The 116,812-nt window shown below is 52.0% G+C and overlaps 3 protein-coding genes and 1 long non-coding RNA gene across 6 annotated transcripts; 1 reads left to right on the forward strand and 3 right to left on the reverse strand.

The window, feature by feature from the left end:
• Positions 1-2,324: 2,324 nt before the first annotated feature.
• On the reverse strand, positions 2,325-3,075 carry LOC309444164. The gene is made up of 2 exons (XR_014184960.1): positions 2,844-3,075; positions 2,325-2,729 (listed from the first exon to the last, which is right to left on the reverse strand). It is a non-coding gene; the product is annotated as an uncharacterized lncRNA (long non-coding RNA).
• Positions 3,076-36,174: 33,099 nt separating this feature from the next.
• On the forward strand, positions 36,175-64,876 carry LOC309444441 (uncharacterized protein). 2 transcript variants are annotated; one of them, XM_082062251.1, is made up of 15 exons: positions 36,175-36,279; positions 49,015-49,097; positions 51,468-51,638; positions 52,226-52,375; positions 53,288-53,329; positions 54,063-54,147; positions 54,994-55,071; positions 55,185-55,251; positions 56,474-56,662; positions 57,080-57,255; positions 57,700-57,861; positions 58,929-59,038; positions 59,897-60,086; positions 60,702-60,819; positions 61,369-64,876. In XM_082062251.1, exons 2-15 carry the CDS (start codon positions 49,018-49,020, stop codon positions 63,075-63,077), a joined length of 3,327 nt encoding a protein of 1,108 aa, XP_081918377.1. In that variant the 5' UTR covers positions 36,175-36,279; positions 49,015-49,017; the 3' UTR covers positions 63,078-64,876. The 2 variants fall into 2 exon arrangements, with proteins under 2 accessions (XP_081918377.1, XP_081918378.1); XM_082062252.1 differs by lacking the exon at positions 36,175-36,279 and having other exon boundaries at positions 46,318-49,097.
• A 771-nt stretch (positions 64,877-65,647) lies between these two features.
• LOC309444315 (adrenodoxin-like) lies at positions 65,648-70,429 on the reverse strand. Of its 2 annotated transcripts, XM_082062026.1 has the most exons (6): positions 69,718-70,429; positions 69,238-69,451; positions 66,943-67,067; positions 66,611-66,740; positions 66,197-66,356; positions 65,648-66,044 (listed from the first exon to the last, which is right to left on the reverse strand). In XM_082062026.1, exons 2-5 carry the CDS (start codon positions 69,414-69,416, stop codon positions 66,236-66,238), a joined length of 555 nt encoding a protein of 184 aa, XP_081918152.1. In that variant the 5' UTR covers positions 69,417-69,451; positions 69,718-70,429; the 3' UTR covers positions 65,648-66,044; positions 66,197-66,235. The 2 variants fall into 2 exon arrangements, with proteins under 2 accessions (XP_081918152.1, XP_081918151.1); XM_082062025.1 differs by having other exon boundaries at positions 65,648-66,356.
• A 4,725-nt stretch (positions 70,430-75,154) lies between these two features.
• Positions 75,155-116,581, reverse strand: MSN (moesin). Its single transcript, XM_082062118.1, has 13 exons — positions 116,446-116,581; positions 93,451-93,534; positions 85,850-85,945; positions 85,037-85,311; positions 84,488-84,571; positions 84,047-84,193; positions 83,483-83,579; positions 82,449-82,612; positions 81,864-81,994; positions 81,366-81,526; positions 80,706-80,798; positions 80,065-80,298; positions 75,155-79,041 (listed from the first exon to the last, which is right to left on the reverse strand). The coding sequence occupies exons 1-13, from the start codon at positions 116,455-116,457 to the stop codon at positions 78,877-78,879; spliced, it is 1,743 nt and encodes a 580-aa protein (XP_081918244.1). The 5' UTR covers positions 116,458-116,581; the 3' UTR covers positions 75,155-78,876.
• Positions 116,582-116,812: the final 231 nt, after the last annotated feature.

Raw genomic sequence — 116,812 nt, forward strand, 5'->3', positions numbered from 1 at the left:
GAGTTCTCCGTTCACAGCTGCTGAGTAAGAATCACACCCTTACCCAGAGGTTTTGTCTCAAAATAAGCTCATATTGCAGCCATCTGTCTCCTTAACTCCAGCACATCACTGAAAAACAAAGCCATATTTTCCCGTATTTATTCCCTCAAAGGCATATCTTTTCTCTTGCAATAATCTTGTTATGTGCCCAGGCAAGGAGTAAAGTCCTGCTCTGGGTGTGAAAGATGGATGAGCTTTATCTCTTAAAGAAATCAGTAGCTATGGATCTGCACTTCGTTCACTGCAGATGCTAATACAGTTACTCCAAAGACACTATCCCTGAGGAACAGAATCCAGCCCCGGAACACTGGAAAGAGCCCTGGACTCAGTCTGCTGGGTTTGTTTGGGTTTGGAGTGGGGGTTGTTTTCGCTGGTTTTCTTTGTGTTTGCTTTGGTTTTTGTTTTTAACAATAATATTATTTTAACCAGTATTTAAGTTGTCAAACATAGGATTATGCTGATTCTTTTTCACAGACAATGAAAGCAGAAAGCGACTCTGCTTCTGGTGCTAATCATTGTCTTTTACTGACCATGCTAAATTACTTTTCTCTGTGTATTACGTTCAGAAACCAGGTATTAGACAAGTTTCTCTGCTGCCAGTCTCTGCAGATGTTATCGAAGGGATGCCCGGGGTACAGAGCGCTGCTGGTGGTGCCAGGGCAGAGCCAGCAGAGGCCGCGCGGCACAGGAGCGCGCAGGACCCGCGCTCGGCAGCGGGCGGAGGTGCAGGGTCTCATCCCGCTCCCTCGCTGACGCGGCCATTGCTGGCAAAAGCAGTTGGCAAAGCCAGGGAAGAAAAACACATCAGGCCTCAAAGTTCAGAGATACTGCTGCTGAAATGCTCCCGAGTCACAGATAACTGGAAGCGGGACTGCACCACAGAGATACCAGCTGCCCCGTCCTTCCATTCTTCCCTTGGCATCTGCTGCTGCGCACCCCAGGCGATAGGATGCGGGTTGGCCGGGCCCTTGTCTGACCCTGGGCAGATGTTCTGCTCTTCGGTTAAGCCTCAGAAACAACTGCAGAAACAACATGGGACCAACAGTACTGGGAATACCTACGATACCAAAATGGTGTGGTTATCAGCCCTGCAGCCACCACGGCATTGCCAAGGCACTCGCACTTGCCCTTCTCAGACCCTCGGCTTTGGGCTTCCGGGAGGAGGCAGATGTGCAGCTTATCACCCCCCCTTTTACGCACAGAGGTCATTTCAACACTGCTGCCTCTGCTTGCAGAGTCACTGTCGTAGGGAAGCGTGTGACCACCAGGATCCAGCTCGCATGCTGTGTTGCTCAACAGTGACAGTTGGGTTTACATCAGCCACCAGCCTCTGTGGCAATGAAGTGCTTCCCCAAGCCCAGAGCTGCTCTTCAGCTGCAGAAACCCTTGTAACAGAACAGAAGGGGGTTTTGCTGTGCGACATACACCTGTCTCAGTGCAGGATGTACCACGCTGCTGGGGCTCCCCGTAACCATTGCATCAAATCTCTCCCATTTGGACACAGAAGATCTTTGTAACTCTTGTCCCCAAAAAACACCTCTTACAGGAGGATGACCTGCTTCATCAGACCCCTTCACAGGGGCACAAGAACAGCTCAAAATTGCGAGGGCTGGTACAGTTGCCAACAAGCTCTTTAAAAGCAGAAGGCCTGTGTTTCATAAGCATTGCCCTGACTGCCTGCACTGATCCTTACCCTCCCCCAAAGAAAAACTCAACTTTGAAAGAGGATCACAGTCCTTATAACCTGGGCAGCCCTTTCTCTTCTTCTGAGGCTCTTCAGAGAATATTCACTAAATCATATACCTCCCCGCTAGAGCTGAGCTGGACGGACCCACCAAACAGACCACAGTATCTCCAACACAATGTATGTGTTTCCAGTCACATCTTTCCTCTTGCGATGGAGCTTTTGAGACACTCCAGAGCATTTTCCACTTCAGTGCAGTTCCAACAGCACACATCTTCCACTGCCCGGCTCCAGGTGACACTGCCCGAGCAGCGAGGCAGCTGAAACGCCAGCATGTGCTAACTGGGGATTTCTCCCCCTTTGCCAGAGCAGCTGAGTTGTTTGACATTCTTTACTCAGTCAGGTGTGAATTAGGGACTCCTCCAGGCAAGAGCGTGGAAAAATATAAAGAGAAGAAGTTCTGTTGAACTTGACAGCTTAATCTTATCCCAGAACGTGAACGCCGATGAGCTTTGAAAGCCCTCAGTCTCAGGAATTCAAATATATAAACCAATGTCTACTTTCAAAGCAGCTTATGGAACATTACACAAATCCAACAGAGCACGGTAAAAAGTGTATTTTAATCAGCCCCACAGCCTTATCCAGACAGTGAACTTACAATTGGCACCCAGAGAGACGAGACAGCACCCATCAGAGCACGCTGCCCAAGGAAGGCTCAGCGTCAGCGCACCGCTCGCCCTGCTGAGCGGGTTCCAACGCCTGCAGGGACCGCGCACGGCTCTGCAGGCTGCACGCAGGGCAGATCGACGGGCTCGATAGGGTCGGGGCTGCTCTCGCGGCTTCCTGTCAAAGGCTGAGTAAATATCAACGCTGAATCGTAAAACTGTAGCGGGCAGGGTAACTTCTTCATGAGGCAGAGTCACTTTTCCAAGCAGGTAAGCTTCTAAGCCGATGGGTAAGCTTTGCACACATGGTGTTCCCAAGCCAGGACGAGGCCACTCTAGCCCTGTTTCAGAGGAGAAACCTCAGTGTAGAATTCAGCAGGGCCCAGAGATGGGCATGAATATTTTTAAAACTGTTCTGCTGTGCCTCGGTTTTCTGTGTTACATTAAGGTTTTACCTGGGGATTTGCAACTTCTTAGTAGACATGAAGCCAAATGTAAGGTGATGGATGCAAGAAAGGGGAGAGAAACAAGGCAGGGAACATGCCTTGCACCTGAAGTCACTGCTCAGTGCTCACATTCCCCGTTGCTCCAGCCTGGTCGCCTCTAGGACGGTGTTGGCGCCCGCACACCCGAACCACCCGCTCACCGCACAGCCCGATACGCGGCTCCCGGCACCGCCCGCCCGGAGCGGCGCTCGCTGCCCGCCCGGCGGAACGGGGCCCAGCCCGGCTCCGTCCTCCCCCCGCGGCCACCAGGGGGCGGCCCCGGCCCTACCGAGCGCAGCCGCCGCCGCCGGGGCCGGGCAGCCGGGCTCTGGGCTCCGGGCTCCGCTCCGGCCGCTCCCCGGTGGCCCGGCCGCTGGCAGAGCCCCCGTTTCCATGACGGGTGGTGCTGTGGAAGCTGCATGGGAACATTCTTCACAATCCTGGGCTCACAGGCTCTCCAGGGAAAGAGCTGCTGGTCACAAAAATACAAGGAGGACTTTTCACTCTGGGGGCTGGATTTTATTTTTAAAGTCCGTGTAAAAATAATGCAAATAAAGAGTTGTGCCTGCTTGCGGGCCCAGAAGACGGAGTGCTGGAGCAGTAGCAGGGACATTTTCCCAGGCAGCTTTGAGCAGCCCTGCCAAATAACAACAACTGAAGTAAGAGCAGCACTAGTGAATTCTTTGCCCTGGGAATTGCCTTCCTACCGGCTAAAATGCGACCTTCGGTATCATTATGCCAGCTACAGATTCTGCTAGAACCCCATTAAGAAAATTAAACAAAGAACTGTTTGCTGGTTACAGTAATCTCAAGGAACCTGATTCTTGTCAACTTCCAAACCGAGCAGTGATCAGACCCAGCGCAGCCGCTGCTGACCCCTCTTCGCCCCAGCGCTGCTCCCCAAAGCACTGCCCCCCTTTGCCCCAGCGCTGCTCCCCAAAGCACTGCCCCCCTTCGCCCCAGCGCTGCTCCCCAAAGCACTGCCCCCCCCCCAGCGCTGCTCCCCAAAGCACTGCCCCCCCACCCCAGCGCTGCTCCCCAAAGCACTGCCCCCCCCACCCCAGCGCTGCTCCCCAAAGCACTGCCCCCCCTCACCCCAGCGCTGCTCCCCAAAGCACTGCCCCCCCACCCCAGCGCTGCTCCCCAAAGCACTGCCCCCCCTCACCCCAGCGCTGCTCCCCAAAGCACTGCCCCCCCTCACCCCAGCGCTGCTCCCCAAAGCACTGCCCCCCCCACCTCAGCGCTGCTCCCCAAAGCACTGCCCCCCCCACCCCAGCGCTGTTCCCCAAAGGACTGCCCCCCCCACCCCAGCGCTGCTCCCCAAAGCACTGCCCCCCCCACCCCAGCGCTGCTCCCCAGAGCACTGCCCCCCTTTGCCCCAGCGCTGCTCCCCAAAGCACTGCCCCCCCCACCCCAGCGCTGCTCCCCAAAGCACTGCCCCCCCACCCCAGCGCTGCTCCCCAAAGCACTGCCCCCCCCACCCCAGCGCTGCTCCCCAGAGCACTGCCCCCCTTTGCCCCAGCGCTGCTCCCCAAAGCACTGCCCCCCCCACCCCAGCGCTGCTCCCCAAAGCACTGCCCCCCCCACCCCAGCGCTGCTCCCCAAAGCACTGCCCCCCCCACCCCAGCGCTGCTCCCCAAAGCACTGCCCCCCCTCACCCCAGCGCTGCTCCCCAAAGCACTGCCCCCCCCACCCCAGCGCTGCTCCCCAAAGCACTGCCCCCCCCACCCCAGCGCTGCTCCCCAAAGCACTGCCCCCCCACCCCAGCGCTGCTCCCCAAAGCACTGCCCCCCCCACCCCAGCGCTGCTCCCCAAAGCACTGCCCCCCCTCACCCCAGCGCTGCTCCCCAAAGCACTGCCCCCCCCACCCCAGCGCTGCTCCCCAAAGCACTGCCCCCCCCACCCCAGCGCTGCTCCCCAAAGGACTGCCCCCCCCACCCCAGCGCTGTTCCCCAAAGGACTGCCGCCCCTCACCCCAGCGCTGCTCCCAGAGCCCCGTGTCCTCCAGTGTCCCTTACAGCATGAGGCCAGCGGGAGACCCTGAGCAGAACCACAGCACCCCCTCCTGCACATCCCTCCTCAAACTCCATCTGCTATGATCCCCAGTTGGAGTCAGGCAGTTTCAATTGAGTTTAATACTATCACTGGACAGGCACACGTTCTGGATTCATTATCAAATTAGACTTTATCCCTTGAAAGCAATGCCTTCCCCTTGGTTTTAGCAATTAATTAACCTTGTGCTTCAAATTCTTCAAGGCAGGGGTAGTATTTATCACAACCATTCTGCTGAACTGTAATGCAATACCATCGTATTTTTATATGTATTTGTATGAGAGGTCAGGTCCTGACCCCGGCAGGGCTCACAGACAGGCGGAGGAGCCTCTGCCCCAGAGGACCGGCTCTGCTGCGGCGCGGAGCTGGGAACAGAGGGTTAACGTGACTCAGGCACTGGGTGCAGGATCACACGAGTGATCCCTGAGTTCAACCCTGAGCTGTGCACGACAGCCCCAGGCCTGGGGCATCATTTAAGTGCATCTTAAATATAGTGATGATTTTAAATTGCTTGGCTCCTAATTGACACACCTAAAACTTATTACCCCTGCTGTTACCACAGTCTGATGCCAGGCACCCAGTTCAGCTTGCCAAGCTAAGAGCCTAGCTGCCTCACTAGGCACATCATTGATGCAGAAATGCAGATCCCGTTTTACCTAGAGGTGTCTCCAGAAGATCACCATAGCTACTACCCATCCTGAGCTGGCCTCTGGGAAGACCTTCCCTCCCTCATGGGCCACAGAGAGAATCAAAGCTTCCCACCTTGGCTCCACCAGAGACAGCTGCATTACATGCTATAACTGTTCTCCTGCTGGTTCCTCTTTAAAATATTTCAAACTGCCTGTATCATACTCGAATGGCTCCTTGTTGTCCCCCTTTGGGAACACATGCAAAACATCTCTAGAATTGTACTTTGTGTGACATCCCAAGGTGGTCTGTGCTCCCCGTCAGGTGCAGGAATCCCCATATGATTTTTGCACCCCAAACCCGGGAGATGCACGCTCTGCTTTCCCAGCTGACATCGCAGCTCAGAAGTGGGTGACAACAAACAAAAGCCTTCACAAGGATGGCCTGGGATCCACTCTGCAGCAGCAAAGCGCCTCCAGCACCCAGAGGCAGGGCAGCCCTGGTGCCAAGACACAGAGACCAGCTCTGCCCTCCTCCCCCCGCCACAGTGTCACAGCCTTCAGCCTGACCCTCACTAAAGTCCTTCTCACTGCCTGGCAGCTGCAGTCCCACAGGTTTTACAGGCGTTTCCAGTTGGGATGAGCACTGGAACAAGTTTCATGCTACTAATGCCTTGAGACAGGGCAAACTTGAGGCACAAAAGGGACAGGTGAGCAAAAGACCAAGCCCTGGGTGTGCGGCTGCAGTGTCAGCGCGGTGACAGCGAGTACTCACCGCTGGAACGTCCCGCGGGAAAGGGGCCGGTGCCACAGCTGAGCGGGTGTGAAACAAGGTGAGGAACCGAGCTGACCCTTGCAAGGGAACAACTGCACACACTGCTGGATCCTGGGAGAGCATGGCCAGCGCTTGGCTCTATAAATAAGTGCGAACAGGTGAGGTTGGCTGGGCTGTGAGAGTGAGGGCAGCTGCAAATCGCAGTGCTGATGATACTCTGCAAGGACACCTGAGCTGAATGATCAAGAGTATCTGCACTTCACATGCGACCAGAGCTCCCGTGAGCAGGTGGGGTGGGGAGCACAGGGCAGGGCGGGTGAGCAGCGTTGCCCGTTCTGCAGCCGCGCGGCCCCGACGCGCCTCGCGCTGCCGCAGCTCCGAGCTCCCCGCAGCCCTTCCTGGGGTCCCAAACCCTCCTGTTCACAGCTCCCCAGGGGTCACCCATCCCCTTTGAGCAGCTCCCGAATCGCACTGTCACTGGTGCGATTTGTTAGTGAAAATGTGGTTTGCAATGTCATTTTCCCAGGGACTGAAACATTTTGTTTCTCTGTTCAGAGCCACATTTTTTCACTTCAGTCAATCTTTTGGAAATCAGTGGAAATATATGCATGCTGAGTGTAGCATGGTCCTCCTCAAATTTTGTTTTCATTCATTTTATAAAGTGAAAGGCTTCTCCAGTTTCTTTCCATATCCAACATTTTTCACTTGCGAAAACATGAGAAGAATAAAATAAATGCATATTTCAGACACTTTTTTCTTTCAGCTATTGATTCTTAGCTTTTTGCATCATGCTCCCATGAGAAAAATACATTTCTTACTTCACGTGGCCTGAAAGTTTGAGGTTGTTTGTCTTTCAAAGCTTTTCCCACTTTATGCAGACACACACCGCCACACACAGTGTGACCGTAGCTTGAAAGCGAGTTTATCTTCCCGTTTTTTTAGTTCACACAGAAAAGATCGGAAGCATTTCACTGGTGACAAAATCCTGGCTTCAGCGTCTCCCTTGAGCTTGCCAGATGCCGCAGACCTCTGAGGGGCTGGATGGAGCCACACGGGGCTCCGGGCGGGACGCGGCTCTTCCGTCCCACCACGGACCCGGGCTCTGTGCGGAGCACCCGGCTCTGCCGGCAGCACCAAACACAGCAGCGCTGCGCCTGGGCTCAGACAGCCCGGATTTGGCTGTGTCCACATCACAAAGCTCCCAGTCCTTGGTCTCTAGCATGTGGAGGCCTTGTGCTCCTGAAGCACAAGCCTTCATTTTTCATGCCTTGTTTTTTTCAGTTCAAAGCAGATGAAGGAGCACACATCCTGTGCTGCAGTCCATCAGAGCATGGAAGTGTATGCTGCCCATGCTGCCTCCTGGCAATGGTTCCTGGTGTATGATATTATCCAAACAGCGTTCAGGCATCGTTTTGGAGAGTTCTATCAGCAAAGGCTGGTATTTAAGGAGGACAGACAGTCGCTGGCGCAGCGCTCGAGCGCTCGGTGGAGCCGAGGTTTGCGCAGCAGCGCCGCAGAGCGCGGGGCCGGCTGGCGCGGGCGGGACGCGGCCAGGGACACGCGCTGCGCTGCTCTGCCAGCCCGGCGCGCCGGGAGCCTCGGCCCTTCTGCGCTGCTCTTCGTTTCTTCTCCAGTGACCATCAGCTGCTGTATCATGACTCAAGCATTGTCATATTTATGTACTTGTCTAAATCATAAAAAATCAGTTCTGTTATGAAGGTAGATTCGATATAAAAGAGCAAGAACGTGAGCGATGAAGGATTGTTCACTGTGTGAGGGGTTTGGGCAGGAGCGGGATGTGGTGGACATGCCAGATCTGTGCCACGAGCAGGTCATTGTCACCCGGAGAGCGGGAGGAGGCTCTTCTCCGAGGACAGGGACAGCGCTCGAGCGTCACGGGCGCCGTCGGCGGTGCCGTGCTCAGGAGTTCTGCGTACCCAGGCAACTGGGACCAGGGCTTCATGAAATGATGAAATGGTTTTGAAGGGCTGCCCTGGTTGTTCTTCTCCAATTGCCCAGTGAGCTACTTTGCTCCTGCTCTTAGCAGGGAAGAGAAATATCATGGGAGCAGCATTGGGATTGGGGAGGAATCATTGCTGAGTATTCCTGAAGTGCAGGGTGGTCCACACATGGTGGAAGAGTAGTTAAAAACACATCGGGTCATTCAGCTAGAATAAAAAACATTTCAGAACAAAGACTTTTCATGTGTTTTGAAGGACATTAGAATATTTTAAACAGCTCATTTTCTCCTCTTTGAGAGCAGCAGGAATTACTCATAGTAATGCATTCAATACAGTTCACCCTCTGCAAGTTTTCTGCTCCAACACCCCCCTTTATTTTCTCTGTTTGACTCACTATTTAAAACTCTTCGCTGGTGCCAGTCCGTGAGTGCATCCTCATGTGCAGTTCCCCGCAGCACATTCCCAAACTGCTTACCAGGCCCAGATTAACATGATTTAAGGGCTTCCGTCCCCTCACCTTTGGAAATGCTGCCAAGGTTTTATAGATCTTGCTGCTAGGACATTTTTCTAACCAGCTTTCAATTTTAAATGTCCTTTTGCACAGTTTCACCCCATTGGTTTCAGATACAGGCTAAAATTAAAAAGAACTAGATGAAATAAAGCCAAGGGAAATGCATTAAGTCATGTTTGCAGAGCACATTGAGAGAACAGGACAAAATGTCCTTGGGAGGACAAAGAAATTGATCATTAATTGTATATCTCATGGTGCAGACACCAAAGCACTTTTACAGCCGCTGTGAAGTCAGAGTGATACCTGTACAGGGCAGAGCTGCAAAGGGAGCGCGGGGCCGAGGCCGCTCGGGGCCGGGGCTGCGGGGTGCCCGTCGGGGTCTGTGAAGCCCCGAGCGGCCCTGGGTCCTGCCCTGGCCCCCAGCAGCTCCGCTCCAGCGCTGGGCACCCGCGCCAGCGTCTCCTGCAGCGCCGGCTCGCTGGGTGCACACAGCAGGGGTTGACTCAGGGGAGCAGAGCTCAAACTCAAGGAAGGTGCTTTAATCTGACTCTAAGTGTCTGGCAAACCTTGTTCAATTGCATGAGAGTTAAACAGTATAGAGGGAGCCGCAGTGGTCCCTTCATTGAAAGTGGATCGCTCTCCTAAACCCTGGGTAGAAGATCTGACTCTAGAAACCTCTGACAGCAGCTGTGATTGTCCCACACACATTTGGCAAACAAAAAAGAGTTATAAACTGATTTAATCTTTCCTTCCTTTTGTAATAAAGTTCAGCTGAGAGTTGTGCTGCAGATGGAAGGAACAGTCCGGGTCAGCAGACCCCAGTACCCATCAGGAGAGAGAAGTAAGGAGGTGGATAAAGAGGAGACATTTGACCAGGGGGATGAAGATGACAAAAAAGTGAATGCCAAAACTCAGCGAAGACAAATTAAACCAAGCGGACATTTCCCAGCGAGTGGAGTGGCCGCTGGGAGGTTGGACCGGTCCCGAACCCCGGTGCCACTGGTTTTCCCTCGACAGCTTGAGGGAAGAACCGGGCAGCAGAGGCAGGTGAGCAGACCCAGACCCCACAGCAGGTACAGCACAGACGAGCTCAGTGTCTTCTAGGTAACGCACTGGAGTCCTAATGGCAGCAACATGTTTAACAAATGAGATCACCAAAGCTAATATTATTACAACAAATTCCACGGGAATTAATCATGTTTGAGCCATAACGATAACAAAGTGTTGGTTAGCGAATTATCTGTCAAGCCTCCCATCCCTCTGGCACTCACTCGTAGGCCACTTTGGGATGGGGCACGGACTGTTTTCTTTTAAAAGAAAGCCAGGTTCCCTTGCATGAGAAGCAGATGCATTTAGTCTGACTGCAGTTTATTCACAGGTAGGTCAGGTTTTTGTAGCGTAAGCCGTTCCAAAACTGCAGTATGATATCTATTTTTATAAGGTTTTGTGTTGGGTTTTTTCCTCCTTTCTATGCACAATACTGTGAGGACCCTGGGAAAGTTCCCCCACCAGCCTTCTGGCTTTGAGATAAATGTAATCTCTCTATAAAAACACACACTCACAGCTTACATCAGCCTGCTGCTGGATGTAGTGTTCACCATAAATCACACTACTTCACTGCCATACCAAGTCCAAAACACAATGAAAGAAACGTCTTGGTGAATGTCTATCTTAATTTTTGTTCTTCAATAGCAGGAAGCTTAAGCAAAAGGTTTTTATTAATCCTTGCACCAAAAAACCCCCATGTTTGTGAGATCTCCAGATAAAGGTTTTACTGGATTAATAGACCACATAGAACAACCTATATCAATAGACAGAAACTCTCATGACCACGAGAGGGAAAACCAGCCCAGCGGAGCAGCTTGTGTGCCGGTGACGGCGGCTCCCGCGGCCCGTCCCTGGCAGCCAATGGGCTTTGCCAAAGGAAGGACAGAAATGAAAAGAGGGAGACTGAGAACCTCGACCAAACTCCTGGAAACCAGCGCGGTTCTTGGGTGAATTGTCCGTCACAGCAGCAGCTGAAGTCGGGCTCGTGGCAGTGGGTTGTCCATGGGCTCTTTTCCTCAGCCTGGCCATCCCAGAATAGCTGCTGTGCTGCAGTTGCCAATACAAAAGCTGTCTCTGTTGCTCACATGTAGTAAGCAGGAAACCAGCAGGAAAGAGTGAAGATTCCACAAAAATTCCGCCTTTTCCTGTATTTCTGGCTGTGCTGATGCTGTCTCTGCTCAGCTCTTGTTTGACTCCTGGGCACCCGTCCAGGTTCACCCTCTGGTAGGACACAAAAAGTGCCGTTCATAGACTGAAAACTGCAGCTTCGGTCTGAGAGACCATTTGGCCGACAGATGTTTCTTCTCGTCTGTCTCCGTAATTTTTTTCTCCTGTTAATTTCTGTCCTAGGAGGTGCACGGCGCTGGTGCAAGAACAGGAGCGGGAGAGCCGCAAAAATGAAAACATTTCGGGAGCCTTGGGATATGAGTTCTTAACCCACCCCTGCAGGCGGCTCTGCCCGGAGGGGCGCGTCTGTACCTCTGGGTCCGGGTGGGAGGCTGCCTGCGATCAGTATTCCATGCAAATCAAAGGGCAGATGTTACACAACGCCCTCAGCTCCACCCACAGCGCAGGAGCATCGGCAGCCAGCGGTTCACGAATACGGCAACTTACAAAACTGGCAAAGCTGCTCCCCAGTCCTGCAGGGACACATCCGTCTGCACAGCACTTGTCACTGGCGCTGAGGCCTTTGGCTTAAGACCAGCAGTCTTAATGAGGGATGTTTTAGAGCAGGAGGTCAGTAAAATATTGGGTAAAGCTCAGGAGGAATTCAGCTTTCTCAATTCCTTGAGAGGACCAGATCAGATCTCATGTTATTCCTGTCCCCTTTGGGGAGTCCCCGATGGATTGAACTAGCCCATAAAAAGGGAGCACAAAGCTCAAGACATTTTGCCTTCTGAAAGCACCTTCACACACACCCTCCCAAAGCCACCTTACACCCTGGCAGCTCCTCGGCCGCTTTTCTGCACCAGTGATGGAGCTCAGCGCCCGCCCTCACGCTGGCTGCGTCCCCGTCCCCCGCCGCTCCCCTCCTCCCGCCTCCCGCCCGCACCCCCTCCTGCAGGAAACGGCGCCCGCAGCGCCGCCGCGACACGGGGAGCGCCCGCAGCGCCGCCGTGACGCGGGGAGCGGCCGCAGCGCTGCCGTGACACCGGGAGCGCCCGCAGCGCCGCCGTGACACGGGGAGCGCCCGCAGCGCCGCCGCGACACGGGGAGCGCCCGCAGCGCCGCCGTGACGCGGGGAGCGGCCGCAGCGCTGCCGTGACACCGGGAGCGCCCGCAGCGCCGCTGTGACGCGGGGAGCGCCCGCAGCGCTGCCGTGACACCGGGAGCGCCCGCAGCGCCGCTGTGACACCGGGAGCGCCCGCAGCGCTGCCGTGACACGAGGAGCCGCTCGCCAGGGATGTGAAATAACTACTGAAGCTGTGCCTATCAAGAATCTCCTCAGTGAATCCCTTGCCGTCCTGTGCTGGGATACTTCACTGTCCCTGGCAGAGCGACGTCTGCAGCTACCGCTCTCACACAGCCCGTCACCGCGCGAGTCAAGCAAAAGTCAGCACCGTCAGCCCATATCTGCTCAGCTGATTATATGAAATAGATGAGAGTTTTCAGGTCCTCTGCTGCACAGGTATAGCCATGTACCTACACTGCAGCTGAGCAGAAGCCATCGCCTGCCACGGTTTGTGGAGACCCTTTTTACCAGCGCTAAATACATGCGCTGGAGCCAGGCTGGGACTTGTTCAGTATTCCCCATCAACATGAAATAATAACTTCAGGATGCAGCCTTACAAAACCTGCTGCTACCATTTACTGGGGTGGGTGGCAAAGCAAGAGAGAGTGGCTTAGGTCGCAGAGTCACCTTCGTCAGGGATACTAAAAGCTTGGAAGATCAGTGCGTCCTCTGAGCCCTGATATTGAGTAAATTCAGGAGTTGGTTGGGTAAGTGCAGTTGCTCATCACAGCAAACAGGGGAAAACTATTTCATTGTTTAGAATACAAGATAATTCTGGAAGAGTTGTATTAGAGCTCTACCTTCTGTGCAAGATGTCCTGGTTTACTTTATTGTGTACAACTGGCCTCTGCACATGAGCCGGGTGGCTGGAGCCTGGACCAGGGCACCACAGGGTGCCAGGTGTGTTTGGATGGAGCAGGACACCAAAGGAAAGGGCTGTAGTTTGCCAAGCAGTGTTTCCAGGCCCTGAGGACGTCCCCCAGACCTGTGAACCTCCCGTAGCTCTGACACACGCCAAGGCCCCCAGCTCTGCAGGGGGCACTGGGGCACGCAGGGCTTCCCAAGGGAAAGTAAGCACTTCAAGCCGTTGTTTTTCCTCTCGCCCCCTCAAACAGCCAGTGGCACAGGATGGGGTCCTCCAGCTTCTGCAAGAATCAAGAGAATTCTGAAAGGCATTCCAAAGCAGTGCCTTTTAAGGAGAAGAAACCCATGCCAGCAAGTGGTGTACATGCATCAGGCACCCAGGAGCCGGGAATGGCTTTCACTGCGCAGATCTACGCTGTGCGGAGCTGTCACAGCAGGTAATGCACCGAGCCTGCTGCAGTGAGGACCGAAACCCAGCAGAGCTCACCGACCCCAGGTCTTCCCTTAACGCTGTACAAATCTACATCCCTGGATGTGTGAGTGGTGCCACCACCGAGCTCCGTGCAATGCGCCCACTGCAAAACCAGAGAGGTGAGCGGGGCCCCGCGGTGCTGCTGGCTCCGGGCAGGACGCAGAGCGGGAGGAAGAGCAGTGGAAACGGGAGAAATTCAAAGCGGTGCATCTCCCCGCTCTGGGACAAGGAAATTACCCTATTTAGGACTTGCCATTTATTTTTAACATGGGCTCTTGGACTGACGGGTTGTTGTTACCGATCTTACAAAAGCAGCGGGGGGGTTTCCTCGCAGCAAACGTCTGTGTCGCACTGGGCACAGGATGGGCTTGGGAGGCTCCTGATTCCAGGAATGTGACTTTTTGTAGATCCTGGTTCAGGAAATCAAACGCCGTGGCTGGCGCCGGCAGTGAGACACACACCGCGCGGCCCCGGCGCTCGAGGCGCAGCGCAGCCCCGCGCAGCCCCGCAGACACGGGCTGGCCACGAGCTGCGCCTTTTGCCTGGAGGTCTGCGGCTGAGAGGAGTGTGAAACTATCAAAGGGGACACTGTGCTCACTGGTAATCTGACCAGTAAAACATCCTTATGGTGAGATATGAGCTCCCAAGAGAAACAGCAAAAGCCTCTGTATTTTAGCTGTGCGATTTTTAAAACATTGCAACCCCTAATCAATTTAAAATCCATCTCTCCGGCCTTTCAACACTATACTAGATAAATAATTGGCGCGTATTCTTAGAGGATACTGTACTTGTACTGAGACGGATTAAAACACTGACAGAGGCAAAAGGCTGAAGATACAAGTGTAATGTACAGGTTTTTTCAGGATTGGAAACAGCGGCCTGAGATGAGTGCGATGTGCTTGTGCTTATACACACATGCCCAGCATGAAAGGAACACACATGAAAATATCAAAATAGCACAAAATACCTCAGATGGTCTGGGATGGCCACAGGGTTCACTGCACCGTCTCTTGAGCTTATAAGCAAATAGTTGAAGCAGCGTATCAACTTTAATATGCTCAGACAAAATCAGACTGCTTCAGTCACCCCTCTTTCAGGCACCCTTAGTGATGAGCCAGCTGCCCACCATGAGGCTTTGATTTGCTTGGAATGCCTTAGCCCTGTGTAATTTTCTGGTTCTGGCTTATTCACAGGTATTTTCAGGGATAACCGCAGTCCTTCTTGAGTAACAAAGGAAGACAGTCCCACAGGGGAAACTGAGCTGCTTATTTTCTATATGTGCATGAGGTACCTGCCGATGTTCTTTTTTCAGCCTCTAACCAGGTTTCATCTGCCCCATGGAAGTGAATCCAACAAGGCCAACACCCATTTTGTCTCCAAACTGTACCTCTGTATGGGATCTTTAACTCAAGCACTCATACAGCTGAGTGGAAAATAATGGTGGAGCCAACAGCTTCCAGCGCTGAGCAAACCCCGTGCTGCTGGGATCCGAACCGCACCGCCCGAGGCTCTGGGGCTTTGCAGCAGGGGCTCTTTGAATTAGGAAGTGTAAAGCTTTCCTGTGATTTATCATGTGGGAGGCCTTCCATAAATGCACCACAGAAATTAAATGTAGAAAAAAACTGCTGATAGGTCTAATCCATTTTGCTTGGATAGCACAGAATTGGTTCCTGTGGGACAATTTGGATTGTTTGCTCGAGCAAAGTTCAACATTTCCTAGGTGATGAAGCTTCCACCAATTCTTTTCAGGAAACAATTAACAGCCTAACGCTTCTCAGTGGCGCAACGTTTTTCTGAGACTCTTCTACTTTAGACAACCAACCAACCAACCAACCAACCACACAGCTCCTGGAGCTGTCCCGCTGAGCTGCTCTCAGTCACTCCCTCTCCGCCTGAGTCTGGCACCTTCCAGCTGTTGCGGTGTGCTGCGCGCACCAGGCACAGGACAGGGTTACACGCGTTGTGATCTCCCGGATCAGTCCTTTGTTATTCCTTCACATAAGCTTTTCCCTGAAAATCCCCAATTGGCACATTTTTCTTTTCCGGATCCGCCCCGCTCAGCCTGCTGCTCTTCTAGCAGAATGGGGACCAGCACCGGGCACAGCACCCACGACTCAGCCTTCTGCCTTCCTTAGAATGAGGTGATTTTTCATGGGCTGTAATACCCTCTGTGTTCCTGACCTATCAATCATTTTGGCATTTGTTTTGTCTTTGACCACAAGTACGGCTTTTAGTATTGGAAAGTACACCAAGGCTGCAGCAGAGTACAAGCTCCTCTTCAGTACTTGTTTTGTCCAAGTTCAATGCATAATGTTGGTCTCATCTCGGCGTTTGTGGAAAGTTTACTCACAGCATTCAGCCACTCTTTGGTCTGGCACAGTGCACCAGGCGAGCGCCGTGGCTCTGGAACAGCAGCACTGGCAGAGGCGCTGGGTCTGCATCTAAATGGAGCCGCCGAGTGCTGCAGCTGAAGAGCCGGGAGCGGAGATGACACGTCCAGCAGGAGCAGGGGCACCAGAGGGGCTCCCGGCCGGGACACCTGGCACTGCAGGACGCGCCGCGAGCCCGCGGCACCGCGGGCAGGGTGGGACGGAGTCGAGACCCGGCCGGTGGAGGGAGAGCGCTTGGGCACTTCTGCCTTTCAGGGGAAGACCTTGTGAGACCTCAAAGACACTCACATTCCTCTTTCTTCTCAAGACAGGGAGCTCGTCCAGCTCCTCACTTGTACGATGCAAACTGAGATGTGCTCTGCTCTTTGTTAAGTGGATCTGCGGACTCGGCGCTGAGCTCCGGGCTCTGCCATCCCCTCCCACCAGCCCCGGAGCCGAGCTCTGCTCGCCAGGGCGCCCAGCAGCTCCGGCCAGAGCCCAAAGGCCAAATGGAAGCCAAAGTCCTTGGAGATTATTTCCTTTTCTCCTCCGTTTTTCTCCGTTATCAGCAAACGGCGGTTTGCCAGTGAAGACAGGCAGAGGGGATCAGCAATCCTGAGCAAACCAGGAACACTTGTTCAGACCAAATGCCCCAGTAGTTCCAGCAACCACAGCCACAAAACCTGAAAAACTGTGAGAAGTCAGAAGATGGTCATTTTTCATTTTTTAATACTTTTATTTCAATCTAAGGTTAATTTGGCGGGGGGGGGGGCGGGGAGGAGGAAAGTTGTTTGTTTGGTTTTAACTGCAAACAAACCAGAGGAAAAAGAAGTTTTGTTTGTTTTCATTTAGTTTCATTTCTAAAACAATCCGGACTTGCTGCAAAAAAGAAAGAAAACAGAAACAAATATGTTATTGTTTTTGTAAACTTGTCATGGGAGCTACAAAAATCCAGAACCGAGATTGTTTTATTCCTAATGAATGTCTATTAACTCCCCAGTGTCCCACAATGGTCCCATAAAATCCTTGGGAGCATGGACAGCAGAGGAGCTGTTCATTCTCTCCAGACGTCGATGTGATGAGGGAGGGTGTCAACACGACCATCTTGCCACAAACTTGGTTACATCGCCCACTAGCCCCGATGTTCTTACCTGTCTGATCAACACACTCTGTGCCCCACGGTGCCCCGAGACCTGCACAGTGACGGACTTCTCTTTCCCAATAGCACAACGGACCTCGCTGCCGAGGCGGGGTGACAGCAATCTTTTATAGGTGGTCACCAAACCGGAGCATCCTTGCACCAGTCTGCAGGGGCATCTGCCTTCCTGCAGGGCTCTCAAAGCTGCTCCAGAGATTAAAATCTTGGAACTGCTCCGTGCTCTGTCAGAGTGAGGGAGGACACAGGCAAATTCGCAGGTTGTTGCAAGGACATCAGGACTGTTTCTAAGCACCTATCATTTTCCTACGAGGGGTTTTTACCACCCCAATAAAGGCCTGTCCAAGGCACAAGCTGGTTTAGGGAAACACTTTGATGACACTTTGGCCAATGCAATCCCCGGTGATGCTTCTGAGGGTTAGACAGCTTTGCACAACTCCTCCGCCCATTCAAAGCGCCATGAGTAACTCCTGTGTACAGCCCGTTTCCTCAAACAGCAATGGCGGGCTGCGGAAAACCTCCCAGCGGAGACAGGTCGTGCCCGAGCAATGTCCCAGCACAGCCCGCTCAGCCCAGCGAGACTGGTCGTGTCCCAGCGATGTCCCAGCACAGCCCGCTCAGCCCAGCGAGACTGGTCGTGTCCCAGCAATGTCCCAGCACAGCCCGCTCAGCACAGCGAGACTGGTCGTGTCCCAGTGACATCCCCAGCACAGCCCGCTCAGCACAGCGAGACTGGTCGTGTCCCAGCGATGTCCCAGCACAGCCCGCTCAGCACAGCGAGACAGGTCGTGTCCCAGCAATGTCCCAGCACAGCCCGCTCAGCACAGCGAGACTGGTCGTGTCCCAGCGATGTCCCAGCACAGCCCGCTCAGCACAGCGAGACTGGTCGTGTCCCAGTGACATCCCCAGCACAGCCCGCTCAGCACAGCGAGACTGGTCGTGTCCCAGCGATGTCCCAGCACAGCCCGCTCAGCACAGCGAGACAGGTCGTGTCCCAGCAATGTCCCAGCACAGCCCGCTCAGCACAGCGAGACTGGTCGTGTCCCAGTGACATCCCCAGCACAGCCCGCTCAGCACAGCGAGACTGGTCGTGTCCCAGCGATGTCCCAGCACAGCCCGCTCAGCACAGCGAGACTGGTCGTGTCCCAGCAATGTCCCAGCACAGCCCGCTCAGCCCAGCACAGCAGAAGGAGCGTTGACATGGGTGTGATACCGTGCGAGGAATTCCAGTGTCACTAAGTAATCATTTGTAATAACTCGGAGTAACAATTTCCATATGTAGGACCCAAAAACAAGAACTACAAGTTGGGAGATGCCTTCTCTAGCTTGTTAGTCACAGCAGCATTTCCATCTCTGAAGTAACATCTCTTTCCTGTTCTAGTCTCCATCACCCCACCAAAAAACAAATAAAACTCAGCTGAAGACAGCCAGGTCCGTGAGCAGAGCTGGAACCGCTGGCAGGTTTGAGTGGGGAAGGGCTGGCATGGACCGGACCCTCAGCACCAGGGTAATATTTTACTGATGGAGGAGCTGGTACAGATGCACCTTTCACTTCCAGCTTAGATGGAAACCTCGGGTGTCTCCTCCGAGACGGGAGTTTCGCTCGGTGAGGCTGGGAAGCTCCTCAGACGAGCGTCCCGTGTGGTGTTCGGGCTTTCTCAGGGCTGTCCAGACTGCGGAAATCCAGAAACAGGCTGGAACTGGGGGTGGGCACCGACGGAGAAACGGGACTGAGGGCTCGCTGAGAACCTCCATCCCAAGAGGTCTGCGGGATTTTCCCTTTCCCGTCCCTCAGAGCGCTCTGTTGTCCAGCTGGGCAGCCAAGGGCAGGAGGGTGAGAGTTAATGCCAACCAGGCTATTTAGCTGAATGGCTCTTTTTTTGTCTCCTCCACCTCCCATTCCCCACACACCCCCCTCCTAAAGCAAGAGGAAAGGAATTCCCTGTGCCGCCGTGACACCAGCAGTGTCCTTCTGCTGCCGCGCCCCGCGCCAGCACCACCTCAGCCCTCCCCAGCCGCACCGGGAGCCACTGGGACCAGCGACACGGCCAATGGCTCCCGGTCCCGGTCCTGCAGCGCCACCCGGCCGCTCAGCGCCCTGGCTGCCGGCCTGGCCGCGCGGGTTTTGTCCCCATCTCTCTGCCAAAGCAAACTGGCTTCTGACACCTTCCTGTATGTTTTCATCCTTTAAAGGGCGGAAAGCTGAAAGCCTGGCTTTGCTGCATTGCCCTCCCTGTGCTGTCCCGCATGGTGTCACCGAGCTCTTTCGGGGCGGACGGGGCACCGGGTCCCGTGCAGCTGCTGGCAGGGCGCGTGCGGCGTGCACGGGGAGCGGGCTGAGCCAGCGGGGCCCTCGCCTGCGTGTTTCACAGTGCCCAAGCTGACACACAGCAGTCTTTTTGTAGCTTCTTAGCATTTATTCCTGCAAGAATCCAGCACCGTCACTCCTGTAGAAAAACAGATCTTGGAAAGCCATTCTAGGAGAATCTACTGATCATATTGAACCGGCACAGAACCAAAATATTTTCCCTCTCTGCCTTTAAACCTTCCTGATGCTTTTTTCATGTTGCTTGCTTGTCATCCCCAAAAAAATGGAAATTTTTGGAAATGCAAATCTATCTCAAGACTCAAACTGTTCAAAAGTGCACAGTGCGGGAGTGCTGAGGCCTCCCGATTTGATGCTGGCAAGTCCTGGCAGTGTAAATTCAGTGATTCTTCCAGCAGCTGGGGAAATAAATAAACCACACAAAACCAAAACAACCTGTTCGGGGTCCCTTTGACCCACCAGTAGAAGGTGTTGGGCCAGGAGGAACCAGTGAACCGTGCGGTGGCTGCACAGCCAGCTCATCTCCCGGGAAAGAAGAGCCGTGCTGCGCCGGCTGAATTCCCAGGCAGGGACTGTGGGACCAGCGTCTGTCCCAGCGTCTGTCCCAACGTCTGTCCCAACGTCTGTCCCAACGAGCTGTCACCACAGGCACTGCTGTTGCTGCCCTGGGAGTTGTAAAGGTGTCGTGCGATCGGGATGAGCCAAAGGCCTCGTTCAAATGGTTGACTCCATTCTGACTTGCTGTGCTTATGGTTTTTGCTTCAACCGTGCTGTTTTCCACTAGAATATTGTCATGTTCCAGCCATTTGGCATACCCATAAAAACATTGGTTTAGCTTTCTCAACTCATTAACCCTCTCGAACATCAGCTGGCTGAATGTGCAGAACTAAGAGATCCAAAGGGTGCTTTTTATCCCAGCCACCACTTACCTCTCTCCTGGAAGAGAGTGCTGGACAGCTGTGAAATCACTTTTTCTTGGGCCACCATGCCAGCAGGTTTCCAGCTGGAATCAATGAGAAAGCTTGGAAATAAATTGCTGACTGCTTAAAGCAAGAGGATCAGGAAACCCAGCCCTGTTCTGAGCTAGAAAACCAGCAGAAACAACCACCGGCAGCCAGGCCGCCGCGTCCCCCCACGTCTGCGCCGCGCCCGCCGCCCCCCTGCCCGTGCAGAGCAGCAGCCGTGCGCCGCGGCGCCGCTGCAGAAAGCACCCGGAGGAGCACGGGGTCCTGGGCTGCTGAGCAGAGAATGACCGGGGATTTCAGCACGTGGGAGGCCCGGGGGGCACAGGACGTCCTTGCCATAGGGAGGAAGGTGACAAGTCTGCGTATGTCAGCTTTCCAGCTGGGTTTGAGTGGTTTCCAGTTCTTGCATCTGGGCTCTCTGCGCATCCCAGCCGTGACGGGCACGGATACTGACCCACTGACTCGAGCAGCAACTGTGGAACCAACTGCACTCGCAAAGATGCCCCGGCTCCACGCTGCCAGCGGAGTCTGGAGCGCAGCCTGCGCCATGGCCACTCCTGGAGCACTTGGCAGTGAACATCAGGCTTCTCATGGAAATTAAATGCTCTGAAATTGTAGTACATCATAAAACATGGCCAAAAACCATAAATGGAATATTCTCTCTCCATGGGTCTTACTCCCAGGGAAACTTCAATAAGACTGAGATGAAAGAACCCAGCAGGGAGCTATTTCGTGCAGAGACACCTAACAGACACCCCACAGAGTCTGTCAGTTTGAGTGGCAAAGCGGGTCTAGTCCATTGTTCCTTAGAAACCTCAAATGTTTATTTACTATAAACCCAAATATGTTAATCTTTTCTTAAGCTCTGGAAAAGTTTCAGTCAGACTTTTCTGGAGTTTTGTCATTTTAAGGTAATGAAGTTTCTACAGGTTTTAAAAACATGAGGACCTGGGTTGAACAGGGACATATTAATACTGGTTTTATTTCTGAAAAGGGTATAGTCTAGTTCATACCTTATTTGGTATAATAGATAGCATAGCAGACTGTGACCGAAAGAGAAATAAGAATTCTCTTGCCTTGTGGATCACAAATCTTATTGCTCTCTTAAAACAAAACCAAAACACGAACAAACCAACAAAACCCAATACTGTACAATCTCAGACAGGACCTCGTGCTGACAATTGGTACCTTCTCCTACTTCCTTCACATTAGCAGGAACCTAATCCGCTTAATACACTCCAGCCAAACTCACGTTCTTGATCATACACAGTTTGCAGCAATTTTTCCACAAAGACGAAGAATAGAAAAGGATGGTCCATGAACTGAATGAACTTTGCCGCTTCTACTCCTCTTCTTTGTCTTGCATGAGGTTAAGAGGGACCATCTCTTCATCTGTGCTTATGCAAAATTTAACACTGTGGTATTATGAACTGATAAATAAACTGATCAATAAAAAATAAAGGTGATGGCAAAACCAGATGGGATCACCTGGTGATTTGTTTAGCTAACAAGGGTGCAAAGGACCAAGTCCAGTGCCCTTTGGAAGGCAGCTGTGAACAGATGTGCAGCCCATGAACTTGACCTTAACCAAAGAACCCGTGAGCTGTGCCACAGCTGCAACCAAGATGCGTATCGTCAGATCTAAGGCAGCCGCCCGGGGAAGGATTCTGTCGCAGACCCAGGCAGGGGAAGGGCCTTGCCAGAGTCTGTTTTTGTTTCTGGCGCAATTTGTTCTATTACCAAAGCAGCAATTTACAAGACATTCCTTAGCTGCACAGTTACATGGTGAGGACATCTCACTCCAGTTTGTAACAAGTTCAGGGCCTAGAGGTAAAAGTGCCACAAAACATCATAATATGCTGTCTGGCCTTGGAAACTGGGAAACAAAGAGCTTATAAATATGCAGGGACCTCCATGTGTTCCTGGGACCACATAGCAAGAAGATAGAGAAGCTCAAACATGTATGGAGAGGAATCTCCCCCCTCCTCCCCCTGCATGTGCTGCAGTCGGGATGTTTGTGCAAGAAGAAAGCCAGTTGAACAATAAAACCCACATGTCAGATGTTGAAGGGAAGTCTGGAGCTGAACACACCACAAGAAAAGACTGAGACCAGCTCATCCTTGTGATAAGATCACCCCCTCAAATAGGCACGTCACAACATCCCTGTCAGGGACCACACTAACAACAGCAGCACTGGTACTCTGAACTTCTCACCTAAGAACTGCAATGTACTTTACAATAAAGCCTAAATATATCTTTATGTGAGATGAGAGGGGCTGTAGAGAGATAGCTCTGCGTATTTTGAGCATGAAAAACACACAATTCTATTACAACACAAAACAGAAAGCTCTAATTGACTGGGAAATTGTGCTTTTAATTAATTTTAATGAATTGTAATTGAATTATACCCAGTCAGGCTCCAAGGCCAGTGAACTTGCATGTCTTCACACTTAAAAAGAGAGTTCCTGTGACCTTTTAGAGCTACATTTGTAATACTAAAGGTGATATTAAAGAATGAACGCGAGTCCTCACTTTAACAAGAACTTCATTATTCATTCCAAGTGGAATATCTCTGAGCAAAGCTGAGAGATCTCCTGGACAAGGGACAACCCAATATCCCCATGGAGGGCTTTTGAAGACTGAGCTGAGTCTAGAGTGAGAGGGAGCTTAACCTGAAGATGGAGCTACGCCACGGCCAGCTCCAGACCTTCGCAAAGACATGAGCGTACAGAGCTGGACGAGACAGCTCATGAGAGCCAAAAGCTCAGCCACGGGTTCTTAAAGGTTTCCTGCTGTTCCTATGGCCAGAAATGCTGCAAGCACCATTTTTCTTAACACTTTCTTTGTCCAGAGCTATATTTATTCACCCTTCAAATAAAGGAGCAGGAAGGAAAGTGTTGTGGGCCAAGTCTGGCAAATCATGAGTTGAAAGGAGGTCTGGGCACTGGGAGGTTTTACATCTGAGTACTTCAACATTTTCAACAAATTTTCATCAGATTCATTAGTCTTGGCCTCTCATCTATCTGTGTGGGAAAAGTACTTGCTAACAGGGTTTCTTTTAACATGTAACCCAAAAGTAATTAAGTTCCTAATTAATTAAGCTTTGAATGAAGTTCTGGAAAAGACAGTCAGGACTGGGGTTGTCGGGCACTTCCAGAAAACAGCATGGAGCATCTCTCACAGTTCACGGTCACTCGCCTGCTCCTCCTGCCCTCCCACCGCCCACCAGCCCCTTTTCATCCTTCATTGCTGTGAGCAGCTCAAAGAGATGTTAATGGCCCAGAAGTGATCCTGACGCCAAACTTCTCTATTGAAACCATCTCCAGGCAGCAATCGGGTTTGCCACGCGCCTGCTGTCCTCGTCACCCGCAGTAGTCGCAGCGCACCACGCGCCGGCTGTCCTCGTCACCCGCAGCAGTCGCAGCGCACCACGCGCCTGCTGTCCTCGTCACCCGCAGCAGTCGCAGCGCACCACGCGCCTGCTGTCCTCGTCACCCGCAGCAGTCGCAGCGCACCACGCGCCTGCTGTCCTCGTCACCCGCAGCAGTCGCAGCGCACCACGCGCCGGGGCCGGTTCGGCTCCCGCTGCCGCTGCCCCGGCTCAGCAGGGCTGTAAGCAATGGGGGGCGCATGCTTCCTTATCTCACCTGGCAGTTCAGACCTTGCCAAATGTATCAAGCCACGTGAGGAGAGGAAGAGGCTGGTAAGACAGACCTGGTGGCTTCAGATTCTGCAGCTTCTCTGCTGCATCTATTTGTTTTTGTCCTGTATTTCTACAGCAAGTGTGGGGGGTGACGGTGGCCCCGGATGAGGGGTCCGCAGCAAGGGCCGTCACACCCCCAGCCTTGGCATGGAGCTCCCAGTGGGGGATCTCATCCCAACTCAACCTAACCCAGCAAAAAAAGTGTATGTATTTTTAAAAAGCATATCTATTTTAAAAACATATCTATTTTACCCTGAGATCAGGCCCATTATTGGCTGTGTAAGCCAGCTCACAGCAACTGTGCTACCAGGGCATCTCTTGGCCTTACCACGCCAGAGCCTGAATTCTTTGGGATAAGGACTATGTTCCACTGTGTATATAGCCCCAAACATGATGAAGCATCGGTTTCAGTGGGTCCTTGCACCCTGTACAGCATCACCAACCCTTTAGTGCCAAGGTGCACCTTGCTAATAAAATATATCAACACTAAAGGTAAAGCAAGGACCACCAGGTCTGAAGTGCTTTGTAACACATTCGCTGGGGCTCTGTATGGAGGTGGTAACGCTGGGGCCACTGGGTGAGGAGGAGCAAGAGAAAACGCGGATCTGCCGTGGGAGGGCTGAGGAGCTCTGTTATCAGCAGCCGTCCCAGCTTGTGTCGGGCTGCTCAGGGGTGGAGAGCCAAAGCGTTCGCAGGTGCTGGCTGGCACAGGAGCTCTGCATGGGGCGGTTCTGCGGGAAAGAGCTCAGAGGCACTGCTGGAAATCTCTTCTAGTCCAGGGGGGTCCTGCAGGCTGCACCTTATCACAATATAGAAATGCTCTGTGCCTCCAAATTTGCTTTTCTAGGGAGGAGGCTGTTTATAGGGACAGTGTCCTGCATGTGATCTTATTTCTGCTTGGTTTTTGGTTTTTTGTTTGGTTGGGTTTGGTTTTGTTTGTTGGCTTGTTCATTTGTTTTGTCACCTGCCCCCCTTAAGATTTGCTCTTTGGGGTCAGTTCCTTGGCTTGCACAGGCTGGTGTTGCACCTCTGGTCGCACTGAAGCTGTTCCAGCTGTGACCTCTGTAATATAAGCTGGTGGTCTCAGGTGGTCTCCCTCACCAATGCTCCTCTCCAGCCCTTTTGCCATCACGCTCAACATGAAGATCAAGTGCCTTGCCACCCATGAAGACACTCCCAGGTTGTCCTGTTCCCTTCCACGCCCATCAGTTTTTGCAGACAAGGTGGATGTCACAGGCAAGTGTGTGCTGGAAAACTCACTGTTGACTCTGCCTGTGCCAGGTTTGTCCTGCAAAGAAGAGAGAGGCTTTGTGAACATTTTGACAGTCCTTGAGCAGCAAAGGACATCCCACCGTGTCATCCCCCAGCCTGAGCGCGCTCTCCCCTGGGCACACAGGCAGGCAGCAGCAGTCTACAAGTGGGCATGATCTGGGGTGCAGGCTCGGCTCTCCTGCCTCGTCTGTGTGGCTGCTCTCAGCAGGACAACTTCCACTCCAAACGCTACCGCAGTGAAGAAACGGGGACGGGTGGCTCTGCAGGGGCTGCGCGGACAATAAAAGGAAGTATCTCTGCTCTGCATATGGAGAGGGAGCGCAGAGAGGATGCCGTGTGAGACAGTGCAGAGGGCAGGCGTCTGCAGGAAGAGCAGAGAAGGAGGCGCTGAGAGCGCGGGGGGCGGGGGGCAGGAGCGGGGCGGGGAAGGGGCTGCGGGGCCGCGCAGACGGAGCCGCTGGGAGGGGCTCGGGGCAGCGGGCGGCAAAGCGGAGCCGAGGGGCAGCGCGTCTGCGGGGGGCCAAACAGGACACCCCAGCCCAGGTGTGCCGGCCCCCCTGCGCAATTCCACGGGCCGCACCATTATTTTACCTCGTTAATGCTCTGTGGCCAGCATCCTTTTCCAAAGCAGAAGAATTGTGGCAGTACAGCCTGGGGAGGGTGCCAAGGTTCTGCAAGAGCTGTCCATCCCTTCAAACAAACAATCACTGCATCTTTTCAAAGCTCCCTTGAGTGCACAGAGAGACTTTGCAGTCAGCGCGGTGCTGGTGGTTTGAGGATCGTTATGGAACAGTCTCTCCAGAAATGCTTCCCCTGACGTTGAGTCAATGAGCCATCTTCTCCTTAACAACGGTATTCACGTGGGTCAGTGTTACCACAGGGAAAACAAAAGCTTCCTCCTTATTTGTGGTAGCCTTCCAACCACACTGCTTCACGTGACTTTGACACTTTGCTGTTAAACACTTTGTTTCTTCTGGTTTAAAAAGACAAGGAAAAAAAACCCCAAAAGTTTGGTTTGGAGATCGCCCCGGCCCGTCGAGGACCAGGATGCCGCTGACCCCCAGCAGCCCGAGTGCCAGCGTCTGAGGTGCGAGATTGGACCCCTCTCCAAGACAGGTTCCTGAACAGCGGTTGGCATGTGCCAAGTAGATTGATAAATTAAAACCAAAATAGAGGAAAAAAAATCAAGCTTGTTCATAAATATTCCGCAGAGTGAAAACATAGAAGGAGGCTGTACTCAAAATTCCAGAGGATCATGGTAATCTGATATTGGCGCTGACTTCACAAGGCTGGAGTCCTGCAGACTCACACCCGCGCAGCGCGCATCCTGCCGAGCCCGCGCGCGGCGCCGCGCCGGGCAGTCACAGCCCGGGCTTGCTAAGCTGTTTGTTCCCTCAGTGGACTCTAACTGCCCTGGATCTGATTCAAATAGGAGGGAAAATGTTAAAAAAACAGAAAGAGAGTTTTCAAAGGTCCTGAACATTGTGCCCGGGTGGTGATCTCATGGCAGCAATGACCTCAGAGGTGTGTTCGGCTTGGTTCAAATTCACAGAACCGCCGCTTGCCAAATTTTACGTGGGCCAAAAAGATCCATGACCCTGCCGTCCCAGGACGTGTGCTGCGCGGTCACCGCGCTCGTGTGTCCCGTCAGCTCGCACAAGCTGCTCCGGAACCGCGGGGCGTGCAGCCAGAGCCCAGCTGTCACTGCGCTTGTCACACAGCCCAGGCGTCCCCACGCAGCTCCCAAGCAACGAGACCTGCGACCTGGGCTGTCACCTGGGTGCTCGTGGTCCTGCGTCCCCGCTGGGGCACCGTGCCCAGCTTGTATTTCTTATATTTCAGGTTAAAATCAGTTCTGGATAAGCCACCTGAACTTCTTCGCGTTCCTCACAAGGAATCCACTTCCCACAAGAAAGAAGGTGTTCTGGAGGCCCCGTTTTCCAGGCTGACCGTAGATTCTGAGGTCCACAGGCTTTGCCCAGCTTATCTGCTCCCACCTGTCCTCAGACAGTGCAGGGAAGACAAACACACGCTGAAAGCTACATCTGTACTTACAAGTGACTTCTCTTAGTTGAGCAGAAGACAAACCAAACTTGAAATTAAAATCCTGGTCGTCTTCAAACAAAAGTCTCTGATCAGACTTCCATGTTTGGCAGCTCAGATCTGTTGCCTGTCATCCTTCCACTCTGCATCTCTGAGAACAGCCTGTCTCCTCCACACCCTCCTTAGACACCGGGACAGCGAGGCGGTTCTGCCCTACAGGTGACAAAACACGGACCTGAAACTGCAGCCAGGCAGAAACAGCAAGGAAAGGAGCTGGAGGGAAGGTAATCAGAGCCTTAGGAGTATCTGATCCTAGAAGCTGATAGAGAGTAGAAGGAAAAGAATGGAAATGCTATTATTTTTCTGAACATTTTGCTCCTCACAGCCACGAATATTTGGTGGTGGCTGCTCAGAACTGCTCCCAGCAGCGGCTGCAGGGGAAGCGCAGGGTGATCCCACAGGGAGCCCGCCGTGCTGTGCCTGCCTGGCGTCCTGGTGCTCAGCACGCGCGGTGGATCACTTGAACATCCTGCTGTGTCTGCCTGGCGCCCTGGTGCTCAGCACGTGCGGTGGATCACTTGAACATCCTGCTGTGTCTGCCTGGCGTCCTGGTGCTCAGCGCGTGCGGTGGATCACTTGAACATCCTGCTGTGTCTGCCTGGCGCCCTGGTGCTCAGCACGTGCGGTGGATCACTTGAACATCCTGCTGTGTCTGCCTGGCGTCCTGGTGCTCAGCACGCGCGGTGGATCACTTGAACATCCTGCTGTGTCTGCCTGGCGCCCTGGTGCTCAGCACGTGCGGTGGATCACTTGAACATCCTGCTGTGTCTGCCTGGCGTCCTGGTGCTCAGCGCGTGCGGTGGATCACTTGAACATCCTGCTGTGTCTGCCTGGCGCCCTGGTGCTCAGCGCGTGCGGTGGATCACTTGAACATCCTGCTGTGCCTGCCTGGCGTCCTGGTGCTCAGCACGTGCGGTGGATCACTTGAACATCCTGCTGTGTCTGCCTGGCGTCCTGGTGCTCAGCGCGTGCGGTGGATCACTTCCACATCCTGCTGTGCCTGCCTGGCGCCCTGGTGCTCAGCACGTGCGGTGGATCACTTCCACATCCTGCTGTGCCTGCCTGGTGCCCTGGTGCTCAGCGCGTGCGGTGGATCACTTCCACATCCTGCAGTGGATCACTTGAACATCCTGCTGTGTCTGCCTGGCGCCCTGGTGCTCAGCACGTGCGGTGGATCACTTGAACATCCTGCTGTGCCTGCCTGGCGTCCTGGTGCTCAGCACGTGCGGTGGATCACTTGAACATCCTGCTGTGTCTGCCTGGAGCCCTGGTGCTCAGCACGTGCGGTGGATCACTTGAACATCCTGCTGTGCCTGCCTGGCGTCCTGGTGCTCAGCACGTGCGGTGGATCACTTGAACATCCTGCTGTGCCTGCCTGGCGCCCTGGTGCTCAGCGCGTGCGGTGGATCACTTCCACATCCTGCTGTGCGCTCCTTTCCAAACACGCACAGGACGCACGCGTCACCTCTTCCAAAGGCTGAGGCAGATAGGCAGGGCCGAGGCTGGAAGCTGGCAACAACAGCCCTGTCTGCGTGGGCAGAGTGACCGTGGCAAAAGCTCTTACTCTCAAAAACACATATTTTCCCATAAATGGTCAGTCACTGGGAACCAGTCACCACAAACTGATACGGGCATAGGGAGGAGCTCTAATGTCCATTAGTGATGAGGGAGCAGCTCTGTGACATGTTTGGACCTCAGGATACAATTGTAGGTGGCTTCACAGCCACTGAAACACACAGGCAGTGCTGGGGCTCCAGCAGCACCTGGAGCTGCCACCGGCCCCCGTCCCTCCACGACACGGAGCAACCAGAGAGCAGTCACCGCTGCCGCCGGCGCCGCAGGGCCGGCTGGTTTCCAAAACTCTGGTGCACGGCGTGTCGAAAGGCTCCCTTAGCCTGCTAGCATTCATCATATTTTTCTCTCAAAGTGATGTATTTCAGTGTATTGTTATGGCAGATACCAGCCACCATCAAGGTAAGATTGCACAACAGCATCCACTGTCACCATGAGTTTGCTTCCACTGAGTGTGTGTCCCCTCATTTCCCATGCTTGGTCTCTCTTAAGAGACATTGTTTTCTTTTGAAACTGGGATCAAAATCCCAGTAGGCATTTTCAAGTTCAAGGAGAGTGAAAAGAAACAAACTGGAAGCCCCAGAGTGCACTCTTCTCCCCTGTGAAAACACCGAGGCTGTACTTTCAATGGGTCTCCGGCAAGGCGAGATGAAGGGCAGCGCTCAGGACCAGAGCTGGAAACAGGACTTAATCCAAGGCCACTAAACCTCTGGCTGCAGTATACGTTACATTACACTGAGGCATGCGGAGGGTGGAACCTGAAGTGAAATTATTGCCAGCTTGCAAACTCCCCCTGAGTGTGCTTTGGGCATCTGTTGGGGGTTTCTAATGGGCCTTAACAAAGCTGACCTTCCCCAGGCCCGTGGGCTGAGGCACCGCTGCCCCAAGGTTCCTGCTGGGATGGTTCGCATGAGGAAAACTTCAACATCAGCCTCAAAAGCAGAATCCTGTCCTTTGTTCAGGAACCAAAGCCACAGGTCTCCCAGCACCCAGGGAACTCCTGCGTTTCAGCTGCGCCCAACAAGTGTGCGAAGAGGTGCTGGAGACACGTTCCCTGCAGCTGGGAATCAAGCCCTCACGTTTCATCTTTTATTCTACCTGAGATTAAGCAGTCACAGTGTCAACAGACATATTGCTGCCCTTTCAAACCGGCTTTGTGCCAAGCTGTTCTCAGACAGGCAGTGACCAGAGCAGGCATGGGAAGAGAGCCTTCCTCCCGCCGCCACTATCAGAGATCTAAACTATTGATACGAAAGAGAAGCAAAACAAAACCTAATTAATCACATTGCTTAAAATGATGATCCAAATCTCACCAGTTTACTCATGTGATTAACGTTTTGTTAAAACAGAGGAACAGGAACAACCAATGAGTTATCTCACTGATTTCAGTGGGGTGTGGATTTCTGCATGGGTATTTCCAGCCGCTCTAACCACACTGGAACTGGCCAGGCTCGTGTGCATAGAAAAGCAGAAAATGAGATTCCAAAAGCAACAATACCTTGTCCAAATAGCACAAGCAAGGTGTTTTCTAATCCAGTTTGCTTGATTAACAGCATGGCAAGACACACTGCATGTTTATATTGCAAACAGGGGCACAACTGTAAGTTACAGGTGGTTGTAAAAGATCTTTACACTGTCTGACTGCATTCGGGGTAGGCCTGCGGCACCTGTGGGAGAACATTACATACATTGTAGACACATTTTTCTCCTGACCTAGCAGCAAAACTATATGACACCCCACTCTAATGAACAGCAGCCAAGCAGTGAAGGAACCTGCTGCTCCTTGGGCTGAGCACCTTTCCCGAAGCAGGAGTCAGTCCGGAGAGGTGCGGCTGCCCGGCGGGGTGGGAACGGGCAGGGGGGCCTGCGTGGGAAACGCACACCTGAGGGGGGCTGAGGGCACCGGGCAAGAACGGCTGCTGTACAACGGACCTTTCGCCCTGAGGAAGGAAAGAAAAAGGAGGATCTGCCATTTGGAACCATGTTCCTTTTAGTAGCCTTCATGCTTTTCAAACATGCCAAATCGTTGTACAGACATCCTTACAGTATGTTCAGCCCTGAATGAAGCTCCAGCAGACAAAGGAAGCCGGCAAACAGGATGCCAGCGAGCCCTGCTAAAGGAAACACGATGGGAATCGGGCAGAGGGGCACACAACGCCTATAGGATGCATTATTTCTATAGCAGGGGCCAGCTCAACCTTTGGCTTGAGAACAAAATCCAGCCTCAGCAACCACGTAAAGTGACATTGTGTAGGGAGGATGTGATGGGATAACCTTCACATATCAGAGGTTATTATTAAAATTCACAGCTCAGGAACGCAGACTTCTGTACAGATCTGATCCATGCCGCGGTAACCCCATTTCCTGCTCTCAGCCTATGACTTACTGCTTGAAGGGCAGGAGAGCGTCCCGGGTTTCAGCTCACTGACAGCGCAGTGCTAGACATGGAAAAGTCTCTTAGCTGATCCCTGCATTGGTTCAGCAAACATCTAACCAGCACCGCTGGACACCGGTGCGTTGCAGACGCCGGCAGCGCTGCCAGCGGCACGGCAGACCTGAGCCACGGGCCCTTCCTGCCGCGCTGCCCGCGGGAAGCAAACCCGGGAGCACCGTGAACTTCTTTGTTGATCCTGTGTGTTGACAGAGTCTTTCAGATACTTGATTTGCATTATCAAATAACAACTCCAAGCAATTAAAACAATATTCCTATCTGTTGAGAAAGGTGCTGTTGTTGAGCACTCGCCTGTCTCTGCGTGAGTCACCCATGTCAGAGGGCTCAGCACTGCTGCTCGTGCTGTTTGCAGCCGTGTCGCACAAACAGGGGAAGTATTTCAGTCTCTTTCCTGCCTGCACAGGACGGTACGGATGGGACTACCCGGTGGTTTTTAAACAAATCCATAACCAGCAAAGGCAAAAACTGCACTGGAGTGGGGTCCGTTGGCTGAGTGGGCTGTGGAAGTGGGTCTGTCTGAGATGACTCCCATGTGATAATGTGTAGTTTGCACTTTTCCAAAGCACAATGATTTGGAGTAACAGTTGTAATGGAATTTATCTTGAATGCCCTTTTGAAAACAAATTCCCAACTGTTTGGGGTTTATTTCTGGGAGGGTGTTGGGTTCTTTTTCTTAAGGGCTCTTTAGAAACTTACTCTAAAGGCTCCAGTTGGAACAAGTTGGTTTCGATCTGTTTGCACACGGTTTTCCCGGCACTGACATCCAGCTCTCCTTCGAAAGGCACTGGGGACCTGAAGACCATTGATGCTGACAGATTTCCAAGACTGAATTCCTCCCTACAATATCCAGGCTTGCAGCCAATTTGGCTGCCTTGGAGCAGTTGTATCTTTAAAAATTGCTTGATGTGTATTCACATTTCAAAAAGGGAAAAAAACCCCACCACTACAGCCTGATTCAGAAAGACAGGCAGCTGATTGAGGGGAGCAGCAAAGCCACGAGCAAAGACGACCCGAGCAGAGATGACCTTCCTGAAGTCCATACCACTGATTCTGCTCCTTGAAGAGAATGCCTCTGTCTGTACACCAGCAGGATACAACCATTCCCCTTCTCCCTGTCTGCTCCTCTATATGGCTGCTCTGACACTATAACACAAACTGTCTGAGAAAGCAGCAGGCTATTTCTGAGCCCTTTCTCATGAAGATTAGCTGCTCCTCTGAAAATGATCCTCCGTGGATGTTTCTTGGGCAGGAGGCAAAGGGGAGGGAAGAGGTTCCTCTGTCAAAGTTTGCTCAAAAAATTAGGAGAATGTTGTCTTGGTTATTGATGCACTTTGCTGATCCATAAAACACAGATATCCTGAAATTCTACGCCCATGCAATGGAGACAGAGAAACACAGCTAAACTCCACTAAGCTACTAGTGGGAGTATAATAAGCTTAGAGGCTCGAAAGCATTTTAGCTACTATAATAATTGTTATTAAACTCATAATTCAAAGGAACTTGCAACTGCAAAGGAAACTTTTTCTGCTTGCTAGATTAGGAAAGAGGTCCTTTGGAAATAAAACTCAAGAAAACGTGTCTGGAGAGCTCCTTTGGAAAAGGCCGTGCCATCTTCCTTACAGCACTGTTGCTACAACCAGACAGCGGGTAGAGACACATCAGGGCTGCAGATCTGCTTCCCCAGCCACAGGAAAATAGGACTGAAAAGCACCAATAAGCACCAGGGTCGTTTGCAGCCGTGCGTGTCTGGCCCGTTTGCACGTTTCGGCGCACAAGCAGCGCGCCCCGCGGCCGTTCCCGGGCGGAGAGCGGCGGGACGGGCGCCCTGCGCCGCCCCCGCGGGCCCGGCTGCCGCACGCTGTGCCTGAGGACAGACCGCAGCCACGCCTGCGGGGGGGGCGTCGTCTCTGCTTTGGGTACCGTCTGCACAAGGTAAATTTGCAAGGATTGTTTAGAGACAGAGGGGATCTCACCACCAAAAAGTCACAACTTTTCAAACCTTGTATGCAAGCAATGATCAGACCACAGTTCTCCAGGTGGCAGATGAAGCATTCTTCATGCTTCTCTACAGTTTTTAAAAATCACTTGGCTTTTCAAGACAGTCTCTGTGCCTGAGAAGTGGTGCGCTTTTGGTTTTTAAAAGCTTTGAGTACTTGTTTGCAAGATTGAACCTAGAATTTAAGAGAGATCAAAATGCCTTAGCACAGATTAGCGTACATTTCCCCCATTCAATGCGTTGTTTTCAGCACGTCTCCAGAGAGGGTTTTATAGCACAGATATTCCTCAAAGTGGCAGAACTGCCCTCGGTACGTGTTTACCTTGGAATATTTAGTCTCTCCAGTGGCTCCTTTCCCAACACAAACAGACTTCCCCACAGTAACAGAATTTCCCTGCCCTGCAGATAGAAAACTTTAAAGGAAAAGTCCTGCACACCAGCAAGGGGGGCACGGGGCTCTGTGCCCTTCCTTCCCGCAGCCCCGGCGGGTCCCTGAGCAGCGCTGGGACAGAGCAGCACCAAGGGCACCCACGCACCTCCGAGCTCTGTTTGTGACAGCACAACATTCCCGGGACAGGAGCTTTACAAATCCTGGAGTCAGAACTTACCAGGGCGCCTTTGCTGCCCAGTTACCGTCCCGCCAGCGGGAGTTCAGCCCCTGCCTAGGGGGCTCCTTCAAAAGAGTTCAGTCCCGTACGTCATAGTGGCACAAACAAATAACTCAGTGATAACATCTGCTAGCACAATTGCCATTAACTGGCTTCCTTGCAGCAAGATCAAGGAAGAGGTCAAGCAAATATAGTAAGGATGGCAAGCAAACCTTTCCCAAAACGAGACAGCGACTCTCCTCCTGGGACCCAGGATTAAAGGGGGTGGTACAGGAGAAGCCCATGTACTCAACCTGCACTTTGGGTGCACCACAAGTTCCCCTTGCAAGGCCATCTGTCTGCCACCTTCCACAATGCACGAAGGGTTGCTTTAAAAAAAAAATAATAAAAAAATATATATATATAATGGTAAAAACTTATAGCCAGTAAGTGACAAAATGTACAAAGCAGACACTTACTAAAAGGTGAGGGATGCAATGGGGAACACCACAGGGTTTGTTGGGACACACAAACAGAGCTGAGAGATCTAGCAAAACTGGTGATAAATGATGGCTTCCCACAAACATGCACCTCACATTAATTAGAAAGGAAAAAGCAACAGGCTAATATGGAATCTTTCCAAACCAAGAATCTGCATTACTAAACGCCTTCTCACTTTTACTGATCCTCCCTTTGGACTCACTGTGTCCCTTTTCCATCGGCTCCGTCGCGGTGCTGTGAACACGGCACACGCATTCTCTTCACACAGCAGCGAGGGCGAATGGGCACCGAGTTCTCCACGGAGAGTGAGTGGAAAGTTGGGTGGCTGCCACAGAAGGGTATTTGTGATCCTGTGAAATGTGCTGCAATCATGGGGTTTGTTGATACAGGGGGAGTTGCAGAAATAATTTCAGAGAGGAAAGTACCTTGTCAGTGCATGCTTTAATTGCTTTCCATAGTAATTTCTGTCCAGCAATCATGGTAGAATTACGGAATTAATGTACGGAATTTCTACCTGGCCAGGCACCCGAGGATGCTGAGTCGCAGCAGTGCGGGTTAACCCGGCAGTATTTCTGTCCGTGTCTGTGAGCCACAGGACTCGTGGCACAGAAACAAGCTCCCCCTGGACACATCGCCACAGACCCTTCATCCTCCAGCCCGGGGGCCAGACACCAGCTGCCTCCCTTGAAAGCAGGAGTCCCACTCACAAGGCTTCCCGCATCCGACCAGCACCCAAAACACTGACCTGGCCTGTACCCACGGGCTCTCCAAACCAGGTTTTTGGCTGGGAGGCTGAGCTGAGCAGCCTTGGCAGCAAACCAGGCCGTGCCAAGGCCATGGGTTTCTGCCCCAGTTCCATCAGAACATTCACCAGAATTGAGTAAGTTGTGGTCTGTCCTCCGAACATCTGCAGTCCAGTCAGAGAAAAGACGCTGAAAAGGTGGGAACTTTGAAATGAAGGAAGTGAAGAAGTCGGAAGGAGGGAGAATGAAGATCAGGAAAAGATCACATCATGTAGAGGAAATGGCTTCAGTTTGATGGTCCCAAATACTCTGCTGTGAACCACTCAGCTGTGACCTGAACGTTCCTCCCAAAGGAATGGACGGGCTGTTAAACGGGGTGAGATTTTTTTTGAGCTCTGGTTGGAAATGGATGCAAGAAATGGCACAGACAGGCCAAGTGGGGTGCTGATTGCTTTTAGGAGAGGCTGGAAAACTGGGTGGGCACGTATATTGCTGACAGCTGGGGCAGGAGATGGGGAGGTGAGGGAAGGAAAACTGTGTGTGACACCTTGTGAAGTTACTGCTGTGTGCTCTTCCTCACCTGCCTCGATCTGAAGGAACAGCTGCTTTCCAGGACAAGAGCGTGACTGTCTTGGGTCCCGGCAGCTCCGGCTGCCGGTGAACTTCCTCCCTGTGCCTCCGCCACGGCGTCTATCGGGGGGGCCCGGGCTGGAAGCGCCGACAGCTCGCCGGTACCCGGCCGCCGAGGGCTGCCGCCGCCCTGCTGCAGACCGGGGTGCTCCCCACGCCCCGGAGGAACAGGTGGGCGCCTGCGGGGCACCGTGCGGGGAACCGTGCCGGGCTCCCGCCGAGCAGCAGCGGGACCCGAGAACCGACGGCGCCGCCCGCCGGAGCCCGAGCGGAGCCGCCGCCGCCCCGGGCCAGCAGGGGGCGCCACCGCCCGGCCCCGCCCCGCCCCGCCCCGCCGGGCCGCGCGCCGGCCCCGCGCCCCGCGCGAGCCCACGCACCGGCCGCCCCGCGCGCCGGGACCAGCGCGGCCGCCGCGGCCATGAGACGCATCGCGCCGCGGCCGTGACAGCGGCAGGAACCGGAGCGGCCCGTGCTGCCCCGGGCCAGGCAGGTACCGGAGCGGCCCGTGCTGCCCCGGGGGCGGTCCGGGCAGGGGTGTCTCTCGCGGGGTCTCCTGCGTGCTGCCCGGGGTGGCTGCCGGTCGGTGGCGGTTCGGGTGTCGGCTCCGGGGGGCTGGGGGGGATGCGGGGCCGGGTCAGGACGCGCCGGACAAGCGCTGGGTGAAGCTGCTGCCGGTCTGGGAGCGGCGGAGGCGGCTGGTTCGGTCAGCCCGGCGGCCGAGGGGAGGGGGCAGCGGGGGCGGCGGTGTGTGCGGAGCTGGGGACCCGCCGGGCGCTGCGCTGGTCCGGGCGGGAATGACCCGCAAGCCGCCGCGGCTCGGGCTGCCGGGAGCGGCTGCGCCTGCGGCGCGTTCGCGGAGTCGCTTCTGCCGAGCGGTGCCGGAGTCGCCGCGCTCCGCATCCCGGTGTCGTTCCAGGAGACCTGTCGAGTGCGCGTCACTTTGCGCTCCTCTCAGCAAACAAAGACAGGCAAAGCGGTTCTTTTGTTACTGTCTTGTACCTTTAGACCCTGCCGGAGAAACGCGGGCTCTCCTGGAGGGGGGCAGCCCGTGCACTGGCGCGGGGAGCGCGGGCGGGAAGAGGTGCAGTCGTGGCTGAGCGGCAGTTGCCCTTGCGGATTTTGTAAGTGCAACACAACAAACAATAGAATATCATATTATCATGGGATTAGTCTGAAATAATGGAAAGTAAGAGGGGAAACTGTAAACATTATTCAAAACGCCAGTTTGAAATTCTCAAACAAATCATCCAAAGCAAACAGTAGCTGAGTGGAACTGTTTTCTTTGCAGGGAGTTTCCACTGGAATAAATAGCAAGTTCTGTTAAAAAAAAAAATATCTGCAGCTGGTTGTAATACTTACAGTGCTTGCCAGGGGCTGGAGTGTGCCCACGACCAGAGAGGTCCTTACGATACAGAGGGATGTTTTATTGCAGCTTTTGCTGCCAGTTCTTTAGAGACTCTTGCAGTTTTTACCTATGGGCCCTACCTAAAACGGAGATGTCTGTTTTTCCCTTCCCATCTTTTTCTACATTTAGAACATCCCTTAATATTATTTTTTTCCTAACCAGACCTGTGTCTGCTGATGCCTTTGTATAACCCAGAGGTTGCTGTGATGTGCCAGCCCTGCGTCACCTGCAGAGAAGGAGAGCGGGCCTTTAGCAGGGTGTTCTTTGCCTCGGTGTCACAGCCGGTTGCTGCTGCTGCAGGAGCTCCTGCGGGGGTTGTATTCCCTGGGATGCACAGAGCCCTGTCGGGCCCCTCTGATTTCCCAGGGGTTTCTTCAAGGGACTTGATCGTGACTTTGCCCAGCATGAGTTCTTGAGGTAGCTAAGGCGCTGGTGGTTGATGGGGTGTGTATGAACAGCACTGCTCCTGGCCGTGGGACAGCTGCCTGACACCATGCTGAGACAGCTGCGGGGTGTTCTGGGTGCTCTGCGGGGCACACTGAAAGACAAGTAACGCATTTAGTTTGTGAGCCAGAGAGAAAGTGGTCAGGAGGCCGTTTTGATACGCGCAGACCTTTGAAACCTTCCCCCCAAGGCTTGCAACTAAAGTTTTCTCAAAGATCTCGCTGCCTTTACAGGCAGTTAGCTTGATTGGGAAGCTTATTTATTTAACGCCCTCCAGTGATGTTTTAAAAATTAACGTAGATTCATTTCAAGAGGAAAACAAATATTAATGTTTATTGGTTTAAAAAGATTTACATGTTCTGAGAGTCAGGTGCTGCAGGGAATCCCTGTCAGTCCCAACAGCACACTTGCGATGGGTGCATAACCCAGGTTTGGATAGGGATCTCCAGCCATGGTGACACGGCTGGTCTCTGCTCACCCTGCAGACCCGCGGTGCCCAGTGAAGGTCTTTTCATGGACAGCACTGGACACGGTTCCTTTCTCTTGACCAGTCTGTAAGTGCTGCTGCACTTTAGGTTTTGGGTGAACACACATGGAGTTTGCTTAATGTGGCTCTGGTCTAGGTGAGCTTGGCACTCGCAGAAGGGACTGTTTATGCTTCTTGGTGCTTGGTTCATTCTAACTCGGCCAGGCTGGCCCCAGAAATGGGAAGCGTGTGCCCTTGACTTTGCAGAGGAGCCAGCTCCAGGGCCTGGAACTCTTTTAGATCGTAACCAGGGGATGTGACTCGAGCATCTGTGTGGTCAGACTGGTTTTGCTTCATAGGTGTGGGAGATGCTGAGGAATGTACCATTGTTGTGGTTTCTCTTGATTATCCTGAAGATGTAGTGGATGTTTGTTCTTCATGACTGGCCATGAGGGTTCTCAGATCCTCTTCTGCTTGTAATGTGGAAGATTCTGATTTGTGGCTCTGATGCAGAGATCCTTCTTGTGGGTCCTTTCCTAGTCCCCAGTGGACAGCATTACACCAGCACACCTGCCGCAGGGTCACCCCGCTCTGCTGCTTCCCCCTCTGTCACACCAGCACCCCCACAAACACCCCCAGGCTCCGGTGTTTGTTCACTTTCATCCACACATCACTCACTGTTCCACCCTCTCCGCTGCCGCCACCACAGCAATTCCACCTGCACGGGGCTGCACCCGTTTCAGACAAACGCCCCGGCAGCCTCGGAGCACCAGCAGCTCGTGGTGCGTGTGGCAGCGCTGCCGGGGAACCGCCGTGTCCTCCGGCTGCACGCTGGCCTGCAGAGGTGGCCTGGGGGGACACACCGAGCTGCATGGCTGGGGTCTCGCTGGGACAGGACGCCTGCCTCGCCACCCCCGGCCCTCCGAGTGCTCCTGCTCAGGGACCCGGCGTCTCCTCACACGTGCGCCTTGGCTTGTCTGGGAAAGCATCGCCAATATGAGTACTTACGCCTAGCAGGGCAAATAGCCCGTCTGCTTAACAGCACCTTCTCCGTTTCAGCCAGAGCTTGGGACTGTAGCACTACTGCAATTAAAAAAAATAAATGAATCTTCCACTTCTCGGCATTTTCTCCTGAGGCATCATGGAGCTGTGGGAAGAACAGCTGGCGCGGAGATCTGGGCACACGGGATCAGCCCCTCTGCTTGTCTCCACAGTGCTGCCCTCCTCATTTTCCCCTGAAAGCAAATGGCAGCACAGATAAGGATGTGAGAGTTTCCAAAACCTGGCGCCCATAGTTAGCCCCTCTCAAAACAGGTAGGGTGGAGTCCAGCTTGTGGCATGTGAGAGAGAAACTGAAGCAAAACAGGATGTTTTTGTGATTTAAAACATATTTTTTGATAATTCCTATTGAAGGGCTTGTTTTGGTTTGATTTTTGAAGTTGCCTGCCATGTTTATTGGGAAATTTATCAGCCAAAAGTTTGGTGCACGTATGTATGTGCATGTGTGCTTGTGTAGGGAGAGCAAACGAAGAGGCTCCTGTTCAGCCTCAGGACAGTCTTCTAACTGAAAAGTAATAAAACCGGTAGGGACTAACAGCTAGGAGATGGAAAATATAAATTCCATCTATGTAGCTCTTCTGAAAATCTTGCTGGATAATCGATTTCTGCTCTGAACACCTTGAAATTGGAAAGATTCTATTAAATTATAAAGTATTTATCAAGGGCCCACAAAAATGCTTGTGACTGGAGGTATTAGTTTACACATAAACGTGTGTTAAACCCAAGTAATGTGAAATGAGGTGTAAAGGGGAGATTAGGAAATGTTTGGGGTTGTTGGTTCCCCATACTGTGTCCTGTGCTTGGCATAGTTTTCACACTGATTCCTGCAGAAGTTAAGGCAAAAGTGGAAAAGCAATGCTGAGGGAAGAGGAGGCAGGGAATAACATGTGAATCAGAATAGTTGTCTTTAAATAGAATGTTTTTCAGAGTTTTCCACGCCTGCCCCTTCGGGCTGCTCCGCACACAGAGGCGCAGCAGTGACGTCTCCCAGCCGCGTGGCCACTGGCGGCCCCCACTGCCGGGACCAGGTGCCACCTCTGTGTCACAGCATCTCTGCCTCTGTCTGTGCCCTGGAGCCGGGCCGGGCCGGGCCGGGCAGCGTCGCGCTGTTGGCCCGCGTCTGGCTGCCTGGCGGCGCCGTGCCCGCGCTGTTGAACCCCCGGCCCTGCCAGGACCCGCACGCTGTTTGCAGGCCCCTCCTTTGCACCTTCCTCTTCACATGGGCTCAGCCCACGTAATGCGGCTCTCGCCTGCCTTTCCGTTCCTGGCCTGCCCCGCTGCTCAGCAACGTCTCTCTCCTGACCTCTGTCACTGTTCGACCCTTAATGTCTTCCTGCATCTCCAAAAAATGGCAAAAAAAGTGCAATTGTTCAAGCCAAAGTCTACTTTTATTTGCCCAGCTCACGTAACTTCAGGCTTGCACGTCTGCTGAAATTCATTTCAGGCTGAGATACCTATTTTTCATTTCCATCAACTGCACAATTCTGTGGGATTAAATCCTACAGTTCCACACTAACCTATTATGCGTTTTGAGGAGTTTGACAGCGAGTGTTACTAATAAGTGTGTTACCAGCCCTGATGCTGACAGGCAGATGAGCAAGCAACAGAAAGAAGAAAATGCCTTTCCTGGTGCGTGTGCTAGCGGAGGTGCCATTGGGTAACCCATTTTTCAGCCAGCCAGCTCTAAGAATGACATTTAACAACCCCAAGTCTGTATAATGCTAACAGGATGCTTATAAGGCAGAGAGGGATTAATGTTCATCTCTAATGAAATCCAGATGCACAGAGCTGCCTCTTCTCAAGGCCTTTTCCATGGCCAAGCTGCAAATAAAATTATTTAATCATTGTAAATAGATGAGAAACACCAAACTTGCAGCATGCAGTAGGTTCTTAAACTCATGGGCACCAAAGGCACTGCCTGTTGGCGAGGATGGGGTTGCCCACCGCCCCTCTGCTTGCAGCAAGACCATTTGGGAGATGGAACTCGGGACCTTTCCTGGGGATTCGCGCCCGTGTCTGTCAGGCTCCGGGCAGCCCCACCTGTCCCGGGGGAGCCCGAGGCGGGGGAGGCGCGGGCGCCCGCGGGCTCCGCTGGGCGCGCTGGGCTCTGCCCGGGGCGTGCGCAGGGAGCGATGGGACTCGCCGCAGCGTTCCCTGGGGACACTGTCTGCTCCATGGACTGAGCTGTCACTGCTCATGATCAGTTGGTAGTTGACACTTTCTTGTCCTTGTGCAGTTCGTATCTCCCCATATTCACGCCGGGGGCGGGTGCTGTGCAGTTCATGCAGTGGCTCATCTGGGCCCTGGTGGGCGCTTGGACCGGCATCCTCGGTCACAGAGACCCTGCTTTGGAGAGGCTGAGGTGATTCTGTAGCTGGGCAGACCCAGCTCTCTATGAGTTTTTAATATGGCAGGAGGAGTTTTGAACCAAGCGAGGGGAAGAGAAGGGGCTTGTTTTAGAGACACAAAGGAATGTGTTACATTTTTATGCTCCTCAGGTTTGGCTGCTCCGCAAGTTTTTCGTTTTGCCAAAGCTCGATTCAGTGAACTATTTGTTTGCATTTTTAAAGAAAGAGAATGATTCTTAATTTACTTTGGCATCAGTGATGAATTTTTATACTGTGAAATCCAGCAAGTTCCCTTCCAATGTTATATATACATACAACTTTACAACAGAAACTTCTGTCCCAAGGTACCAGCTTGAACTACATGGTTTGAAGGGCTTGGTAAAGGTGCGTACCCACCGACTTCCCACGCGGGTGAGCCCGCCGGGTGCCGGAGCGGGTGCCAGGGACCTGGGGCGGCTCTCGGCGCTGCTGCAGGGGAAGGGAGCGCTGAGGAGGGAGTCCCGCTGCAGCGTCCTGTCCAAACACCCACGGGGAATCTGTTGCACTGGGTTTGCACACGGGGATAAGCATTTCACGAAAATCCCAACGGGCAGCGGCTGTTTGGTCTAATCCATTGCCAGCAAATATTTCGAATTTACTCGGCCCTGGACATCAGAATTGCAACCAAACCATCGGGACCTCCAAGAAAAGATGAAGAAATTTTACCAAATGAGGTTTTACTTTTTTCACTGCTTTCGGTCTCCTCTGCTAGCACTAGAAGGGGGAGGCGCTTCCTCAAGCAGCTGTTGGTTCCTCTCCAGGCTGGAAGCATGCAGTACAGAAGTATTTCTAAATCTATGTCAATATTGATCCCTTCAGTTTCCATCAATTAGCAATTTGCTGTGCTCTGCTGGCTACAGAGAAGGGACTTGCATTTGTGTTACTCAAAGTTTTTCACATTGGTATTGATGCAAAATAGACGTTGTGTAAGTGCACCCTTGGGACCGTCAGAACCTGGTCCTGTTGAACGGGATGGCTGACGAACATCCTCGCTGGCAGAAAGCGTTTTTCTTGCAGTGCTTTTGTTGTTGTTGTCCTGGAATGCGCAGACATCCCCCTTCTGCTGAACCTTCAGATTTTCAGAGAAAATGCACGGGCAGTTGCCCATGATTTTTACAGGTCTGTCCACCAACGCTGTATCAGTGGCCTGAGGCTTGGAAACAGCAGACATATTTCAATTCGCCTCTCAGTCCAGCGCTGGATGCTGCACTGAGGTCACACGGGTGTTCACAGCGGCTCAGCTTAAAGCTTTCGGGCCCTTTTGAGGTGCCTGTCCTGCAGTGCGAGTGACAGTGGCAGTTCGTGGTTTAGGGCACCAGGCAGCGCTGTGTCAGGGACCAAACCCTCGCGCTCGTCCCGGGTGGGGATGCTCGCGCTGGAGCTGCAGCCAGAAACACGGACCCGAGCCTTGACAAATGCCAGGTGTCCTGAGCTGGGGTCCAGCCCAGCGTCATTGGAGAACATGGGCCATTCCATCAGCTGTTCAGAAAGAGCTGGGGTGCTCTGGTGAGCCAGCATCCCTGTGCGGGCAGGGCGCCCTCTCTCAGTGCCCCGAGCCAGGCCGGCCCTGCAGGCACAGCAGCCGTGGGAGCAGGGCGAAGAGTGGCGTGGAGCAGATCAGTGTGGGTCAAACTAATCCCCAGGCACCTCCAAGTGGAAAACCCACTCGGCCTTTGGCCGCCAAGAATTGTTTCTCCCAGTCCCCCTTATAAGGGACACGTGAAAGTAAACCAGCAGGGTTCCATTTCTTGGAAGGAAAAGGAAATGTTTCAAAGTGTGTCCTTGTAAACTGATTTACTGCCATCGGGCTCTGCATATTTTAAGAAACGTTTGAGTTTGGTTTGAGCCATGTTTCAGCAGTGAGAGAGAGGGAAGCAGTTAGTGAAACAACACGGGAAGATGTACTTGTGTAAAGCAGCTCAGATAAATATTTACACCCAAGTTTCTTAGCTCTGAGTTCACGCTGAACCCTGCGCTGTCCCTCTGAAGGGACAAATGAAATACTGGGCTGTGGCCACCCAACATTATTTTGTACTTCCTCCTCTGATTAATGAGGCTAATTACAGACCTTAAAGAATTCAAAGGGTTAAAGTGGTGGCAGGAGAGTTAAAGATTCTCCCTAGCATTTGCAAGGAAATGTTAATGCTTTACCATATGTCTGTGCTGGCAAAATTCACCCCAAAGAGCTCATAAAACAACTGCACATTTTTCCTTTCTTCTAGGCACTGCATTTGCACCCTGTGCAAAGTGAAGTAGTGCAGACTATTAAAATATACACATACAGACACATGTGTCCTCACCTGACATGAAGCCGTCTGGAAAAACAAGGCTGGATGGACTGGGACAGGGTTGCGATAGCCAGAGAATGGAATGGACGGCCCGAGTGTCGTGGTGGCAGGAGGCAGAGGGTGGTTAGTGGTTAGTAGTCTTCCAAGCAGTCAGGTCAAAGCTGGAGTAGAGATGTATGGGATAAGAGTAAGGAAGGGCTCAGCTGACTAAAGATTAGTGTGTTCTAGAGCCTATCAGCTGGGAAATGATATGTGAAGCAAAAGAGTTATGTAGAGAGAAAAGCAGAAAGTCACTTTGCTAAGGCCCCCTCTGGCAGCTGGTCGTGGTCCTGGCAGAGCTCCTCAGTTGTCACCTGCTCGTGGACCTTCCTCTAGACACATGGGGTTTGCTTCTCTTCCCTTTGTCACCCGCCCGGAATCTCGAGGGCAGCCGCGGGGCCTGCTGTGCCACGGGTGGTGCCGCAGCACACGTGGAGCTGCTCCCGCAGCTGCTGAGCTCCTGCTGTGCCACGGGTGGTGTCGCAGCACACATGGAGCTGCTCCCGCAGCTGCTGAGCTCCTGCTGTGCCACGGGTGGTGTCGCAGCACACATGGAGCTGCTCCCGCAGCTGCTGAGCTCCTGCTGTGCCACGGGTGGTGTCGCAGCACACGTGGAGCTGCTCCCGCAGCTGCTGAGCTCCTTGCTGCCCCTGGGACGGGAGCCGGGGCAGCACAGCTGGCCCGCGAGCTCCACGAGCCGGACGCCTCAGTCTGTGTAGCTGCTCCGGGCCGTCCCGGGGTGGCACACCCGACAGAGGTGGGACGTTGCCCGCAGAGCCCGGCGGCTCCGAGGCAGCGCGGGCCAGCTGTCCTGTGCCGGCAGCTGGAGGCAAAGTACATTGGTTTGGTCTGGCGTCCTCTCAAATGAGGCACTTGCTGTCACTGTAAGGACTGGAAGGTGGTTGTACCCTGCCCCACCGGTAGCGGCTGAGCGTGTTGGTGGGTTGCACCCAGATGTGGCAGCGAGCTCTCGGAGACTGGGGACGTTCCTGCGGGGTCTGTAAGGGCAGCCGGCTGTGACACCTCAGCCCGCTGCTGGGAAGGCTGATCCCAGCACCCCCGTCCACAGCAGGTAACCCGCAGGGAACAGGGCTCACAGCCCAGCCTGGGAAAGGTGTAATTCCAGGGCTAAACCGGTGCAAACCCAGTGCGCTGCAGCCTGTCTGAGCTGGGCTCAGACCATCCGCACTGGGCAAAACCTGGGTGAGGAGTACGGGACAGACTAGCTTTGGGGGTGACCCCGGGGGAGGCTGTGCCTGCGGGGGTCATGTGTGGCCCCTCGAGTCCTCCTGCCTCTGGGCAGCCGCAGCCCTGCTGCCCCATTGCTGTTCCAGCGGGACAGGGGACCTGGGGCAGTGTGGCTGGGGGCGGCAGCAGCCCAGGTCCCCACAGTGCTGCCGGAGCGTCACCAGCTGGTGGCTTGTCCCATCAGGACGGGGTACAGGGCAGGAGCAGCCGGGCCGCAGCAGCGTGTGCTCTGCTGTTGGTGCCTGGTCAGCGCTGCCGGGGTCCAGTGACCCGGTGAACACAGGTCCGCCTCAAACTGTTAACGCGCCCTGAAATTGTTCCAGGAAAAGTTCTGAATTGCGCAGGAAAAGCAACAGGTTCAGTGTAAAATGGCAAGCCCTGTTCTTTTCAGTTCGTGTAACCTAATGCCCGATTTCCTTTTATGCACCGAACAATTTCCCCCTCTCTTTGTGTCTCTCAGTTTGGGTTTTCTAACTAGAAACGCAACTGCAGTCATACCCAGCACTGTGCACGAGCATCGCGTGCTCACAGACAGGAGACACAACGGAGCAGGAGGCAAAGTGTCTCACATTATCCCATTAAGATACTTCTGTAGGAATGTCGCTACTAACATAAACCCATTACTGGATGGAAGAGCAGCAGCAGTTGTTTTCACATGGATGGGTCCAAGCCCAAGCGATGGGTTAATTGTTTCTGTTCTCTTAACTGTATTCTTAAGTATTTTTTTGAATGTTGCCTGAGAGCTAAATAACCATGTGCTACATTTATACAGCAACTTCTGCTCTTTTCCAGTAGACCACTGAAAAATGTGCCTTTATGGGTTCAGTTGGCTGATAGCAGCAATCAGCGCTCTGCTCTGACACAGCACCGACACTGTGATGAGTGTTTGTAGGAAGAGAGTGTTTCACGAGATATACCCGAGAATGAGAAGAATATTGGTGTTATTGGCCCTGAACAATCTGTGATGCTTCAAATAATCAATGACAATGTTGCCCATGTTTTACTGTTTCTGACTGTACCTTTAGCAACATAAGCCTCCCTGAGTGATCCGAATGTCAGTGTGGAATTGACTCAGAGTCAAAAATGCAGATGAATTGAAAACAAACATTTTATTTAAACACAGTGCTTTGGAGGAGCCTCCTAGTAAAATGAAGGGAGGGCGCTGAAGGAAATCTTTGTGCCACATGGGGTCCTAAGGCTTCCTGCCAGGCACATTTCCATTGGAAAATGTCCTCAGTTCGTGCCAGGTTGCCCACCCAGCACCATGCTCAGCAGCTTTGCAGCAGCCGTATCGTATAGATTAACCCAGAAATTCAAAGTCCACAGATCTGTCACACCTCACTGCGCGGGTGTTGTCACCGAGGGGCTTTGGCAGCATCGGGGTCTCTGATCCCTGCCATCGTCACCGAGGGGCTTTGGCAGCATCGGGGTCTCTGATCCATGCCTGGCAGATGCTGGGGTCAAAGCAAGCACCCGGTGGTTTTGAAGACACAGTGTACCAATGTTTCTGAAACAAATATTTCACTTTATGTTTTGCAGAAATATTGTGCCATTAGAAAAAGTTTCATTTCTGAATGTGGACTAAACGAAATAGCAGCATTCCAGTGCCACAGACATTGCAAGCTTTGGCCAGCTGTTGACAGAAGGAAAATCCACCCTGTTCTAAGCAGATCTCGTTATTTTTCAGTTCCATCCCACCTTAACTATCTGAAGAATAACATTCAAGCACAGAGGTCAGTGGTGGGGGGAAAATCCCACTTGTGCTGGGCAGCTGTGCCGATAGCATAGGCCATACATGGGTTTGGAATGAGGAGCATTGGGCTCACAGCCTCTCCAGTGCCAAGAAATGCTCAGCTAAAACTGGCAGCTCCGAGATGAGTAATGCACAAACGGTCCGGAGTGCTGCAAGTGCTCCAGCACTTCCAGGGTCTGTTGGGTAAACGAGGCTCTGTTTCCATGGCAGCAGAGCAGCGGAGATGAGCCGCGTCCCTCGGGCCGGCCCGGGGCTGCGGTGCCTGGTGGTGTGCGCAGCGCTGGCTCCCGCCGGAGCGCCCCCTGCGGCAGCGCGGGGCACGGTGCGGTCCCCGCGGGCCCCAGGCGACGCTCGAGGACCGGGCTGCGGGGCCGCGGTACCGGTGGCGGCCGAGCCCGGCACCAGGGGGCTCCTGCCCAACACACGGACCTGTGGTGCTTCTGCTGTGCAGTGAGATGGGATGGGCTTTCGCAGCAAAACCATGAAACTGTCCACCCTAGAAACACGCGGGAGTCAGAGCACATTCCACGTGGCACTGGAAGGACCCTCAGGGTGGTAGGAGACTCTGTCCTTGTCCTGCAGCCTCTTAAGGAAACATCATTTATGTTCTTCCTGCTCTGGGATATGGCGTGACTGATGCTTTGCTGTGCTATGTTTTGCAGGAACATTTGATCCTATTAAGGCACCTCTGAAAGCCAGATGTTCCGCTTTAGTAGGGGCTCTCTTTTTTTAAAACAAACATTTTTGAGCTGATGTTATTTTTATTTAGTTCTCTCTGTGAAACTTCCGAAGACAGATCTTTGCTTGGCAAGGTCACATCAGGGAACGAGAGAGAAATCGCCTTCCGTCACTGTCTGCGTAGGATTGTAATATAATTTTGGTTGGAAGAGACCATATAAACATATACACAAAGCACTACTGACATTGCAAAGCTGAGTATTCACGTGTTAGGAAGTTACTTTATTAAATCGTGCTTGCAATCCCGCTCCCGCGTTGCACTGGAGAGCAGCCATCAGCCGGCCTTCCTGCCTGCTCAGAACACCAGGCACCCAAATTCACTGTAATCGCTCTGTTCTTGGCCTTTCCATCAGTGAAATGAGGGTAATACCTTCCTCTAACATCATAAGAATGTCGTGTTGATGTGGTTATAAGGTACTGAGCCGTAATAGTGTCGTGAACTCAGAGATGGGACTAATGAGTGCATAAGCAACAAAGATTTCTACATTCAGCACAGTTTGAGAGGTGTACGGTTAATAAAAGGAACATGCTTCCTCTGCAGGACCTCTCCTCAGCCAGCAATCCTGGTTTCTTTTATTCCTAGGATATTCCACATTTTGATACTTTCAGAAGTCAAAAGATAAATAACGCTCAGCATACTCTAAATTTCCCAGTCCTTAAAGCTCCAATACAGTCAAATGCTAAAATTAGAAATGAGCTGCGGGACAGGTTTTTCCACACTAAGCAAGAGGCATTGGTGTAAGGATTTCTCTCCCAGGCTAAAACATGTCATCTTTCTCCAGCGCATAAAAAGAGACAAGTTCAGCAAATAAAAAGAGACCCATGACCTTCATGTGTATATGTTGTCCTGGGTGGTTATCACATCTGTGTCACAAGTCTCACCATTACAGTCACGTCATTTCTGTGTCACACAAGACTCTGATACAAGCGTCTTGGGCTGGCGCTGCCAGGAGACGGGCCCAGTAACAGTCTGTTTGCTGAATCTCTAAAAATGCTCCTTACAGTATCATATGCTGATCATAGCTTTGTCCAGTCCCGTTTTAAATTGGATTTCTGTACCTTTCCGTAACAAACTATTCCATGGCATGAGTGTGAGGAAGTTTTTCCTGACCTTTAGCCTGTGGATTTTTCTGTGCTTCATTTCATGTCATTACTTTGAATTTTGGCTGTGAAAACTGGAAGCATTTCAAGTTAGGAAAGTTTTAAGTGTCCTGCATAAATGTGAGAGCTGACAAGTGTTTTGATAATAAGGAAGCGGAGGGAGGTGTCTGAAAGCACAGGTCGGGGCTCTCGGTGCTGAGCTTTGGCGAGCGTTAACTGGGTAAGGAGGGAACGGGCGGCGCAGCGAGCAGATCTGCGCGAGGGGCCGGCTGACCCCAGTGTCCTTTTGTCTTGCAGAAGATGAAGCCCATAGTCCAAAGAAGACGATCCACCCCTTCTGCCATTACTAAAGCTCTCGGCAAGTCCAAGTCCCATTCCAGGTAGAGGAAATACCTTTCTGAATCCTTTTTTTCCACCTTTCTGCCTGAAATCAAACTGGTTTTCAAATTCATTTAATGGTGTCGAGGGCAATTTGATTGTGGACAGGTATGGAACAGTTTCTTTTTTACTGGCATGGCATGATGCTCAGCAGTAAAGCTGATGCAAAGGAGGAGGATGGGGGGACGTTCCCGGACCCCTGCCCGCCAGCGGGGACCTGCTCCCCCCGTCCTGTTGAGAGGAACCGAGAGAGTGCCTGGGTGGGGTCTGGCCGCCAGCTCAGGTCACCCCCATGCAAGGCCAGCTGGTTATTTTCTATGCAGATAATGTTAGGTCTATGTATTTGATAACCTGTTACATACAAGTGCAAATCCACCTGGACAATCCTGCACGGTGCAGAGGCACCTGAGTAACGTCAGGTCCCGGGAGCAGCGTGTGAGGTTCTGTAGGGTGGTTTCCCTGTCGACCTGGTCGGATAAACCAGCTCTGACACTTGTGCCGTTCAGCTCATTGATAGCAATCTTATAAACAACCGTTTCTGAGGGATTTGGTTAGTTTGGTTTTTTTTTTCTTTGTAAGAAAGAGATACTAAAGCTGAACTGATTGACAGTTTGATCCTGACCAGCCCTCCTGAAGAATACCCCTTTTATCACACTGGAGGTAACTAATGCACAGTACATCCCACATTTCTGAAACAACTGTGTGGGGTCAGTCTCGTGGGATCATTCAAAATAAAGGGTGGGACTGATTTTCGTTTGGTTGTCTTCTGACCAAGTCATGTGGCTGCTTTGTCATTCGCTCTACCCACTTCTAAATTGCACTAAAAAAAGTACAGAAGAGAAACAAATTCTTGACTTTATTTGGCTGGAGAATATCCTCATGAGGGAGGGAGGCTTCAGCCGTTCCTTGTGATGGATTGCTGCGGAGGGCTCTGGTACATGCCATCTTTGCTTAGGCCACCACAGTATTGGGGAGATGTTTCTTCTCCTGTGCTGCCATTGTGCTTACAAAGCTGTGTAGCCCCTCCAGCCTTAGGGATCCACTGCTGAGACCGGTGGTGGTGCGGATCCCACTGCTCAACTGATGCACGTGGGAAGCCTTTCCTATCAAGTTCAAAGATGATATAGCTTCTCACTTGTAGAGGTAACAGATGCATAAGCCAAGGATTCACTTGGTGGTGGCAGTGGAGTTGTAAAGAGGGAAGAGAGAATTTCTGTTTGCAGGAGCGCGCATGTTCCTGGAACTGGGGATGGTTGAAGAAGCAGCTGATGGCCAGCTTTAACCTCCCTCCGTGAAACTGGAGGGGCCAGATTATGGGGCCAGCAGAAACTGAGTTAGACTAACAATGCAAAAAATACTACCCTTAAAGCCCATATGTTTTTTCATTTGCTTGTGCAGAGACTGCCCTTAGACTCGGGTAGCGTTGTTGAGGGGTGGAGGGAAGGTAAGGATCTATTCCACATGCGTCCTTGCCTGCAGGCACAATACATATTATGTCTATGTGTAGAGACAGTAGGATTTGTGGTAGTTCCTATATACATAAACCCAAGGCCATGTCTCAGAGGTTAGCTAATTAGTCAGGGTCGGGCACACAGAACTGTCTCTGAACAGGCTCAGCAGAGAACTGCTGCTCGTTCATTCAGCACAGTCCTGCTGCAGAGTGAGGGCAGAGCCTGGCGATGGCTGCGGGACCCGCTGGGACCAGCGCCGGGGGCAGCCTGAGCAGGCGCTGGGCGGCGAGGGGAGATGGGCGCTTGGCAGAGCTGGGGGAGCACGGAGAGGGGATCTGCTTCCATCCCCATGGCGGCGTGTTGGCTACAGTCAACGTGCAAAAACCGCCGGGGCTTTTTGGAAGTGGTCAGCATCTCTATCGGCCTCAGCAGAAACAAGATGCTGGAGTGCGGGCAGGCAGAGCAGCATCAGGTGGCCGGAGTTAGGTGAGCACCCACGGTCCGTGGTCCTTGATCTGCAGCCCTAGCGCTGACAAGCAGTTCGGTGCGGATGTGAACACGGGCACAGTTTCCGAGCCCTGCCGCAGGCGCTGGGTTTGCCTGTTCTTTTGAGTCATAGCTCACATGCATGTGCAGGAAATAAGTGTTTTACCTGAGTGAGAAATGACTTAAAAATGAATATTTCAGCAGCTTAACCTCCCCGGATTTGGTGCAGGCATTTAGGGAATTTTCCATCTGCCTAAGGCTGGTAGAATTAATTGGGAAGAGGCAGGTGAACGCAGTTCATACTCGAGAGCCATCGGGGCAGTACTGGGAGAAGCGTGGGCTGTGGGGCTGTTCCACAACAGCCACCTGCGTCCAGTGACGAACCCTGGTGAGAAAAGCTTCTGACAGATCTTATGATCTTCCTTCCTTCTCCAGGGAAACTGCCCTTTCCTCCTCTCATCCGGACAATGGGCTGCCCAGTGGGGCGTTCGGCAGCCCGGGCTCCACGTTCATCCTGGACGAGCGCGTACAGCTGACTGTGGGCCTGCAGACCCGGGAGAGACATCTGATCTTGTTCAGTGACGTGCTGGTCATCGCCAAGTCCAAGTAAGAGGAATTCACAGTCACTCCTCCTCCCCAGCGGGTGCTGTTGGCGCTGGGCTCTGAGCAGTTCGTGAGCAGGCATCAAAACAGCGCTGCTTTACAAGTGTGTCATCTCCCCCTTCCACCTCCGGAAATTCTTCTTGGTATTAATGTTTCACTCAATTTTCCTGAAGGGAAAGGTTGACTAATTGGTTTTGCCCTTTCCCTTATGTGGCTTCTTGAAGAAATAGGATGAGGGCAAGAGGCAGTAAGGACAGAAGACCAACTCCTGGTCTGGCTACTTCTGCCACTCATAAATTGAGAGCTTAGGTGACCTCAGTTATTAGCATAGACTGTAATTAGCCTAAATCACCATCTACCTGCATGTGGCTCTGGTGAATCACATTGCCCTATGCCACAGCTGTCCCACCGCAGCCACCACCCCCAAGTCTCCTTGCAAAACTTTCCTGTAGTGCCTCCACTTGCCCAGACGTTTAGTTCTGGGGTGCTTGTTGCTGTTACTGCATCTGAATGACTGCGAGGTGGCATGACCAGACTCCGGAGCTCTACGTGTTGGGATCTGGCCTAAGAAATCCTTATTTGAATTGCAGATCCTCCTCCAGCCTGAAGCTGAAAAAGCAGGTGCATCTGAGTGAAGTGTGGACCGGCACCTGTCTCAGTGAAGTGACAGAGAAGAAGATGGCTCCTGAGAGCTCGTTTGTCATCGGCTGGCCTACCACCAACTATGTTGTCACCTTCAGGTATCTCAGCAGACACCACAGCTCCCTCTGCAGCCTGGCAGCCCCAGCCTCCCGGCTGCCAGCAAAACAGCGACTGTCAACTTCACTGCTTTACTTCTCCCCACCGAGTAGAGACTTGCACTCACATAGGCAGCGTGGTGAAAACCGGGATGTCGGGACACAGTCATCTTAGAGGATATCTGCAGGCTGGTCCCTGAGAGCCTTCCAGAGGACCAGCCCTTGCAGGTGTTGTGATAGCAAGGGCTGACTCTGCAGAGCACCCTGGAGCATCACAGCCAAATCCACCATAGCAAACCAGCTGCACCTACAAGCATGTTGTTTCAGCACCTGCCAGCAGCCATTTCCATAGGAGATTGGCCCTAGTTTGTGAATTTTTTGTTACGAAGGACAGCTTGGTGAAGTCAGTGAAAAATGCCGATGCGTTGCTGGCCTTAGGACCATGTTCTGACATGCGAGCTGCTGTTCGTGTCTTAGTCCAAACTCAACAGCAGCTCTTTTTCCTTCACGTCACTGAGTAACCCGTGTTGGCAGCAGAAGCTTCTTGGAATGACAGACATTGGGAAGGAAATAATAGGAGAAAGAAAGTAGCAATTAAAGGTCACTGCAAAAATAATAAGGGCCCACAAGATGCGTTAACTCCAACATCACAGAAAGATATTTGTCCCTTATCTCCACACTCGGCAGCCTGGGCAGGAAATGTAGTCCAGTTTGTTGCTGGGATTTTTTTGTTATTATTATTTTTGTTATTAGTTAAAATAGGCCAGAAGCAGGAAGGGACTGTGCTTTTGTTCCAGGGCTGTGCAGGAAGGAACTTCGACTTACAGCTATATATAGCTGAAACTGGGTAGAGTTTCCAAGGGCTGTTCCCCACTCGTCACTCGTTTGATGATCTGCCTCCCTTTTTGTCTCCAGCTCAGCTGACGCGAAGGAGCGGTGGCTGTCGGCGTTGCTGTGGTGAGTGCCCCTCCGTCCGTCCTCCCCGGGCAGTCCCTCTGCGGCCCTCAGGGAACCTTCTCGTGCTGGCTGTCAAGTTCCCCTCTGATCTTCAGCACATTAAGTGTCCAGCTGCTGTCTGAAAACTCCACCTTTGAAAGCTGAATGTAGAAGCCCCTTGGTGACAGTCCAGAAAAGGTGACATCCTGGAGGGGGTCACCCTGTTGGAGCAGCTTTTCCCTTGGGGCAGGAGGCTGACTTTGCTGATCACTCTGGAGATGTCACAAGTGTTCACTGTTACTGATTCTTCACGTGTATTTTGATTTGAACTAGAGTTTGTATTTCGTGGCATCTAGAAGCTACAGTTGTTTCCTGTTATGTTTTATATGTTGTTTCCACTACCATCCAAGCAGAAATGTTTATATAGGTACAGAGAGGGGAAGAAATCTCCTGTTTTGTGGAGAACAGCAGTGATGCCACGGCTGCTGGAAGGTGTTACACTGGACATGTCTGTCTGCAGTAAAGTGCTGTTGTCTGGGGGTTTGCTGGTCTGGGGCCTCAAGAAAGATAAAGAAGCCAGTAGGAGATTATGACCACGCTATGAACACTGCATGGTATTGCTACTGTCATAATGAGTCTGTATTTATTACAGCGCCAAGGAGCAGGTCCCTTGGACCTCTTGGATCCAAATCTTAGGGTCCTTCTCGAGTTTGATTGGGAAGTTATATTCTCTCCCCTTTTATTTGATTTTCAGGCATATCAATGAGGTAAAACAGAATGAGTATGTGAAGAATCTGACCCTTCAGATCCTTGTGCTGGATGCTGACAGCAGTTCATCTGTAAGTAGAGCTGAGAACCTGCTCATGAACTGGCGGAGGCTGTGGGTGGGGGCGGGAGGGCCGGGCTCTGGGGCTGCTGCCCCTTTTCGAAACTCAGGTCCCACCTGAAAAGGGTTTAGAGGGTGCACATCTGGGCAGCTGTGTCCTTCCCACCAGCAGCCCGCTCCGGCACGTTTCATTTGGGAAATCAGGAGGTAGCCAGACCCCTACCAAAGAGCCGTGGATTCTTAAGATTATCCTTGGCCTCTGGCTTCTTTTCTCCTTTTCTTCTGCTTCACTTCATAACTGGTGATGGTTTTGGTTGAGTGCCCAGTCATTCCTGTTTTCAGGACAGTAAGTTGGGGATATGGATTGTGAAAGAGTCACTGGTGTGTTCTCCTGAATTGATTTACTGGACTGTGTCCCGGTCTCTTCATATTAATAGCACACATTTCTAGGCTTTGTGCCAAGTTTGGTGGTCACATTTACCTCCTGGGGATGGACACTCAAGGTTTGTTGGCATTATGCCGTGTTCACCCTTTGGAGTGACAGTGGCACCACTGGCAGTCAAATACCGATCAAATACAGCATCTGAACGCTGGATTCCTGTGATTTCTAATGGACAAAATCTTTTCATGGTATATTAAATCCATGATAGAAGTAGAGGAGAACAGTTTTCACAAGGTATAGCCATCACCCTTAGCAATTATTCCAGTGTAGTTCCAACTTTTCTAACCATGAACATTCAGTAAAGACAGTAAATAGAAGATGAGTGACGTTTTCCCCAGATTTTAAAGCTACAAGAAACTGCGACCCAACTTCGTGTTTTCTTATGAGCTTCCCGTATTTTCTCTGTTTTCTTTCTAGACTACCGCAGTCAACGTGTCCAACGTGGAAACTGCAGAGAGCGTGGTGAAGAGGACCCTTCTGCAGCTCGGCCTTGCTGTAAGTGCAGCTGCGCGGGGTGCGGGACCTGCGCGGGGTGCGGTGCAGCCTCCCGCACCCTCACCCTGGCCCCTCCACCCATGGTTGTTCTGTTCTCTGTTCCTCGCCTGCAGGGCAAGACCAGTGAGCACCACCTCTGGGTGATCTCAGGGAAGGATGACCCTGCTTACCCGCTCATTGGTGAGAGCTCTCCTGTTTTCCCTCGAGTCTAGCACCGCGGGAACGAGTGATAAATGACACTGGTGTATGTGGCAGGAGATATCTCAGACATTGTACTTTTCAGTTTAAAAAGCAGTTGTAGGGGGCCTGTTGCTGATGTGAGATGTGACATCAAGCTGATGTGAGCTGTCACTTGGCTCTTATGATCTCAGCATCCACGTTTAATCAACACATGGTGACATCTTTGAAGTTCTGCACACTTGTCTCCCTTTGCCAAGCAAATCTGTGCATTTCTGGATGGGAGCCCATGACACTTTTCAGCAGATGCTCCAAATAAAAAGGAGATTTTTAGCCTGGCCTAAGAAGTTCTTTCTATGCCGCAGATGTGCTGCAAGGGCAGGACACGGCTCAGAGCCCAGTCCCACCCTGTGGCTGCTGGTCTGGGTCACAGGGCTGGGGGCCGCTCGCCCCTCCTCGCAGGCAGGCTCAGCCTCGCGGCCTCGCTGCTGACAGTCCTGACAAACGTCACGTATTGTGCCAAGGAGCCCGTCACGTAGATCTGGCCAGGGAGGAAGCAAGGAGATACACTGATTTACCCAGCATCCACCAGCTGTTAGATGCGTTTGAACTGCTGCTTGCTTCTCGGACAGATGTGTCAATGTGTGGCCATTGTTCAGCCTGTTCTGCCCTATAACCTACTGCTTAGTAATCTCTGCATTAACTCTGCATTGTGTTTTCAGTGATAAACTAACAAATACATCCCCACGCTCTCCAAGGAATTTTATGCATGTTGCTTTATTAAAAAGATCTTGCTCCAAAACCCATGTTGTTGCAGTAAAGCTCATTAGACTGCACATGTTTATTTGTGAGTAGTTATTGGTGTTTTCCAAGCCATCGTGGCACGTTTCCTTTTTGTATCTGTCCAATACATACTAGACTGTCATAGTAACTCACTCCTGCCCAGAGCAATGCTCACAGTATTTTGTTAGTGCAGGGGAGCCCATTTAACAGTGCTTTGTTGCATAATATTCTGTAGAGCTGCTGCTGAAGAGCGGCTGGCCAGATTTAACTGGATGAATTTATTTGTAAAGCAATGATCATGGAGGTTTCGAGCAACATTTCTTAGAGGCCCAGCTGCAGTGGGAGCCCTTGGATGTGGCTGCTTCCTCCTGCTCAGATCTGGAGCTGTTTTCACACAGCTCTGCATCTCCACTTGCTCTTTACACTCCTCTTTGTTCACCAGGGCACGAGCATCCTTTCAGCATCGCATTGAGCTGTCTGCGGGACTCTGCTGACCAGCAGCAAGGAACCAACAACAACACCCTCCCGGCTGATGGGACAGAGACGTCCTTCCTTGATCAGCTCCCAAAGGAAAAACAGTGTCAGTTTGTCCTGAAACCCAGGCTCCAAGCGCCGGCGCAGCTGAGGAGAGGTAGGGGCTGTGAGTGCGTTCTGACCCGGCAGAGACTTTGCTGCTTTCCATGGCAGTGCCAAGCTCTTCCCAGCATCACACGTATTCCAGAGCTGCGCTCACACCTGAGTGTGTGCAGAGAGGAAGGGGTCATTCAGGGACTAAATTTGTCTGTGCAAATATTCAGAATTAGCTTTTGGTCCTTGATTAGCTTTCAAGTGCAAGCCGGTCTTACATTGCGCAGACAGCAAGGTCACTGAAGAGCAGTGATTGAGTAAAAGTTGTGCTGATGGCTGAGAGGTCAACAAGTGGTTTCACTGCTGTATATTATCTGACTGTCCCCATTAAGAGTGTGGTTATTAAACATGCTGGGAACTCTCTCACTGGACAGCAGGAAGGACAGCCAGGTGTGTGACCAAGGTCTGTGTTCTCCCGCAGAGTCGCTGCAGAAGCACAGCAAGAGGAAGAAGTCCCTGATCGACTGGGCGCTGCGCCGCAGCAGCAGCACCCCCACGGGCAGCCCCCCCTCGCAGTCGCCCACCACCCCGCGGAAGCTCTTCGGCCTCTCTCTGTCCTCTGTGTGTCCTGACGGGATCCTTCCCAAGCCCATCATGGTAAGGAGCAGCCTGGACCATCTGTCTTGACATAAGCTTGATGTGTTTAGCCCAGAATTTGAAGTCACTTGTGATATTTGTGAGGATTGGATGGGGAAGACAACCATTTGCTTGTGATTCTGATCTAGCTCAGTAACATGGGTGGGCATCTCCAAGGGGCAATGTCAGCAGCCTGTGCTGTGCTACGTGGCTGAGACCTCCCTCACTACAAGAGTCCACTGGACTCACACGTGCCACACGATGAGCAAACCCACATGAACTGTACGTGCAACTCAGCGGACAGGCTTTGTCCCTGGTTAAATCATGATAAATCTCTTGTATCTCTGTCCTGTTCCCAGTACTAACTACATCTTATGTTAATTATGTTCTAATATGTGAGGTGTAATATACGCAAACTGCAAGATAAAGTGTTAGGCTCTTAAGCACAACTGGGCTTTCTCTTAGGATATGCTGCTTCTGCTGTACAACGAAGGTCCCTCTACTAGGGGCATTTTCAGACGATCTGCCAATGCCAAGACTTGCAAGGAGCTGAAAGAGAAGCTGAACTCCGGAGATGACGTCCAGGTGGATGGAGAGTCAGTCTTTGTGGCTGCTGCTGTCATCACGGTACGTTTGGCCAAGTGACTCAAGTGTCTGGGCTAATCACACCTTCCTTCTGGAGGAAGCAACACGAGTCTTTGTGGATAGGGAAGATTTGAGGGGGAACACAAAGCATTTTCCAACGAGGCACATACTCGCCTGATGGCCTGATCCGTCAATGTGCACAAAGCTATCTGCCCAATCCCCTGGTGCACGTTTTCACACGCAGATGTGTGCACTGGTCTTCAGGCCAGTGTTTCATTTTACTAAACAGCCTCCAGCAGGTGATGTGGTAATTTGTGTCTCTGAGGCAGCCACGGTATCGATGCAGAAGTTCTCCTCAGTGCCGAATGACATGCCAGAGTCTTGACTCAGCACTGACATAGACATGAAGCCCTTTGGTGGCAGCAGTACAGGTGCTCGTTGTCCTTTCTGGACACACAGAGGAGACTGCAAGGAGATACAGGAGGACCTGTGCCATTGAAGTGCGACTGCTCTGCGTCCCCCCGGGGTGGAGAGGCCGTGCTCAAAGGCGCCGGCCCGTGCTGCCCAGACCCTGAGTCCTCACCCTCTGACCAGCCAGCAAGCAAGAGGGAAAACTGCTGCCAGATCCAAGTGAAGGGGTTGTGGTGGGCGTGGGATAAAGCTTGTGATAAGACCTAAGTTTTAGTGAGAAAAAGCCTGTATTTTGCCCTCACAATTGAATCTGGTCAGGACAATTCAGGCACCCCAAGTATCCAGACACATCCCTGTCTCTTGCCTCCAGTGGCTTAATACAAAAGCTGTTGACTGGGAGGATATTCAGGCACTTTCCAATGTAAGGTGTATGTTAAGTTGTTAAATAGTCGTCACAGCTGCGCAGCGCTGCAAAGAGCCGCATGCGCAGCGGGGCCGGTCCTGCCCTGCCCAGGGCGCTCCGGGCGCCGGGGCCGCGAGCGCGGGACGGGGGGGACGCGGGCGGGCGGGAGAAGTGTCTTCGTGGCATGTCTTGTTTTATCTTGTGTTTAAAATGAACAATGACTATATGCATCGTGAAAACAAAACAAGGAATTCAAAACTGACCAGACTGCTCTGCATATATATATTTAATTCAGGATTTTCTACGAAATATACCTGACAGTGTTCTATCCTCAGACATGCACGGACTGTGGATGGAAGCTGTGGACACAGAAAATCGGGCACATAAGATTGAAGCTATCAAAAGGTTTGTAAAAGCCTTTGTAAAAGCTTATTTTGGTGGGAGAAGGGGAACCGACAGCACCAAGTCTAGGTGTCGTCCCTGGGGACTCCGGGCGCTGCTCCAGGCCACATCAGAGCTATGGCTGATAGCCAGCGTCATTTGTCCGAACATTTTCCTTTCAATGGACTTTTATGAACATTTTGAACATTTTTGACTCCCAAAAATGCCTTTAGAAAGTTCTTTTCTAGTGGCCAGTTTAAATTACCAGAACCAGCAAACTGAAAAAGCACAATAATTCAGCCACCAGGAGTACATCAAATGTTAGCAGAATTACATCCTTAACAATGGTAACTTTTTTCTTACGTGCACAAAATGAAGCTGATGATCACATTAGCAGTTAGAAAGATCCCTGCCAAGATGGTGACTGGGACCTTGGAAACGGCTTTACTGCTTTGAGACAGCTGTCCCGACAGGGCAGTCTGTCCGCGTCCCGCGGGACACGCAGATCGAGCCCCTTTGCCAGCGGCTGCAGCCGGGACGCGGGCGGTGGGGTGTCCTGCGCCGCTGGCCGGGAGCTGGGACCGTCTCCTTGGGGCAGTCACCGTTTTGTTGAGGCACAGGGACCTGAACCCCCGTTCTGGCTGAGTGCCCTGGTCCCTTGGGCCCTGTGACCCGGACGCACAGGCAATATGGGTGTAAAGCTGTGGCTCTCACATGAGTTGGTGGCAGGAGTGACATGGTCTGACTTTATTATCCAGCATGATTGTCTCAAACTGGCTGCAAAAGGGCAGAAGGGTCAAAAACTTTGGGAAGGAATGTCTGCCACTTGAAGAGGAGATTTTTGTGACCAGTACTCTTCTTTTGTTCCTGCTCCCTGAACAGTCTGGTCAACCAGCTTCCAGAGGCCAACCTCATCTTACTCAGACACCTCTTTGGAGTCCTCCATCAGATTGAGCAGAATTCCGGTGTGAACCAGATGAATGCCTTTAACCTGGCTCTTTGCATCGCACCCAATATGCTGTGGCTACCAAGTCCCACTGGGCCTGAAGAGGAGAGCCGGTCTACCAAGAAGGTAATCTTCCATAGGTTTGGCTTCGTGCTTGTCTTTTCCTGCATTTTGTGGGCACTGTGTTTTGTAAAGGAAGGCATAGGATCAGTGCCAGCGCTGGCTGATGGCATCCGGGCTTCGTCTTTTCCCCCGCGCGGGGGTGCCTGTGCTGGCAGAGGAATACGGAAGATTAGCCACTGTTTATCCAGGGTGGAAGGGGAAGCTGTGGTTGCTTTACCAGATGAACTTTCTGCGTGGTCAAGCAAGCGCAAGAAAGCTGGAGCAGCTGAAGCTGGACACTGCCACTTGGGCTGGGTCTAAAGCCATCTTGCAGAAACAAAGTGAGCAATGAGGAGGGGAGAATGCTTGCTTGTAGCTTTTGAGGTGTTACCAATAGTAAGGAAAGTCGTAGAACATGTTGTACGTGGCTCACTCTACCAGTTTGTGTAGCTCATATTCTTGCCCCAGGTGCAGTTAATACAGATGCGTTGCCACGTTCTTAACTTCTTGAGCAAAAGGGTCAGTAGGAAATTATATCTTTTTCAAAGGAAAAGAAACATTCTGGGACTGATTTGGCTTACTTTATATAGCTGGCTGTATTTTCATGAAACTGACTCTGTAAATTCATGTCTTTGCCAGGTGGCCTTGTTAGTGCAGTTCCTGATTGAAAACTCAGGAGAGATTTTTGGAGGTGACATTGCTGCTTTGTTTCAAACACCAGACAAAAAGACGTCCAAAAACTCAGAGGAATGTCTGGGTAAGTTGGTGATACTGTATCTTCCAGAAATGTTTAAAATCTTTTAATATGCAAAAGAGCTTGCTCTCCCTTCATGTCTCTTGCAAGGAAAAGCATTAGAAAACAGTTGGGTGTGATTTTCCCTTTGCCCGTCAGGCACAGGCAGGAGCGAGGGAAAGCATCACTTCGCGTGTTCCTGAGCACAGTCACCTTTCTTTGTGGCTGCTGTTCGACCCACTCCAGCCATCAGAAGAATTTAGTGTAGCCTTAGCAATGCCATGTCCCAGCAGGCTTTTCTTCCAGATTAGTTCTGTAAAGCTAAACCGAAGGCTTGAATGGAAAGAGATCATGTTGTCTCTGTTAACTGTCCTATAAATACAGGCCGGTGGTGACAGCTCAGGTCATCAAGCCAGAATTTTTGATCCTTTTCCCAGTCCTGCTCTGGTCCCTGCAAAAATAATAGATCATCTTTGCTTTTCTATGGACTTGATAGTATTTCCCTGCCTTGGTTGTAAAGTACGTGGGGCTAGGAGACATAGGCAACAATTTAATTTGCATTCTCTGCTCCAGGCATAGGCTTGGCTCAGCATGATGATTCCTCTGATGAGTTGGAATTTTCTGCTTGTGACCCAGAAGGAGCAAAGCACCACCCAGTACCTGAAACAGATGCCATTTTTGAACCATCCAGCAGCCTGTTACTCGACAAGGGTCAGGAAGACTGGGACTTGTTCAGTGAGATCACAGCCTGCTACCAGAGCAAAGCCAGGCAGCACGCCAGCGCCGACAGCTACGGGCTGCTGGAGGAGGAGGAGGAGGGCTCCTTCTGCTCCCTCGGCTCCATCCGCTCCCTCAGCCCGGCCAGGGACCGCTGCTCCTCGGAGCCCAGCGTCTGCCTGGGCGCCCAGCCCGGCCCCGGCCACGAGCCGGTGGCTCGCCAGTCCAGCTGCGACGCCACCATCATGCGCAGCCACACAGACTGTATCCACCGGCTCCGGCAGCTGCAGCTGGAGAGCCAGAGGCTGATAGATGAAGGCCTGAGCCCTGGGGTTACTAAGGCCAGGCAGAACTTGTGGCAGTCGCCTCAGACCAGCTCGAGGGTGAAGCAGCTCAGCCTGCAGCAATCCAGCCTGTCCAACAGGTCCAGCTTCTCCAGCCTGTCCTCTACCACCACCTCCCCATCCGCCTCCTCGCTCAGCTCCTTGGACAGTGCTTTCTCCTACTGCTCAGAGTCATCCGCCATCAGTCCCACTGACGTCTCCTCCCTGCCATTCATGTTTGGCACGTCTGCCAGGCTTCACGCTGTGTCCCCCAAAACTGCCAAAAGGTCCTCGAAAGAGTGGCACAAGTCGTTCACGTCACCCGTGGCTTTACATCTGTGTGGCCTGGACTGTCCCCCTGAGAACGACCCCAAGGCTGTGGAGAGCAGCCGTTGCTTTGGAGAGAGAAGTTCTCCACGCGTCAGCGGAGCTGCTGTGGGAAGCCCAGTGACCGATGGCGCCTGCGAGGAGCAGGAGAGGCGGCCGAGCTGGGGCGGGAGCCCTGGCCCGGGGCCCAGGAGCCGGGACTGTCCGAAGGAGTTTGAACAAATCCCCGAGCTCGCAGCTGCCAGCCCGGCGCAGGAGGAGCCCCCGCGCAGCAGCCACCAGCAGCACAGGGAGAAGGCGGTGACGAACGTGGAAATCAACAGTGTCGACGCACGCCCGCCAAGCCAGGAAAGCTTGAAGCGCACCAAGATAACTTTTTACGTGGCCCCAAACAAAGAAAGCTGCTGGGGGTCTCCAGTGAAAGAGGAGAGACCCGTGGCACATGCCAGCAGCAGCCGTGGGCAAAGCCCATCCGCGAGCTTGCAGGCTGTGAGCGTCCACATCCCCCAGACAGTTTTCTATGGGCAGGACACCCGCCTTGTTCTGCAGTCCATCTCCAGGCGCCACCACCGTGAAGCGAGGATCCTGTCCCCGCAGGCAGAGCACAAAGGGAGCCCCCAAAGTGTCCCCACTCCTGAGGAGCTGGAGAGCAAGCCAGGGGCTGTGGGGCAGGCACCAGCCCAGGGCAGGAGCTTCAACACGTTCAGCCACACCATCCGTATCATCCTCCCCGCCTCCATTCGGAACACCGTCAGGGAGTATTTCCAGCACGATGAAACGCAAAGCTGTCCCGAGGTGGAGGCGGTGGAAGACGAGCTCCGGCGCAGGGCGGCGTGGCTCCGCAGCCAGCCGCGGGCACGGGCGGCCGCGGAGGAGCATGGCACAGCGGCGTTTGCAGAAGAGACGTTTGTCTAGGGAGATGGATGTGGAAGAACTGAATATTTTTTTGTGTATGTGCGACAGAAAATATTCTGTAAGTTGTGATCAGGGTGTGAAGAATCTAGCAGGCTGCATGGGGCAACAAGTGTAAAGTGACACTAATGTGTAGGTAATGTTGGGGTTTAACATTTATTTTGGCTGGGGTGGGGGAGAGATTGTTCTTGTTTTAAATTTACACCCTTTTTCTACAGAAGAGACTTCACTGTCTGGGGCGGCTGAATGCCACCAGACGCTCGTGCCAGTGCATTGGCTGACCTGTACAGGGTCTGACTCCATTTCTTCTTTAACTGGGAAAGGAGAAACTCTGCTTTATTTTCTCCAATCAGCTGCTGATGTGTGTGGATGATCAGAGAACTGGGACAGCTAATGCTCCATCAGAATTACTTAAAAATCCTTACACTTGCACAAAATCCTCCACTATTCAGTGTTCACCACTACCATTCATCCAAAGACCCCTCACCTCCATCCCAGAAATCACTGCCGCTTCTCTCTGCTCAGCTCACATCCCCAGTGGTCCAGCTCACAGTCCGCATTCATTATTGGTTGAAGGTGGGTTCTGGAAACACCAAATGGAGCCCAGAACCCAAAGCCCAGCTTTCACAGACAGATAGCATATGCAATATTTTAACCCTAAGATTACTTTTTTTTTCCCCAGTTAATGGTGGGTTGATACTCTCTGCCCATACCTCCCCTAAAGCTAGCATTTGGCAGAGCCACAGTTACTATGAAGGTTTTTAGCACTGTCACTTTAGCAGGCTATGAACTTTTACCTTCTTTGGTGTCCTCTGGAAGCAGCTGGTCCTTTTAGTCCTAGTAAAAGGTGACATTTCAGAAGGCCCTTTTGTGAGGCATTGTGGATGGGGCAACTAATCAAAGGTCTAGGCATGCTGAGAGGGACTTAGGCAGTATTTGGCTTTAGCATGAGGTCAAGGAGTTGTGGAAGTTGTCAAGAATGCTGTCGAGTGATGCCGAGCAAAGCCACATCTGGCTAGAAAGTTGTCAGACAGCCCATAAGCTGAGGCTGCCCAGGGGTCAGCAGCTCTGATGCGGTTTCACGGGAGCTCTGGGTTCCCACTCAGCTCGGTACGTGTCCCGGGGTGGCGTGCCAGGCAGGGACGTGCTAAGCTGTGCCGCACCACTGCAGAAGTGCAGCTGGTGGGCTCCGGGAGCATTCCCATGGTGCCACCCACAGCTCCGCACAGCGCCACCGCAGCCCCGCGGGTGCTGCCGGCTCCAAAAGCAGCTGAGCCACCACGTCACCTTGGTAGGCTGTAAGAAAACAATGGGAAAAGTCTCAAAGATTATGAGGTTCAGGATGTTTCATTTGAAAGTTATGTGAGAGTTTGCTAAGGTGGTTTCTCTCTGAGGGCCACTCCTTTTACTCCATTAACAGTGAATGGGTGAAGGACAAGGGAAATGAATGAATCCCGTGTGGAGTACGTGCCCCCAGAGCTGCTGTCTGCAGACACCGACCAGGCGCCGCGGTTTGGCCCTCGCTCGGGAGCGCCGCTCCGCGGCTGCAGAGCTGCCCGGCCGTGCCAGGGCAGGGAGAGGAGGGGACAGTGCACAGACTTGATCTGGTACGTGCAGGGTATTTAGCTCTCAAATGCGGCACTCCGTGCCTTGGTGGCCCTTGTATAACGAAAGGTGTATATACTCATAATACCAGCTCCCCCGGCATCGTTTCCCTCGCACGTGAACACTGATGAGGCATTCACAGTCTTTTTTACAAGAGCTACAGTTGTAACTATTTCAATAAAAGACACGATTTTGTTTGTCACCGTGGTGCAGTGATCGCCTGCTGTTCCCTCTCTGCTGTGCTCAGCCGGGCCGGGAGCCCCCAGCACGCCGGCTCAGGCGCCGCTCTCGCTTTCGGGAGGTGAACCAGCAATAACATGATGAGAAAAGTCTGTACTTGGAAGAGAAATTGTTGTGTGTTCTAAACACACTGATGGATCGTAAACCGGCTCGATGGCTGGGCTGGTCTCGGTTCAGACTAGGGGGGCTTGGACCAAACGCAGAGTAAGAGCTCGCGATTTGCGTCATCTAGAAGAATTACGAGCAAGTTAGAAAGAGCTCAGTTTATAGAAATGCTGGCAGAGACGGGGCAAAACACACTTTTTTTTTCTCTCTTCTCATCTTGGGCTACCTAATATGGACGCATTTCCCTGGATAGTTGCTCTAACCCAGCCCTCTACTAATAATTTTTCTTCATTTAAAACAAAACAAAATCCTCCAAAATTTATCAGAAGAGCTGATACAAACTACTGGTCCCTTTGGGGGTGTGTGGCTGCAGGGCAAGGAAGGGCTTCTGTAGAATTCTGTTTGGAGAACTCTGTTACAGGTCATGGCTTCTTTATGACATTTAGATGGCACGTTTGACGTGTTCACTCAAACATGAGGGGAAAAATCCAGTCAAGTAAACTGGGGCAATAGTATATTATACCTAAATTTCCATTTAACCCACTCTCTTCCAACCACGCTTACATTAGCAGAAAAGTGCATCTCATAGGTCTAAAATCCTAATTAGAATTTTATTAGATGTATGTGGTAGTACAGCAATGGGAAAATTAAATATTTGGAGAAAGTAGCAGATCGTGGCACATAACAATTCAGTCGCATGTAACATCGCAGAAAGTGACTCCCTCTTAAATGAAATGTCAGCATTCGACTGGTTATCAGTATGTTCTTGCTAACGAAACCCAGCCTGTGTCATCAAGCCAATCAGCATAGCATCTTGTATTTGGAACAGCTACCTCTTCTCAGGCTTCCCAAATGGGGAAAACTCTGTTCTACAGTTAAAGAGCCAAGCCTTGCAGAACTCCCAGCACTTCCTCAGAACAGCAGAATTCCTCGAATTTCAAAGGAGCGGGTGAGTCGCCCACCCAGGGAAATGTAAGGCCACAGCTTCAGTCCAGCTGCCTTCAGCAGAGCACCTAAGCACTTAAAACATGTACCAAAGAACCTAGCGTTAAGCCTTGTTTAAATGAGAGATTTGCCAAACAGGCATTTATACTGAATCAGACCTCTATGGTCTACTGTAAGCCAGCCACCAAAAGCAACAGCCTTAACAAAAGCCAAGTACCCAGCCACACCTGCAGTGGGGATGTGAGCTGTGCCGGAGTCATCTCCAGTTACTGTTTGCTTTGCTCGCCAGCCCCCAGCTGCCTCCTGATGTCCGACACATCCATGGGCACCCGCACCGTCAGACCGTCCATCCACTTCTTCACGCGCACCTGGCAGCCAAGGCGAGATCTGAGAAGGAAACACTAAGTGAGGCTCATCCGTTCCCACAGTAAAGGGAGAAATTCCCCGCCCAAACTGGCATGTCTGGGCCCGGCTGAGTTTTCACTGAAGTTCCTGTCAAAGGTCTCCTGTGCCCCAAGAGGAAGCAGCTCCAGAGGCACAACTGAAATACAGAGTAAGTCCTGTCCCCTTGGAAACGTGCCAGGTGCTGAGAACCTGCCTCGGTGGCTTGGGAAGGGACTGCGGCCAGCAGCGGGACTTACGTCTCCGTGAGTCCGTACGCCAGGTCCAGCATGTCCAGCTCTTCGTCTGAGATGGTTTCCAGCTTTTGGAAGGTGTTCTTCTCAAAGATGAGGTGGCAGGTGGAGCAGGCTAATGTCCCTTCACAGGCACCTGGTGGAGATACGAAGGAGTGACACCACATCAGAAAAAACAAGGGGGTGAGAGAGATCATCTTTGGGAACAGCGTGAGAAAAGGTCCTTTAACAGAGCCGGAGCATGTCAAAAGACATGCCGGAAAACACAACAGACAGATGCACTGGTCACAGCACAGACACATAAACCCTAAAAGCTCATACCTCTGTGCAACACCTACCAAATCCATCAATGGCCAGGTTCTGATTGACCACCACTTCCAGCAAGCTCTCCCCTTCTTTGGCTGTGGCTGTAAGTCGCTCTCCATCCCGATTTATAAAGTGCACCGTCACTTGGCCTGCAGAGCTGTAAGACAAGTTCGCAGGTCAGAAGAACCCTCCCTTTCCTGCACAGCCACTGTCGAGGGCTTTGGCTGAGCACTGGAGATGTGGCATGTGGAGGGAAATGCGCAGACAAGCGCTTTCTAGAAGGATTACACCACACACGGCAGAAAATAATCAGACTATCATTTCTCAGTGGTGAACAAATCTGAGCTGACCCAAAGTACTTCCCACGTTATCAAACCTCCCTCAGAGGACACGTGTAGCCGCACGTGAAGCAGCACAGATGCTCTGCAGCCGCCGCCTCTGCCGGGGCCGCGGAGGGAGCGCTCGCGGGCAGCCGAAGCGCTCGCGCGCCCTGGGCCTGGGACGGCTGCTCTGGACGGAGCGATGTAGTAACCAGAAAAGTGCTCGGGATCAGATACTAATTATGCAATAGGGGCTGTTGCCATTCACATTGTGTTTCCCCTTCCCAAGGGGATTACTTGATGACTGTTCCTCTTCTGCTGCTTGACCGTGAGGTTGGGGAAGGAACAAGCGCTATATGAGAGCTCTCTGAGTTCTCCCTGTGTGAGTTCTCTCACATAGCGCTTGCTCCTTCCCCGACCCCAGGATCAAGCAGCCGAAGAGGAGCAGTTCTCACGTAGCACTTGCTCCTTCCCCGACCTCAACCACAGGAGCCACGTGGTGACGAGACGTGCTCAGTCCCAGCCGCCAGAGCAGCCATGCCGAGTAACCTCCTTGCTCAGCAGAAACTGCTAGTTATTCTGACAGCCTGCAATATTTAATGCGGTAGAGAGTGAAGAACAATGCCATCAGCATCTCTTAGTGCTGGCTTGCAGAACCCAGGTCTGCAAATAAGAGGGAAACAGCATCTACTGCATCTCCTGCAGCCCAGGCTCTCCCCACAGTGTGGGGAAGGCTGGTGCCCTGAACGGGGCTGCCGGGGGTTTCGCACCAAGGCAGCGTGTGCTGAGACCATCTATTGTACTTGCCAGGGGCACACGTGAGAGCTCCCCACGTGGAGAATGGAAAGATCACGCTGCAGCCACACACAGCCAAGCACGACCACCCTATTTCCCAAAGCAAACAGCCACAGAACATCTTTAAGACATTTCATTCTCCTTCATAGAGACACTGACTGGCGTTTCGTTGTAAATAAGCAATCTAAAGACTAGTTCTCAAATGTCAAAAGAAAACAAAACAGGAAAACCCTCTCCCTAGTTTGATGGATTAGACCCATTTATTCAGTTTTTATGGCAAAAAGGTGGAAGCCTGGCAGGACACCGGTGCTCTGGGCTTGCGCAGTCCCTCACGCGTACAGCGGCCACGGGGCCCCCGAGCACCTGAGCCAGCTCCTCCACCTCCTGCCGAGACAGACGGCAGCCGGGGAGCCTGCGGCGCGGCTCCATCGCCTGCGGACAGCGTTCTGCTCCCCGGGGAGCCTGCGGCGCGGCTCCATCGCCTGCGGACAGCGTTCTGCTCCCCGGGGAGCCTGCGGCGCGGCTCCATCGCCTGCGGACAGCGTTCTGCTCCCCGGGGAGCCTGCGGCGCGGCTCCATCGCCTGCGGACAGCGTTCTGCTCCCCGGGGAGCCTGCGGCGCGGCTCCATCGCCTGCGGACAGCGTTCTGCTCCCCGGGGAGCCTGCGGCGCGGCTCCATCGCCTGCGGACAGCGTTCTGCTCCCCGGGGAGCCTGCGGCGCGGCTCCATCGCCTGCGGACAGCGTTCTGCTCCCCGGGGCTGCTGGCGGCACCAGCCCTGCGCTCTGCCCGCCCAGCCGCCGGACAGCAAACCCGAGAGAAGCTGTAGTTCCCAGAGGAGCCAGCGGTCACTGCAGCCGTCCCACCACAGGAACGCAGCCCGGCACGCCCGGCTGCCCAGCACACCTTGCCCACCGCCCTGCTCCTCAAAGGTTGGTGACTGGACCTCACCGGTCAACAGACTTTGTGCCGCATCGTCACCTTCCTGCTCTAGATCCAGGACACTGGCTGTGGCCTCCACAGCTCCAGAAGCAGGAGCAGCCCCTCTCGTGGACCAGCTCCCTGTCCTGCCAGCACCCGCTGAGCCTACGTGTGGCCACCACACTGTCCATGTCTGCACCGGCCTCTCCCTTCCGTGGAGCCGGCAGAGGCGTGTGTGCGTCTCCCAAAAAAGGTCCCTCCTGAAAAGCGTAGGGCTCAGCATTTTACTCACCTGGGTTCCCCAGGGGCATCCTGGAGCTTGTGCGTGGTGCTGAAGCCTCTTTTGGATCCCCGCGTAGCTGGTGCGGAACGCTGCTCAGTCACCGCACAGACACAAATAAAGTGAATCTTGCTCGCATTCAGTCCGCTCAGCAAGGGCCGCAGGAGCCCCGAGATGCCGTGAGCTATCATGCCCCGTGTCTCCTGGGCTGTCCTTTGTTGCAAGGCTAGATAGATTAAGAGTTATAAGTACAGCTGGGGGAGGGGGGAGAAAAACGGCCCTAAAGCTCGGACAGCCTCGCTAGGACAGCCTCCCCGGGGTGGGCGAAGGGAGGGAGGGCGGACGGGGGTTGTGCTTGGACCTTGCTGCAGCCCGGCCCATCAGGGCATGGGAACTGGGTTGAGCACGGAACACGAGCAGCACCTCCACGTACCAGCCCCCAAGCAATGCTCGCCTTGTTTTCTTTACAGACTTCCCTTTTAGCAACCAGACCTTAATCCAGTTTTAGGAGCAATATTCAATGCAATGTCTAATCATCCGAGGGGTTTCAAGCCGGGAGCCGCTGCCTCAGGAGAAGAGGGACGTGCCAGTTCTGACAGCAGTGAGGTGACGGTCAGACTTGCGGACTCTGCTCGCCCCGGGCCAGCCAGCCACGCCGCGTCCTTCCCAGTCCCGCCGGCTCCCAGCTCTGACTCCTCGGTATCCACTGACCCCACAGGACAGTGGTGAGAAGCAGCCACGCTTGGCTCCTTTGCTGAATTCCCTGCTGAAAAGTACCATAAAGGTGCAGATAAGTATAATTCATTTCACACTGATACTCCATGCTAGTCAGATTTCTGCAGAATAAAAGCCTTTAAGTTATTACCAGAAACACTGCCACTAGCTTAGTCTGCTCTGCTCTCCACGGTAAATCCATTTGCCCCTGAGGACCAAAATGCAACAGCAGAGACAGTTTCAGTTCCTGGTCTTTGGGGAGTTTGAGAAGAGCTCTCATCTCAGGAGCCCCAATTGTCCCTAGTACCGAATTAACCGTTCATCATTTGGTAGGATATTTGCTTTAATCAAGTTTTTTAATGTGGCAACATATTAGCAGCCATTATAAGCAAAAACCTTTGAAACTGGACTCTAATCAATCCGTACAGGGGAGAGACACTACAGCATAAGAATGAGAACTGCCTGGAAAATATTCCCCTCAACACACACTCAGTGGATTCATAGTTTTCAAGACAACTGGAAAGTTTTGCCTTTAAACCCCAAAATGACAATTTTCACACAAAGCTTTCAGGTTGGAAGGGGATGCTTGAGCTTTCCGAGAAAAGCATCAAAGGCAATACGGAATGCAAGTGTTTTCCATAAGGGGTGAGGGGAATCCTGTTCTTGAGTCCAATAAACGCTACAGGCAGGTGTCCAAGCACTCGAACACGCCACTGAGAGCTTCAGCGCAGAGAAGCTCACGGGCAACGCATAGCGGATTAACAAAGTTTATTTTTTCTTAGGGAGCAATCCCGTCTCTAAGATCACCTGCCGACTTCCCTCTGCTCACTTTGCACGTGGAACTGAAGCACAGGGGAGTATTTCATCCCACCTCACTCCTGTTTGCCAGGCGCAGTCTGGGCATCGCTGCTGCTGTGTCGGGACACACGCAGGAACGTCTCTGCTGTGGAGGAACATGGTCTGGGTTGACTCGGGGTTGTATTTTCAGTTGTATTCTCCTTGCTCCTTTTGCTGAACACGGGTGACACGGCTCAATACGTGATGGGCTTGGCAACTGCCAATGGCATCCCACAGCACGGGTGCACATCAGGCTGCCAGCCAGGCCCAGGAAGCACCTCAGTCCCAGTTAATGTAAAAATTCCCCATTTCACATCATTTGTAGAAGACCCTTGGCAGGCTTCCCCCTGCCCTCGCTGGTACCGCAGTGGGTGCCGCAGCGGGTGCCGCGGGGAGCGGCCCGTCCGAGCTGGACGCAGCCCTGGCTGCTGTCCCTGCTCCGCAGCCCCCCTCAGGTCGGCTTCTCCGGGGTTCGCTCTCTCCTGCGAGCTGCCCCGCACACTGCAGCCTTCAAACCCGAATTCTTGGGCTGCAGCCACGGGACTGCCCAGCCCTGCCTCCGCTTCCCTGGCACTAAGAGGGGTGGTGGGCAGCCCAGTTCAGTCTCTCGGTCATTTCTGCAGAAGCAAAGCGGGGCTTGCCATGAGAGATGCAAGGAAAGGGGCCGCAGCACATCCAAACAAACCACAAAGCGTCTTATCTCTCCAGCAAACCTTGAATTGAGAGATACAGTAGATATATGCACAGCAGTTTTCACAGCAAGGACATCTGCGTGTTTGCCTGGCACTGACCTCCCTCCTCGCAGAGCTCAGAGCACAGCGGGGGACAGGTCAGTGTCACCCGGTGGGACAGAGGCCAACAGAGGGAGTGAGGGCTGCGCAGGGCGCCCAGAGCTGGGAGAGCAGCCCAGGGGACAACTGTCCTCTGGGGACAGCGGGAACAGCCCTCCTGGAGCAGCAACAGCCGTGACCTGAGTTCCAACAGCCTGTGTTAAGGCCTTTGGAATATGGGAAAAGGACAGAACTTGCATCGGTTCCTTCGGCCAGAAGATACTCTGTGCAAGCAGCTCTGACCAGAAGAGCTCTTCTGTAGACTTTGTGGCTTCCAAGAGACCCCAGAGAGAAGGTTCAGAATTACCACATTAGCCTGCTGCCTCTCTGAAAGCAGATGAAAATAATTGTGTAATCCTGTAGTTATTAATATACACATTAATATAGTTTTAGTGATGATACAGTTCTGGGGTTGTGAGAGTAACTCACTACCATTTGAACCAAGATCTGATACATTTGATACGTTCCTCTGCAAGGAGCAGGAGAAGAATCAGCAGGAGCAGAAAGATCGGGAGGGGGAGCCCGTCCTGCAGCCACCAGAGCAGGACAGGGAGGGGACAGAAATCACTCATCAGAAGCCACACGGCCCCTGCCATGACCTGCAACACGTGCAGAGATTACAGGTCACCCGGGCCACCTAACACCTGTTTGCTCCAATACCGTGGCATTTTGTCAAATCGGTATTTGACCAAATCTCAGGTGCTCAACAGCAGAAGATGCAAAGGAGGTGTCCAGAGCAGAGGGAGGAACTGAGGAGCAGCTCAACAGGTCATGACGAAGCTGAGGCCCAGCACCATGTCCAAGCAGATCATTCACCACTCCTCCGTTGTCTGGAGCCAGCAGGACCAGCCCCGCTCTCCCCGGGTTTGGGCAGGCAGGGGTCTGGACACGCAGGGGCCGGAGCTGAAGTCTGAGCCGAGTTCTGAACAAAACTAAGATTGCCCTTCCCCATCGTCACTATGAAAACCCATCAGCTGCCTTTCCTGTTCCACAATAAGCTGCTAACAAAAGCAAACAGGACAGTTTGTGCTTGTTCTCCAACCACTGAACACAAACCTGCAGACACAGTGCTCACAACAGGTGTGCTCCAGTCTCAGGTACAGCCTTGTGGAGACAAGGCCCTAAACCTGCCTCGGTTTCCACACCTCTCAAATAAGGCACCGCTGGCCCGCCCCAACCTTTCTCTAGATGTTCAGCAACCTTCTGAGAATCCCTAGAAACAAAAGGAACAAGGGCCAAATTGTCACCGCTGCCAGCAAGAGGGCAGGAAACCCACCATCAAAGATGGGTTAACCCTGCAACAAGGCTAAAGGGATTCACAATGGGGCTTCCTGGCAGCAGCCGCCTCTGGCAACGCCGCTGCTGCCGGGGCGACGGCCGCTGCAGCCGCCGCCCCCGCCAAGGCCCTCCCGGCACGCGCAGCGGCCAAGGGCGCGCCGGAGCCTTCACCGTAACCTGCAGTTCAATGTATACTGTATTTCCACATCTCCTTGACCCTTCAGTCAGTCTTGATGATTGAAGATCAGCCCTGGTTTGTATTTCTTAAACAGATGATGCACAGAGGCAAGAGCAATAATGGATGCTTGTAATTTTCCAACTAGTTCCGCTCAACAGAAAGATGTGTCAACGGTACAGACAAAGTGTCTTCTCAGCAGGAGCTGGAGGCACAGTCCCTCACAGGAGCGCCACTGCTCCTTTCTGCAGTTTCAGCACTACTCTTTCCCTAATGTCTGCTCCTTATTTTTTCCTCCACTTTTCCCTATATCCACTTCATCCTGTCATCTATCCCAAGAAAGCCCATCTTAAAATTACCAGTAACTTTCAGAGACCCACCACTTGGCACGAGATGTTCATTTAGGCATCGTTCAGTCATACAAACCTGCACCCTTCTGGGACCAGCTAACGTGAGAAAAGGGGGAACAAATCTCGTTTGATATCCCAGAGGCTATTTACTGGTTCCACAACCCAAAACAGATTTCAAGAGGACAGTGCTGTCAAAAGGCAGAGTCCTCGCACTGGCTCCAGGGAGGAGGACAAAGTACCCCAGGCCACACACGTTCGTTCAACAGGCAGATTTATCTGAATGAGAAGACTCTACAGAGTTACGCTGGCTTTTCTTTAGAGTTTTTAGCCAGTCGCATTGCTTAATAAAGCCACGTTCCAGAATCTGCACGGTGTTCCTGGTCCCCAGCTCTGCTGAGAGCCTTTCATGCTCCAGTCTGTCCCTGTCCTGCAGACAAAAGCATCTGGGCCCCCAGCACTTGTTGGTGTAGCCTAAACTGGATCTAAAACACACGACAGACAGAACAGCAAATCCCGTGGAAGGTGTCTACACAGATTAGAGGTTAAATACAAATCTGATTCTAAACTACAAAATGCCTTCCAACAAATTAGAAGAATCATGTGTTCCATATTTTTTATTCTTATTACTTGGCCCTGTACAGCAGCCTTCAGCCATTAACGCTTTGCACTTCCATTTTGAGAAAGAAAACCCAAATATAGATACACCTAACAGGGAATTACTGAGCCTCTGGAGCCTCCAGAGATCCAGGCGAGGGAATGCCATGACGGGCAGGCCGCTCATGCAGGAGAGTGATCTGGCTGCAAGCACCGAGTCCTCAGGGACTCCCGCAACTCAAACACAAGCTGAAGGTATCGTCCTTCAAGAAGCAGGGGCAGTAAGAGCAGCAAGAAGCCCATTTGCGTGAAAACAACATCCCAGACCACAGCAACCTTCACTCGAAGGCTGCAGCGACGTTGATGCAGACGCGCAGTCCCTCCAGTGGCGTTCGGGTCTTTGGAATCCTGGAAGGAAGAAGAAAGACCCACCTGTGGAAACCGGATCAGTGCCCAGGCCTGGCGGGGACTGCAGAGTCTCCATTGCTCCACACTTCACTTTCTGTTTACAGACAAGTTCGGGTTTGTGCCCGAGCGCCGGGTGTCTGAGCACTGAGACATTCTGATGATATCTCTGCCTTATTCCACGGTGTGGCGAGCACAGGGCAGAGCACGCAGAGCCGTCCTCACCGCGGGGAGGGCAGCTGCACAGGTCAGTCTGTCAGCAGAAAGGTGGCGGTGGCCACGCTCCTCCATCACCGGCCCCAGCCCCGAGACCTCGGGAAGCAGGAGCGGAGAGAACCACGAGCAACGGAGCTGAGAACAAATGGGGCTGAAAGCCCCGGTACAGGGCCGGGCAGGACAGACTCCCCCGCGAGACGCCGGGACAGGCGGCGGCACCAAGCGCCCCCAGCCGTGGATGCACCAGGGCTGGCAGGGCAGGCGCGATTCCAACAGCAGCTGCTCCTCCTGCATTCACTGATCCATTTGCACGTTAAACATGATGAATTTATACTCCATCTCCACAAAGAAGTGTGAATTCCGGCACTGGTGCAGCGCGAGGGCCGGGAGGGGATGAGGTTCAAGCAGTTATTTTCAGGACACAAGCAACATCTTGTTTGTGTCCCCCGGGAGCCGGCGGCAGAGCTGCTGGGCTTGGGGACAGCGCTGGGCGCAAAGCGAGCTGAAGTAACCAGCCACACACCACCCGCTGAGTTTCTCTGAACTTTATTGGCACTTTAGGAAGAACAGGGCATGATTTTAACAACTCCAAACAGGAAAAAAAGAAAGCCTTAATATCAAGGTTCTCTCTGGAGATCAGCACACGGACCATTAATTACTCCACAACTTTAAGGAACTGATGTTTTATTACAATCCAGTAAAAAGACTGGTCAAAAAACCTCAACATAATTTACAGCAACAAAAAAAACCAAAAAACAAGCCAGGCAAACATTAGATGAAGAACTTCCATCCCCGCCCCCAGAAGGAGTCGTCATCCAATTAAAGGGGAACATGGAGAGGAAGAACAATCCACTGTATTCTAACAAATAAAAAACGTGTCTACAAATCTCACTGTAATACTGAAAGCTTCTTACATTAGTTTTCTTGCAAAATATCATTTCTTTACAATACAGTATACATTTCCGAGGGAAGGAGGACCATAAACATATCCTCCATCCCACGACTAATATTTTCTAATTGTGCATAGCTAGAAGTATTGAAATCAAATATCATTAGATACCACTGAAATATAATACTGGTTGAGAAGGCAGGGCTGAAACAACTACAAAGAGTTAGGTGGACTCACTGGCACAAGCCGTTCTATTCCTATATTGGACAATTTGGAATTAGAACGATTAAAAAACCCTATAAACAGAAGTCATGCCAGCATCATAATACATGAGCTCAGCAGTGTTGTGTGACCCATCAAAGCAGAAAGGTTTACTGGGTTATTAACCTGAACACATATTCCAGGCACCATACATCAGCTTGTTAGGAAATTGTTAAAAATGTAATAAAGGCTTTTCTCCCTGCAAATGCATCAATAGCTGCTATGGACAGAGCAGGAGTGCTGAGAACCAGCTTTAAAGCACCAAAACGGAGTGTAAAGTTGTCTGTTCCCCAGTAACGAGACTCACATAAAGCCAGTGCCAATCAATACAGAAACACACACATCAGTTCTGACGAATTCGACCGCAACCTTCGTTTGTGACTTTCCAAGTACTGAGGTGCGTGTTTCTGGCCAACCAAAAGCCTCCCGCGCCACGTCCCCTGAGCGCTGTGCCGGGGACGGGGCTCCCGGGGACGCCGAGAGGCAGCGCGCCGAGCTCAACTGGGCGACCCGGGGCTCCCGGGGACGCCGAGAGGCAGCGCGCCGAGCTCAACCGGGCGACCCGGGGCTCCCGGGGACGCCGAGAGGCAGCGCGCCGAGCTCAACCGGGCGACCCGGGGCTCCCGGGGACGCCGAGAGGCAGCGCGCCGAGCTCAACCGGGCGACCCGGGGCTCCCGGGGACGCCGAGAGGCAGCGCGCCGAGCTCAACCGGGTGACCCGGGGCTCCCGGGGATGCCGAGAGGCAGCGCGCCGAGCTCAACCGGGCGACCCGGGGCTCCCGGGGACGCCGAGAGGCAGCGCGCCGAGCTCAACTGGGCGACCCGGGGCTCCCGGGGACGCCGAGAGGCAGCGCGCCGAGCTCAACCGGGCGACCCGGGGCTCCCGGGGACGCCGAGAGGCAGCGCGCCGAGCTCAACCGGGCGACCCGAGGCTCCCGGGGACGCCGAGAGGCAGCGCGCCGAGCTCAACCGGGCGACCCGGGGCTCCCGGGGACGCCGAGAGGCAGCGCGCCGAGCTCAACCGGGCGACCCGGGGCTCCCGGGGACGCCGAGAGGCAGCGCGCCGAGCTCAACCGGGCGACCCGAGGCTCCCGGGGACGCCGAGAGGCAGCGCGCCGAGCTCAACCGGGCGACCCGGGGCTCCCGGGGACGCCGAGAGGCAGCGCGCCGAGCTCAACCGGGCGACCCGGGGCTCCCGGGGACGCCGAGAGGCAGCGCGCCGAGCTCAACCGGGCGACCCGGGGCTCCCGGGGACGCCGAGAGGCAGCGCGCCGAGCTCAACCGGGCGACCCGGGCGCCCCCACGGCTCCTGCGGCTTCCAAAAGTAACACAGCACTGGTAAGGTTGTTCCCAGCAGCCCAGGGAACTCTTGGGGAAATACTGCCGTTTATTAACACTATAATGAGCATTTCTTTTTGGCACAGTCCCCCTTTACCTTTCCCACCAAGCAGCGAGCTCTAGCATTCAGATGTTTTCCTTGTATCATCACTAGCAGTGATATCATACAAAGGGGGAATCCAGAAAACTGGGAAGTCACATGATTTAGGAGTAGGCTAGGCAAGAAAATAAGTCACAGGCTGGGCTGACAACTTCCTATAGGGGCAGGCTAACCCAGGAGGGCAAAGCAAACAGGGACTCCACTAGAGCTGGACTCCGTTTTTAAGAGGCCTCTTGTGAAGGTTAAATTTCCTTCTCTGGGGAATCAAGGCAAAACCCAATTCAACCCTGAGCAAACGGGGCTGTTTCCTCCCCAGCGATGGCAGGAGGGACGCTGGGCAGCTGCAGCGTGGACAGCTCGGAAGACGGGAGGTGATGAGCATCACAACCACCGGTACAAACGGCTCTCAGGACCAGTCTCACAACCACCAGTGTCCCACTTCGGGAGACACAGCCTTCTGATCAAAGCTACGAAGGGGCAAAGCACCTTCTGTGGAAGGAAAGGACCTGCCAGGGATCTGGCAGAATTCTTATGATGATTAAGGCAGCAACTGGACAAACGTCTCAGGATCCTCTCCCCTTGAATGCTGACTGAAGCCAGGAATACAGATGCAGTCTTGTACACGATCCAGATACAAGAGTAGTTTTTGATCCCCAGCTGCTGATCACTTTTTGATTGCATCTAGTTTAAACTAAAGACATCCAAGCTACAGTAGATCTATACACAGTCATAAGGCACCAATGACTATGTGCTAAAAAGGCCTCTTAGGGAAAAACCTGAAATCCCGTTCACAGGATCAGAAATGTACTGGTTCAGCAAAGGAAGAATACAGCTACAGGAATTCTTAGTCTTTCACGTGTCTATCTACCCCTTTAGGGTTCCATTGGCAAACCCAAAAAAGAAGGCAAGTGTTCTTTAGCTCTCTCTGCCTCACTGGTTACATTCAAGTCAGACAAATGACAGCGAACAAAGCCCTTTACCAGAGACAAAACTTCTGGAAAGCAGGGAAGGTGAGGCTCCAAACCACAGCGCATCAGTGGAAATATTCCAAAGGCCTCCTCATGATTAGGAAATTCAAAGTTGCATCATTAGACAACAAAAGGTAAAACCAGCAGGAACACCATAGAATCTGTTTGGTCTGCTTATGTTTGAAGGACAAAAGCTTTGGTCTTTTAGAAAGAAAGTCCATATTCTACTTCCAACATTTCTTCCTAAGCTCCAGCCTCCCCTTCTCAGCTACATGATTCAGACCCTGGCTACTAAGCTTAATACTGAAGCTTGTGCAAGTTAGTAGGAAGGCACAGCGTCAAACCGTTAGCACGTTACGTAATTCAGTAAAAGCATCTGCTGGCCTCCCCACCCCACGGCAGAGGACAGCAACGCAGCCACTGCAGTGAGCAATGTAAAACTAAACGCAGTGAGACTGTGCTCAAGGCCAAACAATCCAGACATGCCCCAATAAACATTTGCTTTCCCAAGCCAACTTAGGAAGACGTAAATACTATTCTTTCTTCTGTTGCTTAACCCAGCATTTGCCCAAAACTTGATAAATAAGATCATGGTCACTCTTCTGTAGTGGTTCCAGCGCAGCACGATTAGGAGTGAATGACAGAGAGGATGGGACAGAGGGAGAAGAGAGCGCAGGGCAGCGGGTGCGGGGGAGTTTACATGGACTCGAACTCATCAATGCGCTGCTTGGTGTTGCCCTGCCGAATCTGACGGAGGGTCTTGTACTTGTCTCGGCCCAGACGCATGTTCTCAGCGTGGATCATATCATTGGCCGTCTTCTTGGTTTCATCCCGAGCGTTTGCCAGCTCCGAGGAGAGAGCCTTTGAAGAAGGGGGAAGAGACAGCAATGGGTTAGCACGTGCCAGAGACTCAAAGCTGGTCAAAGAGGTTCCTTGTTGATCATACTAAAGATCCAATATCCCTGTGGACAGGCAACAGGGAAGCCCAAATGTTCACAGTTCTGGCCAACCTGCTCTAGCTGACCCTGCTTGAGCAAGGAAGTGCAACTATATGATCTTAAGAGGTCCCTTCCAACCTGAACAATTCTGCAATTCTGTGGAAATTGTTAACATTTTTCCCCAGCATTTGAAAGTCAAAAACATCAGACAATCTGTCACCCTATTTATCGCTGTCTAGCACAGTAAGGAGGACTGTCTCCAATGTACTTCAGAAAAATAGTCAAATGGAGGGATCCCTAAAGACAACAGGAATATCTGGCAGAATTTGAGCAACTACTAGCCTTCTACCACAAAAGAAACTTGCTGCAGAAGATAAAGGGCACCTCTGTCACTCCACTTGTGCGTGACCACCACAGCACGATGCAGAACAAGCAAAGCCTGACATAAGTCAGGCAGCTACAGGCAGTGTAATAAAATGCTGCCAAGCTTGGACAGCAGAGCACTGGGGCTCCTTAGGAGCAGGTGGTGCCGCTGCTCCCTCCGCCCTGAGCCTCGCGCGCTGCTCTCAGCGCTCCGCAACGCGGCCCCGTCAGACGGGACGGTCACGGGCAGCTGCCCGATGGGAACCAGACCAAGGCCCCCGGTTCACCGCAGGCAGCTGTCAGATGGCTGTGAGACCCACACAACCACACTACGCCTGACAGACGCTGCTGTTCGGCACTGCCTGAAAACACCTCACTGCTTCCAGTGAAACGGAAGTCAAGTGCCAGGAGACAGGATCTGCCTCTGCTCCACGGTTAGGCAGCCCTCTGGCAGATCATGATCACTCCTCTTTCCCCCACCTTTTTTTTTTTTAATACCAGTAACACTTTCCAGCTGCAATTAATGGCAAGAAGAACAGAAGCAGCCCCCAGATGCCCACCCCCTCTGCTGTCAACTTCTTACCTTCAAGTGTTTCTGGACCCGTTCGTTCTTCTCTGCCTCGGTGGTCCGCTGCTCCTCGCTGCGGTCCTTGATGGTGGCCTCGGACCGCAGCTCCGCGCTGGCTTCCGCCGCGTTCTCATCGTGCTCATCGTCGTGCTCGTTCTCCGCGTGCATGGGTTCAGGGACATGAGGGGTGCTCATGGCAGTCTTCAGCTCCTCTTTGGTCTTTTCTAGGTCCTCCTGCACCATCTGTGCCTGCAGTAGGACACGTCACAGCAGGTCAGTCGCTCCAGTCCTGAGTGCGCGAGACCTCGCGCAGCAGCACTGCGGGCTGCTTGCTACAGGACACTTTGCACCTCGTGAACACTCAAGTGATGTGTTCCAAAGCCACTCAGCCACAACCTTTTGCAAAACTTTCTGCTGGCTAGCACTTGAGAGAAGAACAGCTATAATTAATGAAATATAGCCTATAAGCCTAATTAGTCAAAATATTTCTACATGGAGTCAGAATAGGGCACTCATTGCACCAAGAAAGGCAAAGCTGGGTATTTACAACAGCCTCAAGCTTGCAGACACTCAGTCCAGTGTGGCAGCTAGTGCAGCAATTTAGGTCATAACGCAAAATGACGAGCAACTTGCCGTGTGCTCAGGTAACACTTTACCTTCTGTTGCCACTCCTGGGCCTCGCTCTCTTTCTTCTGCCGGGCCAGCTCCAGCTGCGTGATCCTTGCTGTGAGTTCTGCCATCTCAGCAGCCTGCAAAGAAAAGCTTTTAGTGGGACAAAAGAAAAGTACTTGCTAAATGAAGCATTTAGTCCAAGTCCTGAATAAGAACAGTATCTCTAACATCTTCTCAGTAGGGAGAAAGCCCTCCTGTGAACTTCAGTCCCACTGATACCTCCATGATGCAAGGAAGTAAAGAAGTTTTGGGTTTTGTTGTGGGTTTGGTTTTTGTTTTGTTTTGTTTGGGGTTGGCTGGTTTGTTTTAGGTGTTTGGTTTTGTGTGTGCGTGGTTTTTTGAGGTTTTGTTTTTCTTCCAAACAGAGCTACACAATTCTTTGAATCCAAACCAGAGAAAGCAATCAGCAAGCTCTAAATGCTGTTCTCATTATCACATACAAAAGAACAGGCAAAAAGCACAACAATCCAGATGTGCTGTACAATTACACTTGTATTTAGGCATAACCTCATCTCCTTGAGGCTAAAAAAATTACGGAACCAAACTATGCTGCCTCACCGCGTTCATAGCCTGGTTTGCTTCAAAACTTTAGATGCCGACCCTGTCACTATTTTCCCTCCTCAATTTTCAGGTCACCCACTTACCAGCTGTTCCTGGGTCTTCTGTTGATCATGGGATGCTTTCAATAGGGCCTCCTTTGCCTCTTCTGCTTCTCTACGTTCTTTAGCCAGTTTCTCTGCCTCCTCCTGAGCTCGTTTCCTCTCCTGTTCCAGCTCCATGGCTCTGCGCGTCTGTTCTTCCAGTTCTGAAAGAATAAAGGAGCACATTTGAAGAGAGATCAAGTAAAGAATGGCAGTAGAAGAAAGTGCCCTTAACACCTGCATCCTGGATAAGGGGTTTCCTTCAGAGAAACAGGTAAAGGAGACATAAGCAACTCTCCCCTTTCCTTTCCTTCACATTGTAACGGGAGCTGGAAGACTAAGAGCCAGGCCTGTTCCAAACTAACTGATTACTTGCCCAACTCATTTGTGGGGAATTACCCATCTCAAAGTTCTACCCTTAAAGGCAGAGAAACATACAGCATTTTACTGGGGCAACACTGCACTGTGCATCTAAGGGAATACTGGAACAATTTGTATCACCTTGCTGAGCTTTCTTGGTTTGCTCCTCAATTTGCTTGAGTCTCTCCATTAGCTCCTCCTTCTCACGTTCAATCTTCTCCTTCTCCTTTTCTGCCAACTCCCTCTTCTTCTTCTCATTCTCCAGCAATGCTCTGATGAGGGGGAAGTCATAACACAATTTCCAGTTAACAGCTCGTCAGATCGGAGTGCTTCCTAGCGAAGCTGTGAGCATACAAGGGACGTGCACTACAGCACTGAGCTGACAAGTTTTATTCCAGGTGTGACCCTTTACAGAAGTGCAGAAAGAAAAACACTCTGCTGGCAATTCAGCTCAATGGCAAGTTCACAACGGCAGTGTTAGGAGGGAAATCTCCTTATATCAGGATCCATATTAGTCCCATCAAATAGAGGGGCAAATCTTTAAGAAAGTGACAGCAGGTCACATTTATGATGAGTGCCATTTCCATCAGCTCCTTAGATATACTGAAGCAGAAAGCAATCTGCTGTATTTTTGGCTCAGGCTGATTAAGGTGCTGCCAGCAATTCATCCAGCACACGATGCTACTCAGTGATAACCAAGTCCAGGTTCCTCAGAACCCCACCAACCTCTCCATCTGTTTCTGATGCTTCTCTTCCCGCGCCTGTGCTTTCATCTGCTGCACCTCAATGGTATCTGGTTTACGTCTGCGCATGTAGAGCTCGTGGTTCCCCATGCAAAGGGCCAAGATTCGTTTGTTAATCCGTAACCGGGGGGCATAGAATACAAAGTCCTTGGCACAAGAAAAAGGCAGCGTTAGACCCGTTCTTCCAGCATAAGAACCCTCCTGTGTATGCAATAAGCTCCCAGACCCCAAGCTTCCTAAAGCTGCCAGCTAGCTTTCTTCGTTGGTGCCTCATTCGCAGGTGGTGGCAGCTGGACACGCGTCTTTCAGGAATGAATTTCAACCTGACAAACACACCCGGGGCAGAACTGCCCGACTTGTTGTGAGCGTGCTGGGCTCCATCGTGAAGCGCCCCCAGCACGTGGAGCACACACAACATCACCCCCACCATCGGGGGCCGGTTCGCCAGGCACACCCGGACTACGGCTTCTCCCACTTAGTTATTTAATGCAACACTTTGGCCAGCCACATCAATTGTAAAGTTTTGTCTTATGGCAGAAAGGGCCCAGAACCAACTTTTTTCTGTTAACAAGCAGCAACAACAGCAGAGAAATGTTTCCAAGCAGTAATGCAACAACAACGACCAGAGGAACAGAAGGGATCAGCTGACACGAAAAATTAATAAGGCTTAAAGGTGAAACCAATTATGCTCATTATAAATGAGCTAGAAAAAAAAACCTCCCAGTGTACCCTACAAAATGGCCTGAAGCTTGAAATGCAAAAGAAACACTTCTCCCTGCCTCTGACTGAACAGCTTAAGGTTGTACTGCACAAATCTCTACCCTCCAGACAGAAATAAATCCCGACTATCACCTCGCTGCCATTAGACCCATTCGGCACACACTGAGCTGAGCAGACCCGGTAATAGAGCACTGCTTAAGCCAGCGTTGACATTGTTGATGAAAAGATTGTGTGCAACGCGAAAAAGAGATCGTTCAGCTAAGAAACCGAAAGTTTAACTTGAATGTTGCTTCTTACTGGTGCTTTCTTGTCAATAGGTTTGATAACAAATTTCTTGTCATTGAATGAGATATTTCTGATTTCACTCCAAGGGAATCCGATTTTTGGTGTTAGCCTGCAGAAACAAAGCCGAGGAAATAAAAAGGCCCCAAGTCATTACAAATCCTTAACTTAAAACATAAACCTCAAAATTCTACCAGATCTCCCCTCATATTTCAGTACTCTTATGTTGACTGGAATCAGCAAACAAAATTAGTCATGCAAATGAACTATGAACAAGAAGCAATTTTTTAATCCTGCCCTCTTTTATTTTTAATCAAAACCAGAACCGGAGAATACATCTACGGCAGGAAGACTAGAGATACAAATAAAAGTAGCTTGATAAGATATGACAATTTCTTGTATTTTTTTGGTCCAAAACGGCATGTTTTATGGATCATTCTGGCAGCATCAAAAATACAGCCAAGGATGATATAGAAATTGTAGAGTTTAGTGAGACTTGAAGTCCAGAGAAGGTTAATTTTGAATGCCTTTATAGGGGAAAGGAGCTGAAGGTAATGATGAGGAGAGGGGGTTTATTACCTGTCATTCTGCTCATAAATGTTAAGTCCAAGAGCATCTACACCTAGCCAGAGTTCAGAGCCCTTCTTGTTCTTAATGTTGAAGTAATTCACACCATACATTTCCAGATCCTGTGCAATTTTCAGGTACTCCAAGACAGCATCTTCTCTGCAGCATGCAAAAGAGAAAGCAGATATTCCTTTCTGAGTCTATAATCCATTAGAGCAAGAAGGTGCTGTCCTCCTGCATGAGCAGAGCAGCGACAAGCTGGCAGGTAACAACAAACCCACTCTGCAAACTCAGTTTGTTTGACCAAGAGCAGCCCGCTGGGGTGGACTGGCATCCCCTGAGGAATGCTAACTCAGCACGAAGCAAGCCACGGACTGCTGTATGCTTCATACATTACACAACAGCGTATACCACGCTACTTTGAATATACCATTTTCACACTGCACCAGTTACCTAATCATTCCTCGATGCTCCTCATGCCAGACCTGGATCCTCTCCTCCCACTGGTCCTTGTTGAGCTTGTGCTGCTCCAGGACTCTAGGAGGAGTACACGGAACATTTGAGACCAGTCACTACATTTATGCACATACAGTCACATCACTTCCGATTAACGCTTCATTAAACACTCACTGTCACCACAGTTCCCCCCAAAAGCACTCCAGGAAACACAGCTTTATTATAAAGCTAGCTACAGACACACTGGTCAGTGTTCAGACTCTGACAAACGACAAAGTTGTATTCAGCTGTGCTTTTCCTTGTAGCATTCCATTATTTGGTTTTGGAGCTCCTCTCACTATTTCTGATTAGAGTTCCTTCAGCAGCAACAGGATGTTTAAGATTAAAGCTCTCAACAAGTCTGGCAGAGGCACCAGACTATATTTTATTCTGAACATTCCAATCACACCCAGCCTGCCCGCCCCCCCCCCCCCCCCCCCCCACAAAAAAAAATAATCACAAACCCTTGAAGGCAAAGAAGGCGTGAGACTCCCCAGGCTCACTTACCTCTGTGGGAGCAGTTTGTCACCAGCAAGATAGCCAGATTTGTGTGTCTCTTTGTTGAAGTCTCCGTATTTTGACTGGACAGCATAGGAAGCCAGAAGGACGGCTGTTTCTGGAGGGCAGTAAATGTCATCATTCAGAATTGCCTCCTTCACTTGGAGGAAGAAAAGGCGTTGTGTGATGTCCTGGATCAGCTCTTCTGCCACATCCTCCGGGTAAAACTTGGCACGGAATTTGAAAAGCAGGGGGCTTTCTTTGCGTACATCCTGTGCCGTTACCTGGAACGGAATTACCAGATTTTACAGCCTACATACCAACTGAAGGGAGCAGGTTTACGAGCAGGAAGACAAGCACGCATCAGAAAACAACTCTCCTTTCCAGCTGTGCTGGTTTGACACCAATGCAGAAGTGAGCGGGCAGAAATGCAAGGATTTTCAGTTGCTTACTGCTAAATACCTCCTCACCTCTCCACACAGGACTTATGACAAGCCACTAGTTAAAATCAGCACTATGGGAGTCACTTTCCAACCAAGACACTCACATGAGCAACATGTCAGCACGTTACAGGGACAGGTGACGGAGCTGCCTGGGTAACAAGCAGGACTGGATGCAGAGGGAGCAGGTCAGACGCCGACTCCCCGCACGCCGGGGAGGGGAGGAGCGGACTGCAGGGCAGCAGCACCAGCCCGCTGGTCCTGCAGAACCTCAGGCGCGTGGAGAGGCAGGAACAGATCCCTGACACAAGTACGGAGACCAAACTTGCCCCATCCTCCAAGAGAAGCGAACCCAGGACAGGAGAGCTTGAAGCAAACGTACCTTTTTGTTCAATTTCAGCCATGTTGAGAAGCCCTTGGTGTCCTGATACTGAAGTCCAAAAAACCAGACCTCTCTTAGACCAATTGTCTTGACGACCTGGAAGAAAGATGATTAGTAAGAGCCCCAGTCAGATGGCTGATCTCAAGGGTGGCAGGAACGTGTTAGAGGCAGTTCAAACACAAACACACCCAGTGCCCAGCGATCCGCCTCCCCTGCTGCGCTGCACACACCTGGATGAGGGGTCTCAAGTGGGAGATGCATTGCACTCGTCGCTCTCCCTCATCTATTTAAGGCTTGCTGCTCTTTACAAACAAAAACTAGGACACTATTTTATTCGGCCACCTATGAGCCAACACGTTTGCCTTTGACACTGTTTCCCACAGCATTCTCCCGGAGAAACTGGCTGCTCGTGGCTTGGATGGGAGCACCATCTGCTGGGTAGAAAACTGGAGCATGAGTCTGCTGGGGAGCGGCTGAGGGACCTGGGGGTTCAGCTGGAGAACAGGAGCTGAGGGGAGACCTTCTGATCTCTGAACTGCCTGAAAGGAGCTTGGAGCCAGGGGGGTCGGGCTCTGCTCCCCAGGAACAAGCGCCAGGAGCAGAGGAAACGGCCTCAAGTTGCGCCAGGGGAGGCTGAGGTTGGATGTGGGAACAATTTCTTCCCCGAAGGGCTGTGGGGCATTGAACAGGCTGCCCAGGGCAGTGCTGGAGTCACCATCCCTGGAGATGTAGACGTGGTGCTTAGGAACATGGCTTACTGGTGGACTTGACAGTGCTAGGTTAATGTTGGGTTGATGATCTTAAAGCTCTTTTCCAAACTATTCTATTATTCTATTCTATGTGTGGTCAAAATACAATGCAACAGGTCTGACAAGTGTCAACACCACAGAGCCATTTTCAGGTACACCTGAAATGCAAATGTTGCATTCCTGGGCAAGCCATGAATCGCCTTGCTCAGTTGTGACCTACCAGGTCTGCGATGTTACCATTTGTACTCTGCCCCACTGACAGCCGTGGACAGGCCTCCCACGCAGCGCCGCACCGAGCGGCACCATGAGGAGGTGCTGCAGTGGGTACGTCCATGAGCTGTCCCTGTGCTGGGACAAAGAGCCACCACAGAAATGAACTGCACCGCTATGTAAGCGTTCTCCTCAGTCACGTCCCCAGCACACCGTGGGCGCTCTGAAAACAAGGGTCTGCAGACATATTGTAACAAGAGACAAGCACCTCATGGGGGGGCAAGACGACTGCAGGATAACGCTACTTCTGGTACAAAGGAGGGGGAAGCTTCTTGGTAAAGCCTTGTCCCACGTTTTATGTTTTCTACCTAAACACCTACTTCCTTTTAAATTACTTCCCTGTCGGATGCCAAGGATGCACTCTGTGATGGGGTCTCTAGCTTTGGCAAGACACACCAGGCACTTGGTTCCCCGCAAACACACCACTAGTCGCATTCGCTCGTGCTTGGACCAGGCGCTTCCTCTAGCCTTACAAAGGCAGCACTAGGGCCCTCGTTCCTTTCCTGCCCCAAACCCAAAGGCAGCCTTTGGCAGAAACATGCTATCGCGTGCACACACAGACAAAACCTACGCAAGGTCATACAGTCTATTCACATCATCCCACTGAATTCCATGAAATTATTCACCCCGTCCTTGCTTGACTGCAAACTGAAGAACTGGCCTAAAGCCCACAGTAAACACAGGGAAAGTGGGGCAGATAAACCTTAATTTGTACGTATCACGTCGTAGGATGCACACACCTAAGGAGACTTCCGGAGAAGCAGAGTTTGCTGTATACATTGAAAGCGCATGAGGAAGAAGGGCTGTTCCAGGTTCGACCTCGGCAACATGAACACGTGCGGGATGGGACCCCGGCCCTGCTGCCGCCGCTCGCCTCCCGCCACCGCAGCAGCTGCCCGGACTGCCAGCCAGGCCTGACGGGCCCCGCACTGCGGCCCTGCACAAAAGGACATTGATTCCTCAGCAGGCGCCTGCGCAGCAGCGGCAGTGACAGCCCCGGGGGGCAGAGGGGACAGCACGGAACGCCACCCCTCAGACTGCTACTGAATCAAACCCAAACGCAGCACGACTCCTGCTGGAGGAACTACAGGAGCTGTACAGCAAGGCGTGTTGTGGCTTAGCCTGAGCACAGATCTGGCCCATTTAGACCCAATTATGGAAACTGTTTTCCAAATAAATGCACATGACAGCAGCCTTGGTCAAACGGGGAGGGGAGGAGCCCTCCTCCCTCCTTCCCACCTCAGCTTTAGCAGGTTTAGTGCCATTTAGAAAGGGAAAAAGCACAAAGAAACAGCTTTCTCCAGCTGCAAGGAGCCTGGCTGGCAGGCAGCAGCTGTTGTGTCTGCGGTGCGCGGCAGAGCCCTGAGGAACCGCGAGACGTTCCGAACAGCTCCTGGCAGTGGCTGAGGATGGAGAGGAGCTGGCACACGGGACCGGAGGACACAGAGTACTGTCCAACACACACCACTATGCTCAAATACTTAAAGTTTACACTCTCAGCTAGAGAGTGACACCTTTCCTTCAGGCCAGAGAGAACACTGAGCCAATCCCTGGGTGTTGTTTAGGCAGCAGTACACAGCTTAGTCCACAACTGGCAAAAACTTACAGGCAGCCTTAAAGTGCAGCTGTCCCGCAGCGCCCTGACATTTCTGGAGACTCTCACTTCACCTTTTGGTGACAGTCTGAGCACGTGGTTATACACTTCTTTAACTTATGTTCAGATGAGAAACACAGTATCTTCCAGGGAACTTTTCCTCACCTCTCCTTACTCCACGGTCTCCAGGCCTGTCACTCCACCTGCCCGTCCCCGGAGCACTCACCCACCTCCTCCCAACCCTCTTCTTGCCACTGAGTGCTGCCTCACAGCAAGAGAACCATAAGCGGCCTCTTAAATGTAGATTTCAGTGTCAAAACAATGACTAAAGACTTCTCTTGTTCTCAGCCCAGGAAATACATCACCACACTGGCAAACAAGTGCAGATCCTGCATAAAAGCACTAATTACACATGAGAAGACCAAAACATGCAGAGAAGCCACCCTACTCGGATCAAGCTCACGCGCCAAAGGCCAAGTTCCCCAGGCTGCAGCGCAGCACAAGGCGAGCGGGGACAGGGGGGGACAGGCAGCCCCGCGGGCGCAGCCCGTGCTCGGGCTCCGCTGCTCACCCGCGCCGAGCGCTGGAACCGGAGCACAGCCGCTCGGCCGCGAGCGCGCGCACTGCAGCGCGGCAGCTGGGCCACAGGTGCCAGAGCACAGAGGGGCACACGGGCAAAGCTGCAGAAGACAGTTCACTGCTGCTGTCTCAATTCGTCCAGCTTTTCACTGTGCATCCAAGCTGAAGCTATTTAAGCGAAAGCTGTACAGTTACAGGCCTGGGGATGGGGTGTTCTAGGAAGATCTCTAGTGTAAATCATGATGCTGCTGCCCCATATGCTAGCTCAGTGATGTTTCCACAGCTAGCTACTTTGGTGCAGAAAATGATTTCTAACAAAGCAGTGAGGCATCTGCATTGTTCTGTCACTACAAAAATCCACGTCGAATTTAACCAAACAGGAAAGAGGGACACAGGAACATTTCTAATTCAAGCCCATTCACCTATTATTACTATGGAACTTTAGACTCAAACTGTTCTTCCTCATGAAGCTACTACCTAGATACGAGCTTGCCAAAAGTCTTCTGAATCCTGTTAATAGTAGGTCAGAATTATGTGTGGCATAATGAATATATTTATCTACCTTTATACACAATAGGTGGAAACAAATACCACCTAAATGTTACTGAACAAAGCCACCAGCACGCACAGAGCCGGCTGCGCAGCTAGAAACCCCGGCCCCGCTGCGCAGCTTCCTTCTGCTTAACTCAGAACTACCAGCTCAAAATGAAAGGGCACTCCAGGGAAAAAACATGCAGGGTATCTTAAATTCTTTCTGTGAAAGAGTCAAAAGTCAGGTTTCACACCAGAAGATCAATGTGCTGCAACAGCAAAACTCTAAGTTGCTTTGCAGAGGAACTCTCCCTTCCAAAAAAAAGAAGGCAGCATTGATGAAAGCAGCTCCTTTCTCAGGACCAGCATCGTGCAAAAAGACCAGACCGGCAGCTCCAGGAGCACAGGACAGCTTAAGGGAGCCAGAAAACGAACAGCCAGAACTTTGTTCTTACACAGCCCATCAGGGGACCCAAGACCAGCTCAGGACAGAAACTGCAACAGAGCGAAGAGAGAATGGGGCAGCGGTGGCTGCTCAGCGCCGTCAGCGGGAGAACCCGCGCTGTGCTCCGAGGGCCCGGCACACACCAGCGCAGCCCCCGGAACCCGCGCTGTGCTCCGAGGGCCCGGCACACACCAGCGCAGCCCCCGGAACCCGCGCTGTGCTCCGAGGGCCCGGCACACACCAGCGCAGCCCCCGGAACCCGCGCTGTGCTCCAAGGCCCCGGCACACACCAGCGCAGCCCCCGGAACCCGCGCTGTGCTCCAAGGCCCCGGCACACACCAGCGCAGCCCTCAGAACGCACCGGAACCGCCCGCTGGCTGCTCAAAGCTTCAGCCCCAAGCGCAGTATTTACTGTCAGCTCATGAGAGGCTCTCACGTTTTGGTTTGGTATTCAGTTAGTTCTTTATGCAAAGATCAATATCTGTTTGAGCACACCCACATACAAAAAGTACATGCTTTCCTTGAATTTTCTACCAAAAAACCCACACCAAACATGGAGAGACAGTAGTCTTATGTATCTGCTGTCAGAGACCAAAGTTAAACATCTCCCATTGTGGCAGGAGCTGAATAGATACCTCCCTTGCAATTAGTTTCCTCAATCGTAAAGGTTGATGACGAGACTGCAGGGCAGCAGCAGCAGTGGGGATCAGGCCCCTCGAGCACTCGCGCAGCAGCAGCCTCCAAACCTCCAATTCACGGGAGACGTGAAGGGCCTCTGACCCCCCGCATCTGCTGCAGCTCCCTGCCGCAGGGCCACAACGCCCGCAGCTCCCTGCCGCAGCCCCCACAACGCCCGCAGCTCCCTGCCGCAGCCCCCACAACGCCCGCAGCCCCCACAACGCCCGCAGCTCCCTGCCGCAGCGCCACAATGCCCGCAGCTCCCTGCCGCAGGGCCACAACGCCCGCAGCTCCCTGCCGCAGCGCCCACAACGCCCGCAGCTCCCTGCCGCAGCCCCCACAACGCCCGCAGCTCCCTGCCGCAGCCCCCACAACGCCCGCAGCTCCCTGCCGCAGCCCCCACAACGCCCGCAGCCCCCACAACGCCCGCAGCTCCCTGCCGCAGCGCCCACAACGCCCGCAGCCCCCACAACGCCCGCAGCTCCCTGCCGCAGCGCCACAACGCCCGCAGCTCCCTGCCGCAGCGCCACAACGCCCGCAGCTCCCTGCCGCAGCGCCACAACGCCCGCAGCTCCCTGCCGCAGCGCCACAACGCCCGCAGCTCCCTGCCGCAGTGCCACAACGCCCGCAGCTCCCTGCCGCAGCGCCCACAACGCCGGCCTTCCCGCCACCACAGAGGCGCCGCACTAACGCCACCTGGCACCGTCGGGCCACTCTTTGACTAATCATTTAGTCAAAGCTTGGAGTCCTGCCCCTGGCAAGGCTCTAGGACATTCATTTCAGTGTCAGCCCTGTCAGGAACCAATGATTCTACCTCCACAAGGAAATCTTGCATGCTAGGCACCAGAAAACAGTTTAATTCTTATTCCAGCAAGCATAATATATGGACATCATAAAGTGAGAGTGTCTACTAAGCCTTTTAGAAATAGCAAACATCTAACAGGTAGCTTCACACACTTTCTCCCCACTGTACTTCCTCTTCCAACTCTACCTACAATCCAATTTAGCTGAAGTTAAACACTGCCTCATTTAGAAATTCAGTTCTGCAACAGCATTTGTTTTCTCCCTTCACAAAGTGTTTACTATAGAGAAAAACCCAAACCAAGCAGAAGCTCTATTAGAGGGGTGCTGCGTGGAACACCCTGAGGGAGAACACACAGCTGTCGGAGGAAACGACACGGGGAGTGAAATCAATTAGGAAGACATTCCCACACTTGGAAACACGACCAGATGCTTCTCAAACAGCAACTAACCGCTGTGCCCGACTCTGCCAGCTTGCCACAAAGGCTGCAGAGGGTCTAGAGCTGACTGAAAATAGCATTTGCGGATTGAAAATACTACTGACTTCTGTCGTATCACTTCTTAGCACCTGGTGCTTTACTTGGATAATGTCAGACACCAAACATTGAAAAATAATCACAGGAAGCATCCATGTGAAGAACACTCTCTAAAAACAGTTCACCTTTTGATGAACATGGGGTTTGTCACCTCATCTCCCATCTATGTCACCCCTGTTCCCAGGAACTAACTGCTGAAGTGCCATGGTGCATGGATGAATTCCAGACAGAACCCAGCTCTTATTTCTATCCATCAAAAACTGTCAGATTTGAGACACTTGGCTGAAGTATGTAGGAGCTACTACATAGTAACACACAGGCATCTGAGAACTGCCCTGCAACCCAGAGCCTTCCTGAAAGCCTTTCTCCTTTTCCCACTATGAAAGGATGCTCTTTTAGTAAAGCCTATTCCACTCTATTCCCTCCTTTTCAGGGCTGGGCTGCAAAGAGCAATATAATATCTAGTGCTGAATCATCCCGCTCAGTACGAGGGAAAGTAGTAGTTTGTGGTTAAACATCTAAAAAAAAAAAAAAAAAGTAAATTGGGTTTCCTGGCCCCAAAAGAAATAGCTGACTTCTTTGGGTGCGTCAGCCCGTAAATTTCTCTCTTCATTAAGACAGGTACTACATAGAGCTGGCCCCAGCACACACTGCACCCATATTGGATATACCTGGCCTGGCAGTTCCTTCATCTTGTCATGAATCCACAACTCATTTTACTCTTCTTTAAGCTATAAACGTCCTGTTCAGATTTCTCCCCAGGCAGCCAATCCATGGAGCGCAGCAGAGAAACGCAGCAGAGCCTGCCCAAGTTCCAGCCGCTGGGACTGGTACCGTCTGTCTCGGCTGCTCCAGCGGTGGCCGCACACGCCTCCCTGGCTCTGCGCGCACCAGGCAGGGGGAAACGAGCCCAGCAGGGATGGCAGAGGAGGCTGACGCACCTGATGGACACAGCGCACCCCCGGGATCCCCGCGGGACCCGATGGGGCTGTACGACATCACTGCACTCAGCGCTGCAGCAACAGCTGAAACGCAGCTAAGCCTCTCTGCTTCAGAGACCGGCTACTCTTTGGAACCAATTACACAACGCTTGCAAGTAAACCAACTGAAGGTGGCTCACTAGCTCCCTCAGAAGACTTTTCTGCAGACGTCTACTGCTTTCCAGTATTATTATGAGCTATAGCACCAGTTCCATTCATCAGAGGTAAGGATAGAATAGCTCCTAACACATTCTCGGAGATAAAAAAATGCAGTAGTTTTGAAAAAAAGGTATTATTTCTTACTATGCTGAATTCTCATCAAGTCACTACATACACTGCCACTTTATCTTTGAAGTCCTTTAGAAATTGTTTGCTGTTGCCTTAAAAGAATCACAACAGCTGTACCAACTTTAGATCTTCTGCAGCAACATCACTTACCTGATCAAAGAGTTGTTTCCCTGTCGTGTTGGGCTGGATGGCAAACTCCAGCTCAGCATCCATGGTGGTAACACGCACGCTGATCTGGAAGACACAAAATGCATCGTTACAGCACACGCTCCGAACAACACTACACAACAACGAAACCAACACCTGCCTGCAGGCGGGACCAGCGCCCGAGCGCCAGGAGCGCCGCTGCCAGCGCCCTGCTCCTAGCTCCCTGCAGAATTTAACTTTCCTGTTTCGCAGTGTAAGGGTTTCCTCTCTTCCCATTAATATTCCCATGTATATGCTGACACATGGGAGCCATTTACAGGTGAGGAGGTTCAATTTCCAAACCTTGGCATACACAACCAGACACCCAACACTTCCATCTGAAGGACGAACGTCAAGAAAGTCCCTGGAAACATTAACAGCTCAGCCTGTTACAGAGGACTAGTCAATACTAACAATACTGTTCCCATCTCCATGGGTATCTGGAGAAATTAGAAGGCACAATCCCTGATATGCTCTGAGGGCTGTAGGTATGAAGCAGACAGGACACACGGGGGATCTCGTGATAAGGCAAAGAGGACACGTGCTGAACTAACAGGCGCATCACTACGTGCAGACACTGCACCAGGATCTACAGAGTCGCCTGCTGCTTTCCAGTTCTTTCAGGGAGGTGAAAGATCTCTAAACACCGCAGGAACAGTTTGGGTGTAATTTAACATTGCAGTCAAAATTTCATGACAATATTAGTCTTAGATGTAAGTAGTAAGATCATGAATGGCCGTCCAGAAGAAACATTATCTGATGCGCTCTGTCTGGGCAGGAAAGCCTCAGCATCACATTTCCACGTGGGAAATGAAGTGGCAAGGGACTGCGGCAAGGGACTTGGCAGCTCCACCCCACAGAGGCAGGGACGCGTCGGCACATCTTCCACCCCTAGTTCTCATAAAACAAGTTAAAACGGCAGAGGCATTTCAAATAAAAAACTAGTGTAACACAGTCAGTTCCATTCACAACTCCCGCCTGCTACTGGAAAACACTGTGCAGATTCTCAGGGGTGGACTGGAATCCTCCTGCCTGAACGCAGATGCCTTAACTTTTGACAGGCAAAGCAAGGCCTGCAAGTACACCAAGCTGTCTGAAAATTCATTTCTATTTGCATATCAATTGAAAAAGGTAAAGATATTTCACAATTTATGAACACAAGCTGCAGATATTTTAGATCAAAACGTTTTAACGCTTTTCCATCAAAGCAAATGTGCAAAATTCAAGTTGTACAGACAAGATATTCACAATGCACAAACACCAGCATACAGGCTTTGCATTCACCGTTCTCTTTCTTGCCAGCAGCCATTTACCCCACCTCAAAACCCCCAGTTTATTTGCCTTTCGGTGCAATCGGTGCTCGCAGCACCCCAGCAGCCTCGGGGAGGCGCGGGCTGCGGGCAGAGCGCTCAGGACCACAGCTCGGCTGGGACGAGCCGCGGGCAGAGCGCTCAGGACCACAGCTCGGCTGGGACGAGCCGCGGGCAGAGCGCTCAGGACCACAGCTCGGCTGGGACGAGCCGCGGGCAGAGCGCTCAGGACCACAGCTCGGCTGGGACGAGCGCCAGCCGCACCACCCGAGAGCACGGAAAGCCCCAGCGAGCAGAGGAACACCCAGCGCACCACCCAGCACCGGTGCGACCACAGCCCATCCCCATCCCTGTATCTCCCCCACGTACAGGGACAGACTGCACACCTCGTTTACTCAGCAAGCGGCAGCAGCGCTACAAACAGGCTCTTTCCATAAGCACGAACCGTTCTGCTGGTTAAATCTAAGTCAAGTGCCAAAAGAGATCACTTCAGTCAAATCCATTTTGAAGTTTCCCAAAAAGCGTACTGGAGCCTCGGCACACCTGGTTCATGCTTGACACCCTCTCAGGATGAACCTAAAGCTTTTCTTCATTTAAGTTTAGCTAAGAAGTACATTCTGTAAGAAGTTAAAATGCGGGCTTAGCACAGCACAACTGAAGTCATGAAGAGTCACAGTTCTAATTGTAGAACGGCTAAGGAATAACACACATTATTAGAGAAAAAATACAAACAAGCAGGCCAGGTACAAGTTGGTTTTGAAACCCTCTTGAACCCTCTGACACAATTAAGTCAAACTGAGGAAGAACCATCCCATAGAAGTAGTAAGGAAACAGCAAACCACCTGAATTCATAAGCAATTGCGTTTTGTTTAAAATTAGCAGTTTTCAATAGCATGCAGGTGCCTTAAGTTCTCTTGCTACACCTTCCCAAAATTATTGTCCTGAGTTCCCAGGTGCTGACATTTGGCTAATTTCACAGTGCTTTGGTGAAACAGGAATGTCACGTGCTAGAAGGGCTGAACGTTCCCCAGCAGCTTTGCTGCTGACACGGGACGGCAGTCTGTCCTACCAGAGCCTGGCTGGTGAGCCCGACTTACCCAGCGACACCTGCCAGGGAGAGCCAGGGTCCGAAAGCCCTGTGCAGGTACAGAGGGGTTATGGTAAATGAGCCATTCAGCAACAGGTTCTTTTTGTTTGTTTGTTTTAAAGTCTTTTCCATTCACATAAAACACTAATATACCAGGTACAATGAAAGAAAGCAAGCCTTTTTGCTCCACTGTTTATGGATAAAACACAATAGCTACTCTGATATCATCTGCATAGGTGATTGAACACTGAAGAATCTGAGCACAGAGGAAGCACCAGAAAACAGAACTGAAACATCTGCAGCAGCTCTTTGTAACCTGTGCCCCAACAGCTTTTGAGCTACCCAGAGCAAATCAGACCTCAAAAATTAAAATAAGGCTGTTTCAGTAAGTATCTGCATCATTCATGCAGAATACTTATTTGTAAGACTCACACTTTTGTTAGCACAGTAAAATAAGGTCCGGAAGCAGCAAAATTCTTTCACTGTCACTCACTTAAATGCATTTAAGCTATGTGACCAGCTACCATCCTTTGCCCAGCACATCCAATACAGAGACACGTTCTTCCCCAGCAGAAGCCTCCTGAGCTCAAGATGAACAGCACCCTGAGCTTTACAAGCAGAGTCTCGAACATGGCCTTGCAGCTCTGGCAGACGCTGCTTCAGAAACCTGCGAGCTGAGCCCCACAGGACAGCGGTTCTGCTGCAGCAGCCGCAGCCCGGGCCGCGTCCCCCCCGCGCTCGGCGCGTCCCGCGCTCCTGCTGCTCGTGGCGCCGCATGGGGCTGGGGGAGCACGTCCCAGGCTCTGCCGGGACACTCTAAACGCTGGGCTTACAGTCATTTCATACTTGGCCGAGAAGTTAGTTTGCTGTAAAACTGAGCTTTGTTAAGCTTCACTGGTGTGGAAACAACATACAAAGACTTTTTTTCCCATATGCTACCAAGCCAGGGTTTTTCTTGAGCCAGTTGCTGTGAACTGGAAACACAAGTGCGGTTTCTGCAGCCCCAGGCGGTGGGAGGGCTGCTCTGCAGCCCGGCACGAGGCGCGAGGCCTGACTGAGGGTTTTGTTTGAGGAATCTGTGTACTGGAACAGAAACACAAATCGGTTCTCCTAGCACGTCAAAAGGCATGTCTAGCCTGACTCTCCTCTGCTTTACTTTGCCCCATCCCTTGAGAATTACCCCACCAAAGCACTTCTAAACCATTTATCTATGTTTATTCTAAGAAAAGCCTCAAGATTCACCAGCATTAATCCTTCATACTTTGTATGTGTACACCCTCTGATGAGGTTTTCCTAGGTCTGAGGGCTGGCATAGCCGTTGGCATGCTCACCATTTGCAAACGGAATGTAATGCTCCTCAATAGGAAAACCAACTTGGACTGCTGAGCACACCCAGTCCGGCTCCGTCAGTGCAGGCAGGCGAGGCGCTGACACGCGGAGCAGCGAACAGCGAGAAACACGCTGCTCAGCGTCACCGACCACAAGGTCCGCAGCGGCAGCGCTTGTTCCCAAGCACACTCCACCCCCTTTCCAAAATTGATTGTTAGTAAACTTTTGTCTTCAGCGGTCTCCACTCAGGAGGTGTCTTCAGAGGATTTACTGGATTTCATCATCAGATTTACAAAAAATTACTATCCTAAGGCAGTAATTGATACTCAAATTCTATTTAAAAAAACTAAATGAATTTTTTATCATAACATTTACAATGCACTCACTGCTGCATCCAAGCATCTGCAACCCTCTAAATCCTGGTTAGATCTTAAACTAGGAGAAGTTTTACCCTAGTAGGTGGCCTCTAAACAGCCTTTGTCTTTCCATCATCACTTAATACAATATTTTGCACACAAACAGCGAGCAACTTTGTACAAACAGCCCCCAGAGGAAGCTGTCTTGCACAAGAAAGCTCAGGTATCCCATTTCAACAAGCAAATTTACATCCACAAAGCTAAAAAATACTCAGTTAAAAGAAAAAAACAACAACAAACATTTAACTGATTCATTTCATAACAGCTACAGGAAAGAAGTTGCTAGAAACCAGCAACTCTTCCTCTTCTCTGTTTGCGGAATTACCATTGTTCTACCAGCCCAAGCACAGCTAAAGATTGTTACCAGCAGAGCGTGCCAGAGCTTCCTGCTGCCAAGGACGGTGTCTGCAGAGGGCGAGACCTCCTGCACCCGCGGACCCTCCCGCACGGACGGACAGACCCTCCCGCGCCCCCGGACAGACAGACCCTCCCGCGCCCCCGGACAGACAGACCCTCCCGCGCCCCCGGACAGACAGACCCTCCCGCGCCCCCGGACAGACAGACCCTCCCGCACCCCCGGACAGACAGACCCTCCCGTATGGACAGACAGACCCTCCCGCGCCCCCGGACAGACAGACCCTCCCGTATGGACAGACAGACCCTCCCGTATGGACAGACAGACCCTCCCGTATGGACAGACAGACCCTCCCGCACGGAGCACACGCCGCTCCAGCCCCCAGCAGCCACAGCAAAGAAAGCTCCTTTTGATCGCGAAAGCCTGCGGGAGCTCCGGGACAGCAGCGCCGTCCTCCCGCGGGGTTTGGCGCGCTCAGGAGACAGGCGCAGCACACAGTGCTGTCGGCACCTCTCTGCAACATCTTTTCAGAAATTTTAACATTGCCCATACCCCTTCAAGTCTCACTTTCTGCCCCACTGAGACTCCTGATAAGTTTTACTAGTGGCAAGGAGTATCAGTTATCTTCCAGGTCTCTGAATAACCTGCTATGACCACTTCCCAAGATGAAAATGAGTAGCTATGTACGGCAGGGCAAACAGGAAAGACTGATACGGTCACACTGAGTAACGGATGTGTAACTTGTACTAATGCCTCAGCACAATGAGCAGCACAAGAGGTAGAACAGACAATTCTGTTTGTCTGAATTTGAGACAGGAACAGAGCACTAGGAAACTCATGTCACAATAACGGGTACAGTCAGCACAACAGAGTATCAACCTCTACAAAACCCTGACCCTGAGCTAAAGCTTCTTTCCTCCCCGGACATCCTGAAGGCGGGGAAGCTGTTAGACCCTGCAAGCTTCAGATACTCACACTTCCCAGCTTCAAGCCATCAAGTGGACTATTTCTGGAGAAAATAGCATAGTGAAAAGTCATGCTTTATTGCTCACTTGGCACGGCCCCGGCAGAGCGCACCAGGTGACCCCCACCGCCCCAGCCATACTCACCGACATCGGCTCCTTCCCCAGCACCAGCACCAGCACCCTGCCCAAACAGCCCCGGCTCCTCCGTGTCAGCGTGAGGCTGCAATCTGTCATGTGAAAACGCTTGCAATTGCTAAAGGGATTAGACTGAATTAAACCAAGCCCCCTTCCAGCAGTCTTAAAGGGCCTTTTCATAGCCCTAAGCCTGTCGGTGGGGGAACAGCAGCCGCACACCCCGGGCTCTGGCCGCACCGCAGCCCAGAGCCCCAGCCCTCTCCTGCTCATCCATCGCATCTCACTGGGGACACAGCAGGGCCAGTGAGACCAAGGAAGGCGCCTTGTTCCACCCCGCTGTGACAATTCGAATAAAGCCACCATAATGCAGTGGCACAGGAAGCTTGCCCACCTCTGATGCGCTTGGTACCCATGAGCCAGAAGAACGACTTATGTGCTATAGGGTACATGTTATAACATCACCCTTCCAGTCACTGTTTGTGTCTTGGCTTTCTTTCGGTATCTGGCTCCAGTCTGTAGCAGGAACTCTCCGCTCACAGAACCCCAGCGACTGGTGCAGGGCCTGAAGACAAAGAGCTGGTGCTACAGAAAACAGAGCTTCTTTGCACACACATCTTTTGGCCATCTTAGACTAGGACTAAAAATGGACACAAGCAAGGACCGTTATCTGAAACACTTTTACCAGATATATAAGATACCCCCATGATTGTCGTAAGAAGGAAAAAAAGGCACTTTCCCCACCCATCTCCTGTTCTCTTCACACATTTGACCGCGCAGCATCTAAGCCCATTTTGCAGAAGTAGTTGTCAGTTATTTGGTTGGGGCTATTTTTAATGTCATTTCCTACAGAGCCAGACAGACATGGAGTTGACTGTACCCTTCAGCACCACACTCGTTATAAACACAGAGCGGGTGAAGACCGTTGGGATGCGTTAAGATGTAATACAGGACAGACAGCTATAGATTGTGGATCAAATTTCTGAAGGTACCACGATGCCCAAGGACCTTGCAGCTTACTGCTTTCCATATGCATTGTTACCTTATGCACCCAAGGCCCATTTAAAACTAGTTCAATATTCCAAGCTTCAGGCTACTTTACATTAACAAGACACACGTGGCTGTCATTAAAGCACAGAAAACACCAACCCAGACCCGGCAAGAAACTACAGGTTTGCTTGAAGCTTACAGTAAAATTTCATCCACTGCTATGCCTGATTTCACATCCACTGAGGGAAATTTCTGTTTGTACCTATAATAAAACTAAATTAAAGGCCATCTGCAGAGGGAGGACAGGCTTCTGTGAGCAAGCAGTGACAAAAGGAACAAGGGACTGGACAACTCCAGTCTCAATGGATGGGTTCAATTACGGTGAGTTCAGCTTGGCACAGACATCAGGAACCGTAGTCTGGAAGATGCACTTATTAGCTTCAGTAACAAGTATTTTTTCTGGCCTCTTCTCTCACCCCTACCGGCACAGCCCTTGCAGAAGGACGGAGCAGATCATACAAACAGTGCGCTCTGAAACACACCTCACTGGGCTCTAGACCCAAAACACGAGGAACTAGCAGCATCCTCCAGATTCCACTGGAAAATACATAGTGCTGCTGATCTAGAGATCACAAGTGTGATCAGAGTCCTCAAGGAGAGTCCACAACCACTGGATTTCTGTGCAGAGCCCTGTAACCACACATGCAATATACTGTTCTGCCCCGAGTACACAACGTGTATTAATAAGCCCACAAAACAAACACACACACACCCCAAACCACACCAAAACACCTTCCTTTGTTTAAAAACAAGTGGCAGCTTGGCTGTGCAGCACCCATCCATAAAACCTCATGCTCAGGTCAGCATTTGAACTGAAAATGATAAAAGAGCAAATCACTTGAATTGCAGCACGATTATCATATACAGGCTATGAAAAGGCTCTTTAAGATAGGATAAGTTGAAAAAAAGCACAAAGGGCTTCAAAACATGTTGATTCTGTGTCCGCTCCAACAGCACTTGCTGTACAAGTTCTCTGGCAGGGTTTATGGTGGGCGCTGTGTCCAGCGCTTCCAAGAGCCCATCCTTACCCTTGGCAACGGTAAGGAAGAGATTGACTGAGGCAGCTCTAAACACTGCCACAAAGTATAAAGCTAAAGCAGTCAGTTTCAAAAAGGAAACCAAGTGATTTGTCCCAATATAAACCCTGTCACACTGTAGTGTCAGAGCCCCAAATGGGTATTTGTTTGGCTGTTAACACAATAAAGTATTTTGAGATTAATTTGAACTGCTCATCTCCCAGTGATAAGGAAAACAAAACTCTTCCATACAGTCGGTGGTAAACAGGAATGTTGCCACGGGGAAGAAAAAAGAAGCAAATCCGCTTCCTTGAAGACACTCGCTGCCGTTGAGGAGCTGCTGAGAGCAACAGCAGAACACTGCTGCTTTTCCGGTTCTCAGGAGCGAGTGTGAGAAGCCACAAGCGGCTCCGTGTTGAAACGCCCTGCGGCTGATGAACACCCGGCACTCAGCGCAGAGCAGCCCCTGGAGCCTCGGGGACCTCCCTGCAGGACGTGTCCAGCAGCCCAGACTTCAGCCGCTCACACCCAGTCAGGGAGTCTGTGTCCTCAGGTCAACTAGTGCTTCTTTTTTCCCCTCAAGTGGTGGAGAATCAGATTTATTACCCCAAGGACAATCTCTGAAAAATTAGGTGTCCTTCAAACCACATCCATGGAGCTCAGAAGTCAGCTTCTAAAAGCCTGTTCATTATGCAAAGGGGCTGACGTTCGTAGCTGCCTTATTTTAGAGCCCTTCACTCGCCCACCGCGCCCCACTCCCAGTTCTCCCACAGTCGATGTTTCGGTGTGCAGAGCTGTCACCGCAACCGGCACCCCCGGTGCCGCAGGACGCAGAGCCGGCGCGCCAGCGCTGCTTCACGGGGCGCGGAACGCGGCATGTTAGAACTCTGGAGGCATCATTTACACAACTTAATTAGTGATCTGATTTGGGCAGGCAGCTCTTTCAGGAATAAAAGTTCTACTTCATAAGAAGATTACTACAAAGTTACTCATTCAAAACCATTTTTCAAAAAGACAGGGAATTCCCCTACCCTCTGTGCAGCATGGGTTCTGAAGCCATTAGTGACACGTTTCCAAGTTACAGCTACTTGAATACAACTCCTTCCTTCTCAAAACCACGGCTGCCGGCAGCGCGGCCCCGTCCGGGGCAAACCACGTTCAGACTGACAAGAGGAGTTCGGGATGAAAGTACTCAGCCATGGGCGGATCCTCACATTTACACTCAAGTCCAGATACTTTTAGGCTACTTATTACACAACTTATACACACCCTTGTGCAATGGATCAATTTCTCTATTTTTGCCATTTCCTTTCTCATAAATAGATTCCTCACGCTCCTCCCTTTGCTTTCCCGCAGCTGTTCCAAGCCATTAACATTGCCATTTGCTATTTCTTTAGAGCTAGTTTGAATAGGCCCTTAGAATAACTATTTTTGTACCTGCTGTTTGAGGTACTTCAAGAGAACATCCTTTACTAGTCAAAACCCAGCAGATTAAAAAATCACGGGGAAAACCCTGACCCCTTTTCCACAACATCTGGATCAGCAGGCAAAACTCAAAGCAAAATCCAGCCATATGCAGTTGCCATCGTTCAGCTTCTACACTCCAGGTAGCTTTGGGGTTTGTTTTGAGGTTGTTTTAGTTTGTAAACACTCATTTGTTTTGGCCCTGTTAGAAGGCACTATTCTTTGGAGAAATAGAATGTGCCTTAATATTCCGGCGTCTGCAGGCTAACAGTGGGGTTGGCAGTTGCACGCAGGCCACCAGCAGGGCGGTGTTCCACGCCAGCGGTGACACAGGCGATGCTCCTGGCAGCTGCTGCGTGTCCCCTCAGCAATCCTATTCACAGGTTAAATGTGCACTTGGTGATCCCCCTCAACTCATGCACCACACACCAGTGTCATACTCCTGGCTGCTCCTGCAGCAACTGAGCCAAACCAGCTCCAACATCCCCCCCACCAGTGGAAGTATTTCAGATTTTCAGAGAAGATTCTTACAGGGAACCCTCTCCCCCACCCCTGAACTTGTCTCAGTCTAGTTCTTCCCTCTCAAGCTTTATTCCAAAGGCGGAGGATCTCCCTGTACTGTTGAACAGCTGTGAAGACCCAGTTCAAGGGGTTAAGCAGACGAGCCTGGTAGCCGAGCTGCATCTCCAGACAGCCAGTGAGCTTTCCAAACCGAGCATCCCGAGCCATCTGCCAACATTACGAGCAGCTATTTTGCTGGAAGAGACTCAAAATAAGATCAAGACAGGATGCTAACAAGACAAGCGTGAGCTGCACAGAGGCACCAGATGTACAGTAAGTACTTGAGGTTCATGAGCTAACAGACCAAATACTCACTCCCTATGTAAAGGTCTCTAAATTCACCTGCAGTTCAGAACTGGCTTAGAGGTAACCTGGAGCCGAGGGCAAATATAAACCACCTGCGCTCAGACGCTCGGCTTATCATTCAAGATCAAGAAGCCAGAAGCGTGCTTGTCCCTTTCACACGCTGCTCTGTTCTTCACCCGTGAGACACCCAGCACTTCAGCTGGTGAGGAGGGACAGCTGAACACAGGGCTGCCCGTCCGGACAGACAGCCCTGAGCCCCCATTGATCGGACAGACAGCCCCGCACCCCCTGTTCGGACAGACAAACAGCCCTGCACCCCCCATCCGGATGGACAGACAGACAGCCCCGCGCTGCCCGGGTGTGGCACTGCGAGCTCTGGGCCAGCTCTGAGCAACGTGAACAACAGCCAGACTTGTAGGAGCTAAAACACAGACCCACTGTGGGACCCAACTGCCCAGACTATGAGCCATCCCTCCAATTTTAACTGCGGGCACAGCCGAGCGTGAGGTAAAGCTGGTTCATCATCCTGTGACTCTCAGTCCTGTCATTTCCAGTGAGCTGAACAAATCCTTCAACTTCCTTTCAGCGCAGGGTCTCATTTAGGCTGGCTGCCTTTTCGTCTCTATTTAGGTCATGGTTCCCTAAAATGCAGGATTTCCCTGAAATGGCTCAGTCCTACACTTCTTTTAAATACTCAGTTTCCCCACCCATATTTGCTTTCCTCACCACCAATCTATTTTAGGTTTTAAATAGCTCTGCTGGGACTGTACGCAGTTTATAAAAGACCAACTTGCAATTGCTGAAGTACCTTTTGTTATTTTAAGCTCCATCTAGTTCAAGCACTTGAGCTTTCCTAATACAGAGGAGAGCAGCTACACGACCAGGACACCCAGGACTCCACCCCAAACGCTCCCGACCGGGGCAGAGGGGTCGGGGAGCCGGGGAGCGGTGCCAGCACCGCAGGGCGATCCCACCATCCCAGACCCTCGGCCTGCCGCTGCCTCCTCGGACCGGGATCCGTGCCCCAGGACTGCACCATAACGGGGAACAAAGAATGAACAAGGCTGAGAATAACTCATCCGTTACTTTTTCCAGCAGAACCTCTTCGTTGGTCCTCTTCCCTGCAGCTACACAGGGGCACTGATACTGGCACAGATTACAGGATGAAGGAAGGGTAAAATGTTTTTTTGGGGTACAACTGGACAAGATGGGCCAAGCTACGGAACAGCTGTTCTTCCCGGCGCGCAGGCACTCCAGCGCTACCCTGCGCAGCAGCTGTGACACGTCACATCGACGCCGCGCACAGCCCGGCACACCAGGCTCTGCGGGGCTGGCTCAACTGGAGCACGATGCCGTTGGATTACGGGGCAGCGCGAGGCAGGAACACACGTCGGGAGCAGAACGGTACAGTGCCTGCAAAGCTCTCAAACATGCAAGCAAGTTAATCTAGATCATTAAAGGTTGCAATTAAATGAACATTCAAGTTCACGCTCATACACCTCTTGAAATACATTGCTTGAAATAGACTTATTTGAAAAAAAATGCCCAATAAACTGCAGTTATCACTTGAAACTTAGATGCATGCAAGACGACATTGCTAAATGCCCAGGAATCTCAGCAGTCAAGTAAGGTCTATTAATGTGTTTCTTTTAAACACAGGTCCATCACATACCACCATTACTATGCACAGAATTAAGGGCAGATGATGGCTGGACATTCTAGAGATCAGTCGGACACCACGAGACTAAGCAGTCAAAAAACAGCCATAGTAGAGGAAAAACTTGAGTAAGGCAAACCCATAGTCCCAAGATACAAAGGTGAGAGTCACGTCACATGCACCCCTCCTCTAAACTGAGGGAAGCAGCTCACTGAGAACCAAGCTATGATGCACTGAATCTTAAATTTTAAGTATCTTACAGGAATTTGAGGGGTTCTATACAAAAAGAAGAGACACCCACCAACCAGCTCCTTTGCTGAACGAATGAGAGCCCCTTTCAGAGCTCGGCCGCAGGAGCAGCCCTGCCCGCCCCCACTCAGCGGCGCCCGGTGCCAGAAGAGCCTTTCCGCAGAGGAGACCTGAGCACACCGCAAGCAACAAAGCCCATGCATTAAATTTGTCAGAGCTGAGGGAGAAGCAGGACAGCCTTTGACAGGTTTCTACTTGGTTATTTACCATTTGTCAAAAGACACACTAAGATAGCATCATATTTCCTGTACGATGCTGAAGCAAACGCTGTTCACATCTCACTTTCAGTTGATTTCCTTGATCTCTTGGCAATTTGGAAGTTACTTAGTCCTTCTATTTGCTTTCTTCTGACAGAGATTCCAGACAGACACTACAAGGATACATTCTTACAGCTGAAGATGCTGACACGTATCCTCATTTGAAAAAGACGTCTACCCTATTCCGTTGCTTGTGCAAAGCGTTATCAATACCAAGCACAATACACTGCACTGCAGCTTGCAGTCAACCTTCACCTCTAGACCTCAGTAATAAACCAGAGAGCAAAACTTTTTTAAAACAACAACACACACAAACCACCAACTTGGGGAGTTTTGAGCTTCAACTCGCTTCTGCACATACAGCGGTCACCACAACACCCTGGGCACACGCTGTGCGCATCCGTGCTAAAGACATCCTGCATTTCACATCGCCCAAAATCCTTGCAGCAGCCAGCCACTGAGAACCAGAAAATTCTGAGTCTTCAGGAACTTACTGCGAGAACTTACTGCTTCCCAGCTTGTCACGGCTGGGTCAGAAGGTGCAGTTTAGTGTTTTAAGACAAAAAAATATTCTGTCAGCAGGCAGTAAACGCTGTAGGAGGCTTTGCACACAAAGCTCCGGTAACAGAGGCTCCCAGCTTGCTTTCTGAAGCAAAGGACCAGCGCTACAGCAGCAAGGAACGCACTCCACCTCAGGATCCCAGGCAGGAGCAAGCGACAGTCCAGCTCCCTGGCAGAGGCAGCGCCAGGGCTGCAGGCCGGAGGACTGAGACACGTTGCTTACTGCAGTATTTTCTTGGTTTAGCGATAAAGCGTTTTACGGTGCTGAGTAACGCTCCCAAAGCCTGCCACCTTCCAACCGCGGCCTTGGAACTTTGGGGACTATCAGCAATAGCAGCCTTTTCTGATCCCGCTCTTCACGGCGCCAGCCACCTTACAGGTTTTGAGCAGGCCTGTGCGACAGCTCATTCACACAGCAGCCCCTGGCTCTCCAGGATACTGCCCAGAACAATCATTTTACGGCTCTCTGCTCCCTGTATTTCACCACTGCAAACAAATTCACGTGTTGAGTGCCTCTTGGTGAAAAATCACAGATACGGGAACAAAAATCAGTTGCTCACACCTCACGTTTTCAGAAACAGAAGGAGGGTTTCTCAGCCTGGGTAAGTGCAGACCCTCCTTTTCACTGGGGATACCTGCAGCCACAGAGCCGAACACAGACAGATGCCAGATTCAATACGGCTCAGCTACAGCTCTTATTATCTACCCAGCAAAACAAATGAAGTGAACCAGTCCACTTTTTCAGAAGTGATTTTAAATGTCCTTAATATATATATTATATATATGTAGGGGCAAATATGTGGATGTTGGCAAAATAGTTATCGATGCTTAAGCTTTTGATCTCATCACAGAGTTATCGTAACATTTGGCGTGTAACATAGATACAAACCGTAAGCTAGAAAAGAAACACCTTCCTCATGGTTGCTGAGCAGCATCTCCATTCATTAACGCTGTCAAGCAAAACTTAGTGGAACATATGAATATAATTAGTAATGCATGAATTTAATTAGTAATATAATCTAGTATAATCCCTAAAGGACAACTTTGGGTTTTTAAAACAAAAAAAAGCCCACACACAACAAAACACACACACCAAACTGTTACGATTCTGCACATGGTTATTGCTCAGGCCAAGAGTATTCTATTGTCTCAGCTGCACTATAAGCTACAATACAAGCAAGTTTCTTTCAACCCATCCAGCTTCCTAGGTAACTTACTTTCTTGACATATAGTTACTAGAAGATCTGTTTTAGTGGTCAGATATTAACTAAATCTAGTAAATAGCTTAACCAAGTAATTGGGCACTACTGTAAGGCATTTAACAGGCAGTGCGATCATCAGGCACAGTCGACACAGGTTCAGAAAGTCGTGACTAACCTGATAACCTTCTACAATAAGGTCACCCCCCTAAGAGACGGAGGGAAGGCGCTGGATGTAGCTTTTCTGGATTCTAGTAAGGATTTGGATACGTCCCTCCCAGCATCCCTGTGGAGCAGCTGCAAGACGAGCGGGTTCAGGTGCGGAACCGGCGGGACAGCAGAGCCCGCGACCGGCACCAGCGCCGGGCGTCACTGCTGGCAGTGACCTGCACGCACAAGGTGAATGCCCCTAATAACATGGCTGCCAGTGAGTTGTCCTATTAATAAAGACTATTTAGGATTGTTTTCTTATGAGAGGATGGACTTGACCACAAGGTATCATGTGGGGTTTGTATCACCATGTTTTTATGGGCAATTTGATATTGTTTGAATTTGTCCCCAGCGAACTCCCTACAGAGTGCCGTCAGAACCCTTTGCTGCCCGTCTGACAGTCCTGGGGACTGTGATCATTTCAGTAGGAATTCAAGTTCTGGATTTTAACACGACCAGAACCCTCTTGTCACCCAGCAGCCAGCCTGAAAGACTGTGCCGTGCGTTGAGGAAACAGAGGTTGACTTTTTTATTCATTATTCCAGAACAGCATATTCAGTGGGTGAAATAAATTACACATTATTCTTAGAGACACAATGAACAAAGTCACACCTCCGGGGGTGGGGACCATTGAGAGCCCCGACACTTCACCCTGATAATTTGTCCGGCAGCTCATTTTTTTTGCACTGTAACCAAGCACAGATTTAATATCAGAGAGTCAGGTTCAGTACAGTTTAAAAACTATGGCAAGGAAAGATTTAGACCAGAATTCCACGCTTTATTAGCCTGTGTTACATAAAACCAGATACATTCATTAAATGTTGTGACTAAGTGATTGATCAGACTGTGATGGCAGATTTTTCCTGTACTTAGTCACTTCCTCACCAGAACTAAGTCTCCCAATCCAGAGAGAAAAAGGGTTGTGAGTCATAAGGGCTTGCTAAGGAGAAGAGGACAAATCGGTGACATACAGATGAACAGCTCATGGCTGCAAGAAGTTTTGCTTTAAACTGCTGCAGCAGATTCACTTTAAAAGAAAATACCTGGAGAACATCAGAAGGCATACAACTGCAGAACAGCAGTTCTCCAATATGCTGCACATGAGATTCTCTGACACCAACTTAACCTCCTCCCTGCCTCTCTCAAAAAACACCGAGGCCTCTTCACAGTATTCCCTCTGCCGTCCAGTGCAGCCTGTTCTCCTAAGTAGCCTTCCTCTACTAAGAACACAAGTTGACCAATAGTGCTAGAAGCTTGCAAGGGCATAGATCAGTCCAGACCATGCATATCATGCCATTTTCACTACTTCGACTATCCTCTTTCTGATCTCTTTCAAGATGTCGTTCTTCTTGACTCAGATCTGCTGCTGGCAAAGAAGAGTCTGTCTCTTCCCGCTGCTGGTCCATCATCCCATTCCTGCCTAAGTGCACGTTTCTCTGCAGAGCGGGTCGGGTTTGGGGCTCTGTCATTCATTCCTCCCGCCCAGGCACCCCTGCCTGGGTCCGAGCCGCCTGTCAGCCAGCAGCGGCCGCTCGGAGAGAAACCCAGCACAGCCGAAAGCTCCTGTTTCTTAGCCTGGGAATGGGATGAGAACAAACATCATTTCTTCATCCAAAGTCTATATTTCTGAAAATAGGTTCCTCAGAACAATTACAGCTTCAGAGATGTCGACGCAACCGGGAAAAAGCATTTCACAGGAGTCGTACCATTAAAAGCCTCTTCAAATAGTGTTTTCTCCCCACTTAATACAAGTGCAACAAGCTGCTGTACAAAGGCAGGAGTTTCTGCCTGCCTGGTACCCACTGGGGATCACACATCCACAGCAGTGACGATGCCGTCCCACAGCCGTGCAGGAGGACGCAGCACCAGCTCTCCGGCCTACAGACCCGGAGCTGCTGCAGCCATAATTGTTTCCTACCAATATAAGGCCTGAAACTCCGCAATCTCAGGCTTTGAGCCTCCAAACCATTGCAGCTGATCCTGTGGTTCTATACCACCAAGCCTGCCAGTGTCTGTCTCTTCCTACATCCCTACCAAGTATTTGCTGCACGATCTCTGAACATTACAGTATGAGCTACTGGAGTCAGCAGGGTGGGTTCATGCCCACAACTTCCAAAGCACTCAGATGCTCCTCCCAGGAACAGCCACAGAAGTGTTCCGAAGACGTGTGCCCCGAAGAGCGGCTTTCCATGAATCCAGAGGCTCCAGCCTGCTTCCCAAGTTTCACATGGGATAAAACCAAACTCCTTTGATGCAGTATCATTGGCTGCACCATACAAATTCCTGCTGTTCCCAAACACCCCTGGGGAAATGCAAGTAATTAACCAGCTGCTTACTAGTGCTCTTCATTTACATCAGTTAATTGCCATGGATTATCTCTGGGCAGAGAGGGATTTCCTCTTTTCCAACAGTGTCTGCAGCAGCAGAGACTCCTCAGCAGGGAGGTACAGTCACTGGGCAGAAAAACGAGTCCCTGGGGCACCCGAGGAGTTAGTGTGGAGATCTTGGAACTCTTTCACCAGCAGACCCCATTGTAGCCCTCAGAACAGCGATTAAGCACAGATAACAGCTTTATTGTGCAAATTCAGGGAGGCCCTCGCTGCACAGAAAGGGGAAAAAAAAAAGCCATCCAAATAAGGTTGTTTGAGCTGCAGCAGCCAGGAAAGAGGCCAGGAGGTGACGTAGGGAGGAAGCTTTTAGTCATCTTCCTCTGCAGGGTCCGCGGGACACAGGGGAACTCGAGGGTCCTGACGCCCGCCAGGGCAGACGAGATTTGAACCCCTGGGTTTCAGCCCATCAGCTGTCTGCCTTGTAGCTACCTGGGGGCTGCAGGGAGCTCTGCAGGGAGATTTCACTTCGGATCAGACACTGTACATAAAACAACTGAAACAAGTTTCCTCTAGAGGCAGTGATGCCATTTCCTGTCAAAAAAAGGAGTCCATATTAAGACATTTTACAAACTATCCTCACAAGAGGAGCAAGAATTGAAACTGACCTTCAGGGGTGATTAATCAGACAAGGCAGAGACAGCCCAAGGAAAGTGCTGAAACCTCCTGCAGGTCCAGAACAGGTACTGCCCGCCAGTGTTAAGGGGACAGGACATTTGCAGGAAGCAGGGGATGAGCAGCACCGGGCACCCATGTCCCCATGGGGCTCTCACATCAGGAGCAGCAGATCTGAACCTTTCCTCGGGTTCCTTTTACGTGCACCTCACCAACCCGCTTCTTGCCCATCTGCCTCAAGCAACAAATCAAAAGGTCAAAACGGAAAGGACTCAGCTAACAGGTTTGATCTTCTAGAGCCTCTGGTATGATGCACACTCTTAGGCCTAACACCGTAACACTGAAGTTTTAATAACTGGATCATGACCACCAGTTCAGATTAGGCACTCGGAATAGTTCTTGCTCACTACAGTCCAAACGCACTGTCACTGATATTTTTTGCACAACACTTCCAGTTGCGTGCAAGGCTTTTCATAAGGGGAAGCAAGGTCTTATCAGTATGTAAAACCAAAGTGAATGCTAAGCTTATCAATGGTATTCTTTAAACTCCCCATTTAGTTTTAACATAGAAAGCCCAGAAGCACCAAACAGAAGCTTTTGCTCACTATCGGGCTCAATTGCTTCATCTTTATAAGAGGTAAAACCTTGCTATTCTTGCAGAATCTAGAAACCACGCTGGTGAATGTACTGCAAGCAAGAGTATAAAGGCCTGGCCTGGTTTGTAGAATTGCATGGTAGGTATAAAGCTACAGAAAATTCATTGTATACCAGTCCAGTAGTTTAGCTGGTTCCACAGTTTAGCTCTTGGTGCTTCTGAAGTACAAAGTCATCTGAAATTCACCAACGGGGCAACACATTTTTCTGTGTAAAGCAAGATCTTTGGGAGCTCTCAACACACCTTTTCACAGCAACTTCATGTATCTGAGCCTTAGAAGAGAGGCACAATGGACTATTTTCTGTAACAAGCTAGCACCAATGTCACACCCAAGTCTGTTTAACTTTGATCAGTAGTTTCACACTTCCCAAGTTGTACTGCATGAGGGAGAGAAGGAGACAAAACACCAAAGGGTCAGCCCTCAGATAAGACAGAAGGCATCTGGAATGCTTCTAGTCCTCCTTCATAGCACAACAGGATCCAAACCCATGGCATCAAAAGCGCCCACCCATTAAAAGTCACGGTTTCCATCACTGTCTACCCTTCCTTCCAGCTTTCAAAACCTCTGGCAAACTCCACGCGCACAAAGCAGCACACCGAACAGCTGCACCCGCTGCTCACAGCTGCCGTCTTGTCGCAGCATTTGGTGGCAAGTACCGACATATCAAGAAACTAACTCTCCAGAGTTCCGATACCTACCCCAGCGTCTGCTACCTTTCTTCTAACCGGACCCGTGCAGTCCCAGGGAAGAGAGAGAGATGCTTCAAGGTCCTTTGAAGCCCAACTGGAAATTATAACCACCAATTTAAGCTACAGACAGGCCCTGAAGGTCCTAATGGCTATTGCTACACTGAGTTTTAGACACTATTAAAGGAAAAGGCAACAGCAGAAGAGACTTTTCAAAAACTCTTAAGTAGCATCATAAAGCTGATACCTATGACTCACTATTCTTTCATGCTGAAAACTTCACGTTTGTCCAAGTTGACTTTCTCTGCACTAACACTTTGCCCTAAAAACCAGGAGACTTACGTTCCTAACATCTAGAGGAACATTTAGTTCTGCCAATACAATAAGAGGAGTCCAAACTTTATTATACCTTAGTGTGAAGCTTTCTACATTCACGAGAGTAGCTCTGACTAAACCCATTTCTCTATAGGTGAAGACTAAGTTACATAAAACAGAAGTGCTGAAGTCCTAGTGATAGTACAGTTGGAACACGCCTCATACATGACAGATGCTCACATTTCAAGTTCTTGGTAGCCTATCCATTCCTATAGCCACTATGTGAGTACATTCACAGGCAAAAATAGTTAACGAATCCTGGAACAGAAACACTGCTTTTTCTAATAGCTAAAAATACAGTAGAGTATCAGGCCATTGCATTGACATGACTGGTACAAAAATGTCACTTTCCCTTCCACTCCTCCAACTAAGATGTTTTTTGTAATACTAAAGTTAAGTGATTAACTGTGAGGCTCAGACCAACCACCAACATGACAGCTCATTCACTTCTGCTGGGATGTGGCACAGAGTGTGAATTCCAGCTCTGCCCAGCCTGGGGTGACTCAGGGACAGGCAGGAGCACTGGTCAGCATGAGATCAGAGCCGCCCATGGGCGCAAGGGACTCCTCACCACAGATCAGAGCCGCCCATGGGCACCAGAGCCTCCTCACCACAGATCAGAGCCGCCCACGGGCGCGAGAGCCTCCTCACGACAGATCAGAGCCGCCCATGGGCACCAGAGCCTCCTCACCGCAGATCAGAGCCGCCCACGGGCGCGAGAGCCTCCTCACGACAGATCAGAGCCGCCCATGGGCACCAGAGCCTCCTCACGACAGATCAGAGCCGCCCACGGGCGCGAGAGCCTCCTCACGACAGATCAGAGCCGCCCACGGGTGCGAGAGCCTCCTCACGACAGATCAGAGCCGCCCACGGGTGCGAGAGCCTCCTCACGACAGATCAGAGCCGCCCATGGGCGCGAGAGCCTCCTCACGACAGATCAGAGCCGCCCATGGGCGCGAGAGCCTCCTCACGACAGATCAGAGCCGCCCACGGGTGCGAGAGCCTCCTCACGACAGATCAGAGCCGCCCACGGGCGCGAGAGCCTCCTCACCACAGATCAGAGCCGCCCATGGGCACCAGAGCCTCCTCACGACAGATCAGAGCCGCCCACGGGCGCGAGAGCCTCCTCACGACAGATCAGAGCCGCCCATGGGCACCAGAGCCTCCTCACGACAGATCAGAGCCGCCCACGGGCGCGAGAGCCTCCTCACGACAGATCAGAGCCGCCCATGGGCACCAGAGCCTCCTCACGACAGATCAGAGCCGCCCACGGGCGCGAGAGCCTCCTCACGACAGATCAGAGCCGCCCACGGGCGCGAGAGCCTCCTCACGACAGATCAGAGCCGCCCACGGGCGTGAGAGCCTCCTCACAACCCCAGGAGAGACTCCGGAGCTGGACTCTGGCTTCCAAGAGGCATGTGAGCGCTCAACCACCGCCACGCCTCTGCGATACCACGCGCTGGGGGAAATTAAAGCACACACCAAAGGGGCCATGTAACTGTTGACATCTTGCAAACTTTTCAGAACAAAAAAAAGTAAAAACAGAGTTGGTTGCTTAACTACAAGACCATTCTAGATAAGGCAGTGAAGCTGTCCTGTGGAGAGCACAGCAGATCTGCAGCCCGACCCACGATGTGCTTTCTACACAGCCTACATGGCCTCCAGCAATCAAACCCCCCAAAACGCGCAGACGTTTCACTTCACAACTGCACATCACATGCCGCAAGTTCAAAGGTTACCGGAGTTAATGGTGGATTCCTATTAATAGTGCACCAAAGCACGGTGCCACTTGTAGCAAAACTCATGTAACTAAATGGCAATCTGTAGCTAGACGTGTTAACATTTAGCCTGGCTTAACAAGGAGCAGGGACTCAGAGCTCAACAGGTTTTGCTGTGCAAGCCACACAGCAGCGTGTTCCGTAAGCTTGGCGAGATGAACGATAAGAGCTACCAAACACTTCAGACACAAATGTTTTTCCTGCCCAGCCAGAACTGTTCCCTGGAACATTTCCTCTTTCTGTCTTCTTCACAACGGATTTATTTTTGTGATGAAGCCTACATATAGCTACATCTAACTGCCTGAGTTTCACCCACATTTGACCTTGATTGAGGAAAGTCGCTTGCATTTTACTGTTTTGTTAATTAAGTAGCTGCTACAAATCTTAAGCTAGCACAGTAGTAGTCATGTTTCTTTCACATGAAGAACTGATTACACAGTTAGGCCAGCATATCCTGTTCCTGCAAACCACAGCTCAAGAAGTAATGTTTAAAGCATTATTTCAGTTTGGTCTGCAAGTAGGGCAGATGGGGCAGGAAGCCGAGGGCTGAGGCAGCAGAGCCTGCAGCAGCAGAGCCTGCAGCAGCAGAGCCTGCAGCAGCAGAGCCTGCAGCAGCAGAGCCTGCAGCTCTGCACCGCGCAGCACAGACACCCCAGCCGCTTTCTGCGGGATGCACCGCAGCATCGCAGCACGCACTTGCAGTTCTTTATCTGTTCCAGTTTTTAAGCACCCCGAAAGCAGAACTGCTGTCAGAACCGGAGCGCAGCGGGCTGAGCGCGCGGGTCCAGCCCAGGGCGTGTCTGCACATACAGAGGCTACAACCGGCGCTCACAACGCTCAGACCCGGCCTGTCGGTGGGAACCCTGCCCGTAAGCGTCTCTGCAACACAGCCAAGATTTCTTGGTTGAGTCACACAAAAAAAGTCACTCATCACAACTGTGAACTCTCAGGCTAAAATACCTTCGCTGTATTTTACACAGAACTCCCCTAACCTGAGCTACTTCTGTTGATCTTGCTGAACTTGTTGCCTGATTTGGGGGTGGGGGGGCTGGGGTGTTTGGCTTGTTAGGGTTTTTGTTGGGTTCGGTTGGTTGGTTTTTTGGTTTTGGTTTTTTTTTAGGAAGTAACTTTTCACTTATCATTGCTGGTATTTGAAGAAAGGCCTTTCCAAAGCTTTAGAAAATACTGTCTCAACCTTTAAGCGCCTTGAGTTTGATATCCTTTAAGATATTGATGTTTAAAAAAAATAATCATCCAGCTGTTGTCTCAGCTGGCATTTAAGACAGCAGGAAAAGTAAAAGTCAGTCAAACAGGCCTTTAGTATCTGTTTTGAAGTAATAAAATTAAACTATCTGTAAAAAAGAAAAAGTCAGGGTGGATTCCATTCCAACTTCAGCTTGCACAGGGCAGGGTTTCTGTTTAGGAGTTGGGGTGTTTTTCTCCCTTATGTAAACCACAGACTCTGAGCTTAAACATTCGATGTTCTTTGAGCCTTCCAGATCACTCCCCGTGAGGAAACATCCAGAGCCTTCCAGGCTGCTCCTTCCTGTTTTATCAATGAAGGGCCAGGACCAATTCTTTTACTCCAACAAGGAGAAATTAAATGGAAAAACCCCATGTTCCTCATTAGTCACCAAACTCCTGCTGCGAGAGCCAGAGTCAAGTACAGACTTGACCAGACTTTCTGAAGTACCAAGATCTCTCCAGCCAAGAAATACTTCGAGTCAAGCTGGGACAAGGCTCCCTAGCAACTCATGCTGACTAATTACAAGTTGTGAAAGCCCCGGTTTCCCCGCACGGCGCGCAGCAGCGGCGGCCATGGCACCACCGCCCCACCGGGCCGGGGAAGCCCCACCCCGGGCCGGGCGCACACGCGGGCGGGCGGCAGCGCCGCGGCCGCGGCCCCTCCGGCGCGGAGCGGCGGCCTGGGCAGGGCCGGCCCCGCCGTCACCCGCCGCGCCGAGCGGCAGGCGGGCCCAGGCGCGGCCCCTCGGGCGGCGGCACCGCGGCAGGGCAGGGAGCACAAGATGGAGCGGCGGGCGGCTCCGCTCCCGCCCGGCCCGCGCCGCGCTCCCCGAGCCGCCTCCCGCCTTCCCCTCTCTCTCCGGGGCCGCCACCTCTCCCGGGCGGGAAGAGCCCCTGGGGCCGGCGGTCGGGCTGCCGGGGCGCCGCCGTCCCCTCCCGCCGCCGGGCCCGGGCGCCGCCGCCCCCGCCCAGCCCCGCGCCCCCGCCCCGTCGCCGCCGAGAGCCGCGCCCGCTGCGCTCCGGCGGCACCCACCGTTTTCGGCATCTTCCCGGCGGACTGGGCACGGCAGGTCGCTGCTCCTGCGCCGGTGGGGCTCTCCGCGGGCTCCGCGCTGCTCCTAACGGGACTCGGCACCGCGCCTCTCCGCCCGCCCGCCGCAAGCCCCGCCCGGCCCCGCCCCGGCCGCGTCCGCTGGGGCGGGAGCTGCGGCCATCGCGCCTCGGCCTCGTTAGCGGGCGCGGCCCGGCCGTGCGGCGCGGGAGCCCCGCGCCGGGAGTCGCCGCCGAGGCTCCGGGAGGCCTCGCCGCGGCGGGAGGGGAAGCGTTTGTGTGACCCGTCCGGCGGCGCCGGAGGCAGCGGCAGCGTCCCGCCCGGGCAAGGGCCGAGGGGGTCCCGGTGC

Source organism: Streptopelia decaocto, assembly GCF_964273445.1.
Source record: "Streptopelia decaocto genome assembly, chromosome: 10".
Lineage (NCBI taxonomy): Eukaryota > Metazoa > Chordata > Aves > Columbiformes > Columbidae > Streptopelia > Streptopelia decaocto.

Excerpts from the sequence above, each read along its gene's own strand:
- LOC309444441 (XM_082062251.1), top strand. The coding sequence starts at position 49,018 with ATGAAGCCCATAGTCCAAAGAAGACGATCCACCCCTTCTGCCATTACT. Across the intron at positions 52,376-53,287 it reads AACTATGTTGTCACCTTCAG|CTCAGCTGACGCGAAGGAGC; the intron begins GTATCTCAGCAG and ends TTTTGTCTCCAG. Across the intron at positions 57,862-58,928 it reads TGGCTGCTGCTGTCATCACG|GATTTTCTACGAAATATACC; the intron begins GTACGTTTGGCC and ends TATTTAATTCAG.
- MSN (XM_082062118.1), bottom strand. Across the intron at positions 84,194-84,487 it reads GAGCATCGAGGAATGATTAG|AGAAGATGCTGTCTTGGAGT; the intron begins GTAACTGGTGCA and ends TGCATGCTGCAG. Across the intron at positions 81,995-82,448 it reads CATCAGAAACAGATGGAGAG|AGCATTGCTGGAGAATGAGA; the intron begins GTTGGTGGGGTT and ends CCCCCTCATCAG.
- LOC309444315 (XM_082062026.1), bottom strand. The coding sequence starts at position 69,416 with ATGATAGCTCACGGCATCTCGGGGCTCCTGCGGCCCTTGCTGAGCGGA. Across the intron at positions 66,741-66,942 it reads CCTGGCCATTGATGGATTTG|GTGCCTGTGAAGGGACATTA; the intron begins GTAGGTGTTGCA and ends TATCTCCACCAG. Across the intron at positions 66,357-66,610 it reads GCGTACGGACTCACGGAGAC|ATCTCGCCTTGGCTGCCAGG; the intron begins GTAAGTCCCGCT and ends TTTCCTTCTCAG.